Raw genomic sequence first — 120457 nt, 5'->3', positions numbered from 1 at the left:
GGGATCGAACTCAGGTCGTGAGCAGAGCTTGGACTGCAACCCAATTAACAATATTATCTTTGCTTAATATACAAACATACCTACTGAATGATCAGCCTTACAGTGTTTCCTTTATTTAGGAGTCTTTGATAACTCACCTCTCTTTCTCTGAATTACTGCATCCAAATCTTCTCTTCCACCTCTCCCACAGTTGTGCTGTAGCAATATTGTGTGTGCTGGTTAGGTCTGCATCTGTAAGTTGAGAATGTACTTTTGATTCCCTCTCCAGTTTTAACAGACAAAGAAGAAGAAGAAGATTTTGGATTTATATCCCGCCCTATACTCTGAATCTCAGAGCGGTCACAATCTCCTCTACCTCCCCCCCCCACAACAAACATCCTGTGAGGTAGGTGGGGCTGAGAGTGCTTTTACAGCAGCTGCCCTTTCAAGGACAGCCTCTATGAAAGCTATGGCTGACCCAAGGCCATCTCAGCAGGTGCAAGAAAAAAGAAGCCTAAGAGTACAGGTTGTAATCTTTATTAGAAGAAAGGAGCAAGAGTCCAGTAGCACCTAAGAAAATTTGTCACAAAGCATGAGTTTTCTTGTGTCACTGCTCACTTCTTCAAATAGAGCTAGAACATGTGTCCATTGGTCCTTATATCTTGGGGAAATGAAGGGATTTCAGATGCCAAATGACAATAGCAGGCGTTGGTAACGAGACAGGAAACCTAGGTCTCAATTCAGTCCTGGAGGATGCATTGAGTTTCATTATCTATTGCAATTCAGCAGTCTCTTTTTCTAAGGTGTGTCAAGTGCTGCACAGTCTTCATTAATGATAAGCTGTATGTTGATTTAATCATAGAAAGCTTTATTGATATAACAAAGCTGTTACAGGCAAGACTAGGTCTGGATAGAACTGGTAAACCAGGTACAGACAGATATACTGGTTGGTTCAGACCGTTATGTATTGAGTCAAAAGTGCCCTTTTCCTACTTATGAAGCAGCACCCCTTCTGCCCCCCCTTTCACGTTCCACTTAGAACCAGCTGCAGCCAAGCAATAGTTTCTGAGAGTAGCAACCTTGAAGATTCAAGCGTACCATATACCTCAGAATGAAAAAAGGATACATGTAAGTTTCACAGACACAATATGTGACGATTTAGCTTACTGCTTCTACAACTACAATGCCTAATGTCACAAGAATCTGTTTCCAAATATTTGATTCAGTTTGTTAATAAAAAGGAATAGGGGATACAGAAAAGAAAAAGGGGAGAAAGGGAAGGAAATTAATCATCTTATTTTCTGCACCATTACTATATGAAATATTATTCCATTATTTACATAATCAAGCTTATAGGCTAAAAGTTTGCTTTAAGTAATCTGCTAATTCACACACGAACTTTTACAAATGCGGGGATAAAAAACGATATGCAACTTTTATAATATAAAAATTTAGAGCGAAACGTTCAACCAGTCGTAAAAAGGTTTCCAAATATGTTTTACATCTTTTATGGATTTGCCCTTCAGAAAAGATGAAGGCGTGTCCACTTCCGCACTCTCTAGGATCTTGTGATTAAATCTTGTTTCTTCGGTACTTCCTGCTGCTTCCAATGTTGTGCAACCAAAATTCTTGCTGCTGTTATGAGACGTGTCATCTGTGTTACAAAAATCTGAACCAACATGTTATAATGTCAGAACTGTTATAATGTCAGAACTTAAGAACTTCAAACGGATCCCATACTTGGTTACAAAGTTAGGATTTTATTGAAGAGAACTAAGCACTGGAAGAGGCAAGATAACAGTGATGGCGAGAGCCAGCACCAGCACAATTTTATACACGTAAAACAAACATCTCACAAAGCCACAATTCACACCGTTACAGGCACATCTGTCTTCTCACCATCACTATCAGTAGAGAGGATGCCTCCCTACTCCGAAGGCCATGCTGCTCGGCTTCAAAGGGTCCCAGTGTGAGAATGTGCAGAGACATAACATAACTCATTCTACAACCCCAAATATTTTGGATACCAGTGGGGCAAGGTTAATTACTATTCAAGCACTTTGGGTCAAGCAAGGGTTACAACATGGAGTCAGTTTGGTTCAGTAACAAAGCAGCTCTAAGTCATAGTAAAAATACATTGCAGCATTGGTCACATTATAGGGAACCAGCAGTAAAGATACAAGTTCTGACAAAGTGCTCATGGCAAGGGACACCTTGACAATATGCCGTTGAAATTCCTTTGTAAGAGAACTGCTAATCCTAGGTCAGCAACTGAATGTCTGGGAAGTTAAATGTTCCCCCACTACTTTTTGAATGTTGTGGTCTCTAATTTCAGAGGTACATCTATTTATTCTTTGTATCCTCCTGGACCAAACTGAGACCTCAGTTTCCTGTCATGAGTTTTGATGACTCTCCTAGAACCCAGGAAGACGGGAGCGTGGGCATACATATAACCAACCGGATCTATAAAAGGACTGAGCTGAGAGGATCAGGTTTATACTGAGAGGTTCAGGTTTATACTGAAAAACAAGGCGCCCCAAACAATCACTGAGGGTTCCGAAGGCTTTCAGGGAACTGAATGTGAATCCTAGTGGGCCTGTCCCCACTCGCACGTGTCTGCTTTGGGGCCTCCCTGCCTACACCATCCGTATCTCCTTCAATGCCAGATTCAGGAATGTGAGAATTAGCTCTTCCTGAGGTCCACCAAACGGGAAGGGGACAACGCTGTCATCATCTTTTAGAGGGTTTCAGGGAGGGTGTTCCCTCATGCTTTTTGAAATATGACCTGACACCAGATGGCGAGAGATGATAATGAAGCCATAGACCAGAGGGAAGCCAGGCTGACTCTGCCATTTCACAGGACTATGCCTCATCGGAATGAAGAGCTGCGTTGAAAATGCTCAAGTCTCTTCCTTGGACTTGGAAACTTTAAGACGGTGCTGTCAAATACCAGGTATCGATGTATCAAATAGAGAAGTTAACTTCCTTGTTTTCATGCTACAAGATTATAGGCATTGTGTTGCCTAGGGATATCCTGATTCTTGAAGGGTTTAATAAACCTCCGTCTGTTTCACCAAGGTCTGAACCCCCGTTTTATTGTAGAAGCTGACCGGGTGATTACAGACTAGTCACCTAGGTTAGACCTAGTTTCAGTCTAACCTTTTACACAGTTGTGAGGATAAAAAGGAGCAGAAAAGAATGATACAAGCTCCTTTGGCCCCCACTGGAGAAAAGACCAGGGTATAAATGAGGTACATAAATAATCTATATAGGTGACGATGACAGCATATAAAAGGTAGGCTGGTGAACAGCTGAGAAGGAGAGAATGCGGCACGGAAAGGAGAGAGGATATGGGGATTGCCAAGAGGAGGGGAAAGGGAGGGCGAAGGGGTTGTGAGGTGCTTCCCCCCACACACACCGCAAGTCATTGAGGTTCCCCTACCAGGTAGGTTGGCCTCGCTGAAGGGCCAGCAATACACAACTGGGCCACATCTCTCCTAGATGGAGGGTGTTTGGGGGAGGGAGAGGGAAAGTGAAGACAAAGAGGCAGATAAAAGTAGGTTGGCCGTTGGATGTGAAGGAGGAAAGGAAGCAGGAAAAGAGGAGGGGTTAAGGGGCCTTTCAGGAAAAGGAAATAGTGCAAGAGGAAGAAATGTGAGGCATCCCGCCAATGTTTGCCAATTCCCACTTGGAAAGAAATACAGAAGTCCTGAGATTCCCATACCTGTCAAACACATCTCTTTGAAGAAGGCTCCCCCCCAATATTGAATCTTTACAACTGTCTTGCAAGATCTGTTGGCCTGAAAATGCGAGAGGTTCAAGGGCATCCAAAGATTTTCCTGGCCTACAAAAGATTTTAACTCAGATTCAGATTTTTGCTTTGGGTTACCACAAATTCACCCCAAAGTGTGTCTGTAGCTACAGCTCTTGCCACAAAAAGCATGGCTCCACAATTTCATGGCACTACGACATCACAAAACCATGGTTCTGAAGCATGGATTGTCATGGATCCTCAGGATGTTTGTATTATTTCCCCACACACGCACCCACAACTCACCATCAGTTCACATATGTCAATATCCAGAGATGGCACCGAAAAATCCACAGCTCTGCTTGTTTGTGTTGCTGCTCCAGCACCAAAATGTAGTCCCAAAGAAGATTACCATGGATACTCTGGATTTTTTAACATCCCCAAATCAGTATCCAATCACAGATCATGGCCATGGCTACATTTTGCACCACATCTCTAAATCCACATCTCTGTGGCTCTCCCATGGTGCAAGAATGTGGTTACAAACAACCGATTCTCATGGATCCGCAGAATTTCTGTGTCAGGTCACATCAGATTTATCAATTCACTTATCTTGTCTGTAGCCACAGATGTCAATGCAAGAATGAAGGATCCACTGCTTTCTGGTGTTCCCATGGTTCCAAAGCATGGATGACGGGTGGCCAAACTGTGGCTCTTTCACACATATTGTGTGGCTCTTGAAGCCCCCAGCACCCCATTGGCTGGCTTGGAGAATGCATTTAAAATTAAAGTTGCTTTCTTTCCACCACTCCCTCCTTCCCACACATATTTCCTTCCTTCCTTCCTTCCTTCCTTCCTTCCTTCCTTCCTTCCTTCCTTCCTTCCTTCCTTCCTTCCTTCCTTCCTTCCTCCCCTCCCCTTCCCCCCTCCCTCAAACATCTGACATTCATGTCTTGCAGCTCTTAAACATCTGACACTTATTCTGTGTGGCTCTTACATTAAGCAAGTTTGGCCGCCCCTGGCATGAATCCTCAGGATTTTTGTGTAGTTCAGCCCTGATTCACCATCAATCACATCATCTTCCTACCAGCAGATGACAACACAAAAATTGTGGCTCCACTGTTTCTTGTCTTGACATAATTGTGAAGCAAGGATACCCACGAATCCTCAACATTTTTGCCATGCAAAATCTATTACCTCATTGCTTATACTGTCCATACTCCAGAATCATGGGTCTGTCACTCTGTTGCTGCTGCAGTGAAAAACAGTATTTCCAAACAATGGGTTCTCGTGGATCTTTGCATTTGATCCACCCCCCCATAGACACTCTCCAGTCACAGTTCAATAATCATTGATAGTGCCACAAAAATCATGGATCCACTGCTTTATGGCACTGCCATGGCACAAAAATGTGGTTTTGAAGCACAAACTCTCATGCATCCTCACAATTTTTGCATTTGGTCACCCATATTCAGTGTCCGGTCACAGACTGGCCATAGCTACAGATTGCACCACAATCATTCATGAGGATCCCTTTAAAATAATCTAGATCCAACTTTCACCAGCCTCCCTTTTCCTAACCTCCTGCACTGCCTCTTGCTTGCATATTTCTGGCCAGCTGCCTTGAGTGACAGCTAAGGGGGAATTGGCAACCCAACCCCTGGGTGCGAAACACCTGAAAATGTGGGGGGTGGAGAGTACAGATGAAGGGGTTTGGGAAGGACTGGGACCTCCCTCGATGTCTAATCGACACCACCCTGCCAAGTAGCCATTTTCTGTTGCCTGAGGATCAGCTGGAATTCTGGGAGATCTGCAGGCCCCACAGGGAGATTGGCAACTCTACCTGAGGCCAGCCTTAAAGCAGCACACCCCTTTCCTTCTCTGCTTTGCAGCTCCCCTGCGCTATCCCCCCCCCCCATGTTTGCGGCTTCAGGTGGCAAAATGGAACACACACCCCTTAGATGCCCAAGGGAGGGCGAGGTCTCTCTCTCTCTTAGGGTTGCCAGATTGAGGTTGGGAAATTCCTGGAGATTTGGGGATGGAGCCTGGAGCGGATAGGAAACTCAGCGGAGGACAATGCCTTGGGGTCCACCCCCCAAAGCCTCCATGTTCTCCAAGGGAACTGATCTGTGTAGCCTGGAGAGAAGCTGTAATTCTGGAGGATCCCCCGGCCACACCTGGAGGGTAAGCAACCCATGAGTACCACTGTGACGGTAATGAACGGGTTAACAAGAAAACTAAGGACACCTAGAGCCTACGTCAGGTGACCTGAGGGTGGGGGCCAGAGTGCTCGGAACTCTCAGAGGTGATTGACAGCTAACGGCTGAGAGCAGTTAGTGTCAGACAGAGTCTGAGGGAGACTGCTGAAGAGAGCAGTTGGTCTGAGAAGGAGCTGAGACAGGAGCTGAGGAGAGTCTTCAAGAGAAGCCAAGCTCACTGTTCACTCTATAAAGACAGCCACGGGGCTGTGTGCGACTAGAGAAGAGTCACAGTAAAAGACCTGAGAGGTCACAGACACAGAGACACTTCTCTTAAGAGCTAAAGAGGTGGTTGAGGGAAAGATGTGGGTCTAGAAGTCTGAAGGGCTGGGAAAAGAGACACCAGTCGACTTAAGGGACTTGGCACATTATACCCAAGAGGCCAACCCAGAATAGTGTTGGAGAGTGAAAGCTGTATGATCTGTGAAACCTGAGAGACCTAAGTGAATTTGATATTATAAAGCCTGAACTACGAAGAAACTGTTAACTGCTTGAGATACAATATAGCCCATGTATATATTTCCCATTCCCCAGTTGAAGATGGTGTGTGTACGTTAATAAATTTCTGTGGTTTACTTTAAAGTTCTCTGGTGCCAGTATATTGGGAAAACTATCAAAACTGCTGTGGTCCCCTACAAACTGAGTTTATATCCATCTGAAAGCCAAACAAAAACCCTGAAGAGACTAGTAGTGAGAAATCCATATTACACCCACCCCTTGCGTTTCATAGTCGTGAGGTAAAATTCAAAAAGAAGAACTGAGGTGGAAGAGGGGCTGGGGTAGCCATAAGCCACATATAGAAGCGATCCCGTGAGACCGCAAGACGCGCTGCTATAACCACAGAATGAAGTAAACACACCAAAATTACTGTGGAATATTTATGAAATGCATTCACCATACAAAGTTTATAAAGGTAAAAGGTAGTCCCCCTGTGCAAGCACCAGTTGTTTTTGGCTCTCAGGTGACATTGCTTTCACAACATTTTCAGGCAGACCTTTTACAGGGTGGTTTGCCATTGCCTTCCCCAGTCATCCACACTTCCCCCCCAGCAAGCTGGGTACTCATTTTACCAACCTCTAAAGGATGGAAGGCTGAGCCAACCTGGAGCCAGCTACCTGAACCAGCTTCCGCTGGGATCGAACTCAGGTTCTGAACAGCGGGCTCCGGATGCAGTACTGCAGCTTTAACACTCTGCGCCACAAGGCTCTATCTAACCTTCATACAAGGATGAAAATATTTTTAAATCCATCAGATGTAACACCCAAGTAGAATAGTACAAGACGCAGCAGACTCTGGAGCAATTCATTCATACCCACAAGTATCACAGTCCAGACTTCTTCCTCTTCAAAGATTATTCAGTGCTGATGGGGGGGGGGGGGGGAATTAAAGTGCCAGTGCTTGAAATTGACTCTTTCGTGCAAAGTTCCTTTAGAGTTCATAAACGCATTTCGCCCTTCTTCAGAGACCTGATTTCACACTTTCCCTCTTCTAAAGCACAGAATTGCATCAAGCGGGAGGCTGGCACCCCTCCCTTCCCTCTGCCCCGGTTTCCCTGCTGCCAGCCGCTCTTCCCCTCCCTCCTCCCCCTCTCTCTGGGGCTGCAAGGGGGGAGCTGGGAGCCACTTTCTCAGCCTCCCTTTGCTGAGAGACCCCCGAGCAGCCCCATCGAGCGGCATTCGAGGCGTCGCTGACCCAGCCGGGCTGAAGGGAGCCCAGTCCCGCTTGTTTCCTGGCCTCTGCAGCCGTGAAGGGGTTAAAGGAGGCGAGCTGTGGGCGGGAGAGAGAGGCCGGGAAGGTCCCTCCCAGGAAGGGGGAGGGACTTTGCACCCCGCCCCGTGTTTGCAGGAGGTGGGAGGCGCGTTTGAATCCTTCCCAGACGGGATGTTCTTCTATGCAGGTGGGAGTTGCCCTTTGTGAGCCCCGGGGGGGGGGGGGGGAGGTTCCAGGGCTTGCAAGGCGGTCTGCCGGGGAGGGGAGGGGGCAGGCCAGGCCAGCCTCCTTTCTGCATCCCGCCCTGCTAGAGGGTGGAAAGAACTTAGCGGGGAAGGATTGCTCGTTGCATATTTTTAAAGATTCTTGTATCTTTTGCACTGTTTTATGGTGGGTATTTTATCTGTTCCGGGGCACTCATTGCGGGGAGAGGAAGCAGGAGATTGACTGGGTTGAAGAAAGAGCTGTCGGGGGGGGGGGGGGGGACTCATTCCTGCTGGGTGGCTGCCCCAAATGCTACACGTTAGTGCTCTCCCCACCAGCAGTTCCGGAAGGGGTGTATTTTATTTATTTGCATTAGTTATACTACAAAGTTTAAGCCCGGTGGCATTTTTAGGACACACGAAGTTTTGTTCAAGGTATAAGCTTTTGTGTGCAAGCACGCTTCTTCAGACTAGTCCACGTTTTTGCACTTTGTAAGGTAGGAAATGCCAGTCTGTAACTGCGAGTTCCACTCCATGCGGCTTAATGTGGTGCTTTCCAGGAAGACAGATTGAATAAAACTGTTTTGCTCTTAAAGGTGCCGCAAGAGTCACCTAAATCTACATTTATTATAGTCCACCATTTAATGGGACTTAATGCAATCGATAGGATGGTACATTCAGTAAACGATGAAATAGAATGTGAGTTCCAGAACCAATCAGGAATCTGAAAAACAGTGTTGAAGGAAAGCAGTACTCTAAACATGACCCGATAAATGATGCAAAATTACACAGCAAGATACAACGTACAGCAAATGAGACCCAGTAATGTAGACTCCAATAATTCATCCAAGTGACTTTCTGAAGCATTTTGTACAGTGCTTCCCTATTGCTAGAGTTGAAAAGCCTCTTAAATAATTCAGTCTTGCTTAGTTTGCAGAAAGCCGGGAGTGTGGAAGCCTTCATGACTGTCTCAGGTCCGCCAGCTTGGTGTAGTGGTTAAGGAGAAGTGAACTCTCATGGTTAAGCCCTTACCGGTCACTTTGTCCTGAGCTCCAGTATACCTCAGATGTACCCACTAGACAGGCTGATCCCCAGAAATAGATACCTAAGCTCATAAGATCGACAACAGATCTTTTAATAAGTAAGTATTGGTGGTTTTCTTGCCTGAAGGACCAAAGAGGTATATCTTTAAAAGCTTGATATGTAATATACCACAGTGACATTGATCCTCAACAACAAAATACAAGGACTCTCCTGATGCACTGGGGTAATCCTTAGGTGATTCTTCACCAGGGACAGTGATGTAACTCTGTTTTCTTTTCTTCCTGCCTTTTTGATATCTTTCCCTCTGCCTTTTCACAGCCAAGTGAATGAGAGTGTCTTTCCGGAGTCAGAGGCAACCCAAGAGAAAGGGGAAGGAGATGGAAGAGAAGGACCCCGAAGGGCTTGGAATTGGGAAGATACCAAGGAAAGGTCTCCATCCCCTCCAAGCAGGGAGTGGTGCTGAATTTTGGGGGAGAGAGATCATGGTTCAGAATCCTGTGACCGCAGATGAACGCAGCCGATGCTTCCGGCAGTTCAGTTACCAGGAGGCTGATGGGCCCCGAGAGGTTTGCAGCCGGCTCCACGGACTTTGTAAGGACTGGCTGGAGCCAGAGAGGCGCACCAAGAAGGAGATGGTGGACCTGGTGATCCTGGAGCAGTTCCTGGCCATCCTGCCGCAGGAAGTGCAGGGCTGGGTGAGAGGATGCGGGCCAGAGACCAGTTCCCAGGCAGTGGCCCTGGCCGAAGGTTTCCTCCTGAGTCAGGCAGAGGAGAAGAGGCAGGCGCAGCAGGTGAGGGGCTTTCAGTCACTCCGTTCAAGCAATGAGCTTCTCCTGCCAGCTATTACTGTGTGGGTCAAGCCACTTCCAATGTGGCAATCCTAGGAACATCCTCTCTTTAACAGCCTTGCTCAGGTCTTGCAGACTGAGGGCCTTTGTGGCTTCCTTGACTGAGTCAGTCCATCCTGTGTTTGGCCTTCCTCTTTTCCTGGTGCCTTGAACTTAGAATTTTTGCCTCTCTCAGTGACTACTGTCTTTTAATAATGTCACCAAATACCTCATTTGAGTCATTTTAGCTTCTAAGGGGAGTTGAGTCTTGATCTAGAACCCATTTATTTGTCTGTAGAAACTCTCTCCTCCAACACCACAAAGAATCAACTTTCTTCCTGTCAGCTTCCTTCCTTGTCCAACTCTCACACCCACACAAAGTAATGGAGAATACTGTGGCACAAATTTACTTGCTCCAGTGACACATCCTTACACTTCTTCATGAACCTTACATTTCTGTAATCCTCCACTAGTCATTATTTTTGCCTTTTGTTCCGCTGTAAGCTTACTTCAGCATTTTCTGCTTTACCCTTCCTTAGTAAATATTCCAAGTCTTCACTACTTTCTGCCAATAATGTGGTTGTCAAGAGTGCCTCTTGCGATGAATTGGTGGGGGAAACAGTTATGCTTGTATGTCACCTGCAATAACCTTTGAGTCCTGCTTGACTGCTATTGCTATACTCTCACTACTGACCTGTTTTATCTGCAGTATATCTGTATCCATTTCCTCCCTGAGAACTAGTCACAGAGGGCCTCCAAGGTCAGCTGCGTTATCTGGTTCACAGACTCTCGTGGTTTTGTTTCTGCTTGATTAGAGGGGCTTGGATTGCTTATTGGGGGGATGCAGTTGGTAGATTTTGGTGCTTTAGCTTTGAAAGCATGTAACGGATGGACCCAATGTATAGCTGTATGGGCAGGGGCCGTGGGCTTCAGTTTCAACAATTTCCATCTTTGTTAGTATATTCTTGCTAAGATTTTGACAGACTCCTTTTCTGTGGCTTGAAATAGCTCTACTGATATTCCACCTCCTGCTGGTGATTTGTTTCTCCGAATTGTTCTCGGTGCAGGTTTAGTTTCTGAAACCAACCCTAGTTGTTGCCCTTCCAGTTAAAGCAGCCCTGGTGGTGGAGTCAGGGATGAGGAGTCTGGGAGTGGGTCCAGATCCATCTCTTCAGCCTGTTCCGTTTCTTCTCTTATCCCCCTCCCTTGCTGTTGTTCCAGATGTGGGGGGGATCCTTGAAGGTGGAAGAAAGCTTCTCAGAGGTGGAAGGAGCTCCATCAGAGGGTCAGAGTGCGCAGACCCAGGAACGTGCCCAAGATGCCGCATCAAGTGGTAAGGGGGCCTCCTGCCCAGAGGGGATTGGGGCATGTAGTGAAGTTGCTGGGCGGAGGGTTCAGGAGAGGAGAGAAGGAAAATTCCTTTGAAGACTGTGTAGAATGGATAGGATGTCGTGATGGCTGCTCCATTTTAAGGGGGAGCATACAGATTCACAGAAAGCAACTGGCTCAAAAACAGAAAAGGAAAACAAATCTGGGTTCAGCTAAATGCCAAGGTGAATAAATGGAGCTTCCATGTTCCCCTGACCAGCATGGCCCAGACTCCCCAAGGTCATCAGATCTCAGAAGCTAAGAATGGTCAGCCCTGGTTAGTGTTAGGATTGGGAGACCACCAAAGAAATTCAGGGTTGCTGTGCAGAGGCAGGCAATGGCAGACCACCTCTGAATGTCTCTTGCCTGGAATAACTGGAGTCAGGAAAAGTCATCTGTGACTTGATGGAGCTTTAGACACACAGACACCCCTCCCCTGTTCTGGGGCAGCAAATCTAGAAAAACCCATTGCCAGAGGCCAGTAATTGGAGCTCTGTGTCCAGTTTAAAGGCTTTTCAGGGGCATCTGGGTGACAACACTCAGAGGACCCTGGATTAGGGATGCCGGGCCATGGCCTGGTCCCCCTGTGAGGTTTGCGGGTGGAGCATGGGCTGGACATGATGTCATTTTCACGTGTACGATGAACACGGATCCAAATCCGACTCTATAGCATGATTCCACTAAATAGCTCAGAATAAGGAATCGAAGATTAATCAATAATTGACATAAATAATTTCCTTGACGTCCAGGAGTAAAAAGAAAAGAAACAAGAAATAGAATGAACATAAGCAGTGATGTGAATGGGAACATCACTGATAGAAAGCCTAACCACTGTGAAAGATTTCTATTAAGAAACTGAAACAGAAATTAAAGCTATCAAAGATTCCAGGTTTTCACGGCTGGTAACATCATTAGGGTTTGTAGAATTTTTCGGGCTCAAGTGCCGTGTTCTAGTGGAGAAAGTTTTTCTTCCAGACGTTTCGTTCTCAGCTGCGGAGAACATCTTCAGTGGCGTTGCAGCCAGAGCAGGCGCTCTGACCTTCTTGGCTGCTGTGCGTTGAGTGGGGCCAGGGCTGCTGGAGAACTGCTATTTCTAGGCTGGAGGGGGTGTGATGAAAGGGCAATTGGTTTGTGGATGTGCCCATTGTTTGGTGGGGCTTCCTGGAAGGGTAGTGATAAGGAAACTGGCTGTTGAATGTGAATTAAAGCACCTGGGTCTTCGTTTGGAGAACTTGGGGCTATCAAAATATCTATGTGAAACTTTTATTTCCTTTATAAATCGCCTAGTATCGGATTCGGATTTGTGTTCATTGTACATATTGTAATACCAGCAATCCATATTGTTTGTCATTTTCATGCCTCATCCAGCAAAATACCTGAATGTTATGTCAGACTATCAGAAGATGCTCTAGAAAACACTGGCAGCGCCCTAGAGTTTCAGCTGATGTGCTGAAACCACATGGGTTTAGGACTGGATGTGTCATGTCACATAGTTTCTGGTCACCCGCTTTCTTTTTGCCAGTCTGGACTCCAGGAAGAAGGCCCAGGAGGCGAGAGGATGTCATGTACTAGCAGCAGTTATAACCGCCTGAGGTTCATAGCTGCCTGAGACTTGTCTTTCACCTCTCCCACAATTTACTGAATTTTATTACAGAGCTTTCTAGAGTGTAAAGAAGAAAAGGTTTCACAACCCTGGGAATCGGGATGCGTAAGGAAGAGTCAGACAAGCCAGCAAAATAGGAATTTTAGGCTGAAATTCTTCCTTCCCCTTTTGTCTCTCTTGCAGGCAGCGAAGAGACGTTATTGAGCCCTTTTCTTTGCAGAGAAGTGGAAACGCCTCCTCAGCCTCTGGTCCAGGTAGGGGGAGGGGGAGAACGGGGGATAGTCAGGGCCCTCAGTTCTTTCTCAGGGAAGCTTTTGTTCCTGCTGCCTGAGGAAGAGAGGCTCTGAAGAGCCCAGCCTTTACACACGCTGAGCTCTGCATCCTGCACCCTCACAAACTCCCCTGTCGAGAGTGTCAAGTCCCTGCTCTACCAGGGCTAGGGCTTTTTTGGTCCTGGCCCCGACCTGGTGGAATCAGCTCCCTATGGAGATCCGGGCCCTACCTGGCTTGCTGGCCTTTCGTAGGGAGCTGTTCCGCCAGGTCTTTGGATGATGCAGCAGGCATCTATTTATCGATCAGTTGGCCTCCCTTCTATTGCACTACTGTACTGTGATGCTGTATTGTGGTACTATTTTGTGCTCTACCACCTTGCAGTCATGTCATCTTGCTGAATTTCCTTGCTGCACTTTGATGAATGTTGTAATTGGTTTTATTATGATTTAATTGTGATTTTGTTTCTATTTGCTGTACTCCGCTCTGAGCCCCCAATGGGGGAATGCTGGAATATAAACAAAGAATAATAATAATAATAATAATAATATTAATAATAATAATAATAATAATAATAATAATAATAATGATCCGTGATGAGAGAATCTGCTTCTTCTTTCAGTCTCCATTTTCCTTTGAGGAGGTGGCCATGAATTTCTCCGTGGCGGAGTGGGGCCTGCTGGATCTGGACCAAAAAGCCCTCTACAGAGAAGTCATGCTGGAGAGCTGTGGAAACGTGGCTTTTCTGGGTAAGGATCTTACATGGGAAATAAAGGTGCAAACTGCTGCCATTGGCTTAATGCATGAACCTGAAGAAGTTGGGGTGGCCATAAAAGTGATGTTCAGCAGGGCCAAGTAGAGCGATGCAATCCATCCCCGTGCTCCAGGGGCAGCTGAGGCCAGTGTTGTGGCCATCATCAAAGCCAGAGAGGGTGTCATGGCATGAGGCCAATGCGGGGCTGAGAGGCACTGCTCCACTGACCCCGCTCAGCCTTCCCGTGTCCCAGATGCGTCTTACCAGGGTCTCCCCAAGTGAACCCTCCAGACTTACTGGTATGTCCAGAGAGAAGATTTTAATAAACAACTCCAATGCCAATAACGCTCCTTTCTATCCTCACTCCCATCTAAACGGCCTTATTCGACCTTTAATCTCCTAACTTACACTCCCCAGGCAGCTGTGTCCTGCAAAGCATCCTGGGGCTTTTAGTCAGTGAGTGTTTCCTAAAGAGCCAACCTCAATTTTTCTGCCACAGGTATATTTGGGGGAGGCTGGAAACCGTCTCCTCTTGGTTCTCTTCACAACTGGAAGGAAACTCTCAGTGCAGTTGCATGATTAGATATCGTGAGAACTTCTTGTATTTCATTGTCAAGAACAGAGAGCCAAAAGAGCTGCACGGCATGTCTAATGGGAGCAGCAGGGGAGTCATTCTTTGCCATCTTCCCCCTTAAAGTACATATGGGGAGAGGAGGGATGGGCATAATATCAAAACAGCTGTACAGGAGGGCCTTGCAGGGATAAGGTGTGAACAGCAGCTCAGTTTGGTAGGAAAGAAGGTCTTCTAAAAGAAATGGAGACCCAGGAGTGAGGAGTGCCTGAATGGTGGCTTGGCTTCTTGCATGGATGCTGATTGAAACTCTTTGCTTATTCCAGCATCAGATGTAGAGGAGACTCAGAAGACATTCAGTCGGAGTGATGATCTTCAAAATCATCTAAGAACCCACACAGGGGGGAAGCCTTTTGAATGCTCAGAATGTGGGAAGAGGTTTAGAGACAGGAGAAATCTTCTACAGCATGAAAGAACCCACCCAGGGGAGAAGCCTTTTGAATGCTCAGACTGTGGGAAGAGATTTATTCACAATAGTGCTCTTCAACAGCATCGAAGAATCCACACGGGGGAGAAGCCTTTTGAATGCTCAGACTGTGGGAGGAGGTTCAGTCAGAGTGGCCATCTTCAAAGACATCTAAGAACCCACACGGGGGAGAAGCCTTTTGAATGCTCAGAGTGCGGGAGGAGATTCAGCCAAAATCGTAATCTTCAAAGTCATCTAAGAACGCACACAGGGGAGAAGCCTTTTGATTGCTCAGTGTGTGCGAAGAGATTCACTGGAAGAAGCCATCTTAAGTATCATCTAAGAACCCACACAGGGGAAAAGCCCTTTGAATGCTCAGTGTGTGGGAAGAGATTCAGTCACAATGCTGCTCTTCAATGTCATCAAAGAACCCACACGGGGGAGAAGCCTTTTGAATGCTCAGACTGTGGGAAGAGGTTCAGTCAGAGTGGCCATCTTCAAAGACATCTAAGAACCCACACGGGGGAGAAGCCTTTTGAATGCCCAGAGTGTGGGAGGAGATTCAGCCAAAATCGTGGTCTTCAAAGTCATCTAAGAACCCACACGGGGGAGAAGCCTTTTGAATGCTCAGAGTGCGGGAGGAGATTCAGCCAAAATCATGCTCTTCAAAGTCATCTAAGAACCCACACGGGGGAGAAGCCTTTTGAATGCTCAGTGTGTGCGAAGAGATTCACTGGAAGAAGCCATCTTGAGTATCATCTAAGAACCCACACAGGGGAAAAGCCCTTTGAATGCTCAGTGTGTGGGAAGAGATTCAGTCACAATGCTGCTCTCCAATGTCATCGAAGAACCCACACGGGGGAGAAGCCTTTTGAATGCTCAGACTGTGGGAAGAGGTTCAGTCAGAGTGGCCATCTTCAAAGACATCTAAGAACCCACACGGGGGAGAAGCCTTTTGAATGCCCAGAGTGTGGGAGGAGATTCAGCCAAAATCGTGCTCTTCAAAGTCATCTAAGAACCCACACGGGGGAGAAGCCTTTTGAATGCTCATTGTGCGGGAGGAGATTCAGCCAAAATCATGCTCTTCAAAGTCATCTAAGAACCCACACGGGGGAGAAGCCTTTTGAATGCTCAGTGTGTGCGAAGAGATTCACTGGAAGAAGCCATCTTGAGTATCATCTAAGAACCCACACAGGGGAAAAGCCCTTTGAATGCTCAGTGTGTGGGAAGAGATTCAGTCACAATGCTGCTCTTCAATGTCATCGAAGAACCCACACGGGGGAGAAGCCTTTTGAATGCTCAGACTGTGGGAAGAGGTTCAGTCAGAGTGGCCATCTTCAAAGACATCTAAGAACCCACACGGGGGAGAAGCCTTTTGAATGCCCAGAGTGTGGGAGGAGATTCAGCCAAAATCGTGCTCTTCAAAGTCATCTAAGAACCCACGCAGGGGAGAAGCCTTTTGAATGCTCTGGGTGTGGAAAGAGATTTAGTAACAGGAACAATCTTCAAAGACATCGAAGAATCCACACAGGGCATAAAGTTTTGGAGAAGAAAGAGATTCAGTCAGTGTAGTTGTCTTCAACATCATCTAAGAACCCACAAGGGGGAAAAACCATGTCACTTCTTAGCCTAAAGGTGTTGAACTATTTTTTTACACTGATCTGACAGAAATTTTACTTTTTTGGGCCATGTATGCCCTACAGTGTAATGCCAGGTACCAGTGATATTAACTTTAGAAAGAACATAAAGGTAGTCCCCTGTGCAAGCACCAGTCGTTTCCAAGTGTGAGGTGACGTTGCATCATGATGGTTTTATAGCAGATTTTACGGGGTGGTTTTCCATTGCCTTCTCCAGTCATCTACACATTCCCCCCAGCAAGCTGGGTACTCATTTTACCGACCTCGGAAGGATGGAAGGCTGTGTCAGCCTTGAGCTGTCTACCTAAACCCAGCTTCCACCGGGATTGAACTCAGGTCGTAAGCAGAGCTTGGACTGCAACCCAATTAACAATATTATTTTTTACTTAATATACAAACATACTTATTGAATGATCAGCCTTACAGTGTTTCCTTTATTTAGGAGTCTTTGATAACTCACCTCTCTTTCTCTGAATTACTGCATCCAAATCTTCTCTTCCACCTCTCCCACAGTTGTGCTGTAGCAATATTGCGTATGCTGGTTAGGTCGGTATCTGTAATTTGAGAATGTACTTTTGATTCCCTCTCCAGTTTAAACAAAGAAGAAAAAAGAAGCCTAAGAGCACAGGTTGTAATCTTTATTAGAAGAAAGGAGCAAGAGTCCAGTAGCACCTAAGAAAATTTGTGGCAAAGCATGAGCTTTCTTGTGTCACTGCTCACTTCTTCAAATAGAGCAAGAACATGAGTCCACTGGTCCTTATATCTTGGGGAAATTGAAGGGTTTCAGATGCCAAATGACAAACGCAGGCGTTGGTAATGAGACAGGAAACCTAGGTTTCAATTCAGTCCTGGAGGATGCATTGAGTTTCATTATCTGTTGCAATTCAGCAGTCTCTCTTTCTAAGGTGTGTCAAGAGCTGCCCAGTCTTCATTAATGATAAGCTCTATGTTTATTTAATGATAGAAAGCTTTATTGATATAACAAAGCTGTTACAGGCAAGACTAGGTCTGGATAGAACTGGTAAACCAGGTACAGACAATCAGATATATTGGTTGGTTCAGACCGTTATTGATTGAGTGCCCTTTTCCTACTAACGAAGCAGCACCCCTTCTGCACCCCCCTTTCACGTTCCACTTAAAACCAGCTGCAGCCAAGCAATAGTTTCTGAGACACAATATACCTGGCGATTTAGCCGACTGCTTCTGCAACTACAATGCCTAATGTTACAAGAATCCGTTTCCATATATTTGATTCAGTTTGTTAATAAAAAGGAATAGGGGATACAGGAAAAAAAGGGGGAGAAAGGAAGGGAAATTAATCATCTTATCTTGTGCACCATTACTATTTGAAATATTATTCCATTATTTACATAATCAAGCTTATAGGCTAAAAGTTTGCTTTAAGTAATCTGCTAATTCACACATGAACTTTTACAAATGCGGGGATAAAAAATGATATGCAACTTTTATAATATAAAAATTTAGAGCGAAACATTCAACCAGTCGTAAAAAGGTTTCCAAATATGTTTTACATCTTTTATGGATTTGCCCTTCAGAAAAGATGAAGGTGTGTCCACTTCCGCACTCTCTAGGATCTTGTGATTAAATCTTGTTTCTTCGGTACTTCCTGCTGCTTCCAATGTTGTGCAACCAAAATTCTTGCTGCTGTTATGAGACGTGTCATCTGTGTTAGAAGAATCTGAACCAACATGGAAGTGCTCATGGCAAGGGACACCTTGACAATATGCCGTTGAAATTCCTTTGTAAGAGAACAGCTAATCTTAAGTCAGCAACTGAATGTCTGGGAAGTTAAATGTTCCCCCACTACTTTTTGAATGTTGTGGTCTCTAATTTCAGAGGTACATCTATTTATTCTTTGTATCCTCCTGGACCAAACTGAGACCTTGGTTTCCTGTCTCAGTACAACACCCATTACCCCTCTACATATCACACCTAATCCAGTCAAGCTCACTATTGTGATTCACCTACTATGGCCATTCAGCATCTGAAATCAACTTTAGTATCTCCAATACCTCGTGTTATATTTTACAATATGCACGGCCTGCTTTAACAAAGTAACGTTTATGTCAGATCCATCCCTTGTAGCGAATGAGTTTTGATGACTCTCCTAGAACCCAGGAAGAAGGGAGCTGAGCTGAGAGATTCAGGTTTATCCCCGATACCGAAAAACAAGGAGCCCCAAACAATCACTGAGGGTTCCGAAGGCTTTCAGGGAACTGAATGTGAATCCTAGTGGGCCTGCTCCCACTCGCACGTGTTTGTTACGGGGCCTCCCCGCTAGGGTTGCCAAGTCCAATTCAAGAAATATCTGGGGACTTTGGGGGTGGAGCCAGGAGACTTTGGGGGTGGAGCCAGGAGACACTGGGGTGGAGCTAGGGGGAGGGGGGGGAAACGGCACCAAGGACTCCAACCTGTTTTTACTGCCAATAACAAAGCCTTTGGCTCGCCACCACTTGATTCGCTGGGGAGACCTTGGGGGAAGGTCCGGTTCTCTCAGCCAGACCATCAACCTTGCAGGGTCGCTGTGTCAAATCCGGGGAAAGGAGCGGGCCAAGCATTTACCCTCGCCTGATATACTTTCAGGGTTAGCGGTGTTGTTTTTCTCCCAACAAGGGATCTTTGGAGCCAGAAAGGACGCGCCTTGTGCCCGTCCTTACCTTCACCGAAGCCTTCTTGACATGTCCCGGCGCCTGCAGCGCGCTGGGCAACCCCTGCTGGTAGTTGAAGAAGTTGACGGCCGTCTGGGCGACCCTCTGGACCGGCGGGCTGGAGGCAGTCAATGTCCCACGGCGACTCAACAGCGGGTCCTTCCCCACCAGTTGGGGCCGTTCAGCCAGCAAGCCCCGAGCCGCCGGCAAGAGCGTGAGCAGCGCCGCCAGCACTAGCAGGGGGGACCCGCTGGAGAGGGCTCGCAGCGGCTGCATCCTTCCTTCCCGCGCGAAAGCGGGCTTTTCGGCGCGAGGCAACAGGGGAGCCGAGGGACTGAGTGAGCCGCGGCTGGTGCAGGCGCCCGCCCAAATACAAAGAGGCCGGGGCTGTCCCCCGGCTGCTCGGCCCTCGCTCCCTCCCTCCTCCGGAGGAGCAGCTATGGTGAGCGGAGGGCGCTCCTTGGCGCCATTTTCCCCCTCCCCCCGCTTCCGTTTTTGGGGGGAGTGGGGGAAGAGGCTGGAAAAACTGGGGTCCCCCGCCAGGGTGGGAGGGTTGGAACCCCTACTCCCCGCCTACACCATCTGTATCTCCTTCAATGCCAGATTCAGGAATGTGAGAATTAGCTCTTCCTGAGGGCCACCAAACGGGAAGGGTAAAACGCTGTCATAATCTGTTAGAGGGTTTCAGGGAGGGTGTTCCCTCATGGCATTTGGAATATGACCTGGCACCAGATGGCAAGAGACTATAATGAAGCCTTAGACCAGAGGGAAGCCATGCTGACTCTGCCATTTCACAGGAGAGATGCCCTGACTATGTTTCTTCGGAATGAAGAGCTGCGTTGAAAATGCTCAAGTCTCTTCCTTGGACTTGGAAACTTTAAGACGGTGCTGTCTAATACCAGGTATCGATGTATCAAATAGAGAAGTTAACTTCCTTGTTTTCATGCTACAAGATTATAGGCATTTTGTTGCCTAGGGATATCCTGATTCTTGAAGGGTTTAATATGTCGATGCGCTTAGAGTCCAGGAGGGTGATTCTTAGCGACGCAAGAATGAAGGTTGTACACAGTAGCTGTAAAACCACTATATACATTTATTTACACACCAATCTTCTCACCGACAATATGCTCCGCTGCAACTCCAACTCCATTAACCCACACACACCATAGTTACTCTGTACATTTATACATTGGACAGCCAATCAGCAACTTGCTGTGTCATGCTGACTGTGCTGGCTGATGCAATACCTCTGGCACCCAGCCACCTGCTGTCATCTAGATCATCTATCCTCCAGATCTAGTTTCACTTCTACAGCACATGCTATAAGCTGTCACTTCTCATATATACAAGCGACATAATAAACCTCCGTCTGTTTCACCAAGGTCTGAACCCCCATTTTATTGTAGAAGCTGACCGGGTGATTACAGACTAGTCACCTAGTTTCAGTCTAACCTACTTTTACACAGTTGTGAGGATAAAAAGGAGCAGAAAAGAATGATACAAGCTCCTTTGATCCCCACTGGAGAAAAGGCCAGGGTATAAATGAGGTACATAAATAATCTATATAGGTGACGATGACAGCATATAAAAGGTAGGCTGGTGAACAGCTGAGAAGGAGAGAATGCGGCACGGAAAGGAGAGAGGATATGGGAATCACCAAGAGGAGGGGAAAGGGAGGGCGAAGGGGTTGTGAGGTGCTTTCCCCCCCCCCCAAGTCGTTGAGGTTTCCCTACTGGGTAGGTTGGCCTGGCTGAAGGGCCACATCTCTCCTAGGTGGAGGGTGTTTGGGGGAGGGAGAGGGAAAGTGAAGACAAAGGGGCAGATAAAAGTAGGTTGGCTGTTGGGTGTGAAGGAGGGAAGGAAGCAGGAAAAGAGGAGGGGTTAAGGGGCGTTTCAGGAAAAAGGAAATAGTGCGAGAGGAAGAAATGAGAGGCATCCCGCTAATGTTTGCCAATTCCCACTTGGAAAGAAATACAGAAGTCCTGAGATTCCCACACCTGTCAAACACATCTCTTTGAAGAAGCCTCCCCCCCAATATTGAATCTTCACAACTGTCTTGCAAGATCTGTTGGCCTGAAAATGCGAGAGGTTCAAGGGCATCCAAAGGCTTTCCAGGCCTACAAAAGATTTGAGCTCAAATCCAGATTTTTGCTTCGGGTTACCACAAATTCACCCCAAAGCGTGTCTGTAGCTACAGCTTTTGCTACAAAAAGCATGGATCCACAATTTCATGGCACTACCACATCACAAAACCATGGTTCTGAAGCATGGATTGTCATGGATCCACAGGATGTTTGTATTATTCCCCCCCCCCCCCACAACTCACCATCAGTTTACATATGTCAATATCCAGAGATGGCACCGAAAAATCCACAGCTCTGCTTGTTCGTGTTGCTGCTCCAGCACCAAAATGTAGTCCCAAAGAACAGATTACCATGGATACTCTGGATTTTTACTTTAACATCCCCAAATCAGTATCCAATCACAGATCATGGCCATGGCTACATTTTTCACCACAGACATCTCTAAATCCACATCTCTGTGGCTCTGCCATGGTGCAAGAATGTGGTTACAAACAACTGATCCTCATGGATCCTCAGAATTTCTGTGTTGAGTCACATTATCAAATTTATCAATTCACTTATCTTGTCTGCAGCTACAGATGTCAGTGCAAGAATCAAGGACCCACTGCTTTCTGGTGTTCCCATGGTTCCAAAGCATGGATGAGGGGTGGCCAAACTGTGGTTCGGGAGCCACATGTGGCTCTTTCACATATATTGTGCGGCTCTTGAAGCCCCCACCATCCCATTGACTGGCTTGGAGAAGGCATTTCTCTCTCTAAATTTCTTGTCCAAGCCAAGCTTGGAGGCAGCTTGGAGAATGTATTTAAAATTAAAGTTGCTTTTTTTCCACCACTCCCTCCTCACACATTTCCTTCTTTCTTTCCTTCCATCCTTTGGCTCTCAAACATCTGATGTTCATGTCTTGCGGCTCTCAAACATCTGACACTTATTCTGTGTGGCTCTTACATTAAGCAAGTTTGGCCGCCCCCACCATGGATCCCCAGGATTTTTGTGTATTTCAGCCCAGACTCACCATCAATCACATCATCTTCCTACCAGCAGATGACAACACAAAAACTGTGGCTCCACTGTTTCTTGTCTTGACATAATTGTGAAGCAAGCAAACCCATGAATCCTCAGGATTTTTGCCCTGAGTCATGTAAAATCCATTACCTCATTGCTTATACTCTCCATAGCTCAAGGATCCATTCCCTCAAAATCATGGATCTGCCACTCAATGTTGCTGCTGCAGTGCAAAACAGTATTTCCAAACAATAGCTCCTCACAACCAGTTTGTAGTGGTTAAGTGCGCCGACTCTTATCTGGGAGAACCGGGTTTGATTCCCCACTGCTCCACTTGCACCTGTTGCAATGGCCTTGCATCAGCCATAGCTCTGGCAGAGGTTGTCCTTGAAAGGGCAGCTGCTGTGAGAGCCCTCTCAGCCCCACCCACCTCACAGGGTGTCTGTTGTGGGGGAGGAAGGTAAAGGAGATTGTGAGCCGCTCTGAGACTCTTCGGAGTGGAGGGCAGGATATAAATCCAGTATCTTCTTCTTCTTCATGGATTCTCACGATCTTTGCATTTGGTCCACCCCCCATATGCACTCTCCAGTCACAGTTCAATAATCACTGATAGTGCAACAAAAATCATGGAGCCACTGCTTTATGGCACTGCCATGGCACAAAAATGTGGTTTTGAAGCACAAACTCTTATACATCCTCACAATTTTCACATCTGGTCACCCACATTCACTGTCTGGTCACAGACTGTGGCCATAGCTACAGATTGCACCGCAATCATTCATGAGGATCCCTTTAAAATCATCTCGATCCAACTTTCACCAGCCTCCCTTTTCCTAACCTCCTGCACTGCCTCTTGCTTGCATATTTCTGGGCAGCTGCCTTGAGTGACAGCTAAGGGGGAATTGGCAACCCAACCCCTGGGTGGGAAACACCTGAAAATGTGGGGGGTGGAGAATACAGATGGAGGAATTTGGGAAGGACTGGGACCTCCCTCGATGTCTAATCGACACCACCCTGCCAAGTAGCCATTTTCTGTTGCCTGAGGATCAGCTGGAATTCTGGGAGATCTGCAGGCAACACAGGGAGGTTGGCAACCCTACCTTAAAGCACCAAAATCCTTTCCTTCTCTGGCTTGTGGCCCCATTGCACAACCCCCCCCCCAAAGTCTGCGGCTTCAGGTGGCAAAATGGAACCCCCCCCCCAGATGCCTGAGGGAAGGCGAGGTCTCTCTCTCTTAGGGTTGCCAGATTCAGGCTGGAAAATTCCTGGAGATTTGGGGATGGAGCCTGGAGCGGACAGGAAACTCAGCGGAGGACAATGCCTTGGGGTCCACCCTCCAAAGCCTCCATGTTCTCCAGGGGAACTGATTTGTGTAGCCTGGAGAGAAGCTGTAATTCTGGAGGATCCCCTGGCCCCACCTGGAGGGTAAGCAACCCATGAAAACCACAGAACAAAGTAAACACACCAAAATTACTGTGGAATATTCACGAGATACACTCACCATACAAAGTTTATAAAGGTAAAAGGTAGTCCCCATTCAAGTACCAGTCGTTTTTGGCACTGGGGTGATGTTCCTTCCACAAAATTTTCACAGCAGACTTTTTATAGGGTGGTTTGCCATTGCCTTCCTCAGTCATCTACGCTTTCCCCCCAGCAAGCCGGGTACTCATTTTACTGACCTCGGAAGGATGGAAGGCTGAGTCAACCTGGAGCCGGCTTCCTGAATCAGCTTCCGCTGGGATCGAACTCAGGTCCTGAGCAGAGGGCTCCGACTGCAGTACTGCAGCTTTACCACTCTGCGCCACAGGGCTCTTTATAACCTTTATACAAGGTTGAAAATGTATTTAAATCCATCAGATGTAACACCCAAGTAGAAAAGTACAAGACACAGCAGACTCTTGAGCAATTGATTCATACCAACAAACGTCACAGACCAGACTTCTTCCTCTTCCTGGATTATTCAGTGCTGATGGGAGGGGGGCGGAATTAAAGTGCTAATGCTTGAAATTGACTCTGCAAAATTGTCGTGCAAAGTTTCTTTAGAGTTCATAAACGCATTTCGCCCTTCTTCAGAGACCTGATTTCACACTTTCCCTCTTCTAAAGCACAGAATTGCATCAAGCGGGAGGCTGGCACCCCTCCCTTCCCTCTGCCCCGGTTTCCCTGCTGCCAGCCGCTCTTCTCCTCCCTCCTCCCCTCTCTCTGGGGCTGCAAGGGGGGAGCTGGGAGCCACTTTCTCAGCCTCCCTCTGCTGAGAGACCCCCGAGCAGCCCCATCGAGCGGCATTCGAGGCGTCGCTGACCCAGCCGGGCTGAAGGGAGCCCAGTCCCGCTTGTTTCCTGGCCTCTGCAGCCGTGAAGGGGTTAAAGGAGGCGAGCTGTGGGCTGCAGAGGGGGAGTGGAGGGGGCGGGAGAGGGAGGCGGGGAAGGTTCCTCCCAGGAAGGCCTTTCAGCCTCCGAAGGGAGGACTTTGCACCCCGCCCCGTGTTTGCAGGCGGGGGGAGGCGCGTTGAGATCCTTTCCAGACGGGATGTTCTTCTATGCAGGTGGGAGTTGCCCTTTGTGAGCCCCCGAGGGTGGGGGGGGAGGGTTGGTTCCAGGGCTTGCAAGGCGGTCTGCATCAGGTCAGCCTCCTCCCTGCATCCCGCGCTGCTGGAAGGTGGAAAGAATTTAGCAGGGAGGAATTGCTCGTTGTTGCATATTTTTAAAGTTTCTTGTATCTTTTGCACTGTTTTATGGTGGGTATTTTATCTGTTCCGAGGCACCCATTGCGGGGAGAGGGAGCAGGAGATCGACTGGGTTGAAGAAAGAAACACCGTGGGGGGGACTCATTCCTGCTGACTGGCTGCCCCAAATGCCGCACGTTAGTGCTCCCCCCTCCTGCAGTTCCGGGGACGTGGGGGTGGGGGAGAGATACAACAAAGTTTAAGCCCGGTGCCACCTTTAGGACACGCAAAGTTTTGTTCGGTATATGCATTTGTGTGCAAGCACGCTTCTTCAGACTAGTCCACGTTTTTGCATGTTGTAAGACAGGAAATGCCAGTCTGTAACTGCGAGTTTCTTCTTAAGGCTGATGGAGTTCCACTCCATGCGGCTTACTGTGGTGCCTTCCACGAAGACAGATTGAATAAAACTGTTTTGCTCTTAAAGGTGCCGCAAGACTCACCTAAATCTACATTAATTATAGTGCACCATTTAATGGGACTTAATGCAATCAATAGGATGGTACATTCAGTAAACAATGAAATAGAATGTGGGTTCCAGAACCAACCAGGAATCTGAACAACAGTGTTGAAGGAAAGCAGTACTCTAAACATGACCCAATAAATGATGCAAAATTACACAGCCAGATACAACCTACAGCAAACGAGACCCAGTAATGTAGACTCCAATAATTCATCCAAGTGACTTTCTGAAGCATTTTGTATAGTGCTTCCCTATTGCTAGAGTTGAAAAGCCTCTCCAATAATTAAGTCTTGCTTAGTTTGATGAAAGCTGAGAGTGTGGGAGCCTTCATGACTGTCTCAGGTCCGCCAGCTTGGTGTAGTGGTTAAGGAGAAGTGAACTCTAATGGTTAAGCCCTTACTGGTCACTTTGTCCTGAGCTCCAGTATACCTCAGATGTACCCACTAGACAGGCTGATCCCCAGAAATAGATACCTAAGCTCATAAGATTGACAACAGATCTTTTAATAAGTAAGTATTGGTGGTTTTCTTGCCTGAAGGACCAAAGAGGTATATCTTTAAAAACTTGATATGTAATATACCACAGTGATATTGATCCTCAACAACAAAACACAAGGACTCTCCTTCTGATGCACTGGGGTAATCCTTAGGTGATTCTTCACCAGGGACAGTGATGTAACTCTGTTTTCTTTTCTTCCTGCCTTTCTGATATCTTTCCCTCTGCCTTTACACAGCCAAGTGAATGAGAGTGTCTTTCCGGAGTCAGAGGCAACCCAAGAGAAAAAAGAAGGAGATGGAAGAGAAGGACCCCAAAAGGCTTGGAACTGGAAAATCAAAGAAAGGTCCCCATCCCCTCCAAGCAGGGAGTGGTGCTGAATTATGGGAAAAAGCCATGCCAGAGAACTTGGTTCAAGACCCTGTGACCGCAGATGAACGCAGCCGATGTTTCCGACAGTTCTGTTACCTGGGGGATGATGGACCCCGAGAGGTTTGCAGCCGGCTCCATGGCCTTTGTAAGCACTGGCTGGAGCCAGAGAGGCACACCAAGAAGGAGATGATGGACCTGGTGATCCTGGAGCAGTTCCTGGCCATCCTGCCCCAGGAAGTGCAGGGCTGGGTGAGAGGATGCGGGCCAGAGAGCAGTTCCCAGGCAGTGGCCCTGGCCGAAGGTTTCCTCCTGAGTGAGGCAGAGGAGAAGAGGCAGGCACAGCAGGTGAGGGGCTTTCAGTCACTCCACTCAAGCAATGAGCTTCTCCTGCCAGTTATTACTGTGTGGGTCAAGCCACTTCCAATGTGGCAACCCTAGGAACGTCCTCTCTTTTACAGCCTTGCTCAGGTCTTGCAGACTGAGGGCCTTTGTGGCTTCCTTGACTGAGTCAGTCCATCCTGTGTTTGGCCTTCCTCTTTTCCTGCTGCCTTGGGCTTCCCTTAGAATTTTTGTCTTTCTCAGTGACTCCTGTCTTTTCATAATGTCATCAAATACCTCATTTGAGTCATTTTAGCTTCTAGGGGGATCTGAGTCTTGATTTGATCTAGAACCCATTTATTTGTCTTTTTGGTGGTCCATGATATCTGTAGAAGCTCTCTCCTCCAACACCACAAAGAATTCACTTTCTTCCTGTCAGCTTTCTTCTTTGTCCAACTCTCACACCCACACAAAGTAATGGGGAATACTGTGGCACAAATTAACTTGCTCCAGTGATGCATCCTTACACTGAAGAGAATCTTTTCTAGCTCCTTCACGGCTGCCTTTCCCAGTCTCAGTCTCCTGGTTTCTTCTTTGCAGTCCCCCTTTTGGTGGATGGAACCAAGGAACAAAAAATCTTGAACGATCTCAATTTCTTCATCAACCTTAAATTTCTGTAATCCTTCACTAGTCATTATTTTTGCCTTTTGTTCCGCTGTAAGCTTACTGTAGCATTTTCTGCTTTGTTCTTCCTTAGTAAATATTCCAAGTCTTCACTACTTTCTGCCAATAATGTGGTTGTCAAGAGTGCCTCTTGCCATGAATCGGTGGGGGAAACAGTTATGCTTGTATGTCACCTGCAATAACCTTTGAGTCCTCCTTGACTGCTATTGCTATACTCTCACCTACTGACCTGTTTTGTCTGCAGTATATCTGTATCCATTTCCTCCCTGAGAACTAGTCACAGAGGGCCTCCAAGGTCAGCTGCGTTATCTGGCTCACAGAGACTCTCGTGGTTTCGTTTCTGCTTGATTAGGGGGGCTTGGATTGCTTATGAGGGGATTCAATTGTAGATTTTGGCGCTTTAGCTTTGAAACCATGTAACGGATGGACCCAATGTATGGGCAGGAACCGTGGGCTTCAGTTTCAACAAGACCTGCTTGCCTGTAACGTCTTTGCTTATTCAATAAACGCCTTTCTGAGTTGATTCGTGAAGAACGTGCAGGACCTGACAGTTGTGCCATCTCCATATCTCAGACTGTTGATGTTCCTTCTGCCCTTTTTCACTCCACCTTCATCTACACCTAATGCAGCTTTCCTTATGATGTGTTCTGCATGAAGATTGAAGAGACAGGGAGATAAAATACACCCCAGTCTGCCAACTGGAAACCCCTGTTTTTCCATATTCTGTCCTACCAGTGGCCTCCTGCCCAGAGTTCAAGTTTTGCCTCAGAACTATTGGATGTTGTGGCACACCCATTTCTTTTAAAACCAGCCATAGCTCTTCTTGATCCCCACAGTCAAAAACGTTGATTGAAGCTATGAATCACGAGCTGCTTTTATTCTGAAATTCTCTCCTGTGCTCCATTAACCCACATAATTTTGCAGTGTGATCTCAAGTGCCTCTTTCTTTTGTGAATTTACCAGGAATAGAACATCTGGCATTTCTCTTTCAGTAGATGACAGCAGTCCTTGTTGTAAAATGTTGAGCACCAGCTTAGATTTGCATGAGGAATTCCTGTAACGGTCTAGTAGTGTGTACAGTCTTTGGCGTCTCTACTTCTTGAACTGGAATGTCAAGTAAATGTTTCCAGTCTGTGGGCCATTATGTTGTTTTGCATCTTTGTTAGCATTTTCTTGCTAAGATTTTGACAGACTCCTTTTCAGTGGCTTGAAATAGCTCTACTGATACTCCACCTCCTGCTAGTGATTTGTTTTTCCCAATTGTTCTCAGTGCAGGTTTAGTTTCTGAAACCAACCCTAGTTGTTGCCCTTCCCGTTAAAGCAGCCCTGGTGGTGGAGTCAGGGATGAGGAGTCTGGGAGAGGGTCTAGATCCATCTCTTCAGCCTGTTCCGTTCCTTCCCTTGCCCCTCTCCCTTGCTGTTGTTCCAGATGTGGGGGGGATCCGTGAAGGTGGAAGGAAGCTTCTCAGAGGTGGAAGGAGCTCCGTCAGAGGAAGGTCAGATGGCGCAGGCCCAGGAGCGTGCCCAAGATGCCCCGTCAAGTGGTAAGGGGGCCTCCTGCCCAGAGGGGATTGGGGCATATAGTGAAGTTGTTGAGCAGAAGCTTCAGGACTGGAGAAAAGGGAAATACTTCTATGTAGATGAACACGGATCCAAATCCAGCTCTATAGCATGATTCCACTAAGTAGCTCAGAATAAGGATTAATCAATAAAGATTAATCAATAATTGACATACATAATTTCTTTGACATCCAGTAGTAAAATGGAAAGAAACAAGAAATAGAATGAACATCAGCAGTGATGTGAATGGGAACATCACTGATAGAAAGCCTAACCACTGTGAAAGATTTCTGTTAAGAAACTGAAACAGAGAAAGGGTTTTTGTTTGGAGACCTTGGGCTAAGACAATATCTTATGTGAGACTTTTATTTCCTTTATTTGTTGCCTAGTGTCGGATTTGGATTTGTGTTTATTGTACATATTGTAATACCGGCAATCCATATTGTTTGTCATTTTCATGCCTCATCCAGCCAAATACCTGAATGTTAAGTCAGACTGTCAGCAGATGCTCTAGAAAACCCTGGCAGCGCCCAGGAGTTTTAGCTGATGTGCTGAAACCACATGGGTTTAGGACTGGATGTGTCATGTCACATAGTTTCTGGTCACCTGCTTTCTTCCTGCCAGTCTGGACTCCAGGAAGAAGGCCCAGGAGGCGGGAGGATGTCATGCCTGGGCTTTTGGTCTGATCTAGCAGGGATACTGAAGCCACTGGAGCTCCAGCGCTTGCAGGGCACATTTCAAGCCTCACAAAAGTCTAAAATCATGTACTAGCAGCGGTCATAACCGCCTGAGGTTCATAGCTACCTGAGACTTGTCTTTCACCTCTCCCACAACTGACTGAATTTGATTACAGAGTTTTCTAAAGAAGACAAGTACTGTTTTCACATACAGCTTACCTCGCAGTCACAATCCTGTTCCCTCCGCAGCATCTGTCGGATTTCCCACCATCTGCGTCGGAGTTACAGGAAGTGCTGCGGCTTTTGCTTAGCAAATGTAAACTGGGTTTTAGCAGTTTATGTTTGCTACGCAAAAGCTGCGGCACTTCCTGTAATTTCGGCGCAGATGGTGGGATATCCGACCAGACGCTGCGGAGGGAACAGGATTGTGACTGCGAGGTAAGCTGTGTGCGAAAATGGTCAAGGTTTCACAACCCTGGGAATCGGGATGCGTAAGGAAGATTCAGATAAGCCAGGAAAATAGGAATTTTAGGCTGAAATTTTTCCTTCCCGTTTTGTCTCCCTTGCAGGCAGTGAAGAGACGTTATCGAGCCCTTTTCTTTGCAGAGAAGTGGAAACGCCTCCTCAGCCTCTGCTCCAGGTAGGGGGAGAACGGGGGATAGTCAGGGCCCTAAGTTCTTTCTCAGGGAAGCTTTTGTTCCTGCTGCCTGAGGAAGAGAGGCTCTGAAGAGCCCAGCCGTTACGCACGCTGAGCTCTGCATCCTGCACCCTCACAAACTCCCCCCATCGAGAGTGTCAAGTCCCTGCTCTACCAGGGCCAGGGCTTTTTCAGTCCTGGCCCCGACGTGGTGGAATCAGCTCCCTATGGAGATCTGGGCCCTACCTGGCTTGCTGGCCTTTCGTAGGGAGCTCTTCCGCCAGGTCTTTGGACGAGGCAGGGAGCATCTATTTATCGATCAGTTGGCCTCCCTTCTACTGCACTACTGTACTGTGATGCTGTATTGTGGTACTATTTTGTGCTCTACCACCTCGCTGTCATGTCACCTGGCTGAATTATCTTGCTGCACTTTGATGAATGTTGTAATTGCTTTTATTATGATTTTATTGTGATTTTGTTTCTATTTGCTGTACTCCGCTCTGAGCCCCCAATGGGGGAGTGGGCGGAATATAAACAAACAAATAATAATAATAATAATAATAATAATAATAATAATAATAATAATAATAATAATAATAATAATAATAATGGTCCGTGATGAGAGAATCTGCTTCTTCTTTCAGTCTCCATTTTCCTTTGAGGAGGTGGCCGTGAATTTCTCCGTGGCGGAGTGGGGCCTGTTGGATCTGGACCAAAAAGCCCTCTACAGAGAAGTCATGCGGGAGAACTATGGGAGCGTGGCTTTTCTGGGTAAGGATCTTTCATGGGAACTAAAGGTGCAAACTGCTGCCATTGACTTGATGCAGGAACCAACAGCAATATATGTTTGTGAGGCCAGTGCAGCTAATTGGCCACCACTGGTTTCCTGAAGAAGTTGGGGTGGCCATAAGAGATGTTCAGCAGGGCCAAGTAGAGCGATGCAATCCACCCCCGTGATCCAGGGGCAGCTGAGGCCAGTGTTGTGGCCATCATCAAAGCCAGAGAGGGTGTCATGGCATGAGGCCGATGTGGGGCTGAGAGGCACTGCCCCACTGATCCACTCAGCCTTCCCGTGTCCCAAATGCGTTTTACCAGGGTCTCACCAAGTGAACCCAGGGGTGGCCCCAGAGTTTCTGGTGCCCTAGTCCCCACCCACTGCACCACCCTCCAGAGAGAAGCTTTTAATAAACAACTCTGATGCCAGTAACACTCCTTTCTATTTTCCCTCCCATCTAAATGGCCTTATTCGACCTTTAATCTCCTAACTTACACTCCCCAGGCAGCTATGTCCTGCAAAGCATCCTGGGGCTTTTAGTCAGTGAGTGTTTCATAAAGAGCCAACCTCAATTTTTCCACCACAGGTTTATTTGGGAGAGGCTGGAAACCAGCTCCTCTTTGTTCGCTTCACACCTGGAAGGAAACTCTCAGTGCACTTGAACGATTAGATATCGTGAGAACTTCTTGTATTTCATTGTCAAGAGCAGAGAGTCAAAAGAGCTGCACGGCAAGTCTAATGGGAGCAGCGGGGGAATCATTCTTTGTCATCTTCCCCCTTAAAATACATTTGGGGAGAGGAGGGATGGGCAGAATATCAAAACAGCTCTACGGGAGGGCCTGGCAGGGATAAGGTGTGAACAGCAGCTCAGTTTGGTAGGAAAGAAGGTCTTCTAAAAGAAATGGAGCCCCAGGAGTGAGGAGTGCCTGACTGGTGGCTTGGCTTCTTGCATGGGTGCTGATTGAAACTCTGTCCTTATTCCAGCAGATGTAGAGGAGACTGCTGGGGAATTCCAGGGGCCCTCTTTGGGAACAGTCAAGAATGAAGATGCTGAAGAAAACTCTGGAGATGGACCACAGAGGCAGGAGGAAAGCCATGCAGGTAAGAGGAAGGATAAGCCCATTCCTTGCCAAAGAGGGGTCCTCCCTGAAACCCCAGTCCATGAAGAAAGGTCAGTCAGCAAAAGAAGGAACAGAGGCCTCCATGTGAGCCAGAGAATGCACTGCAGGGAAAAGGGAAACAACAGTGAGGCATTTGCAAAGACCTTCAGTCAGAGAATGAATGTCATTGTGCAGATGCGAATTGCCATAAGAGAGCAAGTGTATAATAACTTGAAGGACAGAAATAGCTTCCCTCAAAAAACAGCCCTTCCTTCTAATCAAAGAACTCACACGGATGGGGGGCCCTAAAAATGGCTAAGAGTCCCAACCAAGCATCTCTGATGCAGGAAGCCTAATGCACTTTTAAAGTATATACTTCAGTTGTACACTTCACTGTAAAACAGGAGGACGACACTGAAATATTTGGAGCATGGGTGAAAGTTCCGGAGCACATCAGATTTTTTTGTGTTGTATAGTTAGTAACAGGAGATCTCTCTCTTTATTCCAGGAGGAGGTGATCAGAGGAATGAGGAGGATGAGGAACTGCATTATGTATCACCAGAGGATGTCAAGAATGAAGATGTGAGAAAAAACATCAGGATACAAAGCAAGTCTCAGAGGCAGAAAGTCAGGCTCTGGGTGAAGAAGAGGAATAAATCCATTCCTTGCCAAGGGAGAGATTTGCAAGAAGTAATTCACAGGTTGGAGGAAACGTACAAGTGCATGGAGTGTGGAATGAATTTTTCAGATCAAACCCAATATCATATACATTTTTCAAAGCACAATATAATGAAGGCATGTAAATGCTTTCGGTGTGGAAAGTACTTCAGATACAAATCACAACTCCTTGTGCACCAAAGAATCCACAGAGCGGAGAAACATTTTGAACACGCAATGTATGGGAAGAAATTCAGTCAAAGCTGCATTCTTCAACAGCATCAGAGAACACACACAGGTGAGAAGCCTTTTGAATGCTCAGAGTGTGGAAGCAGATTTAGTCAAAGCCGCATTCTTCAACAGCATCAGAGAACACACACGGTGGAGAAGCCTTTTGAATGCTCCGAGTGCGGGAAGAGATTCAGTCAGAGTAGTAATCTTCGATGTCATCTAAGAACCCACACGGGGGAGAAGCCTTTTGAATGCTCAGACTGTGGGAGAAAGTTCAGTCAGAGTGGCCATCTTCAAAGTCATCTTAGAACCCACACGGGGGAGAAGCCTTTTGAATGCTCAGACTGTGGGAAAAAATTCAGCCGCAGTGACCATCATCAAAGTCATTTAAGAACCCACACGGGGGAGAAACCTTTTGAATGCTCAGAGTGTGGGAAGAGATTCAGTCATAATAGCGATCTTCACAAACATCAAAGAATCCACACAGGGGAGAAGCCTTTTCAATGCTCGAAGTGTGGGAAGAGATTCAGTCAGAGTAGTAATCTTCGATGTCATCTAAGTTCCCACACGGGGGAAAAGACTTTTGAATGCTCAGACTGTGGGAAGAGGTTCAGTCAGAGTGGCCATCTTCAATGTCATCTAAGAACCCACACGGGGGAGAAGCCATTTGAATGCTCAGAGTGTGGGAAGAGGTTCAGTTATGTTAGCAAACTTCAATGTCATCTAAGAACCCACACGGGGGAGAAGCCTTTTCTATGCTCAGAGTGTGGGAAGAGATTCAGTCGGAATGATGATCTTCAAAATCATCTAAGAACCCACACAGGGGAGAAGCCTTTTGAATGCTTAGAGTGTGGGAAGAATTTCAGTGAAAGAAGCACTCTTCGGAAGCATCAAAGAACTCACACAGGGGAGAAGCCTTTTGAATGCTCAGAATGTGGGAAGAGATTTAGAGACAGGAGAAATCTTCTACAGCATGAAAGAACCCACACAGGGGAGAAGCCTTTTGAATGCTCAGACTGTGGGAAGAGGTTCAGTCACAGTGGCAATCTTCGAAGTCATCTAAGAAGCCACACAGGAGAGAAGCCTTTTGAATGCTCAGAGTGTGGGAGGAGATTCAGCCAAAACCGTGCTCTTCAAAGTCATCTAAGAACCCACACAGGGGAGAAACCTTTTGAATGCTCAAACTGTGGGAAGCGGTTCAGTCACAGTGGCAATCTTCAAAGTCATCTAAGAAGCCACACAGGGGAGAAGCCTTTTGAATGCTCACAGTGTGGGAGGAGATTCAACCAAACTGGTGCTCTTCAAAGTCATCTAAGAACTCACACAGGGGAGAAGCCTTTTGAATGCTCAGACTGTGGGAAGAGGTTCAGTCACAGTGGCAATCTTCAGAGTCATCTAAGAAGCCACACAGGAGAGAAGCCTTTTGAATGCTCAGTGTGTGGGAAGAGATTCATTCAGAGAAGCCATCTTCAGTATCATCAAAGAACCCACACAGGGGAAAAGCCGTTTGAATGCTCAGTGTGTGGGAAGAGATTCACTGAAAATAGTGCTCTTCAAAGGCATATAAGAACCCACACAGGGGAAAAGCCTTTTGATTGCTCAGTGTGTGGGAAGAGATTCAGTCAAAATGGTGTTCTTCAGCGGCATCTAAGAACTCACACAGGGGAGAAGCCTTTTGAATGCTCAGAGTGTGGGAAGAGATTCAGTCAGAGTAGCACTCTTCAAAATCATCAAAAAACCCACACTGGGGAAAAGCCTTTTCAATGCTCAAAGTGGGAAGAGATTCAGTCAGAGTAGCAATCTTCAATATCATCCAAGAATTCACACGGGAGAAGCCTTTTGAATGCTCAGAGCGTTGGAAGAGATTCAGTAGGAGTGGAATTCTTCAAAGTCATCTACAGACCCACACAGGGGAGAAACCTTTTGAATGCTTAGAGTGTGGGAAGAGATTCAGTCAAAATGGTGCTCTTCAACAGCATCGAAGAACCCACACAGGGGAGAAGCCTTTTGAATGCTCACAGTGTGGGAAGAGATTCAGTCACAGTAGCACTCTTCAAAAGCATCAAGGAGTTCACACAGGGCAAAAAGTTTCAGAATAGAAAGAGATTCTGTTAGTCTGGTTATCTTCAACAAGTTCTAAGAACTTGTACAGGGGGGAAACTTTGTCACTTCCTAGCCTAATGTTGTTAAACTACTTTTTTTACAATGATCTGACAGAAGTGTCACCTATATGAACATATGAAACTACCTTATACTGAATCAGACCCTGGGTCCATCAAAGTCCTGGGCCATGTGTGCCCTATAATGTAATACCAGGTACCAAAGATATAAAAGTTAGGAAGAACATAGGCCAATCCAATTAACAATTTTAATTTTTACTTGATATACAAACATACTTAAAGAATGACCAGCCTTGCAGTATTTGCTTTATTTAGCAATCTTCAGTAACTGACATCTCTTTCTCTGAATTACTGCATATAAAGCTGGAGTCAATGTCTCTGCTGTAGCAATCTTGAGTGTGCTGGTTAGGTGTGTATCTGTAAGTTGAGAATGTACTTTTGATTTATGGATATTTATTCTGAAATGGAGCTTTTCACAGACATACGTTGTTCCAAACATACAGAATTTTAGAAGCAAAGTCTTAGGGTTGGGGTAGTTTGGACCCAAAAAACTGATAACATTTACTAATACCAACTTCAATAAGCTTATCCTTCTCCATTCAGCATCACACTGCTCCCCCACCTTCCTGTAATTCATAGCATGTTTGATTGGTACAGAGGGGCAGTGCAAATTTCCCATTTTCCCAACTGTACTGACTCACAATGTATCATCCACCTTTAGATTTAGGACTTCCAACTTCTGTCGCCTTGAGCTCAGTGGGGGTCCACGAAGCTTGTTTCTTGCGACTCCACTGAATCTAGGGGAGATCCTGGAGGGGTTTCCTTTCGGCATGGGGCTTTTGCAGGGAGACAGAGATACAATGACGGCTGTTCCTGTCCTTCTTGTATGCTCCAGTGCTCCATGGCCATGATCACCATTACGGCAGAAAGAGGTGAACACCCGACCACTTGCTTTCTTTTCTGCTAACAAGCCTTTGATGCATTGCTTTCCTACCTCAAACATGACAATTCTACTCTGCAAGTTTGCTTTTCATACCATCGGCTAATGGATCGTTTTACATAACAACAAACAGGTCAGTTCAAAGGAAGGGAGAGAGGTGAATCCCCCCCCACTTTCCCGTAAATCTAGCTTCCAAAAGATAAAAAGAACAACTTTGAATGCCAGCAACAATGTGAATTTGACTGAACATAGGTACCTAAATCGACCCGGATTATGATTGAATAAGTGATAAAGAAACTATTATTTGGTTATAATTTGGTCTGAACAAATGAAATATATTCCAAAGAGATTGGTATTTGTCGTCTGAGTGCAACTGAAATTGCAACAATTAAGATAAACGGCTGGTGGAGATTTGGAAGAATAGACTAACTGGATCTCTGAGTTACTTTTTAACTTTGATTATTAGACAGTTATTCTGTGGAGTAAAATGACATCACAAAGTGAAATGTTTCATTAAAAAGATACAATGGATATCATATTTTCTCTAAAGCAGGACCTTAGTTTATTAATAGAGTTGATAAAAAAGCAAATGGGAGCTTTTATGTTGAAAATTGCAAAAACTTGAATCTACATGGGCAGAGTGACAAAGAGATCTTGGTGATGTCTGTGGAGTTGGAAATGGAAAAAGATCCGTTGGGAAAGAAGAAAACTAAAATGGAACCTTATGACGCAGTTATTTCTCCTCTCTACAAGCTCCATAGCGACGGCATACGTTCTCGTTAACGAGATGTAATGCATTACCATCTGCTATCCTATTTGGTAGATTTAACAGGATTGAGTACTCTAATAGACACTGTCTTTGTAATTCCAAGTGTATTGAAACTATTTCCCATGTATTACTGAACTGTCCTCTTTATGATGATATTCGTTGTATATACCTGAAAGATATCTTAGCAGATATGTTGGGCTGTGCTGATTCAGGCAAAGTCCACAAACTTTTAAATGATACTTGCTCTGAAGTAACTTTAATGGTGGCTAGATTTCTTCAACAGGCCATGGAAATATGACAGAATGGTTCTGGAATGACCACATTTTATTTGTTTTAATTATTTAATTTGGCTAAACTCAACTTATATATATTTTACTTATTTTATATATATTAGCTCCCTATGTACTCTATAATCTAGGATTTTATATTATTTATATTGCTATTTTACTGCTAAATCTGTTTTATGCCAATAAAGACTTGCTGTTTGCTGTAATTTTGAAATTAATTTTTCGTTATCTCCAAGCAGAACTTTTTCCATTTCTGTTTGCTCTTTTCTTATTCCTTCAGTTTTAATGTCATTCTCCACCAAGCTCTTTATTTGTTACATTTGAAACCAATCATATTTATTATTCAGCTCTTCAGCAGTTTTCAATTCTATTTTGCCACTTTTTATTTTTAATAGTTGATTATATGACAACCACTTTTCTTCACCCGTCTCAGCTGCTATTTTTATCACTTCGACTGACACTATCCATAACGGTTTTCCCTCATCTCCATATTTCTTATATTTCACCCATGTATTTAGCAAGCTGTTTCTTATATAATGGTGAGAGAAAAAGCCGTCTATCTTTCCCCCCCCCCCATAATACACATAAGCGTGCCAGCCAAATTTATTTCCATGACCTTCCAATGCTAAGAGTTTTTTGTTTAACAACATTATCCATTCTTTTATCCATACTAAGCAAACTGCTTCATGATATAATTTTAAGTCTGGTAATTGAAATCCGCCTCTCTTTTTTGCATCTGTTAAAATTTTCATTTTAATGCTTGGTTTCTTCCCCGCCCACACAAACTCTGAAATTTTTCTTTGCCATCTATTAAATTGTTTACTGTCTTTCACAATTGGAATAGTTTGAAACAAATACATTATTCTTGGTAGAATATTCATTTTAATTGCGGCTAGTCTACCCAACAGTGACAAATTAAGTTTATTCCACTTTAACATATCTTCATCCATTTTACGCCATAGCTTCTAATAATTATTTTTGAACAAATCAATATTCTTCATTGTTATCTCCACACCCAAATGTTTTACCTTGGAGGTAACTTCACAGCCCGTTAGTCTCTGCAATTCTTGTTGCTTATTTATTTGCATATTTTCACATAGAAGTTTTTTTTTCTTTATTAATACAAAGTCCCGCCAACTCCCCATATTCTTGTATTTTGGCTAACAACAAAGGTGTGACTTGTATGGGATTTTCATTTATAAACATTATATCATCTGCAAATGCTCTGTATTTGTAAGTAAATCCTTTTACTTTTAATCCTTCTATTTCTTTATCTTCTTGAATTTGCATCAGTAATATTTCAAGAGTCATTATAAACAACAGTGGGGAAAGTGGACAACCTTGTCTTGTACCTTTACTAATTATCATGTCTTCTATAAGATCAGCATTTATACATAGCCTTGCACGTTGTTCAGTATATATTGCTTTTATCATTCTTATAAAGTTTTCTCCCAGCTCCATTTTCTCCATTACAGCAAACATAAAATCCCAATTTAAATTGTCAAATGCTTTCTCTGCGTCCACAAAGAATAATGCTACTTCCTTTTCTGGATGTCTTTCATAATATTCTACAATATTTACAACAGTTCTGATATTGTCTCTTATTTGCCTTTTGGGAAGAAACCCCGCTTGATCTTCCTTTATAAAATTTATCAAATATTGTTTAAACCGTTCTGCCAAGTTTCTTGTATATATTTTATAGTCATTATTTAGTAATGAAACTGGTCTATAATTTTTTACGTTCGTAACATCTCTATCTTCCTTTGGAATCAACGAAATAACTGCTTCCTTCCACGTATTTGGTATTTTCCCTTTTGTTCTTATCATATTCATCAATTTCTAAAGTTTCGGGATTAACTCCTCTTTGAGGGTTTTAAAAAATTTAGCTGTATATTCATCTGGCCCAGGTGCTTTTCCATTTTTCATTGAATTAATTGCTGCTTAAATTTTTATTTTTTCAATTGGATCGTTCAAAACTTTTTGCATATTTTCTGCTAAGGGTGCTATTTTTATCTTTTGTAAGTACTCATCCATCTTTCCTTTCCTTATTTTAACACCTTTAAATAACTTGGCATAATACTTAAAGAATTCTCTTTTTATTCCTTGATCTACCGCCTCTCTTCCACCCACCACAATTTTATTAATAATTTTACTTTCTCTCTTTTTCTTCAGTTGCCAGGCCAAATATTTTCCGGGTTTGTTTGCTCCCTCAAAAGATTTCTGCTGCAATCTTTTCAGATTCCATTCCAGTTCTTTATTTAACAAATGTCTCATTTGCGTTTGTAATATTGTAATCTCCCTTATAATTTTCTTTTTCCCTGGCCTTTTTCTCAGTTCCCCTTCTTTTTCCTTTATTTCATTTTGAATATCCAACATCTGTTTTTCTTTTGCCCTCTTATCTTTGTTATTCAATGTAATCAATATTCCTCTCATTACTGCTTTATAAGCATCCCAGACCGTCTGAAATTCTATATCCTCTTTGTCGTTTATTTGGAAGACAGCTTTAGTTTAATTTTCTAGAGATGTCATTATTTCTTTATTCTTTAATAAATCTTAACTCAATCTCCATCTTCTCAACTTCTTAGACAATTTTGTAATCCACATTATTGGGTTATGGTCAGCCCCAATTTTAGGTAAAATCTCTGTTTTCTTTGTTATAAGGCCTAAGTCTTTAGTGCCCCACAACATGTCAATTCTGGAAAAAGTTTTATGTCTTGCTGAAAAAATGGTATAGTCCCGCACTTCAGGATTAAATTTCCTCCATATATCCTCCAAATGTTCTTGTTTGACCAATTCAAAAAAAGACTTTGGCAATTTTCCTTCCTTATTTTTTTTACCCCCAGACCTATCCAATGTGTTCTTAATTGTTCCATTAAAGTCCCCCATTATCAAAACTTGGTCATAAGTCAGTTCATCAAATTGTTGCATAATATCTTTTTAAAAAGCATCCTTTGCACCATTTGGTGCATACAGTCCCAATAACTTTTTTTTGCATTTAATATTATTTCTACTGCTACAAATCTTCCATCTTTATCTTTAAACAGTAATTTCGGCTCCAATTCTTGTTTAATATAAAAATCACTCCCCTTTTCTTCTGTTCAGCCAATAAATAAAATTCTAGTCCCAGTTGTTTATTCCATAAAAATTTGTAATCCTTTTGTTTGATATTCACTTCTTGTAAACAAACTATATTACAATTTTGCTTTTTAATCCAATGAAACATTGCCTTTCTTTTTTGTGGTGAATTTAGTCCATTTACATTCCAAGATAATAATTTGTAATCCATCATGGTGCAAATTCTTTATGTTCTTCTTAAAACCTACGCAGTTCCTGTGTGCTTGTAATTGTAATCCTTTTTCCTTGCAGCTCAAAGCTCAGACCTTCAGGTATTATCCATCTATACCTCATTTCATGGTCACGTAGTTTTTCTGTCAATTTTTTGTATGCTTTTCTGTCATTTATCATTTGTCTTGGCAATTCTTTCATGATTCTTACTCTGCTGCCTCCCACTATCAATGTCTTTTCAAAATTTTTATTCAAGATTTTTCCCACCATTTCTTTTGTCATATATCTTATAACTACATCCGTTGGTAGATTATTTTTCTTGGCATATAGTGAGTTCACTCTATACATATAGTCATACATGCTTCTAGTTCCTTCAGGATCTTACTCCAAAAATTCTGCAATTATTCTTATTATACATCCTTTCAAATCAGTCTCTTCATCCTCAGGTACTCCTCTCAGACGTATCTGGGTTTTCATCAATTTGCAGTCATGAATTGCCACTTTTTCTTGCATTTTTAGCAAGGTGGAATCATGTACTTTCACTCTCTCTTCCACCTCTTGCACTTTCTTTGATGTTACCACAGTCTCATTTCTGAGATCTATATCTTTCCTTAGCTCTTCAATGTCTTTTCTAATTTCTTTTTTAGAAGCAGTTATCATGTCTCTCACCCCTTTCATCATCCTGGCTTCCATTGCTTCTAATTGCTCTTGCATTTTCTCAATTGAGGCAGTCCTTGCACGGGTTAACTTATGCTCTGACATTTAAAAAAACACCAAAAATTTTGACCTCTCCAAATTAAATTTAAGCTATCAGGTTTGATAGGGTAAGGCTTGCCCTTTTCAATAAGCCTAATTTCGCCATCCTCAGAGCCTCCTGGGCTCAGATATTAATTTTTAAAGTTTTTATTTCTTCCAAAATGGCGGTCGCGACTTTCTGCTTCCCTTTAAAAAAAAATTCCTTCAAAAGGCTTCTAAAATAATTATCAGCAATAATGTCCAACAGTATTTACCTTATAATTGTCACCTCTGTCAGCTTCACCAATTTTTAATGTCCCGAACACTTTAAAAACTTTGTTTAAATTTTGACCTCCTAGCAATGGCCGCCGATGTATTTCTATGATATTATAGTCCTAGAGTAGGCTAGCAGCTTCAATGATTTCTCTTTTCCATCTGACACGTCTTGCTTTTCTTGCCATCAAATCCCGTTTTCACTTGTAAAAAGATCTCGCGATGTTTGACGTATTTCCTATATACACACACACACACACACACACACACACATACTGTGGCTAATAGCCACTGATGGACCTCTGCTCCATATTTTTATCCAATTCCCTCTTAAAGCTGGCTATGCTTGTAGCTGCCACCACCTCCTGTGGAAGTGAATTCCACATGTTAATCACCCTTTGGGTGAAGAAGTACTTCCTTTTATCCGTTTTAACCTGACTGCTCACCAATTTCATTGAATGCCCATGAGTTCTCGTATTGTGAGAAAGAGAGAAAAGTACTTTTTCTCTACTTTCTCCATCCCATGCATAATCTTGTAAACATCTATCATGTCACCCTGCAGTCGACGTTTCTCCAAGCTAAATAGCCCCAACCCCTTTCTTCATAGGGAAAGTGTTCCAACCCTTTAATCATTCTAGTTGCCCCTTTCTGCACTTTTTCCAATGCTATAATATCTTTTTTGAGGTGCGATGACCAGAATTGTACACAGTATTCCAAATGAGACTGCACCATCAGTTTATACAGGGCCATTATGATACTGGCTGATTTGTTTTCAATTCCCTTCCTAATAATTCCCAGCATGGCGTTGGCCTTTTTTATTGCAATCGCACATTGTCTTGACATTTTCAGTGAGTTATCTACCACGATCTCAAGATCTCTCTCTTTGTCTCTGCCAGTTCACAACCCATCAACTTGTATTTGTAGCTGGGATTCTTGGCCGCAATGTGGATTACTTTGCACTTGGCCACATTGAACCTTATCTGCTACGTTGACGCCCACTCACCCAGCCTCAACAGATCCCTTTGGAGTGCCTTACAATCCTCTCTGGTTCTCACCACCCTGAACAATTTAGTGTCATCTGCAAACTTGGCCACTTCACTGCTTACTCCCAACTCCAGATCATTAATGAACAGTACTGAGCCCTGCAGCACCCCACTGCTTACCATCCTCCACTGTTAAGACTGCCCATTTATATTCACTCTCTGCTTCCTATCAATTAGCCAGTTTTTGATCCACAAGAGGACCTGTCCTTTTACTCCATGACTCTCGCGCTTACTAAGGAGCCTTTGATGAGGAACTTTATCAAAAGCTTTCTGAAAGTCAAGGTAAACAACATCTATTGGGTCCCCAGAGTGGTGGCAGCCAGTAGAAGGCCCTTTCTGGTCCCCTGCTGTGTAACACCTTCCACAAAGGCATATATACACCCCACGGTGCTGATGTTCAAGCATAGGTACTAACAATTAGGAGACCCAGGTTCATAAGTCCAACTCTGCCATAGAAGTTGCTTGGTGACTTTGGAGCAGCCACTGTCTCAGTCTAATGTACCTTGCGCAATTGTAGGGACAGAAGCATAGATGAGTTAAACAATACTCGAAGAAAAGCAAGGAAGAGATTCCTAGAAAATAAAATGAGAAAATAAGACCAGCACCTTTCCTCACCATAACAGGTGTATTTCTCCTCCCCCACCCATGGATTTCCAGCAGAATGTTTTGCAACTGGAAAGGGGTCAACGATGCATTTTATTTCCCTCTCTTCAAACTGCATGCAAACATATCATAAGTATATGTGGATTAGTTTCAGATGAAGGTGAAGAAAAATTGGTAGAGGAGTAACAATTTTATTGTGGGGGTATTTTTATGTGTGTGCATGTGAGTCTGTGTGTGCCTCTGGAAGTCATGCCAACCTCTGCAGACTGTCCTTACCGAGAGCATGGAGGATATTCAGCGAGGTGGCTGAATCAAGGATGTTTGGGAGAATGTCAATTCAGAGAGTTGCTATAAATTGGAAGCAACTTTACAATACAGACAGCAAGTGGGTAAGAAAGGACACTGAAACTTGTAGGAATGTTCCCTCCTTCATCAACTGAAGTGTCTTTGAAACCAAGAAGCTTGTGCTTGTTGATGTAAGCAGAGAATGCCAGGAAACCTCTCTCCTCAGTTTGTAAAGACTTGTTTGAATACCAGGAGCAGCTACTTGTTTGTGATAAACTATCTGGTCTTTATATTTCTACAATGTTACCTCATTGTTGTATCTGTTCACCTCTTAAGTCCTAAACCTGAATCCTACCTGACCATGGCCCTTAAAAGTGAAATAAAACAGGTTATGGTTTTGATTTACAATCTTCCTCTCATATGCCATTATCAAACTAAGAAGTGGGTGGGACAGACAGAAAAACAAAGAAGAAAGGAGAGGGGCTGCTCAGCAAAGATGATGATGATATTGGATTTATATTCTGCCCTCCACCCTGAATCTCAGAGCAGATCACAATCTCCTTTATCTTCCTCCCCCGCAACAGACACCTTGTGAGGTACGTGGGGCTGAGAGGGCTCACACAGCAGCTGCCCTTCAAGGACAACCTCTGCCAAAGTTATGGCTGACCCAAGGCCATTCCAACAGCTGCAAGTGGAAGAGTGGGAAATCAAACCTGGTTCTCCCAGATAAGAGTCTATGCACTTTACCACTACACCAAACTGGCTCTCAAAGAGCAGGAGGGAATCCTGAGGGTGGGTGAAACCATCATACTATGCCAAGGTCTTTGTCCCATGGGGCACCTGTTTTAAGTAGAACCATCAGATGATCTTTAAAAACAGTGAGTATGAAGATTATCTGTACCCGTTTGTACTCTCCATTAGGGATTCAAAGGGGATTGTGATATTTTTACACTTTCCCATTCAATCCACACGTAGCCTTGTGAGGCAGGTCAGCTTGAAGGAATGCAGTGGGCCCAAGGTGTGTCAGTAACTGAGTAGCTTAGAAGTTACTGCATCCTAGATCATCTACTGTCAGAGTGATGAGGTCATGTGACTGATCACAGGACAGGCTGATGCAATGCCTGTAGTCACAGTGAGTCAGCATATTTGCTGATTGGTGGGCTGAGCTATAAAAGTGCTAACTAGCAAGGTTATTTTTTCTCTCTGTATTGATGATTGTCTGGCGTAGCACTTTGGAGCTCTGGATTGTAATTATACTGCACTTATCTGTAAATATTTGTAAATACACTGATAGTTTTAATAGAATCGGTGTGAAGACACTTCTTATCTGCGTTACCATTATTATCAGCCTATTAGTACGGTACTCTGCCTCCACGCACTGTCTGTCAAGGTGACAGTCCAGTTTCCAGGCGGAAGGACCTTTGAACCTGGGTCTCCCAGATTCTAGCCAGGGATTTCAAAGATACGGCCTGCAGGGTGGATCCATGCCCTTAAGGCCTCAAATCCTTCTTGGGAGCAGCTGGCTCTCTCTTGCTCCCTTCACATGGGCTGCTGCCACCACTGCATTGAAGCTGGCTTTTGCTCAGCTGTCTCTTCCTGGTTTCCACTTTGTGCAGGAGAGACCCAAGCCAAGGCTTCCTTGCCTGAACTCTCCTCCATAAGGAGGGGAGAGAAGGCAAAAAAGAAAGGGAGTGCTTGTCCAGGTGAAAGAGTAAAGCTTGACTACCGTGGCTCCTTTAAGACCAGGGTTTTCCCAGAAAAGAGTCTGCACACTTTACCACTATACCAAACTAGAGAGGGAGGGTTGCCAGATTCAGGTTGGGAAATTCCTGGAGATTTGGGGATAGAGCCTGGAGCGGACAGGAAACTCAGCGGAGGACAATGCCTCGGAGTCCACCCCCCAAAGCCTCCATGTTCTCCAGGGGAACTGATCTGTGTAGCCTGGAGAGAAGCTGTAATGCTGGAGGATCCCTCGACCCCACCTGGAGGCTGGCATCCCTCCCTTCCTTCCCTGGTTTTCCTGCTGCCAGCCACTCTTCTCCTTGGGGGGGGGGGCTTCCCCCTTCTCTCTCTCTCTTTCTCTTGGACTGCAAATGAGGAGTTCAGTTCTGGGGGGCACGGAACACGTGCTTGATGGGGGAGGGATCCACATCCAGCCTCCTTTCTTGGGATTAGAGCTCTGCTCTGTCGCAATGGCAAACCGCCCTGTAAAAAGTCTGCCGTGAAAACGTGAAAGCAACGTCACCCCAGAGTCGGAAACGACTGGTGCTTGCACAGGGGACTACCTTTACCCTTTTTTTAAATTGTTGTTTCCCAGACGGCCCCTTTGCTGCCTGCCTGTCTTGGAGGTCGGGCATTTCCTCTCCCCGGGGCTATAGAAAGTTATTCATCAAGGGCTCCTCCTCTGTTGCAAAAACAGCACAGCCTAAGCAGGTCTCCCCATTGAGTCTCACTGAGTATAGTTATGCATCCACAGTATTCTAATGTGTTTCTCTTTTAGAATTGTGTATCAGAATGATTCTTTTGTATTGACATACTCAAAATAGGGATATTGGCTGTTTATCTCATTACATATACTTTACCCATTTTCACTATATTTTATTGTATTCTTTTTTTCTATGGCAATCTAGAATGATGTTTACATGTTAAAAAGTAAATTAGGTGAACTAGGACTTTATCCAATGTATTTCTCTTTTAGCTGTATGGACACACTCAAACAGGGATATTGGTTGCTTATCCCGTTACGTATATTGAACCATCTCCCACTAAATGTTAATGTATTTTTCTCCTAATGACAAACTATATGTATGTTGCATGTTTAAAGGTGGGTTAGTTGGATGGGAAAACATCATAATTCCTTCCTTTTGGCCCAGGTTCATAGCAATAGAGTCATTGACAGACACGCTCACATTTTGACATACTGCTGTTTTGTTGCTTTCGCATGCTCATGCTACTTAGATCAAAGGTTTGCTTGATTTGTTAATTTTACTATTCTAAATCACTGCCTACCAGATAATTTTACTTCACTGTCATTGGTTCTTAAATCTGTACCATTTTGCATTCTGGGCCATTCTGGGCCACTGTGTGGCTCTGCTCACTGTGCCAGATTCCTCGTCTGATGAAGCGTGCTTAAAGAGCACACGGAAGCTTACGTTCTGAATAATGAAGAAATAATAAGAAATGCCTTCTTTTTGACCCAGGTTTATTAGCAGTAGAATAATTAACAGGCATTCTCACATTCTGACATGTTACTGTTTTATGGTTTCCCACGATAATGCAACCCAGATCAAAGGTTTTCTGAATTTGTTAATTTCACTATTCTGCTATTGGTTTTTAACTTTGTACCACTTGGCATTCCAAACCCTACCAGCTATATGTGGCTCTGCTTACCGTGCCTCATTCCTGGTCTGAAGAAGTGTGCATGCACACGAAAGCTGACGTTCTGAATAAAACTAAGTTGGTCTTAAAGGTGCAATCGACTTCTATTTTGTTCTGAATAAAACTTAGTTGGTCTTAAAGGTGCAATCGACTCCTATTTTGTTCTGAATAAAACTTAGTTGGTCTTAAAGGTGCAATCGACTCCTATTTTGTTCTACTACTTCGGACCAACACGGCTACCCACTTGGATCTATCTGCATTGAGTCTCCTAGTCCTTCTTACTGGGCGAGGAGGAGGAAGGGACTGGGAACCAGCTTCAGACTCCTTTTTCTGAGATGCCTGTGCGGAGCGGCTCCCAAGCTACGGTTGCCAAGTCCAATTCAAGAAATATCTGGGGACTTTGGGAGTGGACCCAGGAGACTTCGGGGTGGAGCCAGGAGACATTAGGGGTGGAGCCAAGATCAAGGCTGTGACACGCATAATTGAACTCCAAAGGGAGTTCTGGCCATCACATTTAAGAGGACGGCACACCTTTTCAATTCCATAGGAAATAATGAAGGATAGGGGCACCTTCTTTTGGGGCTCATAGAATTGGACCCCCTGGTCCAATCTTTTTGAAACTTGGGGGGTATTTGGGGGAGAGGCACTAGATGCTATACTGAAAATTTGGTGCCTCTACCCCCCAAAACAGCTTCCCTCCCCCCCCCAGCCCAAGATACCCACAGATCAATTCTCCATGATTTTCTATGGGAATAAATCTCCATAGGGAGTAATAGAGTTCCCAGCAGACATTTCCCTCCCCTCCCCCTGCTTTCTGACGACCCTGAAGCGGGGAGGGGGGGGAGAGTCTCCAAACCGGGGGATCCCCTGCCCCCCACCTGGGGATTGGCAGCCCAATCTCGAGCAGCCCCATAGAGCCGCATTAGAGGGCGCCGCTGACCACAGCTGGGCTGAAGGAAGCCCAGTCCCGCGGTGTGTGTGGGGGTGTCTTTACCGGGGGAGGGAAGGGAGCTTTCTTCGCGGCTCTGCAGCCGCGAAAGGGTTAAAACAGCAGCGCTGTTGGCTACAGAGACCGAACGGAGGTGGGGGGGGGGGGGAAGCGAGAAAAAGGAACCGGTGGGGGGGGGCCTTCTGTGCGGAGTGACTCCAGAGCAGCCTCTTTGAGCCTCCATACAGCTGCAGGGAGCTTTTTGGAGGGCTCTGCAGCCGCGAAAGGGTTAAAAGAGCGGCGCTGTTGGCTGGAGAGGCCGAGCAGGGGGCGGGGGGGGAGAGAAGGGGCGGGGCTTCAGGGAGGCCAGAGCAGGCAGAGCCCGGGGAGGTCTTCCCCCAGCGAGGAAGCTCTTTGCAGGCAGGGCTCTGGGGCGGGTGGGGGGAGATCTGCAGCGCTTGCAAGGCGGCTCTTGCCCGGGCGGCCTCTGGGGGATCGGGACCTCCCGGCAGCGCGGAGGTGAGGAGGAGGCGCTCCCAAGCCAGCCCCGTCCCTGCCTCTTGCCATGCTGGAGGGTGAATGGAGTCCATCCGGGAGGGAGACTGTTTGGGATTTTAAGGGATTTTTTTTTTTGGTACTACTTTAACGGGTGCATTTTCACTGCTCAAAGTCCCATTCCGGGGAAAGGGAACAGGATATCAGTTTGACAGACTAAAGAGCCCCCAGGGTGTTTCTGGGGTGATCCCCATGGAAGGGATTTTTCCTACTCGAAATACCACACAGTTGGGCCAGTGCTCCCCCCAGGAACATAGATTCCAGTACCCAATAATTCATCCAATTAAATTTGTAAAGCCATTTGTACAGTGCAGCCTTATTACTATGGTTAAGAAAGCCCTATTGAATAATTAATAGTTTGGGGAAAGCCAAGGGAGTGGGCGCTTTCCTCAGGCACGCCAGTTTAGGGTAGTAGTTTAGGAATGGTGGACTCTTAATGGTTCAGCCGTCCAGTTTGCCTTGAGATGGGCCCACTAGACAGACTGATCCCCAGGAATCAGAAGTCACGCTCATAACATCCACAACAGATTTTTAAAATAGTATATACTGGTGTTTTTGTTGTCTGGAGAACTAAACAGAAATATATTTAAATCCTTGATATGTGATATAGCATAGAGACATTAATCCTGATCTGCAAACTACAACAAGGACGCTCCTTCTAATCCACCAGAGTAATCCTTACGTGTCTCTTCACCAGGGTCAGTGATGTAACTCCATTCTCTTCTGTTTTTTTCGTTCCTTTTTGATATTTTTCCCTCACCCTTTTCACAGCCAAGTGAATAAGAGTGTCTTTCCAGAGAGAAAAGGGAAGGAGATGGAAGAGAAGGACCCAGAAGGCCCTAGAACTGGGAAGATATCAAAGAAAGGGCCCCATCTGCTCGAAGAAGGGAGTGGTTTGGAATTTTGGGAAAGAGCCATGCCAGAGATCTTGGATCAGCACGCTATGACCGCAGATGTACGCAGCCGATGCTTCCGGCAGTTGGGTTACCAGGATGCTGATGGGCCCCGAGAGGTTTGCAGCCGGCTCCACAGACTTTGTACAGACTGGCTGGAGCCAGAGAGGCACACCAAGAAGGAGATGGTGGACCTGGTGATCCTGGAGCAGTTTCTGGCCATCCTGCCGCAGGAAGTGCAGGGCTGGGTGAGAGGATGTGGGCCAGAGACCAGTTCCCAGGCAGTGGCCCTGGCCGAAGGTTTCCTCCTGAGTCAGGCAGAGGAGAAGAGGCAGGCGCAGCAGGTGAGGGGCTTTCAGTCACTTCACTCGAGCAATGAGCTTCTCCTAAGCTTTCTGCCAGCTACTACTGTGTGCACGCGCATTAACTGCCATCCAGTCGCTTCCAACTTATGGCAATCCTAGGAACGTCCTCTCATTAACAGCCTTGCTCAGTTCTTGTAGACTGAGGGCCTTTGTGGCTTCCTGGATTGAGTCCATCCATCATGTGTTTGGTCTTCCTCTTTCTCCTGCTGCCTTGAGCTTTCCTTAGAATTTTTGTCTTTCCCAGTGACTCCTGTCTTTTTGTAATGTCACCAAAATACAATAGTCTCATTTGAGTCATTTTAGCTTCCAGGGAGAGTTGAGTCTTGACTTGATCTAGAACCTACTTATTTGTCTTTTTGGCAGTCCACGGTATCTGTAGAAACTCTCTCCTCAACACTACGAAGAATAAACTTTCTTCCTATCAGCTTTCTTCCTTGTCCAACTTTCACACCCCCAAAGATAGTAATGGGGAATGCTGTGGCACAAATTAAATTGCTTCTGGTCACCAGGGACACATCCATACGTGTTAAGAATCTTTTCCAGCTCCTTCATGGCTGCCTTTCCAATTCTCAGTCTCCTGGTTTCTTGTTTGCACTCTCCCTTTTGGTTGATGGAACCAAGGAACGATTTCAATTTCTTCATTGTCAAGCTTAAATTTCTGTTATCTTAATAATTATTTTTGGCCTCCTGATGTTCAGCTGTCATCTTCCTTTAGCACTTTCTGCTTTAGCCTTCATGAGGAATTATTCTCAGGTCTTCACTCCTTTCTGCCAATCATATGGTGTCGTCTGCATATCTCAGGCTGTTGATGTTCCTTCCGCCCATTTTCACTCCATCTTCATCTAAATGTAATGCAGCTTTCCTTATGATGTGTTCTGCATGAAGATTGAAGAGACAGGAAGATAAAATACACCCCAGTCTGCCAACTGGAAACCCCTCTGTTTATAGACTGAAGAGACAGAGAAATAAAAGACATCCTACTCAGGCACTTTTGCCAATTAGAAACCATTCTGTTTCTCTGTATTCGGTCGAAACAGTGGCTGCTTGCCTGGAGTGCATCAAAACAATTGGATGTTGTGGCACACTTTTTTTTTTTTATACCAACCATAGCTTTTCTTGATCCCCACATCAAAAACTTCAATTTCAGCTATGAATCACAAACTACTTTTATTCCAAAATGCTCTTCTGTGCTCCAGTAACCAACCCTGGTTCTTGCCCCTGTGGTTAAAGCAGCTCTGGTGGTGGAGTCAGGAATGTGGAGTCTGGGAGTGGGTCCGGATCCAGCCTGTTCCATTCCTTCTCTTCCCCTGAGAAGCCAGTCTTAAATGAGAGCCAGTTTGATGTAGTGGTTAAATGCACCGACTCTTATCTGGGAGATCCAGGTTTGATTCCCCACTGCTCCACTCGCACCTGCTGGAATGGCCTTGGGTCAGCCATAGCTTTCGTAGGAGTTGTCCTTGAAAGGGCAGCTGCTGTAAAAGCTCTTTCAGCCCCACCCACCTCACAGGGGGGCAGGGAGGTAAAAGTGATTGTGACCACTCTGAGATTCAGAGTACAGGGCAGGACATAAATCCAATATCTGCCTGTTCTCTCCCTTGCTGTTGTTTCAGATGTGGGGAGGATCCATGAAGGTGGAAGCAGAAGGAGCTCCATCAGAGGAAGGTCAAAGGGCGCAGGCCCAGGAGTGTCCCCAAGATGCCCCATCAAGTGGTAAGGGGGCCTCCTGCCCAGAGGGGATCAGGGCAAATAGTGAAGTTGCTGGGCAGGCGGTTCAGGAAAGGAGAAATGGGAAATACTTCTGCAGGGTACGTAGAATGGAGTTCTGGGAAATAGTGCCGTAGGATGTCATGATGGTCACTCCACTTTCAGGGGGAATATACTGATCCATGGAGAGCAATTCCATTCTTATTTACATCAATAGAAATATGCCTATCTCACCTTCCTTCCACTGAAAGAACTAGGTGGCGCAAAAAAGAACAGGAAATACAAATCTGGGTTCAGCCGTTAGCCGCAGTGAATAAATGGTGCCGCTGTGTTCTCTGGACCGGAGTGGCCCAGACTACCCAAGGTCATCAGATCTCAGAAGCTAAGATCGGTCAGCTCTGATTAACTTTTGGATTAGGAGACCACCAATGAAATTCAGGGTTGCTATGCAGTCAGGCAATGTCTCTTGTGCTGAATGACTGGAGTGACAACTGACAGTGATAAGTCCGCTGTGAGTTGGCAGCACTTTACTCTCTTTCACTCCCACCCTGTTCTGGGGCAGGATATCCTGTTGCCAGAGGCCAGTATTTTGGGACCTGTGTCTCTGCTGAAACACTTTTCAAGAACTTCCAGGGGGCCACAGTCCGAAAGAGGATACTGGATTAGGGATGCCAGGCCATGGCCCAGAGCTCCTCTGAGGTTTGAGGATGGACGTGGTACCCTTTTCATGTCTTCTCTGGCCGAATATCTGGATGTGAAGTTAGAGCTTCAGCAGATGCTATGAAAGCACATTCCGTACATTGGTAGTACCGTAGAGTTCCTTGAGCGTCAGCTGATGTGCTAAAATCACATGGGTTTGGGCCTGGATGTGATGTTGATGTGTCATGCCACGTGATTTTGGTCACCTCTTTTTCTCTGCCAGTCCTGACTCCAGGAAGGGTAAGAAGTCCCAGCAGGCGGGAGAATGTCCTGCCCAGGCTTTTGATCTGACTTAGCAGGGATGCTGCCGCCATCTGAGCTCCAGAGTTCACAGGGCCCATTTGAAGTCTCACAGAAGCCTGATATGTGTAGGCAGAGTTTATATCCCCACCGAGCCTCATGGGTCACTGGTGCATCTCTTCCGCCTCTCCCACAGTTTACTAAAAATCAGTTCAGATTTTCTTGAGTATAAAGAAGACACGGTTTCAGAGCCCTGGGAATGGGGATGCAAACAAAATAGGAATTGGAGGCTCAAATTCTTCCTTCCCCTTTTGTCTCCCTTGAAGGCAGTGAAGAGACTCTGTCAAGCCCTTTTCTTCGGGGAGAAGTGGGAACGGCTGCTCGACCTCTGGTCCAGGTGGGAGAGGGCGAATGGGGGATAGTCAGGGCTGTGCCCCACCCCCTCACTTAGGGATGCTTTTGCTCCTGCTGTCTGAGGAAGACATATTCTGAAGCGCACTGCCTTACAAATACTGAGCTGTGCATCCCGCACCCTCACAAAGTAGGGTGGGCCCTGCTGGATCCAGGCCAAAAAGCTCTCTACAGGGAAGTCATGCTGGAGAACTATGGAAGCGTGGCTTTTCTGGGTAAGGTGGCAAAGGTGCAAAAGCCAGGTTGAACAACACAAAACACATAAGAACATAAGAGAAGCCAATGGCCCATCCAGTCCAATACTCTGTGTCACACAGTGGCCAAAAACCCCAAGTGCCATCAGGAGGTCTACCAATGGGGCTAGAAGCCCTCCCACTGTGCTCTCCCCCCCCAAGCACCAAGAATACAGAGCATCACTGCCCCAGACAGAGAGTTCCAACAATAGGCTGTGGCTAATAGCCACTGATGGACCTCTGCTCCATATGCTTATCCAATCCCCTCTTGAAGCTGTCTATGGGCCTAGAATCTTTTGGGCCTGGAATCTGGAGCCACCCCACGGATCCAGGGGCAACAGGCCAGTTTTGTGGCCATCACCCAAGCTAGAGAGGATGTCTTGAGATGAGGCCAAGGCAGGACTAGGAGGACCTCAGGAAGAATCTGGAAGGAGCCTTTACCACGTTCCCTTCCTCAGATGGGATTTTGGCCATCCATTCTGACTGTAATCTGGGCAAAATCTATTCTCCCACAGCACCCTCAGTTGTGGAGAGGGGGATCAGGCCTCCCCCTCCCCAAAAGAGTGGAATAAGATGCTGTTGAAGAGATTCCGCCTGACTCTGTAAGTCAAGTAAACAGAGACAAGTTCTCAGTCGAAGCATGGTTTCTTGAGCCATACCAGGATAGTGAAAGCACTGCAGCAACCTCCCATCTCCCCAAAAAGTAAGCAAAGGGTGACCAAACTGAGGCTCGGGAGCCACATGTGGCTCTTCCACACACATTGGGTGGCTCTTTAAGCCTACACCACCCTGTCAGCTGTCTTGGAGAAGGCATTTGTCTCTTTAAATCACTTTTCCAGGCCAAGTTGGCCTGTGGCCTGGAGAATGCATTTAAAGTTGCTTTCTTTCCTCCTTTCTTCCCCACCCCCCTTCTATTTGCCTTCCTTTCTTACATCCAGCTCTCAAACATCAGATGTTCATGTTTTGCGGCTCTCAGACATCTGACATTTATTCTATGTGGCTCTTATGTTAAGCAAGTTTGGCCATTCCTGAAGTAAGCAAACAACTCCTTCTGAAAGGCTAAGTCCCTCCCCCTCCCCTTGAGGCAGGAAAGCACCTGCCACTGAAAAACACACCCATAGAAAGAGGACAGTGAGGTACACCTGTCTAATTGACCTGCTCTTATGCCCGGGTTTCTCCAAGGCTCACAAAGGCAGGAGGGAAGCCATGCAGGTAAGATGAGAGAAAAGCACATTCCTTGCCAAGGGGGGATCCTCCCTGAAAACCTCGTCTCTGAAAAAAATGTCAGTCAACAAAAGAAGGAATAAGGGACTCCGTGTGAACCAGGATCCAGTGCAAGGAAAAGAGAAATGAAAGTGTGGTGTTTGCAAAGACCTTCAGCCTTATAAACGTCATTTTGCAGACACTGATTCGCTTAGGACAGAAACAGCATAACTAGTGGTAGTTCAGAAAGTGCCCCATTTGGAAAAGAGCTCTTACTTCAAACAGGTTGGAAGTAATATAAGTAGAGTCCAAACCAAGTGTCCGATGCAGGAGGCTTTACGTCCTTTGATGTCACTGAAATACTTGGGAGTGTAGGTCGGACTTCAGGTGAAGATCACACATTCTTGCATGGATTCTAACAGGATCTCTCTCTCTGTGTCTTTCTCTCTCTTTCTCTCTCTCTCCCCCCTAGCAGGGGAAGATCAGAAGAATGAGGAGGTTGAGGAACTGCATCATCTGTCTCCAAATGAAGTCAGGAACAAAGTTGTGAGAAAACACATCAGGATTCAAGGCAGGCTGAAGAGGCAGAATGTCAGCTGCAGGGGGAAGGAGAAGAATAAAACCATTCCCTGCCAAAAGGAGGATTTCCAAGAAGTAATTCACATGTTGAATGAAAGATACAAGTGCTTGGAGCATGGAATTAATTTATCTGATCAGTTCCAAAACAATGCCCATTCAGGAGTTCACAGTGGAAAGATGAACAATCAGTGCCTGGAGTGTGGAAAGGCCATGATTCACAGAGCAGAGTTCATTAGACATCCAAGGACATATACAGGAGAGAAACCTTATATCTGCTCAGACTGTGGCAAGAATCTATCAGAGAAATCAGACCTTATTCAACACCACAGAATTCATTCAGGAGAGAAGTCCTTTATCTATTTCAAGACTGGAATGACGTTTTTGACTGGAAAAAAGTGTAAAATACAATCTTCAAAACACAGCAGAAGGAAGGCATGTAAATGCTTTCAGTGTGGAAAGTACTTCAGATACAAATCACAGCTCCTTGTGCACCAAAGGATCCACACAGGGGAGAAACCATTTGAATGCTCAGAGTGTGGGAAGAGATTCAATGAGAGTGGTGCTCTTCACAGACATCAAAGAACCCACACAGGGGAGAAGCCTTTTGAATGCTCAGAATGTGGGAAGAGATTCAGTCGCAGTGGTGATCTTCAGTGTCATCTTCGAACCCACGCAGGGGGGAAGCCTTTAGAATGCTCAGAGTGTGGAAAGAAATTCAGTCAGAATGCCCATCTTCAAAGACATCTAAGAATCCACACAGGGGAGAAGCTTTTTGAATGCTCAGAGTGTGGGAAGAGATTCAGCCAGAGTCGTTCTATTCAAAGTCATCTAAGAACCCACACAGGAGAGAAGCCTTTTGAATGCTCAGAGTGTGGGAAGAGATTCAGTCAGAATACCCATCTTCAAAGACATCTAAGAATCCACACAGGGGAGAAGCTTTTTGAATGCTCCGAGTGTGGGAAGAGATTCAGTCGCAATGGCAATCTTCAAAAACATCAACGAACCCACACAGGGGAGAAGCCTTTTGAATGCTCAGAGTGTAGGAAGAGATTCAGTTACAGTGGCCATCTTCAGTGTCATCTTCGAACCCACACAGGGGAGAAGCCTTTTGAATGCTCAGAATGTGGGAAGAGATTCAGTCACAGTGGCTGTCTTCAGTGTCATCTTCGATCCCACACAGGGGAGAAGCCTTTTGAATGCTCAGAATGTGGGAAGAGATTCAGTCAGAATGCCCATCTTCAAAGACATCGAAGAGTCCACACAGGGGAGAAGCTTTTTGAATGCTCAGAATGTGGGAAGAGATTCAGTCAGAGTACCGACCTTCAAAAACATCTAAGAACTCACACCGGGGAGAAGCCTTTTGAATGCTCAGAGTGTGGAAAGAGATTCAGCCAGAGTAGCGCTCTTCAAATACATCGAAGAACCCACACAGGGGAGAAGCCTTTTGAATGCTCAGAGTGCGGGAAGAGATTCAGTCAGAATGCCCATCTTCAAAGACATCTAAGAATCCACACAGGGGAGAAGCTTTTTGAATGCTCAGAATGTGGGAAGAGATTCAGTCAGAGTACCGACCTTCAACGACATCTAAGAACCCACACAAGGGAGAAGCCTTTTGAACGCTCAGAGTGTGGGAAGAGAATCTGAATTAATGTCACTTTGTTGGGCTTCGCAATGTCTGCCGTACAATACAATGTCAGGTACCAGAGACATAAAGTTTTGAATGGACACAGGCAAACCATATTTTTTACTCAGTATACAAACATACTTAGAGGATTAACAGTTCACCATGTTCCTTTATTTAGCAATCTTTGATAACTGACCTCTTTCCCTGAATTATGGCCTTAAAAGCTGGAGTCAATGTCTGTGCTATAGTGTGCTGCTTAGGTGTGTATCTGTAAACTGAGAATGTACTTTTGATTGATGGACATTTATTCCAGGATAGAGGTGTTCACAGATGCACGTTGTTCCAAACACAGATGGAATTTTAGTAGTAATTGGGGGTTAGTTTAGACCCCCAACCTTGTGTAATTTGCTAATGCCTGCTTCAGAAAACTTATCCTTCCATAGAACATCACCCTGCTCTCCTACCTACCTGCGATTTGTGCTGTTTTTTGATTGGTAGGTGAGGAACAGTGCGAATGTCCCATTTTCTCAACTGTACTGATTCACTATGTGTCATCCTCCTTCAGTGTGTCTCCCATGTTAGAGGAACGTCTCCTGTCCATCTCCCTCCCTCTGCTCCTCAACAGAAGTTGTTGTCTTCCCACTCTGAAAATACATTTCCTCACTACACTCAATCAGCAACTTTTTTCCCCGCAATCCTGGAGGAATTTTTGTGAAGCAGGGTTCAGCTTAAAACATAAACATAGAAGATAAACTCTCCAAGGAACTGGAGTCACAGCCCTCAACACTAGCTCAGTCCACCATAAAAATCACATACCCTCCAGAAATTCATCAGCCAATGACCCAGCCTCCTAAATCTGCCCTTTTCTCCCACCACCTTGATGTGATTCATCCACACCAATCCACTCTCCTCCAAATTGAGGACTGCTCCCTCTCCTTTCCTTGTAAAATGCAATTTTAACTTGTTATGAATAATAAGAATCAAAATACAAAACTAATATTATCAGTACATATCACCAAGTTAAAACCTCTTAAGTTACTCAGTGCACCTACTGTCCTTATGTGGCTGAAAGCCTCTAAATTACATTCAGTTCTTTTTGTTGTCTCTTAGTCTCTCCTCCGTGGTCCCGTTTACATTGTGACCTCACTCCTTTCCTTGCAGTTCATTCCCACTTAGAGACCTGATTTTTTGTCATGATCTGAGGCCTAGTGTGGCCTAAAGGGCAGGGAGAAGCCTGTGTAGAAGTAGACATGCACTCCGTGGTGCTGAAGTTCAAGCATGGGTTCAAGCAACTGGGAGTCCTAGATTCATAAACCCCACCCCACCATGGAGGTTGCTGAGTGACTTTGAGCCAGTCACTTTTTCAGCCTCACTTACCCTGCACAGTTGTTGTGAGGTTAAAAACATAGAAGAGGAAAACGATATTTGAAGACAGTCGCTGTGGGTCCAGTCCCCCTTTGGAGAGGAAAGCAAGGAACAGATTCCTAGAAAAATAAAACGATGCAATGAAACCTTGTGAAGTCTTTATGGTGCCTCAAGACTCTTGTTCAGGGCTGGTGCATGGGAGTAGGCCAAGTAGGTGGCTGTCTAGGGCGCCAACCTGGCCACAGGGCAGCCAGCTGGGCTCCTGAAGGCAGTAGCCTACTTCAGAGGACTCCATATTAGCACTGTGGCTTTGGTCAGTGCAGGGTGGTGGAGGGTTGGGGCTTTGCTGCTCTGCTGCCTGGTAAGTTGCCTCCCTGGGGTGGTGATTGGCACCAGAAGGGGCAGAGCAGGTGGACACACGTGGGAAGCAGCTGGTTGAGCCAGAGGAGCCCCGCAAGTTGCGCTGTGCAGGCTGTGGAAGTCCTGGGGCCAGCACTGCATGACCTTTAGCTTTCCTCTGCCACCACTCCACCACCTTTGGGCTCAGCTGGGGGGACAGACACGCTCTGTCTCCAGAGGGAGAAAAAACGGTGAAGAACTTCTGCTTCATCCCTGGACCTTTTTAAGTGCTTCTGCTTTCCATGAAGGAGGAAAGGCTAGCCTGGCAAATTGAGAGTGTGGATGGGTAAGAGCAGGAAGCGCTTCTCAGCCACATTCTGGATCATGTATCTAGTGTGACCATGAAGCCACATAGATAATCAGAACTTAAATTTTCTGTGAAATGTAACCCACTGTTCCAGTTGCTCTCAGTCCTGAATTAGCATATTTGCTGTTATGAACTATGGGAATTGGGAAGTTTGGGGATTATACATTGAAATAAAATGGCTCTTCTCAATGCTAAATAGGCTGCTGATCCCAAAAGATGTATTAATTTCAAGCCAACAGAAAGGAGGATGGGGCTAGGAGACAGAGAAGGGATAAAGATGTCTTTTTAAATCCATTACATCTGGTGTCTCCGGAGAGAGGCTAGGTTTAATAGGATCATCCGAAATGTAAGAAACCCTTCGGTCATGATGAACAACCAGGAAGGCACAAGCCACCAAAAGGAGTGTAGATTTAATACAAAGCGATCTGAAAAGAGGTACTTTCAGCCACATGTATTATTTCATTAATGATCTGGAGTTGGGAGTAAGCAGTGAAGTGGCCAAGTTTGCAAATGACACTAAATTGTTCAGGGTGGTGAGAACCAGAGAGGATTGTGAGGCACTCCAAAGGGATCTGTTGAGGCTGGGTGAGTGGGCGTCAACGTGGCAGATGGGGTTCAATGTAGCCAAGTGCAAAGTAATGCACATTGGGGTTAAAAATCCTAACTATAAATACATGTTGATGGGTGTGAACTGGAGGAGACTGACCAAGAGAGAGATCTTGGGGTCATGGTAGATAACTCACTGAAAATGTCAAGACAGTGTGCGACTCCACAGCGGAGTCCTTGTTAATATGCTGCTCTCTGATCCTTGAGCTCCTCCCCTGGACCGCAGAAGCGGCCTCCAACACCCAGCCTCAACCGCTCCCCTGCCCCTTCCTGCCCTCACCTCAGAGCGCAGAGACTGACAGGTGGAGGAGGAGGCAGAGATACGTGAATGCAGGGCTTTTTTTGTAGCAGGAAGTCCACACACTCCTGATGTAGCCAATCCTCCAAGAGCTTACAGGGCTCTTCGTACAGGGCTCTTCTACTGTAAGCTCCAGGAGAACTGGCTATGTCAGGGAGGTGTGGCCTATATGCAAAGGGGTTCCTGCTACAAAAAAAGCACTATGTGAATGTATCGAAATGCAAGAGGCTTGTAGCAGAAAAAATGCCTCAGTGTGGAGTTCAGTTTAGTCTAGGAACTGTGGAGTTCAGTCTGGGAACTAAGGAGTTATGAAAGCATCTGGAAAGGAGCTGAGAAAGCCTATGGGTTGAGTTCCTTGGGAGACAGAGCAGTTTCTGTCTTTGGGAGAGTCACTGGGGAAAAGGGGGCAAAGCCAGGCACCTCCCGTGAGGAGAAACTCCCTGAGGGAGGAGATCTGTCAGCACATCAGGGCAGACTCCTGGTCTAAATGAGAACACACTTAACACACAAATACTGGGACTGGATTCTTGTGGCTAGGAAGGATTCCCAAGAGTCAGACTAGAAATCTAGGATTGAGGAGCTAGAAGAGCACTCAAAAGGTGTGAATCCTAAATGCTAGAGTGTACTTCTGTGAGGGAATATTGGTCTGGCACAAGTCAGGAGTCCTCGGTGTGAATGGCCAAGAGTGTGTGGACTTTTATTATTTTTATGATTTAAAGAAGCTAGAGCTTAGGGCTATTCCATCTCTGCCTAGTGTTCCTAGTGCCAAGAAGGCACTGCCTGCCTGTCCAAAGTTTTTGTATAGCCTGCCTGTTTATATATCGTTGATATTAATTCAGCCTGACTGATATATCTCTAGTGCTGAGAGACTGTTTATTGTGAATTTCAGCCTGCCAACTGATTTGCCTTTAGATAACGAATTAATATTATTTTACCTCTCTCCCTTACCTTCTGTGAATCAATAAATATTCTTTGTGGTTTTTGAAAATGTTTGGTGCCCGTTTTATATTTCTGACTGGATTTCAATCTGTGTGTTCCTGAGGTACTGAGGGAAGGCGACAGAAAAATTTCATAGCCCTCCCAAGCTGACCCTGACTGGTTCTTCACGGCTGAGTTGGGACCCCACCAAGGGGATATGCAAAATATATTTCATCCGGCACCCCTGGCCTGGAGCTCTGCTTACCAGAGGGCTCAATCCTTCCTCCCCTTCAATAGACCATGCAGGAAACCTGAAGAACCATCAGTACCAGAGCCCCTGCCAGGATCAGGCCTGCGCCAGGCCCCATGGCTGCCCCTCAGGAAACCAGCTTCCAGCTCCGGTGGAAACTTTCTCTGTCTGCTGCGGGGGAGCTGGGCTCAGAGGAGACCATACACTGGCATGCCATCTTGCTGTTTTCAGCTTCCCAGATTGCAGACCCAGGAAGGTGGGAGCAGCAGGGTGGGTGGAGGGGCGCCCTGTAGGCAAGATGACGCCCAAGGCGGCCGCCTACCTCGCCTACTCCGGCGCTGGGCCTGGGGTTTTCAAGGCAAGAGAGGAACAGAGGTAGTTTGTCATTGCCTGCCTCTGCATAAAGACCCTGAAGAGAAGGCAGGGGGTGGCCACGAGAGAAGGCTGGCCTGTCACCCTCTGGCAGTGGCTTGTTGGGTGGCCCACTTCTGGGCCCCGACTCACAGCTTGCGAAACACTGCTGTCAGGACTGAGCAGTCCCTGGAAGCCCTTCCCTTCCCAGACTCCCCTGCGCACATGGAGCTTCCCAGCCCTTCTTACTAGGTGGCTGCAGAAGGGACTGGCCACCTGCTCAGCCTCCTTTTCCTGGGAAGAGCCGCCTTAGAGGGCGTCGCTGCCTGCAGCCGGGCTGAATGAAGCCCAGTCTTTACAAGGGGAGGGGAGGGAGCTTTTTGGAGGGGCTCTGCAGCCGTGAAAGAGTTAAAAGAGCCGAATTGCTGGCTAGAGAGGCCGATAAAGGAAGGGGGGGGGAGAGAACTGGGAGGCGTCCAGAGGCGCAGAAGCTGGGAAGAGCCCGGGAATGTCCCCTTTTCCCCACCCAGTACGTCCTTGCAGCCTGGGAAGACGCCAATGCAGAGGCTGCGTCTTTCCTTTGGAGACACTGATTGCTGTTTTCTGTCGCCTTCGTAGCCCCCAGGGTGGGTGGGGAGTCTGCAGGGCTTGCAAGGCGGCTCTTGCCCGGGCGGCCTCGGGGGGATCGGGACCGCCAGGCAGGTGGGAGGGGGTGAGGAGGGGGGCGCCCCCCAGGCCAGCCCCCTCCCTGCATTCTGCCCTGCTGGAGGGGGGAAGGAGCCTATTCGGAGCCGAGCCGATTATATTGCTCATGGTTTTCTATTTTTACAATTTCTTGTCTCTTTTGTCCCGTTTTATGGGGTGTGTTTTATTTGTTAATAGTCCCCTGGAGTCCCATTCCGGGGAGAGGGAGCAGGATAGAAATTGGATTAAAGAGCTACTCCATGGTATATTAGAGGCGATCAGATGATGGGAGGAGTCGTTTGTGCTGATTGGCTGCCCAGAATACCACGCATTTGGGCCAGTTTCCTCCCCCCCATCTGCAGTTTTGTGGGATGCGGGTGGGGGGGGCGGTATATTTTATTTATTTGCATTAACCGTAGAACAAAGTTTTAAGTCGAGTGGCACCTTTAAGATAAACTAAGTTTTATTCAAGGTATTCGCTTTTGTGTGCAAACACACTTCTTGGGAATCGTCCCGGTGTTTGCATTTTGTAAGAAAGGCAATATCAGTCTGCCCTGGCCAAGTTTCCTTGCAAGGCTCTTAGAGTTCTGTTACTTTTAGCTTAATGTGGTTCCCTCCATGAAGGTCGATTCAGGTGGGTAGCTTATACCTAGAATAAAACTTGCTTGGCCTTAAAGGTGCCACTGGGCTCAAACTTTGTTCTTCTGCTCCAGACCAACACAGCTACCCACCTGAATCTACATTAATGATAGTCCGCCATTTAAGAGGACTCAATGCAATCAATAGGATGGTATAGTCAATAAACTATAAAATAGAATTTGGCAGGGCTTGGAATTCAGTAGGAGCTTACAGGAGCACTGCTCCTGAAACTCCAGGCAGGGTCTGCGTGCAGTGCGGAGTTCTCTCCCCTCTACACGCAGGTCCTGGGGCCTATGCAAATGAGATATGCTACTGAGCTCCTGCACCTTTTCCCCTACAAAATGACCCTTGGAGTTTGGATTGTAGGAATCTGAAAAACAGCACTGAAGGAAAGCATGAATATTGACGTGACCCAAGAAATAATGCAAAATTGCATAGTAGGATACAACTTATAGCAAACTGTATACAGGAATATAGACTCTAGTACCCAATAATTCATCCAACTAACTCTGTGAAGACATTTGTACAGTGATACCCTATTGCTTTGGTAAAGAAGCCCTCTTGAATGGTTAAGTTTTGCATAGTTTGGGGAAAGCCAGGGGACAGGGCCCGTTCCTGGCCTCCTCAGGCACACCAGCTTGGGGTAGTTGCTAAGGAGTGGTGGACTCTTGTGGTTACTAGTCACTTTGTCCTGGCTTCAGTTTACCTACAGATGTACCCACAAGACAGACTGATCCCCAGAAATCAGAAGCCAAGCTCATAACATCCACAACAGATTTTTTAAAAGGTAAATACTGGTGGTTTTCTTGCCTGAAGGACCAAACAGGCATATCTTTAAAAGCTTGATATGTAATATACCATGGTGACATTAATCCTTATCAGCAAACTATATAGGGGCGCTCTTTCTGATCCACTGGGGTTATCCTTCAGTGACTCTTTACCAGGGTCAGTGATGTAACTCCATTTTCTTTTCTTCTTCCCTTTCTGATATCTTTCCCTCATCCTTTTCACAGCCAAGTGAATGAGAGTGTCTTTCTAGAGTCAGAGGCAGCAAACCAATAGAAAAGGGAAGGAGATGGAAGAGAAGGACCCCGAAGGCCCTGGAACTGGCAAGACATCCAGGAAAGGTCCCCATCCTCTCCAAACAGGGAGTGGTGCTGAATTCTGTGAGAGAGCCATGCCAGAGATCTTGGTTCAAGACCCTGTGACCCCAGATGTACGCAGCCGATGCTTCCGGCAGTTCTGTTACCAGGAGGCTGATGGGCCCCGAGAGGTTTGCAGCCGGCTCCATGGACTTTGTAAGGACTGGCTGGAGCCAGAGAGGCACACCAAGAAGGAGATGGTGGACCTGGTGATCCTGGAGCAGTTCCTGGCCATCCTGCCGCAGGAAGTGCAGGGCTGGGTGAGAGGATGCAGGCCAGAGAGCAGTTCCCAGGCAGTGGCCCTGGCCGAAGGTTTCCTCCTGAGTGAGGCAGAGGAGAAGAGGCAGACACAGCAGGTGAGGGGCTTTCAGTCACTCCACTCAAGCAATGAGCTTCTCCAAAAGCTTCCTGCCAGCTAGTCACTTCCATCTTATAGGAATCCTAGGAGCATCCTTTCGTTAACAGCCTTGCTCAGGTCTTGCAGACTGAGGCCCCTTGTGGCTTCCTTGATTGGAGTCAATCCATCACATGCTTGGTCTTCCTCTTTCTTCTGCTGCCTTCCACTTTCCATAGAATTTTGGACTTTCCCAGTGACTCCAAAATACAATAGTCTCATTTGAGTTATTTTAGCTTCAAGGGAGCATTGAGTCTTGATTTGATCTAGAACTCCGCTTATTTATCTTTTTGGCGGTCCCTGGTATCTGTAGGAACACTCCTCCAACTCCAAAATGAATCTTCTTCCTGTCAGCTTTCTTCTTTGCCCAACGTTCACCCCCACACATAGCAATGGGGAATACTGTGGCACAAATTAGCTTGATCCAGTGACATGTTCTTGCACTTAAGGATCTTTTCTAGCTCCTTCACGGCTGCCTTTCCTAGTCTCAGTCTCCTGGTTTCTTGTTTGCAGTCTCCCTTTTAGGTGATGGAACCAAGAAACAAAGAAGCATGAACCATTTCAATTTCTTCATCCTGAACCTTAAATTTCTGTAATCCTACACTACTCATTATTTTTGTATTCCTGATGTTCAGCTGTAGTCTTCCTATAGCATTTTCTGCTTTACCCTTCCTTAGTAATTATTGCAACACTACTTTCTGCCAATCATGTAGTGTCATCTGCATATCTCAGACTGTTAATGTACCTTCCGTTAGTTTTCATTCCACTTACATCTAAATCTAATCCAGGTTTCCTAATGATATGTTCTGCGTAAAGATTGAAGAGAGAGAGAGAGAAATACATCCTAGTCTGGCACCTTTGCCAACTGGAAACCATTCTGTTTTTTCGTATTCTGTCCTACCAGTGGCCTCTTGCCCAGAGTTCAAATTTCGCAACAAAACTATTGCATGTTGTGGCACACCCATCTGTTTAAAAAGCAACTATAGCTTTTCTTGATCCTCACAGTCAAAAACGATGATTTAAGCTATGAAACAAGCTGCTTTTATTCTGAAATTCTCTCCATTACGCAGATACATTTGCAATATGATCTCATGTGCCTCTTTTTTTTTGGAAATTCAGCAGAAATAGAACATCTGTCATATCTCTTTCAATTTATGACAACAGCCCTTTTAAAATGTTGAAAACATAAGAGAAGCCATGTTGGATCAGGCCAATGGCCCATTCAGTCCAACACTCCGTCACACAGTGGCCAAAAAACCCAGGTGCCATCAGGAGGTCCATCATGGGGCCAGGACAATAGAAGCCCTCCCACTGTGCCCCCCGCAAGCACCAAGAATACAGAGCATCACTGCCCCAGTCAGAGAGTTCCATCGATACCCTGTGGCTAATAGCTACTGATGGACCTCTGCTCTGTATGTTTATCTGATCCCCTCTTGAAGCTGTTAGTGCAGTGAATTCCATGTGTTATTCACCGTTTGAGTAAATAAGTACTTCCTTTTATCCGTTCTAACCCGACTGCTCAGCAATTTAATGAAGTGCCCATATGTTCTTGTATTGTGAGAACGGGAGAAAAGTACTCCTTTCTCTACCTTCTCTATCCCATGAAAAATCTTGTAAACCTCTATCGTGTCACCCTCAGTCGACGTTTCTCCAAGCTAAAGAGCCCCAAGTGCTTTCACTTTTCTTTATAGGGAAAGTGTTCCAACCCTTTAATCATTCTAGTTGCCCTTTTTTGCACTTTTTCCAAAGCTATAATATCTTTTTTGAGCTGTGGTGAAGAATTGTACACAGTACTCCAAATGAGCACCGGCTTCGATTTGCATGAGGATTTCATGTAATGGTCCAATAGTTGCTGCAGTCTTTGGCGTCTCCGTTTTTTGAACTGGAATATAAAGTGAACCTTTCCAGTCTGTGGGCCATTATTTCATTTTCCACCTTTGTTAGCATATTCTTGCTTAAGATTTTGACAGTCTGTCTTTCTGTGGATTGAAATAGCCCTACTGATATTCCATTTCCTGCTGGTGTTTTGTTTCTCCCAACTGTTCTCAGTGCAGGCTTGCTTTCTAAAACCCAATCCTAGTTCTTGCCCTTGTGGCTAAAGCAGCTCCGGTGGTGGAGTCAGGGATGAGGACTCTGGGAATGGGTCCAGATCTACCTCTTCAGCCTATTCCGTTCCTTCTCTTGCCCCTCTCCCTTGCTGCTGTTTCAGATGTGGGGAGGAGCCATGAAGGTGGAAGCAGAGTTCTCTGAGGCAGAAGGAGCTCCGTCAGAGGAAAGTCAGAGGGCGCAGGCCCAGGAGCGTGCCCAAGACACCCTGTCAAGTGGTAAGAGGGCCTCATGCTCACAGGGGATTGGGGCATGTGATGAAGTTGCTGGGCGGAGGGTTCAGGACAGGAGAAAATGGAAATACTTCTGCAGACTATGTAGAATGGAGCTCTGGCAAATAGTGCCAGAGTATGTCATGATGGCCACTCCACTTTAAGGGGGAGTATACAGATGCATGGAGAGCAATTCCATTCTTATTTACATCAATAGAAATGTGCACATCTCACCTTCTTTCCAGTGGGAAGATGGTAGGTGGCTCAAAAAAAGAAAAGGAAGACAAATCTGGGTACAGCTAAAAGCCAAGGTGAATAAATGGAAACTTCATGTTCCCCTGACCAGCATGGCCCAGACTCCCCAAGGTCATCAGATCTCAGAAGCTAAGAATGCTCAGCCCTGGTTAGTGTTAGGATTGGGAGACCACCAAAGTAATTCAGGGCTGCTGTGCAGAGGCAGGCGATGGGACACCACCTCTGAATGTCTCTTGCCCTTGAAGATCTGGAGTCACTACAAGTCAGCTGTGACTTGATGAGCATGAAAAAGACAATGTTTCACAAGTCTGGGAACTGGGATGTGTGAGCAAGATTGAGACATGGAAACAATATAGGGATTTGAGGCTGAAATTCTTCCTTCCCCTTTTGTCTCCTTGCAGGCAGTGAAGAGACGTTATCGAGCCCTTTTCTTTGCAGAGAAGCAGAAATGCCTCCTCAGCCTCTGATCCAGGTAGGGGGAGAACGGGGGATGGTCAGGGCTATGGTTCCTTTCTCACGGAAGCTTTTGCTCCTACTGCCTGAGGAAGAGAGGCTCTGAACAGCCCTGCCTTTACCCATACTGAGCTCTGCCTCCTGCACCCTTAAAAACTCCCCCCGCCAAGAGTTTCCAGTCTCTGCCTGGCATGATCTGTGATGGGGGAATCTGCTTTTTCTTTCAGTCTCCATTTTCCTTTGAGGAGGTGGCCGTGTATTTCACCGTGGCGGAGTGGGGCCTGCTGGATCCTGGCCAGAAAGCCCTCTACAGGGAGGTCATGCTGGAGAACTATAGGAGCGTGGCTTTTCCGGGTAAGGATCTTTTGTGGGTGCTAAAGGTGTGAATTGCTGCTATTGGGATGATGCATGAATCAACAGCAATATCTGTTTGGGAGGCCAGTGCAGCTAATTGGGCACCACTGGGTGCCTGGGGAAGTTGAGGTGGCCATGAAAGTGATGTTCAGCAGGGCCATGTAGCAGTGTTCCCTCTAAGCTGAGTTAGTGTGAGCTAGCTCACCTATTTTTAGCCTCCAGCTCACACATTTATATCTTAGCTCAGGAAGGATGACCCCAGAGCACACTAACTTATGCAGTAGCTCACAACTTTAGTGCCAGTAGCTCACAAAGTAGAATTTTTGCTCACAAGACTCTGCAGCTTAGAGGGAACATTGCCATGTAGAGCGATACAAGCCACCTTCCTGATCCAGGAGCAGCTGAGGCCAGTTTTGTGGCCATCACTCTAGTCAGAGGGGGTGTCATGGCCTGAGGCCAAGGTGGGGCTGAGAGGCCCTCAGAAGGACTCTGGAAGGATCCACATCCTGATTTCTCAGTTGTCAGCCTCTACTACATCCTCCAGATGGGATTTTGGCTATCCACTCTGACTGTAATTTGGAAAAGAGCAATTGTATAATTGCTTGGAGTACAGAAGCAGCTTCTATCTTACTTCACATCAAAGAAGTCACACTGGTAAGAGTTCCAGCCAAGTGTCTCTGATGTAGGAAGCTTACCGTACTTTCAAAGTGTATATTATTATACATTTCAGTGTATAACAGGAGGAAGACGCTGAAATATTTGGGTCGTGGATGAAACTTCAGGAGCACATCAGACCTCCTTGTATGGATTCTAACAGGAGAGCTCTCTCTTTATTCCAGCAGGAGGTGATCAGAGGAATGAAGAGGATGAAGAACTACATCCTGAATCACCAGATGAAGTAAAAAATGAAGATGTGAGAAGAAACGTCAGAATTCAGAGGGCTCAGAGGCAGAAAGTCAGGCGCAGAATGAAGAAGGGGGATAAATCCGTTCCTTGCCAGAGGGGGGATTTCCAGGAAGTAATTCACATGTTGGAGGAAACCTACAAGTGCCTGGAGTGTGGAATGAACTTCTCAGATCAAACCCAATATAATGTCCATTTGGGAACACATATTGGAAAGAAGCACCATCAATGCCTGGAGTGTGGAAAGGCCGTGACTGGCAGAGCAGAGTTCCTCAGACATCTAAGGACACATATAACAGAGAAACCATATAGTTGCTCAGACTGCAGAAAGAGTTTCTCACAGAAATCAGACCTTCTTCAACACCACAGAATTCATTCAGGAGAGAAGCCATTTATCTATTTCAAGAGTGGAATGATGTTTTTGGTTGGAAGAAAGTGTAAAATACAATTTCCAAAGCACAGCAGAAGGAAGGCATGTAAATGCTTTCAGTGTGGAAAGTACTTCAGACACAAATCACAGCTCCTTGTGCACCAAAGGATCCACACAGGGGAGAAACCATTTGAATGCTCAGAGTGTGCGAAGAGATTCAGCCAGAGTAGCAGCCTTCAAAAACATCTAGGAACCCACGCAGGAAAGAAGCCTTTTGAATGCTCAGAGTGTGGGAAGAGATTCAGCCAGAGTAGCAGTCTTCAAAACCATCTAGGAACCCACAAAGGGGAGAAGCCTTTTGAATGCTTCGAGTGTGGGAAGAGATTCAGTCACAGTAGCAGTCTTCAGAGTCATCTAAGAACCCATACAGGGGAGAAACCATTTGAATGCTCAGAGTGTGGGAAGAAATTTAGCCACAGTGGCCATTTTCAAAGTCATCTAAGAACCCACACAGGGGAGAAACCATTTGAATGCTCAGAGTGTGGAAAGAGATTCAGCCAGAGTGGTGCTCTTCAGAAGCATCGACAAACCCACACAGGGGAAAAGCCTTTTGAATGCTCACAGTGTGAGAAGAGATTCAGCCGCAGTGGCCATCTTCAAGTACATCTAAGAACCCACAGAGGGGAGAAGCCTTTTGAATGCTCAGAGTGTGGGAAAAGATTCAGTCACAGTAGCAGTCTTCAAAGACATCTAAGAACCTATACAGGGGAGAAGCCTTTTGAATGCTCAGAATGTGGGAAGAGATTCAGCCGCAGTGGCCATCTTCAAATACATCTAAGAACTCACACAGGGGAGAAGCCTTTTGAATGCTCAGAATGTGGGAAGAGATTCAGCCGCAGTGGCCATCTTCAAATACATCTAAGAACCCACAGAGGGGAGAAGCCTTTTGAATGCTCAGAGTGTGGGAAAAGATTCAGTCACAGTAGCAGTCTTCAAAGACATCTAAGAACCCATACAGGGGAGAAGCCTTTTGAATGCTCAGAATGTGGGAAGAGATTCAGCCGCAGTGGCCATCTTCACGTACATCTAACCCACAGAGGGGAGAAGCCTTTTGAATGCTCAGAGTGTGGGAAAAGATTCAGTCACAGTAGAAGTCTTCAAAGACATCTAAGAACCCATGCAGGGGAGAAGCCTTTTGAATGCTCAGAATGTGGGAAGAGATTCAGCCGCAGTGGCCATCTTCAAATACATCTAAGAACTCACACAGGGGAGAAGCCTTTTGAATGCTCAGAGTGTGGGAAGAGATTCAACCAGAGTAGCGCTCTTCAAACGCATCAAAGGACCCACACAGGAGAGAAGCCTTTTGAATGCTCAGAATGTGGGAAAAGATTCAGGCAGAATAATGTTCTTCAAAAGCATCGAAGAACCCACACAGTGGAGAAGCCTTTTGAAGAAGGCTTCAGATTGTGAGCAGAGAGTTCAGACTGCAATACTGCAGCTTTACCACTCTGCACCACAGGGCTCTTGGAGCAAATTAACACAACTCCAAATAATGCCTTCTCCCAATTCAGCCTAGCCATCAGATGGCCCCCTCATCTTGATATGGCTGACCTGGCCATCTGGATCTAGGCCACGGTGACATCCAGACTACTCTCATGCACTGTCCACCAGCCTTTGATAACTGACCTCTCTTTCTCTGAATTAGTGCATCAATGTCTGGAGTAAATTTTCTATGCTGTAGCAATCTTGACTGTGCTCGTTAGGTGTGTATCTGTAAGTCGAGGATGTACTTTTGATTTATGGGCATTTATTCTGGAATAGAGCTGTTCCGAGACATACATTGTTCCAAACATTTACAGAATTTTAGAAGCAAAAGTCTTAAAGTGGGGGTAGTTTTGAACCCAAAACTGGTAAAATTTGCTAATGCCAACTTCAAAAAACTTATCCTGCTATATAGCATTACACTGCTCCGCCACCTACCTGCAATTTGTGGGATTTTTGAATTGGTAGGTAGAAGCAGTGTGAATGTTCCATTTTCCCAACTGTGTTGACTCACTATGTGCCATCCACCTTCAGAACGCCTCCCACCTTAGAGAAACGTCTCCTGTCCACCTCTCTTCCTTTCTTCTTGGCAGAAGTCTTCTCACTCTGAAAATAAATTTCCTCACTAAACTCGATCAGCAACTTTTTTCTCCTCAACCCTGGAAGCATTTTTGCTTCTGAAGCAGGGTTTCTTCGCCATTTAGAGAGGTTCATCCAAAGTCGTACACATAGAATATAAACTCTTCAAGGAACTGGAACCACTGCCCTCCACAGTAACGGAATTGACCACAAAAATCATGAACGCTCCACAGGTTCATCAGTTAATGACTAAACCTCCTCAGTCTGCCGTTTTCTCCCACCACCTCAGTGTGATTCATCCACACCAATCCACTCTCCTCCAAATTCCATACTGTTCCCACTCCTTTCCTTGCAGTTCATTCCCACTTAGAGATCTGATCTGCCATGATCTGAGGCCTAGAGGGCAGGGAAAAGCATGTGTAGGAGTACATCCAGGGGCCTACATTTCCCAGCATTCCTGATGTCCCTCTAATTGGGTGGCAGAGTTTTGAGGGGAAAAGGCGCCCACAAGGAGGAATGATCTTAGAGGAAAACATCAATAGGCTTGGCTGGAAAGGGAAGTTCTCTCTGCTGAGGCTGGACTGGAGAAGGGTGCAGCTGTGGAGAGATCCCTCACCCTAAGGAGGTGGTGAGTTTTTATATTAGAGGAAGGGGACGTATAGATAGTTGTGTTAGGGCTGTTTACTTCTTTGCACCAACCTTTACTGTTTCTTTTATTCACTGTTGCACTCAAAGTCTTGACTATCCGCTTACTGTTTGAGCACTTATAATAAATCTGTTGTTAAACTGCCTGGGTCCACACATCTCCTTGGTCACGGTTAGAAGGTATCTGTTAATAAAGAAGAAATGTGGAGTGGGTGAGTGCTCTGGGCCCTCCCATACAGACTTACCAGAGTGGTGGCAGCCAGTAGAAGGCCTTTCTTGGTCCCCAGCTGTGTAACATCTTCCATGAAGACACATATACACTCCCCAGTGCTGAGGTTTGAGCATGGGGACTAACAACTAGGAGACCTAGGTTCATAAGTCCAGCTCTGCTGTAGAAGTTGCTGGGCGACTTTGGGCCAGTCACTCTCAGCGTAATGTACCCTGCACAGAAACGTCGACTGCGGGGTGACATGATAGAGATTTACAAGATAATGCATGGGATGGAGAAAGTAGAGAAAGAAGTCCTTTTCTCCCTTTCTCACAAGAACTCGTGGGCATTCGATGAAATTGCTGAGCAGACAGGTTAAATCGGATAAAAGGAAGTACTTCTTCACCCAAAGGGTGATTAACATGTGGAATTCACTGCCACAGGAGGTGGTGGCGGCCACAAGCATAGCCACCTTCAAGAGGGGTTTAGATAAAAATATGGAGCAGAGGTCCATCAGTGGCTATTAGCCACAGTGTGTGTGTGTGTATATATTTGCCACTGTGTGACACAGTGTTGGACTGGATGGGCCATTGGCCTGATCTAACATGGCTTCTCTTATGTTCTTATTTGTTGTGACGACAAGAACATTGATGAATTTAGGGGGAGGTGTTTGTGAGTTTCCTGCATTGTGCAGGGGGTTGGACAAGATGACCCTGGATGTCCCGTCCAACTCCATGATTCTATGTTAAGTTAAACAATACTTGAAGAAAAGCAAGGAAGAGATGCCTAGAAAATAAAAGGAGAAAACCAGCACCTTCCGTCACCTAACAGGTATATTTCTTTCCCACCTGTGTATTTCCACTTGGGTCCTGGGTGGGCGGGAGGGGTGGCAGGGCTGCTTTTTCTCACTCCAAGGCTGCCTCCTGCACAGGCAAAAGTGGCAGTGTGGTGCCTCTCCCTCACTTCGCAGCCCGGTTACTAACAGGCCACAGACTGGTACCGGTCCATGGCCCAGGGACCCCTGATCTATACAAACTGCATTGGTGTCAACTGAATACCACAGTCTGTTGAAGATTATCATATTGACCTTGAAAGTCCTACACAACCTGGGACCAGCATACCTGTGAGAATGCCTCACCCCATATGCACACTCCATAACACACCTCCTTTAATCCCCGGCTCAAGAGATGCCCTCAGCTGCTTAATTTTTTGGCCCTGGCTCCAGCCTTGTGAAACGTGGTCCCCCTGACATCTTCAAAGACATCTAAGAACCCACACAGGGGAGAAGCTTTTTGAATGCTCAGAGTGTGGGAAGAGATTCAGCCGCAGTGGCCGTCTTCAATGACGGGTGAAAGCAGTCAAATGGAGCTCCAGAAGCTCCTTGTGGAAACAAAATTCTCAAAACGTTTAAAAGTTCATGAGGCGCTCCCGTCTGTTTCTCCTTCATTCCTCTCTTGAGAGTTCTGGCAGCACTTTTCCTGGAAAAAAAAATCCCTGCTCCCATTTGAGATCAGGGCCCTGTAAGGGTTACTAGAGTTCCACAGGGACCGTAAGATGGAGCTGTTCTGCCAGGCCTTTGAGTGACGCAGTGGGCATTAAACCATCTCGGCCTCCCTAGCCCTTAGCCCCTGTCTAGGCACTGCTTATTCTCTATTCCAGGCACTGGTTATTACCTACGGGGCACTATATTCTAGGTACCTCCCACCATCTGATGAAAACTGCTGTAATTCAGACCAACTACCGTTGCTCGCTGAAACATCACAGGAGACATTAGATTATATCTTAATGCCCTCTTGTTCTGTTTAAATGGCTTAATTGTTTTTATATCATTCTTTTTTATTTTATTTTTATCCTGACTCTTTAACTATTGAATAAACCTCCATGGTTTCTTGTGTGCAGAGAGCCATGTGGACTCTTAGCGCTGCCTGCTTGCCCAAGAGGTGGGGACTCTGAGGGACTGAAGCTTGGGTCCTTGACAGGGCCACACTGATGCATATGTGGAATCCCCTCCTGAATAATTGTTTTGCACAGAGTGGGAGTCTTCCTGACTTCCTCAGGTAGGCCATTCCTTAAGGTGGGGGCCACCACAGGGAAGGCAGGTTGAGGTTGATTTTGATCGTTTGTAGATTGGCACTCACTCCGATAAGTGAAAGTGTTGCTGCACTGCATAGTGGGAGAGGCGGCCTCACAAAGAGGAGGTTTCAAGCCCACAAGGAGCTTTGCATGTATTAGCCAATACTTTATATTGAGTCCGGTAACCGATGGGCAGCCAGTGGGGTGACCATACAGGGGGAGTAATATGCACAGTCCATCTTTTTGTTGTTGTTGCCATCATGTCACAGCTGATGTATGGTGACCTGGTAGGGTTTTCAGAGCAAGAAAAATTCAGAGGTGGTTTGCCATTGCTAGCCTCTGTGTGTCATGAGCCCTGACGAGAGGGAGCTGGAAGGGTTAACAGACCAGGAAGAGTTGCCTACCGGCTCCTCAGCAGACTGTCCAGCAGCTGCCCCATCAATCACTCTCCCCACATTCCAGGCACCAGCTCCGGCTGTTGACAATCAATCTCCTCCAAACTCTCCCCCTCCCATCTCAAGAGTTTGGAGCCAACTCCGAAAAGCACTTTCAGAGCGAAGGCATGAGACACGCCGATGCTTCAGATATCTCAGCCCTGAGTTCTAGAAGAATCATGACCACCCAGGGAGCAGGCTGATTGAGGCTCCCATATAACTTACATCTAAGACGTGGCAACCTCGTGGAAGCAACAAGTCAATCCTCTGGCTTGCATCCACGCTCCTTCCTGATTCCAGATCCTGACCTGCTTGAATTCCTTGGCAACCTGACCCTTTGGCTTTTGGACACTGACTTCTGATTCCGGTTTGCGATTTTGCTTTGGTAACTTGGCTCCTGCTTGACTTTCTGGACTTTGACCTCGGACTGGCTTTGGACTCCCGCCTGCCTGCGCCCTGAGAACATGACACTGTGTCACGGCCCTGGAATTCCTTGGAGGTCTCCCATCCAAATACTAGCCAGCCCAGAGCTCACCTGATGACATCAAGCCAGCCTGAGCTATTGATCTAGCTCCCAATAATAACAGCTGCAGCATGCTGTACCAAGTTTCAGAACTGATTTTGAGAGAAGGCTGGTGGACAGTGCATGAGAGTAGTCTGGATGTCACCGAGGCCTAGATCCAGATGGCCAGGTCAGCCATATCAAGATGAGGGGCCATCTGATGGCTAGGCTGAATTGGGAGAAGGCATTATTTGGAGTTGTGTTAATTTGCTCCAAGAGCCCTGTGGCGCAGAGTGGTAAAGCTGCAGTACTGCAGTCTGAACTCTCTGCTCACAATCTGAGTTTGATCCTAGTGGAAGCTGAGTTCAGGTAGCTGGCTCCAGGTTGACTCAGCCTTCCATCCTTCTGAGGTCGGTAAAATGAGTACCCAGCTTGCTGCAGGGAAAGTGTAGATGACCGGGAAGGCAATGGCAAACCACCCCCCTAAAAAGTCTGCCATGAAAACGCCGTGATGCGATGTCACCCCAGAGTCGAAACCGACTGGTGCTTGCACAGGGGACCTTTCCTTTACCTTTTTAAATTTGCTTTTCCTGCAGTACTGTTGGATCTGGCATGATCCTAAGACTCTTAACTAAATCGCAGCAGGATGCCACGTGCAGCAAACTGGACCCAGAGTCTCCCAACAATGCATCCAAGTGACTTTTGTGAAGCCTTTTGCTTGAGTAGAAAAGCCCCTGCAATAATAACAACATGCTTCAAAACGCCCAGACGGGCCCTTTCCTCCTGCCTTGGAGGGCCGGCGTTTTCTCTCCCGTAGAAAGTCACTGATCTGAGCTCCTCTCTTTCCCAAGCAGCGCAACCTCCCCATCTCCCCTCCCTCCCCGCGCCCCCATGAAATTCCCCAGTCCTTGCGCCCTACTGGGAGGGTGGGGAAGGGGCGAGGCCAGGCGAGGAAGGGACTTTGGGGGGGGGGGCACTTTCTCAGCCTCCCCTTTCCTGAGAAGGCCGCGCGGCGTGACTCCCGAGCAGCCCCATCCAGCCGCATTAGAGGCGTCGCTGAAGGAAGCCCAGTCCAGACTCCGGCGGGGAGGGCTTTGGAGAGCTCTGCAGCCGCGAAAGGGTTAAAAGAGGCAAGCTCCTTGCTAGAGCCGCTTAGCAGAGGGGGGCGGGAGAAAGAGAAAGGGGCGGGGCTTCAGACAGCTAAAGGGAGAAGACCCGGGAAGGTCCCCCCCCGCATTAGTCCTTTCGGTCTCCGAAAGGAGGTATTCGGATCTCGTGTTGGGAGGAGGGGGGGCGCTTAAGTCCTTTTCAGACGGGATGTTCTTCTATGTAGGTAGGCATTTCCCTTTGTGAGCGGGGGGGGGGGGGGGTCCTGCAGCGCCTGCCTGTGGGGGGAGGGGTCCGCCGGCCTTGCAAGGCGATCTGCATTGGGGGGGGGGGAGGCCAGATCAGCCTCCTCCCTGCATCCCGCCCTGCTGGAGGGTGCAAAGATTTTATATGGCGGGGGTGGCCAACGGTAGCTGTCCAGATGTTTTTTTTTGCCTGCAACTCTCATCAGCCCCAGCCATTGGCCATGCTGGCTGGGGCTGATGGGAGTTGAAGGCAAAAAAACAACAACACCTGGACAGCTACCGTTGGCCACCCTGTTATATGGGATAGATTGCTCATTGTTATTTTTAAACTTTCTTTGTATTTTTACACTGTTTTATCGGGTGTCTTTTATCTGTTCCGAGACCCCCATTCTGAGGAGAGGGAGCAGGACATCGATTTGGACCAGTGCTCCCTATATTTGCAAGTCCTGGTGGAGTGGGGAGTGGAGGGGCGTATTTTATTTATTTGCATTAAGTATACAACGAAGTTTAAGGGCGGTACCACCTTTCGGACAAACACAGTTTTATTCAAGGTATAAGCTTTTGTGTCGCAAGCACGCTTCTTGAAAGTAAGTTGTTGCATTTTGCAAGATTAGGAAATGCCAGTCTGTAACTGCGAGTTTCTTCGTTAAGCCTGATGGACTTCCATTCCATAAGGCTTAATGTGGTGCCTTCCATGAAGACAGATTCAGGAGCGTAGCTTATACCTGGAATAAAACTGCTTTGATCTTAAAGGCGCCACAACACTGAAACTTGGTCTGCCGCTTCAGACTAACAGTGCTTCAGACTAATACAGACTAAATCTGTATTAATTATAGTTGGCCGTTTAATGGGACTCCATGCAATCAATAGGACATTCATTAAATATGAAATAGAATTTGGGTTCTGGAACCAACCAGGAATATGAAAAACAATATATTTGAGGAAAGCACTACTCATAACATGACCCAATAAATAATGCAACATTACACAGCAGGATACCACTTACAGCAAACTAGACCCAGTAATATTGATTCCAATAATTCATCCAAGTGACTTTGTGAGGCCTTTTGTACAGTGTTTTCCCATTGTTTGAGTACAAAAGCCCTCTTGAATGATTGAATTTTGCTTAGTTTGCAGAAAGCCAAGGGAGTGGGTGCATTACTTACCTCCTCAGGCACACCAGCTTGGTGCAGCTTTAAGAGGGGATTGGATAAAAATATGGAGCAGAGGTCCATCAGTGGCTATTAGTGTGTATGTATATGTGTGTATATATACACACACACACATATATTGGCCACTGTGTGACACAGAGTGTTGGACTGGATGGGCCATTGGCCTGATCCAACATGGCTTTTCTTATGTTCTTAAGGAGAGGTGGACTGTAATGGTTATGTCGGCTCCTAAGCGGTCCTCAATAATCAGGCCCTGTGCTGACGATCAGAAAAACTTTCTTGATAGACACACGACAACAGGTATGACTCTTTGGGTCAGATCTGGCTATGACCTCTAGAGCCAGATTTATATTCTCTCTCCTGGGCTGTTGCCAGCCTGCCAAAATACATACAAAAAGCCTGCGCAAAGCAAAGCTAACAGTTTCCAACCCAAACTCCCCCCCACACACAATTGCATGGCAGCAGGCACTGAGACAGTGTCTGTGAGGTGGTATCATGTTCTTGAAAACCAGACACAAGCGCCCCTGCAAGGACTGAGTGGCTGCTTCATGAGTTACAGGCAAAAGCAACCCCCCATACCCTCCCACAACATTCCCATGAGAGTTCCATCAAACAGGGAGGCCTACGGCCTCATCAAAGATATGGGAAGGCCTCTTGACAGGTTACACCCTTACCAGTCACTTTGTTCTGGGCTCCATCAGGCACAGTGCTCCCCAGAAATGGATAACCAAGCTCATAACATCCACAAGAGATCTTTTAAAAAGTAAATACTGGTGGTTTTGTTGCCTGAAGGAACAAAGAGGAATATCTTTAAAAGCTTGGTATGGACGTTAATCTTCATTAACGGTGACGTTAATCTTCATTAACAAACTACAGAGATGCTCCTTCTGATCCACTGTGATAATCCTCAGGTGATTCTTCACCAGGGTCAGTGATGCAAGTCTGTTTTCTTTTCATTCCGTATTCCTGATATCTTTCCCTCACCCTTTTCACAGCCAAGTGAATGAGAGTGTCTTTCCAGAGAGAAAAGGGAAGGAGATGGAAGAGAAGGACCCCGAAGGGCTTGGAATTGGGAAGATATCAAGGAAAGGTCCCCATCCCCTCCAAGCAGGGAGTGGTGCTGAATTCTGGGAGAAAGCCGTGCCAGAGATCTTGGTTCAGGACTCTGTGACCGCAGATGTACGCAGCCGATGCTTCCGGCAGTTCTGTTACCAGGAGGCTGATGGGCCCCGAGAGGTTTGCAGCCGGCTCCATGGACTTTGTAAGGAGCCAGAGAGGCGCACCAAGAAGGAAATGGTGGACCTGGTGATCCTGGAGCAGTTCCTGGCCATCCTGCCGCAGGAAGTGCAGGGCTGGGTGAGAGGATGCGGGCCAGAGACCAGTTCCCAGGCAGTGGCCCTGGCCGAAGGTTTCCTCCTGAGTGAGGCAGAGGAGAAGAGGCAGGCACAGCAGGTGAGGGGCTTTCAGTCACTCCACTCAAGCAATGAGCTTCTCCTGCCTGCTATTACTGTGTGGGTCAAGCCACTTCCAATGTGGCAATCCTAGGAACGTCCTCTCTTTAACAGCCTTGCTCAGGTCTTGCAGACTGAGGGCCTTCGTGGCTTCCTTGACTGAGTCAGTCCATCCTGTGTTTGGCCTTCCTCTTTTCCTGCTGCCTTGAGCTTTCCTTAGAATTTTTGCCTCTCTCGGTGACTCCTGTCTTTTCATAATGTCACCAAATACCTCATTTGAGTCATTTTAGCTTCTAGGGGGAGCTGAGTCTTGATTTGATCTAGAACCCATTTATTTGTCTTTTTGGTGGTCCACGGTATCTGTAGAAACTCCTCCAACACCACAAAGAATCAACTTTCTTCCTGTCAGCTTCCTTCCTTGTCCAACTCTCACACCCACACAAAGTAATGGGGAATACTGTGGCACAAATTAACTTGCTCCAGTGACACGTCCTTACACTGAAGAACTTTTCTAGCTCCTTCCTGGCTGCCTTTCCCAGTTTCAGTCTCCTGGTTTCTTCTTTGCAGTCTCCCTTTTGGTTGATGGGACCAAAGAACACAAAATCTTGGAACACTTCCAGTTTCTTCATAATCAACCTTAAATTTCTGTAATTCCCCACTAATAAGTTTTTTTTTGTCTTCCTCGTTCAGGTGTAATCTTCCTTTAGCATTTTCTGCTTTAACCTTCATGAGTAATTGTTTCAAGTCTTTGCTACTTTCGCTAGTAATCTGCATATCTCTGATGGTCAGGGCTTTTTTTATGAGCAGGAACGCAGTTCCGGCTGGCTTGGAGTCAGGGGTTGTGGCCTAATATACAAATGAGTTCCTGCTGGGCTTTTGTCTACAAAAAAAAAAAGCCCTGTGTGAAGCAATGGTGACATCAGGGGATGTGGCCTGTTATGCAAATGAGTTCCTGCTGGATTTCTTCTACACCCCACCCCCCACAGATTGTTAATATTCCTTCTGCCCATTTTCACTCCATTGTCCTCTAAATCTAATCCAGTTTTCCATACGATATGTTCAGCATATAGATTGAAGAGACAGGGAGATAAAATACATCCTATTCTGGCACCTTTGCCAAATGGAAACTATTTTGTTTCTCTGTATTGTGTCCAAACAGTGGTTTCTTGCCCAGCGTTCAAGTTTTCCATCAAAACTTGGATGTTGTGGCACATCTTTTTTTTTTCTTAAACCAACTATAGCTTTTCTTGATCCCCACATCAAAAACATTGATTTCTGTTATGAAAACACAAGCTGCTTTTATTCTGAAATGTTCTATGCTCCAATAACAAACGTATATTTGCAGTATGATCGCAAGTGGCTCTTATTTTGTGAATCCACATGGCATGTGTGGCATTCCTCTTACAATACATGACAACAGTCTTTGTTGCAAGATTTTGAGCATCACTTGACTTGCATGAGAGATTAACGTAATGGTCCAGTGGTTGCTACAGTCTTTGACGTCTCCATTTTTTGAACTGGAATGTAGGGTGACCATTTCCAGTCCATGGGCTGTTGTTTAGTTTTCTGTCTTTGTTAGCATATTCTTATTAAGGTTTTGACAGACTCCTTTTCTGTGACTGTATTCCATCTCCTCCTGGTGATTCGTTTCTCTGAATTGTTCTCAACACAGCTTTGCTTTCTTAGAGCCAACCCTTTTTCTTGCCCCTGTGGTTAAAGCAGCCCTGGTGGTGGAGTCAGGGATAAGGAGTCTGTGAATGGGTCTGGATCCATCTCTTCTGCCTGTTCCAGTCCTTCTCTTGCCCCCCTCCCTTGCTGTTGCTCCAGATGTGGGGAGGATCCGTGAAGGTGGAAGTAAAGTTCGCTGAGGCAGAAGGAGCTCCATCAGAGGAAGGACAGAGTGTGCAGGTCCAGGAGCGTGCCCAAGATGCCCTGTCCAGTGGTAAGGGGGCCTCTTGCCCGGAGGGAATTGGGGCATGAAATGAAGTTGTTGGGCAGAAGGTTCAGGACAGAAGAAAAGGGAAATACTTCTTCAGAGTATGTGGAATGGAGTTTTGGGAAATAGTGCCTTAGGATATTCTGATGGCCGCTCCGCTTTAAGGGAGAATATACAGATTCATGAAGAGCAATTCCAAATCTATTCGCTTTAATGGAATTATGCATATACAAGCCAATACACACTGATACAAGCCAATGCACACTGATTCTGTAAACTGAATCAAAGGAGTATTACTAAGGTTGCCAGCACATGTTCAGTTTGCTTCCTCCCCCACAACAGACACCCTGTGAGGTGGGTGGGGCTGGAGAGGGCTCTCACAGCAGCTGCCCTTTCAAGGACAACCTCTGCCAGAGCTCTGGCTGACCCAAGGCCATTCCAGCAGGTGCAAGTGGAGGAGTGGGGAATCAAACCCGGTTCTCCCAGATAAGAGTCCGCACACTTAACCACTACACCAAACTGGCTCTCCATGTGAAATCACATGGGTTTGGGCCTGGATGTGATGGCGATGTGTCATGCCACGTGATTTCCAATTGCCCATTTTTCTCCTGCCAGTCCCGACTCCAGGAAGGGTAAAAAGTCCCACAGGTGGGAGAATGTCATGCCTGGGCTTTTGGTCTCATCTAGCGGAGATGCTGCAACCATTTGAGCTCCAGAGTTCACAGGGCCCATTTGAAGTCTCACAGAAGTCTGATATGTGTAGGCAGTTTACATCCCCACCGAGCCTCATGGGTCACTGGTGCATCTCTTCTGCCTCTCCCACAGTTTACTAGAAGTCAATACAAATCTTCTTGAGCGTAAAGAAGACATGGTTTCAGAACCCTGGGAATGGGGATGCAAACAAAACAGGAATAGGAGGCTATAATTCTTCCTTCACCTTTTGTCTCCCTTGCAGGCAGTGAAGAGACGTTACCGAGCCCTTTTCTTTGCAGAGAAGTGGGAATGGCTGCTCGACCTCTGGTCCAGGTGGGAGAGGGCAAATGGGGGATAGTCAGGGCTGCCCCCCACTCCCCCCCCCCCAGGGATGCCTTTTCTCCTGCTGTCTGAGGAAGACATATTCTGAAACGCACTGCCTTACAAATACTGAGCTGTACATCCTGCACCCTCACAAAGTATTCCCTCCCCCTAGAGCAGGAGTGGCCAACGGTAGCTCTCCAGATGTTTTTTGCCTACAACTCCCATCAGCCCCAGCCATCGGCCATGCTGGCTGGGGCTGATGGGAGTTGTAGGCAAAAAACATCTGGAGAGCTACCGTTGGCCACCCCTGCCCCAGAGTGTTGTGGGTGCCTCACATGGTCTCTGATGAGGGGATTTGCTTTTTCTTTCAGTCTCCATTTTCCTTTGAGGAGGTGGCCGTGTATTTCACCGTGGCGGAGTGGGGCCTGCTGGATCCAGGCCAGAAAGCTCTCTACAGGGAAGTCATGCTGGAGAACTATGGGAATGTGGCTTTTCTGGGTAAGGTGGCAAAGGTGCAAAAGCCAGGTAGAGCGACACAAGCCACCCCAGGGATCCAGGGGCAACAGAGGCCAGTTTTGTGGCCATCACCCAAGCTAGAGAGGATGTCTTGAGATGAGGCCAAGGCGGGACTAGGAGGACCTCAGGAAGATTCTGGAAGGAGCCAGATCCCAATTTCTCAGTTTTCAGCATTTACCACGTTCCCTTCCCCAGATGGGATTTTGGCCATCCACTCTGACCGTAAGCTGGGCAAAATCCATTCTCCCATAGCGCGGTTAGGGATTGGGGCTTTGATGTTCAACATGGTTCTGTCCTTCAAGAAGAAATGTTCCTCTTCCTTGGATTTCTTCCGTTCTCCATATAAGAATGATCACTTTCTCTCTCTCTCTCGGTTTACCAAAGAAGCTTGGAGTGTAAGACAGACTACAGTGGAGACAGACAAAGACTTTGCATCGGAAGAATTGCTGCAGAGTTTCTCTGGAAGATCTCAAGAGATTATTTCCTTCTCTAATGAGCTGACTGCAAGTGGGTATCCATTTCAGTTATGTCAAGGGAATGGGCAATGAATTCTCCGAGCCAATGCATTTAAAGAGAATGCATTTAAAGTTGCTTTCTTTCCACCTTTCTCCCCCATCCCTCCTCTATTTGCCTTCCTTTCTTCCATCCAGCTCTCATACATCAGATGTTCATGTTTTGGAGCTCTCAGACATCTGACATTTATTCTATGTGGCTCTTATGTAAAGCAAGTTTGGCCACTCCTGAAGTACGCAGACAGCTCCTTCCAAAAGGCTAAGACCCTCCCCCCTCCCCTTGAGGCAAGAAAGCATCGGCCACTGAAAAACACACACATAGAAAGAGAAAAGTGAGGTCTGATTGGCATGCTCTGATGCCTGGGTTTCTCCAAGGTTCACAAAGGCAGGAGGGAAGCCACGCAGGTAAGATGAGAGAAAAGCACATTCCTTGCCAAAGGGGGATCCTCCCTGAAAACCTCATCCCTGAAAAAAGGTCAGTCAACAAAAGAAGGAATAAGGGACTCCGCGTGAACCAGAATCCAGTGCAAGGAAAAGGGAAATGAAAGTGTGGTGTTTGCAAAGACCTTCAGCCAAATAAACGTCATTTCGCAGACACTGATTCCCTTAGGAGAGAAACAACATAACTGGTTGCAGTGCAGAAAGTGCCCCATTTGGAAAAGAGCCCTTACTTCAGACAGGTTGGAAGCAATGTTCCCTCTACGCTGTGTAGTTTTGTGAGCAGGAATTTTACTTTGTGAGCTACTAGCATTGTTGTGAGCTGCTGCATAAATTTGTTTGCTCTGGGGCCATTTTTTGTGAGCTAAGACAAAAATACGTAAGAGGCAAGAAACCTGTGAGCTTGCTCACACTAACTCAGCTTAGAGAGAACACTGGGGAAGCAATACAAGTAGAGTCCAAACCAAGTGTCTCTGATGTAGGAAGCTTAATGTCCTCTGATGCCACTGAACTACTTGGGGTGTAGGTGGAACTTCAGATGCAGATCCGACATCCTTGCATGGATTCTAACAGGATCTCTCTCTCTCTTTCTCTCTTCCAACAGGGGATGATCAGAGGAATGAGGAGGATGACGAACTGCATCATCTGTCTCCAACTGAAGTCAGGAATGAAGTTGTGAGAAAAAACGTCACGTTTCAAGGCAGGCTGAAGAGGCAGAAAGTCAGCTGCAGGGGGAAAGAGAAGAATAAAACTATTCCCTGCCAAGAGGTGGATTTCCAAGAAGTAATTCACATGTTGGACGAAAGATACAAGTGCTTTGAGTGTGGAATGAATTTATCTCATCAGTTTCAATATAATGCCCATTTGGGAATTCACAGTAGAAAGAAGACCTATCCGTGCCTGGAGTGTGGAAAGGCCATGATTCACAGAGCAGAGTTCATTAGACATCTAAGAACACATACAGGAGAGAAACCTTATAGCTGCTCAGACTGTGGCAAGAGTTTCTCAGAGAAATCAGACCTTATTCAACACCACATAATTCATTCAGGAGAGAAGTCCTTTATCTGTTCCAAGACTGGAATGATGTTTTTGACTGGGGAAAAGTGTAAAATACAATTTCCAAAGCACAGCATAAGGAAGACATGTAATTGCTTTCATTGTGGAAAGCACTTCAGATACAAATCACAGCTCCTTGTGCACCAAAGGATCCACATAGGGGAGAAACCATTTGAATGCTCAGAGTGTGGGAAGAGATTCAGTCAGAATGGTACTCTTCACAGACATCAAAGCACCCACACAGGGCAGAAGCCTTTTGAATGCTCAGAATGTGGGAAGAGATTCAGTCACAGTAGCTATCTTCACAAACATCAACGAACCCACACAGGGGAGAAGCCTTTTGAATGCTCCAAATGTGGGAAGAGATTCAGTCAGAATACCTATCTTCAAAGACATCTAAGAACTCACACAGGGGAGAAGCCTTTTGAATGCTCAGAGTGCGGGAAGAGATTCAGACGAAATGGTGCTTTTCGAACGCATCGAAGAAACCACACCGGAGAGAAGCCTTTTGAATGCTCAGAGTGTGGGAAGAGATTCATTCACAGTGGCCATCTTCAAGAGCATCTACGAACCCACACAGGAGAGAAGCCTATTGAAAGCTTAGAATGTGGGAAGAGATTCAGTTATAGTAGCGATCTTCATAAACATCTACGAACCCACACAGGGAAGAAGGCTTTTGTATGCTCCAAATGTGGGAAGAGATTCAGTCAGAATACCCATCTTCAAAGACATCTAAGAACCTGCACAGGGGAGAAGCCTTTTGAATGCTCAGAGTGTGGGAAGAGATTCAGCCAAAGTGGTGATCTTCAGAAGCATCTTCGAACCCACACAGGGGAGAAGCCTTTTGAATGCTCAGAGTGTGGGAAGAGATTCAGCCAGAGTGGTGATCTTCAGAAGCATCTTCGAACCCACACAGGGGAGAAGCCTTTTGAATGCTCAGAGTGTGGGAAGAGATTCAGCTGCAGTGGCCATCTTCAAAGACATCTAAGAACCCACACAGGGGAGAAGCCTTTTGAATGCTCAGAGTGTGGGAAGAGATTCAGCCAGAGTAGCACTCTTCAAACGCATCGAAGAACCCACTCAGGAAAGAAGCCCTTTGAATGCTCAGAGTGTGGCAAGAGATTCAGCTACAGTAGCTCTCTTCAAACACATCAAAGGACCCACACAGGGGAGAAGCCTTTTGAATGCTCAGAGTGTGGAAAGAGATTCAGCCACAGTAGCCATCTCCAAATTCATCTACGAACCCACACAGGGGAGAAGCCTTTTGAATGCTCAGAGTGTGGGAAGAGATTCAGCCGCAGTGGCCATCTTCAAATTCATCTAAGAACCCATACAGGAGAGAAGCCTTTTGAATGCTCAGAATGTGGGAAGAGTTTTAGTCACAGTGGCAGTCTTCAAAATCATCTAGGAATCCACACAGGGGAGAAGCCTTTTGAATGCTCAGAGTGTGGTAAGAGATTCAGGCAGACTAGTGTTCTTCAAAAGCATCTAAGAATCCACACAGGGGAGAAGCCTTTTGAATGCTCAGTGTGTGGGAAGAGATTCAGCCGTAATGGCAGTCTTAAAATTCATCAAAGAACCCACACAGAGAAGCCTTTTGACTGCTCCTAGTGTGGGAAGAGATTCAGTCACTGTCTTCAGTAGCATCAGGAAATCCACAGAGGGCAGAAAGTTTTGGAACAGAGAGAGTTGCAGTCAGTGTGATTATCTTCAACATCATCTTGGAACCCACACAAGGTACAACCATGGAAGTTCTTAGCTAAGTGGTGCTGAACTCATAGAATCATAGAGTTGGAAGGGGCCAAACAGACCATCCAGTCCAACCCCCTGCTCCATGTAGGTTCAGCCTAAAGCATCTCCGACAAATAATCATCCAGCCGCATTTTGAAGACTGCCAATGAAGGGGACCTCAGCACCTTCCTAGGCAGCTGGTTCTACTTCCGAACTGCCCTGAGTGTAAAAATTTTTTCCTAATATTCAGCCGGTACCTGTCTGCTTGTAATTTGAGCCCATTGCTTCGGGTCCAATCCTCAGCTGCCAAGTGGAACAGCTCCTTGCCTTCCTTTAAGTGATAGCCTTTCAGATATTTAAAGAGAGCAATCATGTCCCACCTCAATCTCTTCTCCAAACTGAGCATTCCCAAGGCCTTTCCTCAGAGGGTTCTTCCTCCAGGCCCTTGATTATCCTCATTGCTCTCTTTTGCACCCACTCGATTTTGTCCACATCATTTTTGAAGTGAGGTCTCCAGAACTGCACACAGTATTCCAGGTGTGGCCTGACCAAGGCAGTATACAGCACAGCTGTGATTTTGACATAATAGCCCTTTTGATACAATCCAGGATTAGATTGACCTTTTTTGCCACAGGATCACACTGACTGCTCATATCTAGTGTACAGTCCACTCAAGGTCTCTTTCGCATACACTACTTCCCAAAAGTGCATCCCCCATCCGGTATTTGTGCTTCACATTTTTGTGGCCCAGATGTGGGGGAGGGGAATAAAGGAAAGGGGAAGGGTACATGGATTTAAAATTTTGTAGTGTTTCTACTTATGCATTTGTTCATTTCATATTGTCAACAGAATGGGTCATCTTATAATATTCCTTGAAAAATTTTCCTGAAAATCCAATAAACCTATTGAAACAGCACTTACCTTTGTTGAATTGCATCCTGTTTGCAGCTGTCCGCTTCTCTAGATTATTCATTGTTGAATTTAAACTCTATCCTCCTGGGTGTTTGCTACTCCTCTCAACTTGGTATCATTAGCAAATTTTATGAGTAGCCCTTCCACCCCATCATCCACATCATTGATAAAAATGTTGAAAAGAACCGGGCCCAAAATCGAGCCCTGTGGCACCCCACTGGACACCTCCCTCCAATCTTATGAAATTTCATTGACAACCACTCTTTTGGTACAGTCCTTTAACCATTTTCCTATCCACCGAACTGTCCTATAGTCCAGTCCACAGTCTGCAAGACAACAGTATTCTGGCTAGCCTTTAATTCATCCTGAAGTACCGATATAGTAGCAGGGAATGATATCTAATAAACACTGAACGCCATCGGAGATCAAATGATATTAGCACCTGACTCTTTTAATTCTTTAATTTTAATTATGATGTAACTAATGTGGTTGAACTGTTTATTGTGATTTTATTGGTTGTGAACCGCCTTGAGCCTGCTTTGGCGGGGAGGGCGGGATATAAATCAATAAACCTAAACCTAAAACTTATCACAAGCTTTACTGAAATCCAGGTAAACCACGTCAACAGCGTTCCCACAATCCAATAATTGTGTTACTTGATAAAAGAAGGAAACCAGGTTGGTCTGTCAAGACCTGTTGGAGACAAATCCATGTTGACTTCCTCGAATCACCGAGTTATCCTTCAGATGCTTACAGATCGACCCCTTTAAAATCTGCTCAAATATCTTTTCACCAACAGAAGTCAAACCGGCCTGTAGTTTCCTGGTTCATCCTTCTTCCCATTTGTTACAATGATCTGACAGAAATGTCTCTTTGTTGTCCAGACAGTGTATGCCATACAATTATTGCTGTTTACCAGAGATATAAACTTTAGAAAGGACGTAGGTGTATGCAATAAAAATATTATTTTTTATTCAGTAGACAAACTTACTTAAAGAATGAACAGCCTTACAGTATTTCCTTTATTTTGAGGTCTTTGATAACTGACCTCTCTTTCTGTAGCAATCTTGAGTGTGCTGGTTAGGTGTAAATTGAGAATGTACTTTTGATTTATGGAATAGAGCTGTTCCAAGACTTTGTGAGCCACTGGCCTTAAAGTTGTGAGCTACTGTGTACATTAGTGTGCTCGGGGGTCATCCTTCCTGAAACAAGACAAAAATGTGTGAGCTGGAGGCTAAAAATCTGTGAGCTAGCTCACGCTAACTCAGCTTTGCGGGAACACTGGTCCTCAAAGAGACGACTGCAGGTTTACACCCCGCCCTTCTTTCTGAATCAGAGACTCAGAGCGGCTTACAATCTCCTATATATCTTCTCCCCCCACAACAGACACCCTGTGAGGAAGGTGGGGCTGAGAGAGCTCTGACAGAAGCTGCCCTTTCAAGGACAACTCAGGTGAGAGCTATGGCTGACCCAAGGCTAGTCAAGCAGCTGCAAGTGGAGGAGTGGGGAATCAAACCGGTTCTCCCAGATAAGTGGAGGAGTGGGGAATCAAACCCAATTCTCCCAGATAAGAGTCCACACACTTAACCACTACACCAAACTGGCTCTCAAGCGTGTGTGAGCTTTTGAGCTCGCTGAGATGCTTTGTCAGCAGAGATGTTGCCCAAAAGTTTAAAAACGAAGAAGGCAGAGAGCAGATTTGTGAGGTCAAGATCGGAAGACCTGGGAAAAGAGGCGGCAACCTCAGAGCGACGCCCTTGAAGGGCTGCAGCCCTTCCCTTCGGCTCCCCTGCGCACACGGAGCTCCCCAGCCCTTCTTCCTAGGCGGACGCAGAAGGGGCTAGGAGGCCGGGCGAGGAAGGGACTGGGGGGCCCACTTGCACAGCCTCCTTTTCCTGGGAAGAAGACGCAGGGCCTCATCCAGTCTGGGGTGCAGCCCTGTGCGGAGTGACTCCCGAGCATCCCCATTCAGCCGCATTAGAGGGCCTGCTGCCTGCCATCTGAAATTGTAATCAAGGGAGGCCAGTCTTTACGAGGGGAGGGCAAGGAGCTTTTTCCGGGGCTCTGCAGGCGTGAAAGGGTTAAAAGAGCCGAGCTCTTGCCTAGAGAGGCCGACAAAGGAAGGTAGGGGGGGGGGAGGAGAGGAAGCGAAGAGGGAGGCGTCCAGAGGCGCCGGGAAGAGCCCGGGAAAGTCCCCTTTCCCGCAGCCAGTAAGTCCTTGCAATCTGGGAAGACACCAATGCAGAGGCTGCGTCTTTCCTTTGGAGAGACTGATTGCTCTTCTCTGGCGGGGTCTCCCCTTCGCAGCCCCCGGGGTGGGTGGAGGGTCTGTAAGGCTTGCAAGGCGGCTCTTGCCCGGGCGGCCTCGGGGGGGAGGATGGGGACCTCCAGGCAGGTGGGAGGGGGTGAGAAGGGGGCGCCCCCCAGGCCAGTCCCATCCCTGCATCCTGGCCTCCTGGAGTGGGGGACCGGAGGGATAGATTGCTCATGGTTTTCTGTTTTTTTGCATTTTCTTGTGTCTTTAGTCTTGTTTGATCGGGTGTGTTTTATTTGTTCAAAGTCACCCGGAGTCCCATTCCGGGGAGAGGGATACAGACTTCTGAGTCTGTTGAAAGGGCAGCTTCTGTCAGAGCTCTCTCAGCCCCACCAACCTCACAGGGTGTCTGTTGTGGGGGGAGAAGATATATAGGAGATTGTAAGATGCTCTGAGTCTCTGAGGGAAAAAGAGTCACCCCCCTGGTGTAACAGAGGCGACCACAGTGGAGGAATCGTTTGGCTGCCCAGAATGCCACCTATTTGGGCCAGTGCTCCCTCCTCCCCATCTGCAGTTTTGCGTGGGAGTTGGTATTTTATTAATTTGTATTAACTGTAGAACAAAGTTTTAAGTCCAGCGGCACCTTTTAAGACAAACTAAGTTTTATTCAAAGTATTGACTTTTGTGTGGAAACACACTTCTTGAGAATCGTCCAGGGTTTTGCGTTTTGTAAGAAAGGCAATATAATAATAATAAACTTTTATTTGTATCCCGCCCTCCCCGCCGAAGCAGGCTCAGGGCGGCTAACAAGACATGGTATACCATGATTTACATAAAACAATTTTAAAATACAGTTAGTACATACATTTAAAATACAGTTAGTACATACAAAAAGTTAAAACTACAATAAATTAGGTGCTATGTTCAGTAGATGTACTTCGATGGCTGCATATCACTTTCAGGGCTCCTTATATGCTTGCAGAAAGAGGGTGGTTTTGCAAGCCCTGCGGAACTGATTAAAGTCCCGCAGGGCTCACACTTCCTCCGGTAATTGATTCCACCACTGGGGGGCCATTACGGAGAAGGCCTGCTCTCTTGTTACTCTCAATTTGGCCTCCTTTGGTCCAGGGATCCTTAAAAGGCTTTGGGAGCTAGATCTTAGTGCTCTCTGGGGAACGTGTGGGGAGAGGCGGTCCCTAAGGTAGGCAGGGCCTCGACCATACAGGACTTTAAAGGTAATAACCAGCACCTTGTAGCGAACTCGGAATATAATATCAGTCTGTACCTGTGCAAGTTTTCTTTGCAAGGCTGATAGAGAGCCATTCCTTATAGCTCAATGTCCATGGAGAGAGATTCAGGTGGGTGTGCTTCCACACGAAAGCTCGTACCTCGAATAAAACGTTTCTGACCTTAAAGGTGCCCCTGGACACAAACTTTATTCTGCTGCTTCAGACCAACACAGCTGAACCTACATTAATCGTAGTCTGACATTTATGGGGACTCAGTGCAATCAATGGGATGGTACTTTCAATAAACTATGAAATAGGATTTGGGTTGCAGGAATCTGAAAACCAGCCTTGAAGGAAAGCATGGATGTTGACATGATCCAAGAAATAATGCAAAATTACATAGCGGGATACAACTTACAGCAAACTATACACAGGACTACAGACTCTAGTCCCCGATAATTCACCCAAATAACTCTATGAAACCATTTGTACAGTGCTATCTTATTGCTTTGGTAAAGAAGCCCCCTTGAATGATTTTTATATAGTTTGGGGGAAGCCAGGGGAGTGGGCCCCTTCCTGGCCTCCTCAGGCACACCAGCTTGGGGTAGTTGTTAAGGAGTGGTGGACTCTAATGGTTAAGCCCTTATCCGTTACTTTGCCCTGGCTCCAGTTTACCTTGAGATGTCCCCACTAGACAGACTGATCCCCAGAAATCAGAAGCCAAGCTCATCACATCCACAACAGATTTTTTTGAAAAATGAATACTGGTGTTTTTGTTGCCTGAAGGACCAAAGAGGTATATTTTAACAGCTGGTATATAATATACCATGGTGACATTAGTCCTCATTGACAAACTATAAGGATACTCCTTCTGATCTACTGGGCTAAGCCTATAGATAAGGATATGGAGCAGAGGTCCATCAGTGGCTATTAGCCACAACATATTGTTTGTACTCTCTCTCTGGGGCAAGTGATGCTCTATTCTTGGTGCTTGGGGGGGACACAGTGGGAGAGCTTCTAGCCCCGCTGGTGGACCTCCTGTTGGTTTTTTTGGCCACTGTGTGACACACAATGTTGGACTGGATGGGCCACTGGCCTGATCTAACATGGCTTCTCTTATGTTCTCAGGTGATTCTTCACCAGGGTCAGTGATGTAACTCCATTTTCTTTTCTTCTTGCCTTTTAGATATCTTTCCCTCTGCCTTTTCACAGCCAAGTGAATAAGCGTGTCTTTCCAGAGTCAGAGGCAACCTAAGAGGAAGGTAAGATGGAAGACAAGGACCCTGAAGGCCCTGAAACTGGCAATACATCCAGGAAAGGTCCCTATCCCCTCCAAACAGGGAGTGGTGCTGAATTCTGGGATAGAGCCATGCCAGAGATTCAGAATCCTGTGACCGCAGATGAACGCAGCCGATGCTTCTGGCAGTTCTGTTATCAGGAGGCTGATGGGCCCCGAGAGGTTTGCAGCCGGCTCCATGGACTTTGTAAGGACTGGCTGGAGCCAGAGAGGCGCACCAAGAAGGAGATGGTGGACCTGGTGATCCTGGAGCAGTTCCTGGCCATCCTGCCGCAGGAAGTGCAGGGCTGGGTGAGAGGATGCGGGCCAGAGACCAGTTCCCAGGCAGTGGCCCTGGCCGAAGGTTTCCTCCTGAGTGAGGCAGAGGAGAAGAGGCAGGCACAGCAGGTGAGGGGCTTTCAGTCACTCCGTTAAAGCAATGAGCTTCTCAGGCTTCCTGCCAGATATTTCTGTCTGTGTGTGTGTGAACTGCCAACAAGTTGGAGATGCTTTAGACTGATTCTGCATAGAGCAGGGGGTTGGACTAGATGGTCTCTACGACCCCTTTCAATTCTATGATTGTTCCTCCTTTTCTGCTGCCTTTCACTAGAATTTTTGTCTTTCCCAGTGACTCCTGTCTTTTCATAATGTCACCAAAATACGATAGCCTCATTTGAGTCATTTTAGCTTCAAGGAAGAATTGAATCTTGATTGGATCTAGAACCCACTTATTTCCCTTTTTGGCGGTCCATGGTATCTGTAGAAACTCTCTCCTCCAACACCAGAAAGAATCAACTTTCTTCCTTGTCCAACTCTCACACCCACACATAGTAACAGGGAATACTGTGGCACAAATTAACTTGCTCCAGTGATCCATCCTAACATTTTAAGAATCTTTCTAGCTTCTTCATGGCTGCTTTTCCCATTCTCAATCTCCTGGTTTCTTGTTTGCAGTCTCCCTTTTGGTGGATGGAACCAAGAAACGAAAAATCTTGATGTCAAGAACCTTGCCATGAAGGGGTGACTGTCCTATGAGGAAAGGTTGCAGGAACTGGGCATGTTTAGCCTGGAGAGGAGGCGGCTGAGAGGTGATATGATCACCATCTTCAAGTACTTGAAAGGCTGTCCTATAGAGGATGGTGTGGAATTGTTTTCTCTGGCCCCAGAAGGTAGGAACAGAACCAACGGGTTGAAATTAAATCAAAAGAGTTTCCGGTTCAACATTAGGAAGAACTTCCTGACCGTTAGAGTGGTTCCTCAGTGGAACAGGCTTCCTCGGGAGGTGGTGGGCTCTCCTTCCTTGGAGGTTTTTAAACAGAGGCTAGATGGCCATCTGACAGCAATGACGATCCTGTGAATTGAGGGGGAGGTGTTTGTGAGTTTGTGAGTTAGCATTTTCTGCTTTACCCTTCCTTAGTAATTGTTCTACGTCTCCCCTACTTTCTGCCAGTAATGTGGCGCCATCAGCATATCTCAGACTGTTAATGTTCCTTCTGCCAGTTTTCTCCCCACCTTTATCTAAGTCAAATCCATCTTTCCTGATGATCTGCATAGAGATTGAAGAGACAGGAAGATAGATACATCGTAGTCTGGCTCCCTTACCAACTGGAAACCATTCTGTTTTTCTGTATGCTGTCAAAATAGTGGCCTCTAGCCCACAGTATGGGCTGTGCGTCAAAACAATCAAATGTTGTAGCACACCCTTTTTTTTTTTTAACCAACCATTGCTTTTTGATCCCTAAAGTCAAAAGCTTTGATGTACGCTATGAATCACATGGTGGTTTTCTTCTGAAATTCTCTCTTGTGTTCCATTAACCAATGTAAATTTGCAGTATGATCTCAAGTGACCCCTCCTTTTGTGAATTCACCAGGAATAGAACATCTGGCATGTCTCTTTCAATTGATGACAACAGTCCTTGTAGAATGTTGAGAACATAAGAGCATAAGAGAAGCCATGTTGGATCAGGCCAATGGCCCATTTGGTCCAACACTCTGTCACACAGTGGCTAAAAACCCAGGTGCCATCAGGAGGTCCATCGGTGCGCCCAGAACACTAGAAGCCCTCCCACTGTTTCCCCCCCCCCCAAACACCAAGAATACAGAGCATCCCTGCCCCAGTCAGAGAGTTCCATCAATACCCTGTGGCTAATAGCCACTGATGGACCTCTGCTCCAGATGTTTATCCAATCCCCTCTTGAAGCTGTCTGTGTAGTGAATCCCACATGTTAATCACCCTTTGGGTGAAGAAGTACTTCCTTTTATCCATTCTAACCCCACTGCTCAGCAACTTCATGGGGTCCACACAAGTTCCTCTATTGTGAGAAAGGGAGAAAAGTACTGCTCTATCCCATGCATAATGTTGTAAAGCTCTATCAAGTCACCTTCAGTCGATGTTTCTCCAAGCTAAAGAGGCCCAAGCATTTTAACCTTTCTTCATAGGGAGAGTGTTCCAAGCCTTTAATCAATCTTGTTGCCCTTTTCTGTACTTTTTCCAATGCAATAATATCTTCTTTGAGGTGCAGTGACCAGAATTGTACACAGTACTCCAAATGAGCACCGGCTTAGAATTGTATGAGGAATTCGTGTAATGGTCCAATCGTTGCTGGAGTCTTTGGCATCTCCATCTTTTGAACTGGAATGTAAAGTGAACGTTTCCAGTCTGTGGGCCATTATTTTGTTTTCCATCTTTGTTAGCATATTCTTCCTAAGATTTTGACAGACTGCCTTTCTGTGACTTGAAATACCCCACTGATATTCCATTTCCTGCTGGTGTTTTGTTTCTCCAAATTGTTCTCAGGGCAGGTTTACTTTCTAAAACCCAATCCTAGTTCTTGCCCTTCCGGTTAAAGCAGCCCTGGTGGTAGAGTCAGGGATGAGGAGTCTGGGAGAGGGTCCGGATCCATCTCTTCAGCCTGTTCTGTTCCTTCTCTTGCCCCTCTCCCTTGCTGTTGTTCCAGATGTGGGGGGGCCCCGTGAAGGTGGAAGGAAGCTTCTCTGAGGCGGAAGGAGCTCCGTCAGAGGAAGGTCAGAGGGCGCAGGCCCAGGAGCGTGCCCAAGATGCCCTGTCAAGTGGTAAGGGGGCCTCCTGCCCTGAGGGGATTGGGGCATGTAATGAAGTTGCTGGGCGGAGGGTTCAGGATGAGAGAAAAGGGAAATACTTCTGCAGACTAAGTAGAATTGTGTTCTGGCAAATAGGATGTCACGATGGTCAATCCACTTTAAGGGGGAATATACAGATGCATGCAGAACAATCCCATTCTTATTTACATCAATAGAAATGTGCATATCTCACCTTCCTTTCATTAGAAAGGCTAAGGGTGGCTCAAAAAAAGAAAAGGAAGACAAATCTGGGTGCCGCTAAATGCCAAGGTGAATAACTGGAACTTCCATGTTCCCCTGACCAGCATGGCCCAGACTCCCCAAGGTCATCAGATCTCAGAAGCTAAGAATGGTCAGCCCTGGTTAGTGTTAGGATTGGGAGACCATCAAAGAAATTCAGGGTTGCTCTGCAGAGGCGGGCACCTCTGAATGTCTCCTGCTTTGAAGAACTGGATTCACCATAAGTCAGCTGTGACTTGACGGCATTTTAGACACACACACACCCTTTTCTGTGTGCCAGCTTAAAGACTTCTCAGGGGCATCTGGGTGGCAACACTCAGAAAGAAGATACTGGATTAGGGATATCAGGCCATGACCTGGTTCCCCTGCGAGGTTTGACGGTGGAGAATGGGTGGGACATGGAGTCATTTTCATGTCCACCCCAATAGGTGGGTGTGAAGTCGGAGCATCAGTTATTGCTCTGGAAACACGTTGGCATAGAGTTTTAGCTGATGTGCTGAAACCACATGGGTTTAGGACTGGATGTGTCATGTCACATGGTTTCTGGTCACCTGCTTTTCTCCTGCCAGTCCAGATTCCAGGATGGGTAAGAAGGCGCAGCAGGCGGGAGAATGTCGTGCCTGGGCTTTTGGTCTGATCTAGCAGGGATACTGAAGCCATTTGAGTTTCAGGGCTCACAGGGCACATTTGAAGCCTGATGGTGGTCTCACGGAAATCAGATATGTGTAGGCACACCCACTCCTGCCGAGGCTCATGGGTAACTGGGGCTTCTCTTCCACCTCTCCCACAGGCAACTAAAAGTTATTACCGATTTTCTTGAGCATGAAAAAGACAACGTTTCACAAGTCTGGGAACTGGGATGTGTAAGCAAGATTGAGACATGGAAACAAATTAGGGATTTGAGGCTAAAATATTTCCTTCCCATTTTGTCTCCCTTGCAGGCAGTAAAGAGACGTTATCAAGCCCTTTTCTTTGCAGAGAAGCAGAAATGCCTCCTCAGCCTCTGATCCAGGTAGAGGGGATTGGAGGACGGGGGATGGTCAGGGCTCTTGCTCTTTTTTCAGGGAAGCTTTTACTCCTGTTGCCTGAGGCTCTGAACAGCCCATCCTTTACACATACTGAGCTCTACATCCTACACCCTCACAAACTCCCCCTGCCGAGAATGTTAAGTCTCTGCTTGGCATGATCTGTGATGGGGGAATCTGCTTTTTCTTTCAGCCTCCATTTTCCTTTGAGGAGGTGGACGTGTATTTCACCGTGGCGGAGTGGGGCCTGCTGGATCCTGGCCAGAAAGCCCTCTACAGGGAGGTCATGCTGGAGAACTATAGGAGCGTGGCTTTTCTGGGTAAGGATCTTTTGTGGGTGCTAAAGGTGCGAATCGCTGCTATTGGGATGATGCATGAATCAACAGCAATATCTGTTTGTGATGCCAGCGCAGCTAATTGGGCACCACTGGGAGCCTGGAGAAGTTAAGGTGGCCATGAAAGTGATGTTCAGCAGGACCATGTAGCAGTGTTCCCTCTAAGCTGAGTTAGCGTGAGCTAGCTCACATATTTTTAGCCTCCAGTTCACACATTTATGTCTTAGTTCAGGAAGGATTACCCCAGAGCACACTAATCTATGCAGCAGCTCACAACTTTAACGCTATTAGCTCACAACTATAATGCCGGTAGCTCACAAATGGGACGATGCATGAATCAACAGCAATATCTGTTTGTGAGGCCAGCGCAGCTAATTGGGCACTGTGGAGAAATGCCATTTTAGTCAATGTTGGTGCTTCATTGAAAGGGAAAACATCAAACTCCTAAGCAGGCTTTGGCCTAGCCTCCCTCCAAACCCCCCCCTCCCTTCCAGAGCCAAACCAACAACGCTAGGGGGAAAGTCTCCTAGAGAGGCAGGAAGTTCTTTTGTTCTTGGGATTGGAGTTAGCAGGAAGAGAGGGCAGTCTGCAGCTGGCCGTCGAAGGAAGAGGTCTGAGCTTGTGGGCTCCTGGTTGTGGGAGAGGTTTGCTCAGGATGAGAAGGACCCCAGGCAGTCAGACCACGTAAGGCAAGCACAAGGCAGGGCACGTAGGATGCGTTTATAACAACCTTTTCTTTGTCATGCTGTTTGCTGTGCGGGTGCTGTGCAATGTAACCTTTTACAAGCAACTGTTTTTGTTTTGTTCTTCTTTTCTTTTCTTCTTTTCTTTTAATTAAATATTTTTACTGGTTTGAATGCTGGCAGTCAAACTCTGTACCACATAGATCCCGACCGCTTAGACCACGCTGCTTTATGAAGGGGGCCCCGGGGAAGGGGGAAGGCATGCAGTTGGATAAGGTGCCAATCCTCCAGGGGTTCCCCAAAGAAGTGCTGAGGTCTCTGTGATACCCAAGTACAGGGTGGCAGAGGACCTTGAGGCCTGGCCTCAGAGCTGGAGAGGGGGATTGGGAGTCCTGTTCCTCTCAATCTGAACCCCTAGACTGAGCAGGTGGTGGCAGCGAGCCCAAGTGGCCGGAGGAGAGATAGCTCCCTCCAGGAGTTGGCGACTCAGCAGGGAGTTGACGGGACCGGGTCTGAAGGCAGAATCGGGCCGGTTCCGTCACATTTGGCGGCAGCGGTGGGATAAGAACAAACAGAGAACTTGATTGGCCAGGCATTTTTGTTTTTTGATACGTGCAAGCACCCAGAGGAAGCAACAGAGGTTTTGTTTTCTTTTCGGGTCAACTGGAATAGGGAAAGTTTAGTTAGTTAGGATGGAGTGGGCTAAGAGACTGGAAATCCTGAAGATGACAAAGCCACAGCTCCAGGAAGAGTGCGCAAAGCAAAAGCTGGAGTGTGACAACATGACTGTAGCAGATATGAAAGACCTCCTGTTGGAGCATCATCAGCATGCAGGGGCACCTGTAAAAGTGCCCCCCACCCAGTCAGAAGCAATCTTGCGGCTACAGTTGGAACTGGAGAGAATGCGTATCGAGAGGGATGAAAGACAAGCTGAGATCCGCAGACGGGAGGAAAGAAAGAGGGATGAAAGACAAGCTGAGAGGGAGGAAAGACAAGCTGAGATCCGCAGACGGGAGCAGGAAGAGCAACGTCGCCATGAGCTTGAGGTGCTACGTCTGGAAGCTGAACAAAGCAAAAAGATCAAAGTCACCCCCAAAGACTTTGCAGTGTACAAAGAGGGAGAAGACCCCTCCATATACCTCTCCAACTTTGAGAAGGCAGCCAAACAGTGGGGGATTGCAGAGGAAGACTATATGTCTTACCTCTGTAGCATCCTGACTGGAGAACTTTCAGCCATCTATCACAGCATGCCTATGGAAGATGGGGGGATAACTTTTGCAGCCTATAAAGCCACTGTATTTAAAAGGTTTAAACTGGGGCCAAACCACTCCCGAAAGCAGTTCAGGGGTTTAGCTCCACAAGAATGTAAATGCTATTCTGAATTTGGGGTAATGAAGGAACAGACAGTTCCAGTGTTATTGGGCCAGGATTTGTTGGTTGGCCAGTACACTATCAATGCTGTAACCCGCAGCCAAACCCTCAAAGGAAAGTGGGAGGAGGAAGGCAACTTTAGGGAAGCCACCTCACCATCAACCAGGGAGGGGGAAATAGCCCAGGTTACTGAGGATGAAGAGAGGTCAGTCACCCAGGAGGGGGAGGACCAGCCTGTCTGAAGCCCTGGAGGAGGGTGTTCCCAAGGGGAAAAGGGGTGTAGCTTTCCCCAAGTGCAGCAAGAGGCTGTAGATGTTCCTAGCGAGGAAGGGAACCTGTCTAGCGTAAAAGAGGTGCATACTGAAGAGACAGAGGAGGAGAGTGGAGATTTCACAGGAGGTTCTGAGAGCAGCAAGGCTAATGTGGGCTCAGAGGAGCACATAGCTGAAGGCTTGGGGGAATGGGAGGGGTTCCAGAAGGGGGTCCTGAGTGGCCTTAGGTTGGAACCGGTTCACCAAGTAGCTGTGGATCAGGAAGTGGGATCGTCCGAGACTCTCTCAGAACAGGTTGTCTTGAAGCAGGGCAGACAGGAGTCCTGGGAAGCTGTGGGACCTTCCAGGCAGGAAGGGGGTCAGTTGGGTAGTGCTGAAAAACCAACCGAGGGGACTGAGAACCCAAGCCAAACCCTTGCTGAGGATTCTGGAAACAGTGGGACTAGGGGTGGCTTGAAGGAACAGATGATAGAAAGTCTGGGGGAACCAGGAATGTTCCTGTCTGAGGTTCAAAGTGACCTTAGGCTGGAACCACTGTGTGAGGTGGTAAGGGACCCGAAAGTGGAGTTCTCAGAAGCTGAGACGGGATAGGGTGATGGTTTTCCTGCCCCTTCATACTGGTGAACGGAAAGTGGAATGGGAGGGACCCCATGTTATTGTGGATGACCGGGACGATGCTACTTATGTGGTGGCTATGGAGAAGACGGGAAAGGCAGTTAAAGTGGGGCAGGTGAATATACCACAGCCATTCTCTGCGAGGTCCATGGTGGTGCATATAGGTAGGAAGGAGACAAAAAGAAGCTGGGACAGCAATTGTTTGGAGCCCCAGAGGTGGTTTTCTGGGAGGTCAGAGTGGACAGGGGGAACATTCCACCAATGAGGGATAAAGAAGCAACTGTGTGGGAACTGGGCAGTTTCCAACCTCATATGTGGGGCCAGGAATTTCCTCCTTTGATGGACCACTCACCCCAGCAACAGCAGCAACCGAGGGAGAGCACCAAACTCCAGAGGTGGTCCTGGGAGATGGAGGAATACATCTTAAAGTCTGGACATTCCTTCTGAATGCAGCAATGCGACTGTTTGTCCAGAAAGGACATGGACACCTATGGTGTGGGACTTTGTGTATTGTTGGGAAAATTCCTAATCTTGGTGAATGTTCTGTTTGGGTTAATGGGTTTCTCCTTGTTTGGTTGGATTCTGCTACGGGGTCACCTCTGTAGGAGGCAACCCCTCCGGCTCAGAATTTAAGGAGGGGGACGTGTGGAGAAACGCCATTTTAGTCAATGTTGGTGCTTCATTGAAAGGGAAAACATGAAACTCCTAAGCAGGCTTTGGCCTAGCCTCCCTCCAAACCCCCCCTCCCTTCCAGAGCCAAACCAACAACGCTAGGGGGAAAGTCTCCTAGAGAGGCAGGAAGTTCTTTTGTTCTTGGGATTGGAGTTAGCAGGAAGAGAGGGCAGTCTGCAGCTGGCCGTTGAAGGAAGAGGTCTGAGCTTGTGGGCTCCTGGCTGTGGGAGAGGCCTGCTCAGGATGAGAAGGACCCCAGGCAGTCAGACCACTTAAGGCAAGCACAAGGCAGGGCACGTTTAGACCAGGGACAGTAGGATGCGTTTATAACAACCTTTTCTTTGTCATGCTGTTTGCTGTGCGGGTGCTGTGCTGTGCTGTGTAACCTTTTACAAGCAACTGTTTTTGTTTTGTTCTTCTTTTCTTTTCTTCTTTTCTTTTAAATATTTTTACTGGTTTGAATGCTGGCAGTCAAACTCTGTACCACATAGATCCCGACCGCTTAGACCACGCTGCTTTATGAAGGGGGCCCCGGGGAAGGGGGAAGGCATGCAGTTGGATAAGGTGCCAATCCTCCAGGGGTTCCCCAAAGAAGTGCTGAGGTCTCTGTGATACCCAAGTACAGGGTGGCAGAGGACCTTGAGGCCTGGCCTCAGAGCTGGAGAGGGGGATTGGGAGTCCTGTTCCTCTCAATCTGAACCCCTAGACTGAGCAGGTGGTGGCAGCGAGCCCAAGTGGCCGGAGGAGAAATATCTCCCTCCAGGAGTTGGCGACTCAGCAGGGAGTTGACGGAACCGGGTCTGAAGGCAGAATCGGGCCGGTTCCGTCACAGGCACCACTGGGTGCCTGGAGAAGTTGGGGTGGCCATAAAAGTGATGTTCAGCAGGGCAATGTAGCAGTGTTCCCGGTAAGCTGAGTTAGTGCGAGCTAGCTCGCATATTTTTAGCCTCCAGCTCACAGATTTATGCCTTAGCTCAGGAAGGATCCCAGAGCACACTAATTTATGCAGCAGCTCACAACTTTAATGCCAATAGCTCACAACTTTAATGCCAGTAGCTCACAACTTTAATGCCAGTAGCTCACAAAGTAGAATTTTTGCTCACAAGACTCTGCAGCTTAGAGGGAACATTGCCATGTAGAGCAATACAAGCCACCTCCCTGATCCAGGGGCAGCTGAGGCCAGTTTTGTGACCATCACTCTAGTTAGAGGGGGTGTCATGGCCTGAGGCCAAGGTGGGGCTGAGAGGCCCTCAGAAGGACCCTGGAAGGAGCCGCATCCTGATCTCTCAGTTGTTTGGCCATCTACTCTGACTATAATCTGGAAAAGAATAATCCCTTAGGAGAGCAATTGTATAACTGCTTGGAGTACAGAAACAGCTTCCATCATAAAACAGCCCATACGTCACATCAAAGAAGTCACACAGGTGGGAGCCATAAATATGGTAAGAGTTCCAGCCAAGCGGGAAGCTTACTGTACTTTCAAAGTGTATATTATTTTACACTTCAATGTATAACAGGAGAAAGATGCTGAAATATTTAGATCATGGATGAAACTTCAGGAGCACATCAGACCTCTTTGTGTGGATTCTAACAGGAGATCTCTCTCTTTATTCCAGCAGGAGGTGATCAGAGGAATGAGGAGGATGAAGAACTGCATCATCTATCACCAGATGAAGTAACAAGTGAAGATGTGAGAAGAAACATCAGGATTCAAAGCAGGGCTCAGAGGCAGAAAGTCAGGCGGGGAATGAAGAAGGGGGATAAATCCATTCCTTGCCAGGGTGGGGATTTCCAGGAAGCAATTCACATGTTGGAGGAAACCTACAAGTGCTTGGAGTGTGGAATGAACTTCTCAGATCAAACCCAATATAATGTCCATTTGGGAACACATATTGGCAAGAAGCACCATCAATGCCTGGAGTGTGGAAAGGCCGTGACTGGCAGAGCAGAGTTCCTCAGACATCTAAGGACACATACAAGAGAGAAACCTTATAGCTGCTCAGACTGTGGAAAGAGTTTCTCACAGAAATCAGACTTTCTTCAACACCACAGAATTTATTCAGGAGAGACGCCCTGTATCTATTTCAAGGGTGGAATGATGTTTTTGGCTGGAAGAAAGTGTAAAATACAATTTCCAAAGCACAGCATAATGAAGGCATGTAAATGCTTTCAGTGTGGAAAGTACTTCAGATACAAATCACAGCTCCTTGTGCACCAAAGGATCCACATGGAGGAGAAACCATTTGAATGCTCAGAGTGTGGGAAGAGATTCAGCCAGAGTAGCAGTCTTCAAAAACATCTAGGAACCCACACAGGGGAGAAGCCTTTTGAATGCTCAGAGTGTGAGAAGAGATTCAATCACAGTAGCAGTCTTCAGGGTCATCTAAGAACCCATACTGGGGAGAAACTGTTCGAATGCTCAGAGTGTGGGAAGAAATTTAGCCACAGTGCCCATCTTCAAAGTCATCTAAGAACCCACACAGGGGAGAAGCCTTTTGAATGCTTAGAGTGTGGGAAAAAATTCAGCCAGAGTAGCTCTCTTCAAACACATCAAAGGACCCACACAGGGGAGAAGCCTTTTGAATGCTCAGAGTGTGGAAAGAGATTCAGCCATAGTAGCCATCTCCAAATTCATCTACGAACCCATACAGGGGATAAGCCTTTTGAATGCTCAGAATGTGGGAAGAGATTCAGTCACAGTGGCAGTCTTCAGAATCATCAAGGAATCCACGCAGGGGAGAAGCCTTTTGAATGCTCAGAGTGTGGTAAGAGATTCAGGCAGAGTAGTGTTCTTCAAAAGCATCAAAGAATCCACACAGGGGAGAAGCCTTTTGAATGCTCAGAGTGTGGGAAGAGATTCAGCCGCAGTGGCCATCTTCAGAAGCATCTTCGAACCCACACAGGGGAGAAGCCTTTTGAATGCTCAGAATGTGGGGAGAGATTCAGCCGCAGTGGCCATCTTCAAATACATCTAAGAACACACACAGGGGAGAAGCCATTTGAATGCTCAGAGTGTGGGAAAAGATTCAGCCAGATTAGCACTCTTCAAACGCATCGAAGAACCCACTCAGAAAAGAAGCCCTTTGAATGCTCAGAGTGCGGGAAGAGATTCAGCCAGAGTAGCTCTCTTCAAACACATCAAAGGACCCACACAGGGGAGAAGCCTTTTGAATGCTCAGAGTGTGGGAAGAGATTCAGTCACAGTGGCAATCTACAAACGCATCTTCGAACCCACACAGGGGAGAAGCCTTTTGAATGCTCAGAGTGTGGTAAGAGATTCAGCCGCAGTGGCCATCTTCAAATACATCTAAGAACCCACTCAGGAAAGAAGCCCTTTGAATGCTCAGAGTGTGGGAAAAAATTCAGCCATTGTAGCTCTCTTCAAACACATCAAAGGACCCACACAGGGGAGAAGCCTTTTGAATGCTCAGAGTGTGGAAAGAGATTCAGCCATAGTAGCCATCTCCAAATTCATCTACGAACCCATACAGGGGATAAGCCTTTTGAATGCTCAGAATGTGGGAAGAGATTCAGTCACAGTGGCAATCTACAAACGCATCAAAGAACCCACACAGGGGAGAAGCCTTTTGAATGCTCAGAGTGTGGTAAGAGATTCAGCCGCAGTGGCCATCTTCAAATACATCTAAGAACCCACTCAGGAAAGAAGCCCTTTGAATGCTCAGAGTGTGGGAAAAAATTCAGCCATTGTAGCTCTCTTCAAACACATCAAAGGACCCACACAGGGGAGAAGCCTTTTGAATGCTCAGAGTGTGGAAAGAGATTCAGCCATAGTAGCCATCTCCAAATTCATCTACGAACCCATACAGGGGAGAAGCCTTTTGAATGCTCAGAGTGTGGGAAGAGATTCAGCCAGAATGGTGATCTTCAGAAGCATCTTCGAACCCACACAGGGGAGAAGCCTTTTGAATGCTCAGAGTGTGGTAAGAGATTCAGCCGCAGTGGCCATCTTCAAATACATCTAAGAACCCACTCAGGAAAGAAGCCCTTTGAATGCTCAGAGTGTGGGAAAAAATACAGCCAGAGTAGCTCTCTTCAAACACATCAAAGGACCCACACAGGGGAGAAGCCTTTTGAATGCTCAGAGTGTGGAAAGAGATTCAGCCATAGTAGCCATCTCCAAATTCATCTACGAACCCATACAGGGGATAAGCCTTTTGAATGCTCAGAGTGTGGGAAGAGATTCAGCCGCAGTGGCACTCTTCAAATACATCTAAGAACCCACACAGGGGAGAAGCCTTTTGAATGCTCAGAGTGTGGGGAGAGATTCAATCACAGTAGCAGTCTTCAGGGTCATCTAAGAACCCATACTGGGGAGAAACTGTTCGAATGCTCAGAGTGTGGGAAGAAATTTAGCCACAGTGCCCATCTTCAAAGTCATCTAAGAACCCACACAGGGGAGAAGCCTTTTGAATGCTTAGAGTGTGGGAAGAGATTCAGCCGGAGTGGCAATCTACAAACGCATCAAAGAACCCACACAGGGGAGAAGCCTTTTGAATGCTCAGAGTGTGGAAAGAGATTCAGCCATAGTAGCCATCTCCAAATTCATCTACGAACCCATACAGGGGAGAAGCCTTTTGAATGCTCAGAGTGTGGGAAGAGATTCAGCCAGAATGGTGATCTTCAGAAGCATCTTCGAACCCACACAGGGGAGAAGCCTTTTGAATGCTCAGAGTGTGGTAAGAGATTCAGGCAGAATAGTGTTCTTCAAAAGCATCAAAGAATCCACACAGGGGAGAAGCCTTTTGAATGCTCAGAGTGTGGGAAGAGATTCAGACAGAGTGGTGATCTTCAGAAGCATCTTCGAACCCACACAGGGGAGAAGCCTTTTGAATGCTCAGAGTGTGGGAAGAGATTCAGGCAGAATAGTGTTCTTCAAAAGCATCAAAGAATCCACACAGGGGAGAAGCCTTTTGAATGCTAAGAGTGTGGGAAGAGATTCAGACAGAGTGGTGCTCTTCAGAAGCATCTAGGAATCCACATAGGGGAGAAGCCTTTTGAATGCTCAGAGTGTGGTAAGAGATTCAAGCAGAGTAGTGTTCTTCAAAAGCATCAACGAATCCACACAGGGGAGAAGCCTTTTGAATGCTCAGAGTGTGGGAAGAGATTCAGACAGAGTGGTGCTCTTCAGAAGCATCTAGGAATCCACACAGGGGAGAAGCCTTTTGAATGCTCAGAGTGTGGGAAGAGATTCAGGCAGAGTAGTGTTCTTCAAAAGCATCAAAGAATCCACACAGGGGAGAAGCCTTTTGAATGCTCAGAGTGTGGGAAGAGATTCAGACAGAGTGGTCATCTTCAAATACATCTAAGAACCCACACAGGGGAGAAGCCTTTTGAATGCTCAGAGTGTGGGAAGAGATTCAGCCAGAGTGGCGATCTTCAGAAGCATCTTCGAACCCACACAGGGGAGAAGCCTTTTGAATGCTCAGAGTGTGGGAAGAGATTCAGCCAGAGTGGCGATCTTCAGAAGCATCTTCGAACCCACACAGGGGAGAAGCCTTTTGAATGCTCAGAGTGTGGGAAGAGATTCAGCCGCAGTGGCCAGCTTCAAATACATCTAAGAACCCATACAGGAGAGAAGCCTTTTGAGTTTTAGTCACAATGGCAGTCTTCAAAATCATCTAGGAATCCACACATGGGAGAAGCCTTTTGAATGCTCAGAGTGTGGTAAGAGATTCAGGCACAGTAGTGTTCTTCAAAAGCATCGAAGAATCCACACAGGGGAGAAGCCTTTTGAATGCTCAGAGTGTGGGAAGAGATTCAGTCAGAGTAGCAGTCTTCAAAGTCATGTACAAACGCACATAAAAGAGAAGCATTTTGAATGTTTGGAGTGTGGGAAGAGATTCAGCCGTAATGGCAGTCTTAAAATTCATCAAAGAACCCACACAGAGGAGAAGCCTTTGACTGCTCCTAGTGTGTGAAGAGATTTAGTCACTGCCTTCAGCAGCATCAGGGAATCCACAGAGGGCAGAAAGTTTTGGAACAGAGAGAGTTGCAGTCAGTGTGATTATCTTTAACATCATCTTGGAACCCACAGAAGGAACAACCATGTAAGTTCTTAGCTTAGGGGTGCTGAACTCATAGAATCATAGAGTTGGAAGGGGCCAAACAGACCATCCAGTCCAACCCCCTGCTCCATGTAGGATCAGCCTAAAGCATCTCCGACAAAGAATCATCCCGTCGCATTTTGAAGACTGCCAATGAAGGGGAGCTCAGCCCCTTCCTAGGCAGCTGGTTCCACTTCTGAACTGACCTGACAGTAAAAATTTTTTCCTAATATTCAGCCGGTACCTTTCTGGTTGTAATTTGAGCCCACTGCTTCGGGTCCAATCCTCAGCTGCCAAGTGGAACAGCTCCTTGCCTTCCTTTCAGATATTTAAAGAGAGCAATCATGTCCCCCATCAATCTCCTCTTCTCCAGACTGAACATTCCCAAGGCCCTCAGCCTTTCCTCAGAGGGTTCTTCTTCCAGGCCCTTGATCATCCTCATTGCTCTCTTTTGCACTCACTTGATTTTGTGCACATCTTTTTTGAACTGAGGTCTCCCGAACTGCACACAGTATTCCAGGTGTGGCCTGACCAAGACAGTATACAGCACAGTTATGACTTCCTGTGATTTTGACGTAATAGCCCTTTTGATACAATCCAGGATTAAATTTGCCTTTTTTCCACAGCATCACACTGACTGTTTATATCTAGTGTACAGTCCACTCAAGGTCTCTTTCGCATACACTACTTCCCAAAAGTGCATCCCCCATCCGGTATTTGTGCTTCACATTTTTGTGGCCCAGATGTGGGGGAATAAAGGAAAGGGGAAGGGTACATGGATTTAAAATTTTGTAGTGTTTCTACTTATGCATTTGTTCATTTCATATTGTCAACAGAATGGGTCATCTTATAATATTCCTTGAAAATTTTTACCTGAAAATCCAATAAACCTATTGAAACAGCACTTACCTTTGTTGAATTGCATCCTGTTTGCAGCTGTCCGCTTCTCTAGATTATTCATTGTTGAATTTAAACTCTATCCTCCTGGGTATTTGCTACTCCTCTCAACTTGGTATCATCAGCAAATTTTATGAGTACCCCTTCCACCCCATCATCCACATCATTGATAAAAATGTTGGAAAGAACCGGGCCCAAAACCGATCCCTGTGGCACCCCACTGGACACCTCCCTCCAATCTTACGAAATTTCATTGACAACCACTCTTTTGGTACAGTCCTTTAACCATTTTCCTATCCACCAAACTGTCCTATAATCCAGTCCACAGTCTGCAAGACAACAGTATTCTGGCTAGCCTTTAATTCATTCTGAAGTACCGATATAGTAGTAGGGAATGATATCTAATAAACACTGAACGCCATCGGGAATGAAATGACATCAAATGATATTAGCACCTGACTCTTTTAATTCTTTAATTTTAATTATGATGTAACTAATGTGGTTGAACTGTTTATTGTGATTTTATTGGTTGTGAACCGCCTTGAGCCTGCTTTGGCGGGGAGGGCGGGATATAAATCAATAAACCTAAAACTTATCACAAGCTTTACTGAAATCCAGGTAAACCACGTCAACAGCGTTCCCACAATCCAGTAATTGTGTTACTTGATAAAAGAAGGAAACCAGGTTGGTCTGTCAGGACCTGTTGGAGACAAATCCATGTTGACTTCCTCGAATCACCAAGTTATCCTTCAGATGCTTACAGATCGACCCCTTTAAAATCTGCTCAAATATCTTTCCACCAACAGAAGTCAGACTAACCGGCCTGTAGTTTCCTGGTTCATCCTTCTTCCCATTTGTTACAATGATCTGACAGAAATGTCTCTTTGTTGTCCAGACAGTGTATGCCATACAATTATTGCTGTGTACCAGAGATATAAACTTTAGAAAGGATGTAGGTGTACGCAGTAACAATATTATTTTTTATTCAGTAGACAGACTTACTTAAAGAATGAACAGCCTTACAGTATTTCCTTTATTTTGAGGTCTTTGATAACTGACCTCTCTTTCTGTAGCAATCTTGAGTGTGCTGGTTAGGTGTAAATTGAGAATGTACTTTTGATTTATGGAATAGAGCTGTTCCAAGACATACATTGTTCCAAACATTTACAGAATTTGAAAAGCAAAAGTCTTAAGGTGGGAACAGTTTGGATCCCAAAACTGGTAAGATTTGCTGATGCCAACTTCAGAAAGCTGATCCTTCTATACAGCATTACACTATTGCTCCACATATCTGCAATTTGTGGGATTTTTTAATTGGTAGGTAGGAGCAGCGTGAATGCCCCATTTTCCCAACTGTAGTGACTCACTATGTGTCATCCACCTTCAGAACGCCTCCCACCTTAGAGAAACTTCTCCTGTCCATCACCCTTCCCTCCTACTCAGCAGAAGTAGTCCTTTCCCCACTATTAAAGTATGTTTCCTCACTACACTCAATCCAGCAACCTGGAAGTATTTTTGCTTGTGAAGCAGGGTTTCTTCCCCATTTAGAGAGGTTCACCCAAAATCATACACATAGAATATAGACTCTCCAAGGAACTGGAGCCACTGCTCTCCACAGTAGCTGAATTGACCACAAAAATCATGAACCCTCTATAGATCCATCTGTCAATGACCAGACCTCTTCAATCTGCCCTTTTCTCCCACCACCGTGTGATGCATCCACACTCTCCTCCAAATTCCAGACTGCTCTGATTCCTTTCCTTGCAATTCATTCCCGCTTAGAGAGCTTATCTATCGTGATCACAGGCCTAGTGTAGCCTAGAATGCAGGGAAAAGCATGTGTAGGGATAGGTACAGGTACATTTCCCAGGATTCCTGTTGTCCCTCTGATTGGGTGGCAGAGTTTTTGAGGGAAAAGGAGCCCAAGAGGGGATGGGATCTGAGAGGAAAGCAAAAAGAGGCTTGGCTGGCAAGGGAGGTTCTCTCTGCTGAGACTGGAATGGAGGAGGGTGCAGCTGCAGAGCGATCCCTCACCCTAAGGAGGTGGTGAGTTTTGGTAGTAGAGGAAGGCGACATATAGATAATGTTAGGGCTGTTAATTTCTTTGCACCAACCTTTACTCTTTCTTTATTCACCGTTGCACTCAAAGTCTTTACTACCTACTTATTGTTTGAACGCACATTTAAAAAATCTGTTGTTAAACTGCCTGGATCCTCACGTCTCCTTGGTCATGGTTAAAAGGTATTTGTTAATAAGGAAGAGATGTGGGTTGGCTGGGTGGTCCTCCCATACAGACCCTTTCCAGAGTGGCGGCATGGAACTTCTTAGCCCATCGGTGTTGAACTCATATGTTACAATGATCTTACAGAAATGACTCTTTTTTGCCTGGACCATGTATGCCACACAATTATTGCTGCGTAACAGAGATATAAACTTTAGAAAGGACATAGGCGAACGCAATGACGATGTTATTTTTTTACGCAGTAGACCAACTTACTATAAAGAATGATCAGTCTTACAATATTTCCTTTATTTAGTGGTCCTTGATACCTGACCTCTCTTTCTCTGTATTACTGCATCAATATCTGGAGTCAATTGTACATGGTGTAGCAATCTTGAGTGTGCTGGTTAGGTGTGTATCTGTAAGTTGAGGATGTACTTTTGTTTTATTGGCATTCATTCTGGAATAGAGCTGTTCCGAGACATACCTTGTTCCAAACTTTTATGTAATTTTAGACGCAAAAGTCTTAAGATGGGGGTAGTTTGGACCCCAAAGCTGGTAAGATTTGCTGATGCCAACTTCAGAAAGCTGATCCTTCTATACAGTGTTACACTGTTCCTCCACCTGTCTGCAATTTGTGGGATTTTTGAATTGGTAGGTAGGAGCAGCGTGAATGTCCCATTTTCCCAACTGTAGTGCTCACTATGTGTAATCCATCTTCAGAATGCCTCTCCCACCTTAGAGAAACTTCTTCTGTCCTTCTCCATTCCCTTCTATTTGGCATAAGTCTTCCCACTCTGAAAATAAATTTCTTCACTGCACTCCGCAACTTTTTTCTCCACCACCCTGGAAGCATTTTTGCTTGTGAAGCAGGGTTTCTTCCCCATTTAGAGAGGTTCACCAAAATCATACACATAGAATATAAACTCTCCAAGGAGCCGGTGCCCTCCACAGTAACTGAATTGACCATAAAAATCATGAACTCCACAGATTCATCAATCAATGACCTCAGTCTGCTGTATTCTCTCATCACCTCAGCATGATTTATCCACCCCAATCCACTCTCCTCCAATTTCAAGTCTCCTTCTACTCTAGGGTTCCCAATCCCCCCGCTTTAGCGGGAGACTTCTGGGTTCCCAGCTTAATCTCCCGGTCTTCAAAAATTGAGAAGCGCGGGGGGGGGGGGTGGAGGGGGGGAGAACATACCTATAGAGCTCCTGTTGTAGAGCTCCTGAGCAGTTTGTAAAATCCCTGTCCCTTTAAGGCTGGGCAGGAAGGAGGAAACAGGAAGGGCTTCGGAGAACGGCCCCTCCCTTCTTTGCTTTTGTTTTCTCAGCAGGCACAGTTCTCCGGAAGAAGACCAAGTAAGTATTTGTGTGTGTGTGAGAGAGGGAGGGGGATTCCCTGGCTTGGAGGCCCTCCCCCCTTTAGAAAGCGTGGTGGGGGGAGGGAAATGTCTACTGGGCACTCTATTATTCCCTATGGAGAATGATTCCCATAGGGAATAATAGGGAATTGATCCGTGGGTATTGGGGGCCCTGGGGGGGGCTATTTTTTGAGGTAGAGGCACCAGATTTTTAGTATAGCATCTAGTGCCTCTCCCCAAAATACCCCCCAAGTTTCAAAACGATTGGACCAGAGGGTCCAATTCTATGAGCCCCAAAAGATGGTGCCCCTATCCTTAATTATTTCCTATGGAAGAAAGGCATTTGAAAAGGTGTGCTGCCCCTTTAAATGTGATGGCCAGAACTCCCTTGGAGTTCAATTATGCTTGTCACACCCTTGTTCCTGGCTCCACCCCCAGTGTCTCCTGGCTCCACCCCCAAAGTCTCCTGGCTCCGCCCCCAAAGTCCCCAGATTTTTCTTTAATTGGACTTGGCAACCCTATTCTACTCCTTTCCTTGCTGTTATTTCCTGCTTACAGACCTGATCTTCTGCCATGATCTGAGGCCTAGAAGAGAGGGAGAAGCCTGTGTAGGAGTAGATACAGAGGCCTACATTTCCCAGGATTCCTGATGTTCCTCTGATTGGGTGGCAGAGTTTTTGAGGAAGAACTAGCCCAAGAGGGGGTGGGACTTGTGAGGTAGGCATAAATAGGCTTGGTTGGAAAGGGAAGTTCTCTCTGCTGAGGCTGGTCCGGAGAAGGGTGCAGCTGTAGAGAGATCCCTCACCCTAACGAGATGGTGAGTTTTGGTATTTAAGGAATGGGACATATAAATAGTAACATTAGGTCTGTTTATTTCTTTGCGCCAACCTTTACTGTTTCTTTATTCACTGTTGCGCTAAAAGTCTTTACTACACACTTATTGTTTGAGCACTTATTAAAACATATGTTGTGAAACTGCCTGGATACTCACGCCTCCTTGGTCACGGTTAAAAGGTCATATCATCATCGTCAGCCTTTACTGGCATAAAAGAAATCAGTTGTACAGAATAAAAAGGTTACCAGGTTTTACAGAATAAAAATTACCCATAAAATACAAAAGATGCAATTAAGATTTAGAACATCGTTTCCAAATAAAACTATGGTTACAAAGTCCTTTGGCGAATCATAGTTGCCAGAAAAATGAACTTGACTACTATTTCAGTGTCTTTCGGGGAGAAACTGCTAAGAAGCCTACAGACTTTCAAGGCATCCAAACAGTCTCCTGATTTCTCTAAAATGGGACGCAGAAGTGAGTTACAGAGCTGTGAATATAGGAAACAACCAAGACATGCGGGACTTTCAACGGATGCACTAAACACCTTTTGGCCAAACTCACTTTGTGGATGTCACAGCATAAAATTTTAGCACCCGAACAGATAGGATTCTGCAAAGGAAAGTCCACCCTGGATCATTGTGCTGTATTATCCCATCTAATAGCCAAATATTCCATAACGCCAAACAGGAATTATATGCTGCCTTTTTAGACCTAAAAGGGGCTTTTGATACAGTAGATAGGAACCTCCTATGGTCCAAACTCGCTCAGCTTAATATCGATAAAAGACTTCTTTTAATCATCATTTAATCGTTTAATTTGAATGCTCAGAGTGTCGGAAGAGGTTCAGCCGGAGTGGTGATCTTCACAAACATCAACGAATCCACACAGGGGAGAAGCCTTTTGAATGCTCAGAGTGTGGAAAGAGATTCAGTCACAGTGGCGATCTTCACAAACGTCAACAAACCCACACAGGGGAGAAGCCTTTTGAATGCTCTAAATGTGGGAAGAGATTCAGCCAGCTCAAAGAACCCACACAGGAGAGCAGCCTTTTGAATGCTAAGAGTGTGGGAAGAGATTCAGTCAGAGTGGCACTCTTCAAAGTCATCTAAGAACCCACACAGGGGAGAATATTTTGTATGCTCAGAATGTGGGAAGAGACTCAGAATGCTGACCTTCATTTACATCAAAGGACCCACACAAGGGAGAATCCTTCTGAACACTCAGAGTGTGAGAAGAGAATCTGAATTAGTGTCACTTTGTTGGGTTGGCCATGTGTGCCATACAATGTAATGTCAGGTAGCAGAGACACAAAGTTTAGAAAGAACATAGACAAACCATATTTTTTTACTCAGTATACAAACATACTTAGAGTATTAATAGTTCCTAGTGTTCCTTATTTAGATGTCTTTGATAACTGACATCTCTTTCCCTGAATGGTGACCTTAAAATCTGGAGTCAAGGTCTCTGTAGCAGTCATGAGTGTGCTGCTTAGGTGTGTATCTGCAAGTTGAGAATGTACTTTTGATTGATGGACATTTATTCTAAGATAGAACTGTTCAGAGATGTACATTGTTCCAAACACAGGTGGAATTTTAGTAGCCATTGGGGGTTAGTTTAGTCCCCCAACCCTGTGTAATTTGCTAATGCCTACTTCAGAAAACTAATCCTTCCAAAGAGCATCATCCTGCTCTCCTACCTACTGGCAATTTGTGCTGTTATTTGATTGGTAGGTGAGGAACAGTGCGAATGTCCCATTTTCTCAAATGGACTGACTCACTATGTGTCATCCACCTTCAGTGTGTCTCCCATGTTAGAGGAACTTCTCCTGTCCATCTCTCTCCCTCTGCTCCTCGAAAGAAATAGTTGCCCTTCCATTCTGAAAATACGTTTCCTCACTACACTCAATCAGCAACTTTTTTCTCCACAACCCTGGAGGAATTTCTTTGTGTGAAGCAGGGATTCTTCCCCATGTAGAGAGGTCCAACCTAAAACACACATAGAATATAAACTCTCCAAGGAGCTGAAGTCACTGCCCTCAACACTAGCTCAGTCCACCACAGAAATCACATACCCTCCAGAAATTCATCAGCCCCGTCAATGACCCGACCTCCTCAATCTGCCCATTTCTTCCACGACCTCAGTGTGATTCATCCACACCAATCCACTCTTCTCCAAATTCAAGACTGCTCCCACTCCTTCCAGTGCAGTTCATTCCCATCTAGAGACCTGATCTTCTGTCCTGATCTGAGACCTAGTGTGGCCTAAAGGGCAGGGAGAAGCCTGTGTAGGAGTAGAAATGCACTCCGTGGTGCTAAGGTTCAAGCGTGGGGACTAGCAACTGGGCGTCCCAGATTCATAACCCCACTCCACCAAGGAGGTTGCTGGGCGACTTTGAGCCAGTCACTCTTTCAGCCTAACTTACCCTGCACAGTTGTTGTGAGGTCAAAAACATAGATGAGGAAAATGATATTTGAAGACAGTCGCTGTGCGTCCAGTCCCCCTTTGGAGAGAAAAGCAAGGAACAGATTCCTAGAAAAATTAAACAATGCAATGCAACCTTGTGAAGTCTTTATGGCGGCTCTAGACTCTTGTTCAGGGCTGGTGCAGAGTTCGAGCCAGTGGCAGAGCAGCACCATGGCCAAGTGGGTCTTTAGCATCACAAGTGCCTAGGCCAGGGATATCAAGCATGCAGCTCAGGGGCTGAATCAGGCCCCCAAGCAACTGGCTGCCCTCTGCTTCCTTCTCTGTCTCTTGCTTCTTTCTGCGTAACAGCGTGCTTTGCAAGGCTTGCTCAGTCGCACAGGAATTAGAGCAAAGCCTCTATTTTCTCCATTGGCCGAGGCTCCTCACTTAGGAAGTGGGGAGGGAGAGCTTGCTTTGCACAGCAGAGCTACTGAGCCAAGCGTCTCTTCCTTCTATTGGCTGAGGCTCCACCCCATCCCCTGAGGAAGGAAGGAGTTCCCTTTCCCCAGTTCCCTGGATTCCAAGAAAGCACTTTGTATATCGAGTGCTAATGTTTCAAGCATATTTTAAGGGGGTTGTTTTTTAAATCTTTAATTGTGTTTGTCTGTGTCCTTTATAAAATTTATATCTCTGCTACATAATTTTAATTACAAACAGACAACAAGATCTCATTTATGTCAGATCCCGCCTTCATAACAAATGAGTTTGACACCCCACCTAAGCTGTTATAAAGTCTATCTGCAAAGGGCAGTAGGAAGAGCCAACACAGTGAGAAAGGCAGAAGCAGCAGCAGAGTTTCTAAAGATTTTCGTATTTCCATCTAGCCTTTCAAATACATTTTCAGGAAAATGGAAATGTCTCTGTAGCAAAATGGAAAGATCGTCCACTCAGTGCCTGAGAAGGTCAGAAGCTAGATGAGTCTCCCGTTTATCTTGCCTCCTCCACAGCAGTGGCCTCCAACATCCTATTGCCCCTGGTGGCACCCCGCCCCCTGCCCCTTCCGACCTCACCTCAGAGCCCAGAGACTGACAGGTGGAAGCAGAGTCCTCAACAATGTTCCCACTAAGCTGCAGTCTGGCAAGCAAAAATTCAACTTTGTGAGCTACTGTGTACATTAGTGTGCTCGGGGGTCATCCTTCCTGAAACAAGACAAAAATGTGTGAGCTGGAGGCTAAAAATCTGTGAGCTAGCTCACGCTAACTCAGCTTTGCGGGAACACTGGTCCTCAAAGAGATGACTGCAGGTTTACACCCCGCCCTTCTTTCTGAATCAGAGACTCAGAGCGGCTTACAATCTCCTATATATCTTCTCCCCCCACAACAGACACCCTGTGAGGAAGGTGGGGCTGAGAGAGCTCTGACAGAAGCTGCCCTTTCAAGGACAACTCAGGTGAGAGCTATGGCTGACCCAAGGCTAGTCAAGCAGCTGCAAGTGGAGGAGTGGGGAATCAAACCGGTTCTCCCAGATAAGTGGAGGAGTGGGGAATCAAAACCCAATTCTCCCAGATAAGAGTCCACACACTTAACCACTACACCAAACTGGCTCTCAAGCGTGTGTGAGCTTTTGAGCTCGCTGAGATGCTTTGTCAGCAGAGATGTTGCCCAAAAGTTTAAAAACGAAGAAGATACAGAGCAGATTTGTGAGGTCAAGAGCGGAAGACCTGGGAAAAGAGGCGGCAACCTCAGAGCCACGCCCTTGAAGGGCCGCAGCCCTTCCCTTGGGCTCCCCTGCGCACACGGAGCTCCCCAGCCCTTCTTCCTAGGCGGACGCAGAAGGGGCTAGGAGGCCGGGCGAGGAAGGGACTGGGGGGCCCACTTGCACAGCCTCCTTTTCCTGGGAAGAAGACTCAGGGCCTCATCCAGTCTGGGGTGCAGCCCTGTGCGGAGTGACTCCCGAGCATCCCCATTCAGCCGCTTTAGAGGGCCTGCTGCCTGCCATCTGCAATTGTAATCAAGGGAGGCCAGTCTTTACGGGGGGAGGGCAAGGAGCTTTTTCCGGCGCTCTGCAGGCGTGAAAGGGTTAAAAGAGCCGAGCTCTTGCCTAGAGAGGCCGACAAAGGAAGGTAGGGGTGGGGGGAGGAGAGGAAGCGAAGAGGGAGGTGTCCAGAGGCTCTGGGGAGAGCCCGGGAAAGTCCCCATTCCCCCACCCAGTAAGTCCTTGCAATCTGGGAAGACACCAATGCAGAGGCTGCGTCTTTTCTTTGGAGAGACTGATTGCTCTTCTCTGGCGGGGTCTCCCCTTCGCAGCCCCCGGGGTGGGTGGAGGGTCTGTAAGGCTTGCAAGGCGGCTCTTGCCCGGGCGGCCTCGGGGGGGAGGATGGGGACCTCCAGGCAGGTGGGAGGGGGTGAGAAGGGGGCGCCCCCCAGGCCAGTCCCATCCCTGCATCCTGGCCTCCTGGAGTGGGGGACCGGAGGGATAGATTGCTCATGGTTTTCTGTTTTTTTGCATTTTCTTGTGTCTTTAGTCTTGTTTGATCGGGTGTGTTTTATTTGTTCAAAGTCACCCGGAGTCCCATTCCGGGGAGAGGGATACAGACTTCTGAGTCTGTTGAAAGGGCAGCTTCTGTCAGAGCTCTCTCAGCCCCACCAACCTCACAGGGTGTCTGTTGTGGGGGGAGAAGATATATAGGAGATTGTAAGATGCTCTGAGTCTCTGAGGGAAAAAGAGTCACCCCCCTGGTGTAACAGAGGCGACCACAGTGGAGGAATCGTTTGGCTGCCCAGAATGCCACCTATTTGGGCCAGTGCTCCCTCCTCCCCATCTGCAGTTTTGCGTGGGAGTTGGTATTTTATTAATTTGTATTAACTGTAGAACAAAGTTTTAAGTCCAGCGGCACCTTTTAAGACAAACTAAGTTTTATTCAAAGTATTGACTTTTGTGTGGAAACACACTTCTTGAGAATCGTCCAGGGTTTTGCGTTTTGTAAGAAAGGCAATATAATAATAATAAACTTTTATTTGTATCCCGCCCTCCCCGCCGAAGCAGGCTCAGGGCGGCTAACAAGACATGGTATACCATGATTTACATAAAACAATTTTAAAATACAGTTAGTACATACATTTAAAATACAGTTAGTACATACAAAAAGTTAAAACTACAATAAATTAGGTGCTATGTTCAGTAGATGTACTTCGATGGCTGCATATCACTTTCAGGGCTCCTTATATGCTTGCAGAAAGAGGGTGGTTTTGCAAGCCCTGCGGAACTGATTAAAGTCCCGCAGGGCTCACACTTCCTCCGGTAATTGATTCCACCACTGGGGGGCCATTACGGAGAAGGCCTGCTCTCTTGTTACTCTCAATTTGGCCTCCTTTGGTCCAGGGATCCTTAAAAGGCTTTGGGAGCTAGATCTTAGTGCTCTCTGGGGAACGTGTGGGGAGAGGCGGTCCCTAAGGTAGGCAGGGCCTCGACCATACAGGACTTTAAAGGTAATAACCAGCACCTTGTAGCGAACTCGGAATATAATATCAGTCTGTACCTGTGCAAGTTTTCTTTGCAAGGCTGATAGAGAGCCATTCCTTATAGCTCAATGTCCATGGAGAGAGATTCAGGTGGGTGTGCTTCCACACGAAAGCTCGTACCTCGAATAAAACGTTTCTGACCTTAAAGGTGCCCCTGGACACAAACTTTGTTCTGCTGCTTCAGACCAACACAGCTGAACCTACATTAATCGTAGTCTGACATTTATGGGGACTCAGTGCAATCAATGGGATGGTACTTTCAATAAACTATGAAATAGGATTTGGGTTGCAGGAATCTGAAAACCAGCCTTGAAGGAAAGCATGGATGTTGACATGATCCAAGAAATAATGCAAAATTACATAGCGGGATACAACTTACAGCAAACTATACACAGGACTACAGACTCTAGTCCCCGATAATTCACCCAAATAACTCTATGAAACCATTTGTACAGTGCTATCTTATTGCTTTGGTAAAGAAGCCCCCTTGAATGATTTTTATATAGTTTGGGGGAAGCCAGGGGAGTGGGCCCCTTCCTGGCCTCCTCAGGCACACCAGCTTGGGGTAGTTGTTAAGGAGTGGTGGACTCTAATGGTTAAGCCCTTATCCGTTACTTTGCCCTGGCTCCAGTTTACCTTGAGATGTCCCCACTAGACAGACTGATCCCCAGAAATCAGAAGCCAAGCTCATCACATCCACAACAGATTTTTTTGAAAAATGAATACTGGTGTTTTTGTTGCCTGAAGGACCAAAGAGGTATATTTTAACAGCTGGTATATAATATACCATGGTGACATTAGTCCTCATTGACAAACTATAAGGATACTCCTTCTGATCTACTGGGCTAAGCCTATAGATAAGGATATGGAGCAGAGGTCCATCAGTGGCTATTAGCCACAACATATTGTTTGTACTCTCTCTCTGGGGCAAGTGATGCTCTATTCTTGGTGCTTGGGGGGGACACAGTGGGAGAGCTTCTAGCCCCGCTGGTGGACCTCCTGTTGGTTTTTTTGGCCACTGTGTGACACACAATGTTGGACTGGATGGGCCACTGGCCTGATCTAACATGGCTTCTCTTATGTTCTTAGGTGATTCTTCACCAGGGTCAGTGATGTAACTCCATTTTCTTTTCTTCTTGCCTTTTAGATATCTTTCCCTCTGCCTTTTCACAGCCAAGTGAATAAGCGTGTCTTTCCAGAGTCAGAGGCAACCTAAGAGGAAGGTAAGATGGAAGACAAGGACCCTGAAGGCCCTGAAACTGGCAATACATCCAGGAAAGGTCCCTATCCCCTCCAAACAGGGAGTGGTGCTGAATTCTGGGATAGAGCCATGCCAGAGATTCAGAATCCTGTGACCGCAGATGAACGCAGCCGATGCTTCTGGCAGTTCTGTTATCAGGAGGCTGATGGGCCCCGAGAGGTTTGCAGCCGGCTCCACGGACTTTGTAAGGACTGGCTGGAGCCAGAGAGGCGCACCAAGAAGGAGATGGTGGACCTGGTGATCCTGGAGCAGTTCCTGGCCATCCTGCCGCAGGAAGTGCAGGGCTGGGTGAGAGGATGCGGGCCAGAGAGCAGTTCCCAGGCAGTGGCCCTGGCCGAAGGTTTCCTCCTGAGTGAGGCAGAGGAAAAGAGGCAGGCACAGCAGGTGAGGGGCTTTCAGTCACTCCGTTAAAGCAATGAGCTTCTCAGGCTTCCTGCCAGATATTTCTGTCTGTGTGTGTGTGAACTGCCAACAAGTTGGAGATGCTTTAGACTGATTCTGCATAGAGCAGGGGGTTGGACTAGATGGTCTCTACGACCCCTTTCAATTCTATGATTGTTCCTCCTTTTCTGCTGCCTTTCACTAGAATTTTTGTCTTTCCCAGTGACTCCTGTCTTTTCATAATGTCACCAAAATACGATAGCCTCATTTGAGTCATTTTAGCTTCAAGGAAGAATTGAATCTTGATTGGATCTAGAACCCACTTATTTCCCTTTTTGGCGGTCCATGGTATCTGTAGAAACTCTCTCCTCCAACACCAGAAAGAATCAACTTTCTTCCTTGTCCAACTCTCACACCCACACATAGTAACAGGGAATACTGTGGCACAAATTAACTTGCTCCAGTGATCCATCCTAACATTTTAAGAATCTTTCTAGCTTCTTCATGGCTGCTTTTCCCATTCTCAATCTCCTGGTTTCTTGTTTGCAGTCTCCCTTTTGGTGGATGGAACCAAGAAACGAAAAATCTTGATGTCAAGAACCTTGCCATGAAGGGGTGACTGTCCTATGAGGAAAGGTTGCAGGAACTGGGCATGTTTAGCCTGGAGAGGAGGCGGCTGAGAGGTGATATGATCACCATCTTCAAGTACTTGAAAGGCTGTCCTATAGAGGATGGTGTGGAATTGTTTTCTCTGGCCCCAGAAGGTAGGAACAGAACCAACGGGTTGAAATTAAATCAAAAGAGTTTCCGGTTCAACATTAGGAAGAACTTCCTGACCGTTAGAGTGGTTCCTCAGTGGAACAGGCTTCCTCGGGAGGTGGTGGGCTCTCCTTCCTTGGAGGTTTTTAAACAGAGGCTAGATGGCCATCTGACAGCAATGACGATCCTGTGAATTGAGGGGGAGGTGTTTGTGAGTTTGTGAGTTAGCATTTTCTGCTTTACCCTTCCTTAGTAATTGTTCTACGTCTCCCCTACTTTCTGCCAGTAATGTGGCGCCATCAGCATATCTCAGACTGTTAATGTTCCTTCTGCCAGTTTTCTCCCCACCTTTATCTAAGTCAAATCCATCTTTCCTGATGATCTGCATAGAGATTGAAGAGACAGGAAGATAGATACATCGTAGTCTGGCTCCCTTACCAACTGGAAACCATTCTGTTTTTCTGTATGCTGTCAAAATAGTGGCCTCTAGCCCACAGTATGGGCTGTGCGTCAAAACAATCAAATGTTGTAGCACACCCTTTTTTTTTTTAACCAACCATTGCTTTTTGATCCCTAAAGTCAAAAGCTTTGATGTACGCTATGAATCACATGGTGGTTTTCTTCTGAAATTCTCTCTTGTGTTCCATTAACCAATGTAAATTTGCAGTATGATCTCAAGTGACCCCTCCTTTTGTGAATTCACCAGGAATAGAACATCTGGCATGTCTCTTTCAATTGATGACAACAGTCCTTGTAGAATGTTGAGAACATAAGAGCATAAGAGAAGCCATGTTGGATCAGGCCAATGGCCCATTTGGTCCAACACTCTGTCACACAGTGGCTAAAAACCCAGGTGCCATCAGGAGGTCCATCGGTGCGCCCAGAACACTAGAAGCCCTCCCACTGTTTCCCCCCCCCCCAAACACCAAGAATACAGAGCATCCCTGCCCCAGTCAGAGAGTTCCATCAATACCCTGTGGCTAATAGCCACTGATGGACCTCTGCTCCAGATGTTTATCCAATCCCCTCTTGAAGCTGTCTGTGTAGTGAATCCCACATGTTAATCACCCTTTGGGTGAAGAAGTACTTCCTTTTATCCATTCTAACCCCACTGCTCAGCAACTTCATGGGGTCCACACAAGTTCCTCTATTGTGAGAAAGGGAGAAAAGTACTGCTCTATCCCATGCATAATGTTGTAAAGCTCTATCAAGTCACCTTCAGTCGATGTTTCTCCAAGCTAAAGAGGCCCAAGCATTTTAACCTTTCTTCATAGGGAGAGTGTTCCAAGCCTTTAATCAATCTTGTTGCCCTTTTCTGTACTTTTTCCAATGTAATAATATCTTCTTTGAGGTGCAGTGACCAGAATTGTACACAGTACTCCAAATGAGCACCGGCTTAGAATTGTATGAGGAATTCGTGTAATGGTCCAATCGTTGCTGGAGTCTTTGGCATCTCCATCTTTTGAACTGGAATGTAAAGTGAACGTTTCCAGTCTGTGGGCCATTATTTTGTTTTCCATCTTTGTTAGCATATTCTTCCTAAGATTTTGACAGAC

The 120457-nt window shown here is 46.3% G+C and overlaps 2 protein-coding genes and 2 pseudogenes across 2 annotated transcripts; all 4 read left to right on the top strand.

Annotated features, from left to right (window-relative positions):
* Nucleotides 1–7818: 7818 nt before the first annotated feature.
* Nucleotides 7819–16852, top strand: LOC132565996 (oocyte zinc finger protein XlCOF6-like). The gene is made up of 6 exons (XM_060230624.1): nt 7819–7885; nt 9264–9736; nt 10994–11105; nt 12927–12997; nt 13636–13762; nt 14665–16852. The coding sequence occupies exons 2-6, from the start codon at nt 9272–9274 to the stop codon at nt 16374–16376; spliced, it is 2487 nt and encodes an 828-aa protein (XP_060086607.1). The 5' UTR covers nt 7819–7885; nt 9264–9271; the 3' UTR covers nt 16377–16852.
* Nucleotides 16853–26309: 9457 nt separating this feature from the next.
* On the top strand, nt 26310–57554 carry LOC132567220 (zinc finger protein 658B-like; annotated as a pseudogene).
* A 3430-nt stretch (nt 57555–60984) lies between these two features.
* On the top strand, nt 60985–85089 carry LOC132567219 (zinc finger protein 91-like). The gene is made up of 11 exons (XM_060232908.1): nt 60985–61062; nt 62558–62643; nt 62870–63354; nt 65602–65716; nt 66367–66437; nt 66646–66772; nt 67612–69439; nt 77548–77731; nt 79831–79945; nt 80895–80965; nt 83038–85089. The coding sequence occupies exons 3-11, from the start codon at nt 62932–62934 to the stop codon at nt 85087–85089; spliced, it is 4986 nt and encodes a 1661-aa protein (XP_060088891.1). The 5' UTR covers nt 60985–61062; nt 62558–62643; nt 62870–62931.
* A 5884-nt stretch (nt 85090–90973) lies between these two features.
* LOC132567218 (zinc finger protein 658B-like) lies at nt 90974–104806 on the top strand (annotated as a pseudogene).
* Nucleotides 104807–120457: the final 15651 nt, after the last annotated feature.

This window comes from Heteronotia binoei, chromosome 2 (assembly GCF_032191835.1).
Source record: "Heteronotia binoei isolate CCM8104 ecotype False Entrance Well chromosome 2, APGP_CSIRO_Hbin_v1, whole genome shotgun sequence".
Classification (NCBI taxonomy): domain Eukaryota; kingdom Metazoa; phylum Chordata; class Lepidosauria; order Squamata; family Gekkonidae; genus Heteronotia; species Heteronotia binoei.
Note: the sequence above shows the minus strand (reverse complement) of the source record. Positions and strands in the feature narration are given on the sequence as shown.

Coding starts and splice junctions, on each gene's coding strand:
- LOC132565996 (XM_060230624.1), top strand. CDS start 9,272: ATGAGAGTGTCTTTCCGGAGTCAGAGGCAACCCAAGAGAAAGGGGAAG. Junction 9,737..10,993: donor AGAAGAGGCAGGCGCAGCAG/GTGAGGGGCTTT, acceptor CTGTTGTTCCAG/ATGTGGGGGGGATCCTTGAA. Junction 11,106..12,926: donor CCAAGATGCCGCATCAAGTG/GTAAGGGGGCCT, acceptor TCTCTCTTGCAG/GCAGCGAAGAGACGTTATTG.
- LOC132567219 (XM_060232908.1), top strand. CDS start 62,932: ATGGAAGAGAAGGACCCCGAAGGCCCTGGAACTGGCAAGACATCCAGG. Junction 66,438..66,645: donor CTCCTCAGCCTCTGATCCAG/GTAGGGGGAGAA, acceptor TTTTTCTTTCAG/TCTCCATTTTCCTTTGAGGA. Junction 69,440..77,547: donor GAATGTGGGAAAAGATTCAG/GCAGAATAATGT, acceptor CCCTTTTCACAG/CCAAGTGAATGAGAGTGTCT.